This window comes from Hyperolius riggenbachi, chromosome 1 (genome assembly GCF_040937935.1).
Source record: "Hyperolius riggenbachi isolate aHypRig1 chromosome 1, aHypRig1.pri, whole genome shotgun sequence".
NCBI classification, from domain to species: Eukaryota; Metazoa; Chordata; class Amphibia; order Anura; family Hyperoliidae; genus Hyperolius; species Hyperolius riggenbachi.
In genome coordinates, this window is record NC_090646.1 from 328,869,033 (window position 1) to 329,013,211 (window position 144,179).

Sequence of the window (144,179 nt, forward strand, 5' to 3'; positions counted from 1 at the left end):
ACCCCCCTGAGCAATAATAAACGGCTATCTGAACTAGCAAATCTATCTTTTCTAAAAATTTGGGCAAAGGAGGGAATTTCTTCAATAGAAAAAGTCTTAACGCAGGGAAAGCTAAGACCTTTAACTGACATATTACAATTAATGGGGGGGGGGGGGAAGCAAAATACGCCCCTGCTAGAATACCAATATCTTCAACTTTCTCATGCAATGCATAAACACAGCTCTACCCATTCCTTGATACTTTATCCATCTCCCACATTTAACTTAATTGCTCAATATACTGCTAGGAGTGGTTTCATATCATCAAGCTATGGTATTATACTTGGCCAATTCTTGAAGAAATTCCCTCTTAAATGCTACTCAGGCTCGGTTCAGGAGTTGGGGAGTCTGACCGAGGAAGATTGGAAAGAGATCTTGCAGGTAGTCCCAATGGTCTTGTCTAATGCTTCCCAAAAACTGTCCCAATTAAATATAATTCATAGAAACTTACTTACCCCCAAAAGATTGTATGTAATGGGCTGCCGGGAGGATCCAATCTGTCCGAAATGCAAAAGAGACCATGGGGACCTAATACACATGCTGTGGATCTGCCCTAAACTGCAAAGGTATTGGGCAGAGGTTCTAAACATAATCGATAAGGCTTCAAAGCAAAGAGTTACTAGAACTTTTCAATCCTGTATACTGGGGCTGCTGACAGGGGTGGGGACACAAGACCAAACTCAACTAATGCTACAAAGGTTATTGTTTCAAGCAAGAAAACTTATTCTGGTCACGTGGAAGGACTCTAGTCTGCCAACGGTTAATATGTGGGTAAAACAAGTAAACATATACTTAAAACTGGAGAAATTAATATATATACATAGAGGGGCCCCCAGTAAATTCAAAAAAATTTGGGCTGGTTGGTTAGACACACCTGGTCTTGCTGAATTTTCCATGATCGAAAACAGGTTGTTCGGGAGAGCGGGATAGGTTATTAAGAGTAGGCATGGGTATTTGAAATAGATGGGGGGGACCAGTAAAATGAGCATCTTGTATAAACAGAACTTACTCAGCTATTGTCTTCATGTATTCATGCTATGTGATAGAAATGCATGGTTATACTCCTGATAAGTATGCTGTTTTCCCCCCTTGAGTGGGGTACAGTTTTGCTGCTGTATTTTGGACTATGTTGCACTCTGTTTAGAATGTGTTAAATTGTTCCTTTCAATGCTTTAATAAAGGCTGATTTTAAAAAAAAAGAAATCCGTAGCTGGCTGAAAATTTAAATGGAAACACATTTTAATAACTCTAAAGGTCCATACCACTATGCAATTTTTAAGACTAGTTTTTGAGCGAGTGATTATTTCCACAATCTCAAGACGTGGGTATAGGCGAGCTATGATGCAAACAGCATTTAGTGATGTGCAATAACGATTGCCATGGCGGATAGTATCGTTTAGATCCCGGACGACTTCCGTGCAAAGTATTACACTAAGATCAGTGGCACGTGCCTTGGATCTCCTCTAAGCAGAGTTAGCTGTGGTGCCTCAATGGTGGGCATGCTGGGAGCTGTGGTGCATCAATTGGGGGTATGCTGGGTGTTTTGTTGCCTCTATGTGGGCGTACTGGGTGCTGTGGTGCTATGTGTGATGCTGTAATGCCTTTATGGGGGCATGCAGGGAGCTGAGGTTCTTCTGTTGTGGCATGCTCGGAATTGTGGTGCCTCAATGGGTGACCCGTGGGAGCATGGGAGGGGGTCCACCAGAAGGTCAGGAAATGCTACGGTGGAACTGCCAGATAACCTGGCGGGAGGCCAGCCCATCTAGCAGAAAGCCAGACCAGCCAGCACAGAAGCCAGGTAACTCTCCCTAGTTATGTTTAAAGGATACCGCAACTGAAAATAGGATTGCGGCAGTGTGTGGGGGAGTATAAGTAAATACCTTTAGCTCCTCCTGCCCCCCTCCGCCTGATTAGCATGTGACGCTTAGTGTAATGGAGCGCACACGCAGCCCAAGGGAGGCAGAGGAATCTGCGTGCTTCTGAGCTGAACGCTATGCGCCGGCCAGAAGCGAAGTGGGGATGACATACTGCGCGCACAGGGCGCAGTATGTCCAGGTTATAGGCCAACAAAGCCCCCGGACACCGGGAGGGTTATTAGAGGAACGGCAACAGATGGAGGGGGGCAGGAGGAGCTAAAGGTATTTACTTATACTCCCCCACACACTGCCGCAATCTTATTTTCAGTTGCGGTATCCTTTAAGTGACACCGCCTATTTATGTGCTTATTTATATGTTTGGGTTTTTTGTTGTATTAATGGAGAGGGGGGCTGGCCTATTTTTCTGGGCAGGCCTACTTAGTCCACTGTTAAGTGTATGTAAATTTGGCTTCACCCATGACCACACCAACATTCTGTTGCATGGCCACTCCCATTTTCCAGCTGGAGTGCCCAAAAGTGCCCCAGACCTCTTAGGATCCTAGCAACGCTCCACGGGTAGGAAGATGGATCAAGGAGGGCTTGTCGTGGAGGGACATCGCTGGGATCCATCTTCCTGGGTAGCAAGGTGAGTATTCAGCTTTAGATGATGTACCTTAGCCAGACTCTCATAGTCTGGGGTTGAACCTCCTTGCAACTCATGTAAGAAGTGATCTGATTGATCAAATTCTGAGAATATAGATCTCCCATTTACTTTAAAGAACCATGGTTTAGTTGGAGACTATATACAGAGTTCTCCTTTAAGAGACATTCTAGACAGAAACCATTCTGAGGTTTTTAGTGGTACATCTTACCTAGTAGAAAAGGCCAAACGCTGCTTTATCTGCTCACATGTACAGACAGGCCGACTCTGGGGCTAGCAAACTATAAACAAACTTGCCTTGATTCCAAAACACATGGATTCCAGGAATGGTGGGTGCAAGTCACCGGAAGCTCCTGTGGTGATATACTGGGGTGCTTATGATGTAAGGAACACAGGAACCTATTTATTTCATTTTTCTGACTGTATCATATGGGATTGTCTGTTAGCCAGTCTGCCTGGAATGCCGTATAAAGTGTAAATTACCTATCATTGTCTGCTTCTAATTAGGAAACCCTTAATTAGACAGTTGCTGTGAAGCCTATACCGGTGGTCAGACCATGTTGTCTGAATAATGTCTCAGAGGTGTATTGTGTTTGGGAGCAATTGTCACCTGGACTAGCTGCAGTAGGCTTTGAAGCCGATCACACCAGCCTGAGCCCGGACTTCACACAGGACATCCTGCTGCAATGTGAAAGCCTTAATCAATTGTCACCTGTAACCTGGGGAGATTGGAGGTTATCAAAGTCTTTTGTTGTGTGTGTTTTATAGGACACTGTTCACATGTGGATGTCAGATCTCTGGGAAATCAAATTATGTCTGAGGATATTATTAAATCTAGTTCCCCCCCCGTTCAAACAGGCTGGCAGCCTCAAGGCAAATATTGCATTATAAAAAGCAGGGGACAGATAGCTGAAGTCAGTTCTCTTCTGACGGTAGCTGCGGCTGGTCTCCTGGCCCAAGCTAGTGGACTCCTGGTCTAACCAGATTGTGTCCGTCCACAAAAGTCCAAGATTCTTCTATCTGGATTCCTGTATTTTGGTAAGCAAAATCGCTTTTGTGTTGTATCTTTGTAACTCTTAATTTTGTACCTTTTTTACTTTGTTTTTTGTAATCTCTTGTATATATTCTGTTCTGCATTGTTCCATGTTTTTCTGGAATATTAAATTATTATTTAATAAGCTTGACTTCTGCTGTGCTAAACTAACACTCATAGCCTAGAAGAGATTGAAGTGCAACTGTGTATAGTCCATGCCTATTTGTACGCTTGAGCAACACTACCATATGAAATTGTAATTGCAGTGTGTGTGGGGGCGTTTGTCATACGTTGGCCTAAAGCGCGCAGCTGACCCAACGTACGAAAAACGCCAGTGCGAGTAGCGACAGCAGAGTGGCTAACAGTATCGTTCGGAACGACTGTTAGTGGTTTTGCTTCATTACAGTGTAGGATTGCAACTGTGTGTGGGTGCGTGGCGTTCTCGTATTCGGCCTAAGCGCAAAGCTGACCCAAATACGAAAACGCAGATTGCGTGTTTAGCCCTCGACAGCTGAGGGGACGTGTCTAGCGGACAGCTAGTGGTGGCAGTGAGAAGTGTTCTGGGGGGTCACAGCCTTGTTTGTAGCTTAAATAAGGCTGCTCCCCGCTTGATCTGGTCAAACCCGCAGTCGGGAACCGCATATGCAGGCGTGCCGCGGGTCGGTTCCTGACATAATTGGTGGCAGCAGGTGACACAGACAAAGCCCCACTGAGGCCCTTACCCATAATAGAGGAGCCCTTCCAAAGGGTTGCTGTTGACATAATTGGGCCTCTAGCCATACCCAGCAGCACAGGGAAACGTTTCATTCTTACGGTGGTGGATTATGCCACTCGCTACCCTGAAGCTGTAGCCCTGAGCTCCATACGGGCAGACAAGGTTGCGGACGCATTGGTGCGCATTTTCTCACGGGTCGGTTTTCCCCGCGAAATGCTCACCGATCACGGCCCGCAATTCATGTCGCGCCTAATGGAATGCCTCTGTAAGCAAATGCAGGTAGAACACATCATAGCCAGCCCTCCCGTGTTGCAGGCGCCAGACTTCAGCCGACGGTTTGTGGTCCAGACGGACGCCTCAGCCTTTGGCCTAGGTGCTGTGTTAAGCCAGGTAAACCAAACTGGGGAAGAACATCCGATTCTGTATTTAAGTCGGAAGCTGCTACCCCGGGAGGTAGCTTACGCCACCATAGAGAAGGAGTGCTTGCCAATTGTATGGGCCCTACAAAAGCGGCAGCACTATCTCTACGGTCGCGTCTTCACAGTCGTAACCGACCACAAACCTCTTAGTTGGTTACATCGGGTTTCTGGTGACAATGGCAAATTGCTGAGATGGAGCTTAGTTCTCCAACAATATAGCTTCACTATTCAACAAAGGAAGGGGAGCAATCATGGGAATGCGGACGGGCTGTCCCGTCAAGCAGAACCAACAGTGTAGGTGCAGGCAGGATGATCTGGGAAGATCTTCTGCCTTGCACCAAGTTAACGGCGGAGGTGTGGTGATATACTGGGGTGCTTATGATGTAAGGAACACAGGAACCTATTTATTTCATTTTTCTGACTGTATCATATGGGATTGTCTGTTAGCCAGTCTGCCTGGAATGCCGTATAAAGTGTAAATTACCTATCATTGTCTGCTTCTAATTAGGAAACCCTTAATTAGACAGTTGTTGTGAAGCCTATACCGGTGGTCAGACCATGTTGTCTGAATAATGTCTCAGAGGTGTATTGTGTTTGGGAGCAATTGTCACCTGGACTAGCTGCAGTAGGCTTTGAAGCCGATCACACCAGCCTGAGCCTGGACTTCACACAGGACATCCTGCTGCAATGTGAAAGCCTTAATCAATTGTCACCTGTAACCTGGGGAGATTGGAGGTTATCAAAGTCTTTTGTTGTGTGTGTTTTATAGGACACTGTTCACATGTGGATGTCAGATCTCTGGGAAATCAAATTATGTCTGAGGATGTTATTAAATCTAGTTCCCCCCCCCGTCCAAACAGGCTGGCAGCCTCAAGGCAAATATTGCATTATAAAAAGCAGGGGACAGATAGCTGAAGTCAGTTCTCTTCTGACGGTAGCTGCGGCTGGTCTCCTGGCCCAAGCTAGTGGACTCCTGGTCTAACCAGATTGTGTCCGTCCACAAAAGTCCAAGATTCTTCTATCTGGATTCCTGTATTTTGGTAAGCAAAATCGCTTTTGTGTTGTATCTTTGTAACTCTTAATTTTGTACCTTTTTTACTTTGTTTTTTGTAATCTCTTGTATATATTCTGTTCTGCATTGTTCCATGTTTTTCTGGAATATTAAATTATTATTTAATAAGCTTGACTTCTGCTGTGCTAAACTAACACTCATAGCCTAGAAGAGATTGAAGTGCAACTGTGTATAGTCCATGCCTATTTGTACGCTTGAGCAACACTACCATATGAAATTGTAATTGCATTGTGTGTGGGGGCGTTTGTCATACGTTGGCCTAAAGCGCGCAGCTGACCCAACGTACGAAAAATGCCAGTGCGAGTAGCGACAGCAGAGTGGCTAACAGTATCGTTCGGAACGACTGTTAGTGGTTTTGCTTCATTACAGTGTAGGATTGCAACTGTGTGTGGGTGCGTGGCGTTCTCGTATTCGGCCTAAGCGCAAAGCTGACCCAAATACGAAAACGCAGATTGCGTGTTTAGCCCTCGACAGCTGAGGGGACGTGTCTAGCGAACCGCTAGTGGTGGCAGTGAGAAGTGTTCTGGGGGGTCACAGCCTTGTTTGTAGCTTAAATAAGGCTGCTCCCCGCTTGATCTGGTCAAACCCGCAGTCGGGAACCGCATACGCAGGCGTGCCGCGGGTCGGTTCCTGACAGCTCCCATTTTGGTTTTGAGTTCTGGTGCATGCGCAGTGAGCCCTCTTAGCATGCTCCTCATAGCAATATACATCAGGAGGTTGATTCATTAAACTGTGCTGCTACAGCAGCACAGCTTAACCACTTGAGGTCCGCAGTGTTAAACCCCCTAACACCAGGCAATTTTTCACTAAATGGGCCACTGCAGCTTTAAGGCCTCGATGTAGGGCCGTGCAACTCGGCACACAAGTGATCCCCCCCCCCCCTTTTCTCCCCACTAACAGAGCTTTCTGTTGGTGGGGTCTGATCTCTCCCCCTTTTTTTGCCAAATATTTATTTTATTATTTTTCTAATAAATGTTAACGGTTTTTGTTTATTTTTTCAGGACCGCCCTCCCCCCCCCCCCTCGCTAGCCAGTCCGTGATCAGTTGTCAAAGGTTTCAGCCTATGACAGCCAATCACTTCTGGCTGCCCCAGGGGGACAGCTGTATCACACGGCTGTCCCCAGTACAGTGCTGCCGAGGATCACTGTTATTACACATCGGTTTCACCGTCTAACAGTCTCCTAGCGGCCATCAGGCTGATGATGGAACAGAGCTCCGTCATTCAAGCGGGGATGCGCACGCATCAGGGCACGCAATCCCCTGCAAACTCCATCCCAAAGACTTTACGCCGATAAGCGTTAGGCGGTCCTGGGGCTGGCGCCTCGTGCACGCCCATCGACATGACGCGGTCGCCTAGTGGTTAATGACAGCAGTGCGAGATAAATATCTCTAAACTAATGTAGCATAGTATAAGTTAGCAGCGCACGCTATGGCAGCATAGCATGCGCTGCTAACTTATATTATGCTACATTAGTTTAACGAGCGTTCCATTAACTTAATGGGCGCTCCACTGAACCCGCCCTGAGCCCCAGCGGGTCCAGTGGCTTCAAAGGACGAGATTCCTGCACTTTGGCCCACTAGGCTGCTTGCCTGTAGCAGTGCAGCTTAATGAATCAACCCCAAGGTGGTTACTCTTGGTAAGCAGAAGGGTTTTCTGTTTATAACAGGCTCACCGTTTCTGTTGACTTCACTTCAACTTAAAGAGAACCCGAGGTGGGTTTGAAGAATATCTGCTTACAGAGGCTGGATCTGCCTATACAGCCCAGCCTCTGTTGCTATCCCAAACCCCCCTAAGGCCCCCCTGCACTCTGCAATCCCTCATAAATCACAGCCATGCTGCTGACAAACAGTTTGTCTGAGCTGGCTGCGTTTATCTCTATAGTGTCAGTCTGCTGCTCTCCCTGCCTCCTGCAGAACTCCAGTCCCCGCCTGCATCCCTTCCCTCCCTGCTGATTGGAGGGAAGGGACAGGGGCAGGGACCGGAGCTATGCAGGAGGCGGGGGAGCAGCTGAGACTGACACTACAGATGTAAACACAGCCTCACAGCACGGCTGTGATTTATGAGGGATTGCAGAGTGCAGGGGGACCTTAGTGGGGTTTGAGATAGCAACAGAGGCTGGGCTGTATAGGCAGATCCAGCCTCTGTATGCAGATAACATTCTTTAAACACACCTCGGGTTCTCTTTAATTTCATTTTTTCACTTGTACTTTCCATCTGAACTTAGCTTAACTACTGTTGCTGTAGTTTTCTCTTATTATTATTATTTAGTATTTATATAGCGCCGACATATTACGCAGTGCTGTACAGTGTATATATATATTGTCTTGTCACTAACTGTCCCTCAAAGGAGCTCACAATCTAATCCCTACCATTGCCATATGTCTATATTATGTAGTGTAAGTACTGTAGTCTAGGGCCAATTTTAGGGGGAGCCAATTAACGTATCCGTATGTTTTTGGAATGTGGGAGGAAACCGGAGTGCCCGGAGGAAACCCACACAGACACGGAGAGAACATACAAACTCTTTGCAGATAGTGCCCTGGCTGGGATTCGAGCCAGCCCCCCAGCGCTGCAAAGCGAGAGAGCTAACCACTACGCCACCGTGCTGCCCTCTTAGTGTAAGGGTGCCCATACATGGTACCATTTTTCATTTTTTTCGATTAGATAATTTATTATTATTATTATTATTACGTTAGATCGAATATAAATATTTTTCCAGCATGTCTGATCTGATTTTTCTCTGAAAAAAACTGGATAATCGTTCGAATTTCTTGATCGAAAAAAAAATATTTTCAATTTTAATTCGATCCGATCATTTAGATTGAATAAACGGGATAATCAAACATTTTTATTGTACCATGTATGGCCACCATAACATAGAGCGAGACTATTCTAAAGGCAAAACCTAAGGCGGTTAATAGGACTGGCTTACAATTGCAAAGCAACGCCAAGATCTGAACTGAGTTTCATATTCGTGCTTTGCGATGCTGATACAACAAAGATTGCTAAATGATTTATGATACTGTATTCCTGCATTTGCCAAATAAAGTTCCTTAGTTGCTTAAGACAAAAATCACAAAATAGAGCGCTCTCAGGGTATGTAAAAGAAGAGAAAAGCATCCCTATCCAGGACAGATCTCACCTCACCTCATGTAGTGTGGCTGTGCTTAGAGACCAGTCAGTAGAAGCTTGCATCCCTCTTAGCGGCCGTGTACCAGGCTCACGATCAGGGGTGGAGTACTGGGAATCCAGGTGGTATCTCCAGGACAGGCGGCGATTTTAGAAATGGCAGTAGCCGTATGCTCACCTCAGTGCCTACACTCTTCTGCTGCAGAAGGGAGCACAGGCACGAGGTAGGTGGATGCTGCTGTGTTAAGAGCCATGTCGCTGCTAATTAGCTGCGCAATCGCCGGCCAAGCTGGCAAACAGTATGGGCACGCAGGAAAGGTAAGGAAACTTTCTATTCCAGACAACCTGTTTCTCTCCTCTGTTTCATCAGGTCATCATCTGTGTGTTGGCACTGAAGTGAGCATATGACTGTTGACATTTCAGAAATCACCGCCTGTTCTGGAGATATCACCTCACCTGGGAAGGGTCAGCAATCCACCTCTGATCTTGAGCCTGGTTTTTGTTTTGTATGGTGCTAGACCATTGGTACGAAAAAAATGCATGATGCAATGCATTTATATTTTTCAACATTTAATTTCATCTACCATTTATTTGCTTATATAGCCGTTCTATCCAGAGTCTCCTGGGCAGCACAGTGGAATAGTGGTAAGCGCTCTCGCCTTGCAGCACTGGGTCCCCGGTTCAAATCGCAGCCAGAGCAATCCCGGAGTTTGTCCTCCTCGTGTGTGCGTGGGTTTCCTCCGGGCACTCCGGTCTCCTCCCACATCCCAAAAACATACAGATGCATTAATTGGCTTCCCACTAAATTGGCCCTAGACTACGATACATACACCACATGATACATACATAGTAGTGATGGTCAAGTAAATGCAAACAACTTCAAGTTGATGCAAATTTATACAAATTTTTATGCAAATGTATGCAGCTTGAAAACGAACCAATCAAATTTTACTTTAGCAGGATTTGATTGGTTCGGTTTCAAGCTGCATACATTTGCATACATTTGCATCAACTCTAAGTAACTTGCATCTACTTGACTATCACAAATACATAGACATAGGACTATGGTAGAGATTAGATTGTGAGCCCCTCTGCGGGACAGTTAAGTGACAAGACAATATACTCTGTACAGCGCTGTGGAAGAAGTTGGCGCTATATACATACTACATAATAGTAATTTATCTCTATATTCCTGAGAGTTAATAATTCTGCACAATTTTGTGTCATCTGCAAAAATAGCAACATTACTTTCTACAGTTGTGTTCAAAATTATTCAAAATTGAGTGTTTTGGCCAGTTTGACATTGATTTTGATCATTTCAGTCATATTGTTTACAATTAAATCAAAGAGGCACTTGTAAGTCAGACAAATATAACATAACATTTATAACCACACGTGAAATAACCACAAATGTCTTTTCTGTGCTCACATCATTATCAGTTTTATTCAACCCCCAACGGATTTCTGTCCCTCTCTGAACTGAATCTGATTAGAGAGGGTTCAAATGCATCCACACACTGCACACAGATTTAAAGGAGATTTCACCATGAAATCTATTGAAAATCTATCAAACCTAAATCTATATTAGGCTGGCGGCACAAGCCACCAGCCTAATACACATCACATCTGTTAGTGTTTAGTGGAGTCTTCTCCCTAGCTTATCCAATGGGACCCTTTTCCTTGCGACAGACAGATTTTTACCTAAGAGCAAACCTTGCCTTGATAAAGGGGCCCTATGTGGTTTTGAAACATTGGCTGTTTTTTTACAAAGCAAAGAATTATATTGGATTACTAGATGTCATATAGGGAGTGTCATCCCTTTTTTTTTTATTATTTGTTATCAAGAAGACATAGCAAAGGAATACAATACAACATATGTTGATATATACAGAGCAACCACATGAAAAGCATAAATCACAACAGTGTTCAATAGAAAAAAACATTAAACACACTAAGTATACAAAGAGTATAGGCAAATGATATAGATAGCCTTTTATCATCTCCTCCGAAGACAACACTTTTTTTATCAATTAAACCAACCCATCCCCCTCCCCCCACCTACGAGCCGCATTTTCTATTCTCTGTGGACCCACAACCCAACAACACTGTCCCATCAGTTTTACAAGCCTAATTAAAGAGTTATTTAAGAAAGGTGACCTACTGAGTTGCAGGAGACTCAATGCCCATTTTATCTCTCCAAGCCTCCTCTATCGATATTTCCTGAAAAGATTGCAATTAAATCATATAAACATTGCACAGGTTTGAGAACCACATCAACTCTTGTGTTTAAACCACTTTTTACATTCTAGCTAGAGTATGCTTCCTGTCTTCAGATTCTAAATATATATTCCACAATGTCCACAAATTCACATGTGCAGCCCTCTTTTACAAGCTGCAGCACTTCCTGGTTTCATCATGGTCTAATCCACTAGTGTGTGTGACACAACCCAAACCAATAGATAAGGCAGAATAAGCCTTACATTAACCACTTAAGTCTATCTGGATTTATATATATCCGTCCAGGCAGACGGCCTTGCTGCCGCTGCGCCTAACGCGTGCTCCCACTGCCCTCCATTAGCCCGAGATCAATGAATGGGAACATAGCTCCCATTCATTGATCTAAGTCCCTGGCAGAAAAACCGAAGGCCTCTTATCAGAGGCCGCGGTCTTTCTGCGGAAAAAAAAGTTTCCCGTCCTCCTAATGCTTCCTGGAAGCGAGTGCGTTCACTTCCAGGACTTTTTGACTGTGGCCATCTTCAAGCCAAATAGTAAAACTACACCCACATACATTTTTTTTAAATAAACACATAATATTACATTTAAAATTAACTGTTTACCTCCCACACCAAAAATTACCCAAATAAAATTTTTTATAAAAATACATTTTAAAAAATTACAATTAAAAAAACAACAACAACATAAATAGTTACCTAAGGGTCTGAACTTTTTGAATATGCATGTCAAGAGAGTATATTACTATAATAATTTAAATTATAAGCTTGTAAACTGAAAAAATGCACCTTTATTCCAAATAAAATATCGGCGTCATAAATTGTGATAGGGACATAATTTAAATGGTGTAATAACCGGGACAAATGGGCATATAAAATACATGGGTTTTAATTACGGTAGCATGCATTAATTTTAAACTATAATGGACAAAAACTGAGAAATAATGATTTTTTTCCATTTCTTTCTTAATCTTCCTGTTAAAATGGATTTAGAATAAAATAATTCTTAGCAAAATATACCACCCAAAGAAAGCCTAAATGGTGGCGGGAAAAGGCCAAACTTACCTGTTGTAACGTCTTTTACAGGAGTCGGAAGGCCAGCACCCCTGATGAGACTTGTCTCTCCTCCCTCAATGCTGGACAGGAAGCTGCAAGATTAAAAAAATCTGCATAAATCATTGGCAGGCAGTATATAAAGGGGCTTCTGTACCTATGCTCCAGTTTATATAAATAAGAAGTACCGGATCTGTTAAGATGTTCTATAAATATACAGGAAGCCCCACTACTTACACATATAAAAATATAATTATATATATATCAACCTATATGTTTACGAGAAAGAGAAAAGGGTGGGTAGCAGGGGTGCTGTCCTTCCGACTCCTGGAAAAGACATTACCGCAGGTAAGTTTGGTCTCTCCAAGGACGCCCATCAGGACAGCATCCCTGATGAGAAGATAATCAAGATACATACCTAGGGAGGGACAACAGCCTGTAAGACTTTTCTCCCAAAGCATAAATCAAAACTGACTAAAACATCAAGTCTGTAATGCTTAGCGAAAGTGTTCTGACTCGCCCATGTAGCTGCTCTGCAGATCTGCTCAATTGAGGCACCAGCCCTCTCTGCCCAGGATGTTGAAATTCTCCTTGTAGAGTGTGCCTTCACTGTTAGGGAAAAATGTTTCCCTCTTGCTTGGTAAGCTGAAACTATTGATTGTTTTATCCATCTGGCCAAAGTACTCTGAGGCCTGATTCCCTTTAAATTTTCCAGCAAAAAGAACCATCATAGCCTCTGATTTCCTCCAATTCTTTGTTCTTTCCAGATATTGTAGAACACATCTTTTTACAATGCAAACGTCTTTCTTTTTCATTAGAAGGATTATTGCAAAAGGAAGGAAGGAAGAAATATTTCCTGGGATCTATGGAACTTTGAAACCATCTTTGGAAGAAATGTAGTATCTAATCGTAGAGTGAGTCTGTCATCAGAAATAGTACAGTAGCGTTCTCATATTGAAAAAAAGCCTGTAATTCACTAATTCTTCTGGCTGTGGTAATGGCTAATAAAAAAGCCGTTTTTAACGTTAACATTTTATTAAAAATCTTATCCAATGGTTCAAAAGGAGGGTCACACAATGCCTGAAGTACCGCATTTAGGTCCCAGGATGGAATTTTGGAACACATTACAGGTCTTAACCTTTTTAATGCCTGAAAAAAACGTATGAAATATTCCTCTTGTGCCAATCTCCTCTCCAAAAAAAACCACTTAAAGCCGAGGTCTGTACTTTGAGCGTACTGACACTGAGTCCTTTCTGGAAGCCACTTTGTAAGAACTCCAGGACCGATGAAGAGGAATGAATTTCTGCTTCATTCCTTGTGCACCAGTCATTATAAATTCTCCATGCCTTTTGATAAATAACTCTCGTTACTTTCTTTCTACTCTGGATTAAAGTTTCCGAAAGTTTGTCTGAAAACCCTCTAGCCTTCAGGCTGGACCCTGAAGTAGAAGGTCCTGACGTTTCGGTAAAATAATTGGTTCGGTAATGGCTAACCTTCGTAACTGACTGAACCATGGTCTCTTTGGCCACATAGGTGCTATTAGAATTATTTTCGCTTGGTCTTGTTGAATCTTGACTCGTACCTTTGGGAGCAGTGACAGTGGAGGAAAACAAAACATTAGATCTTTGTTCCAAGGAATTGAAAAGGCATCTACTTTCCACGGGTTGTCCTGTGGACAGAGAGAACAGAATCTCTGGCATTTTGCATTGCTTTTCCTGGCAAACAGGTCTACTCCTGGAAGCCCACACAGATCTGTTATCTGTTTGTATACTTCTGGATTCAGAGCCCATTCGTCCTGCAGAAGACTGGTCCTGCTCAAATAGTCGGCCAGACTGTTCAAGGTACCCTTCAAATGGACAGCTCTTAATGAGGCTAGGTTCCTCTCTGCCCAGTGAAATATCTGAGACGTTTGTGACCATAACAGCCGACTCCTTGTGCCCCCCTGTCGGTTGATGTAGGCTACCACACTGCTGTTGTCTGTACGTATTAATACATGCTGATGCTGTATCTCTGTCCTGAAATGCTGAAGAGCCTTTAAAACAGCCTGTAATTCCCTGCTGTTGGATGATCTGCTTTTCATAAGTTTCCTCCAAGGACCCTGAGCGGGAAGTAAGTCCAAGTGTGGTCTCCATCCCCATGAGCGGTTGTGATGATCTTCTGAAAAGGAGGGTTCCATAATCGACCTTCCTGAAGATGTTCCCGATCTAGCCACCATAGAAGAGACATTTTTATCCTGTGTGGGATTGATATTTTCCTGTCTAGGGACTTTATATCTCTGTCCCAAGAATTGAAAATCCACATCTGGAGATCTCTGGAATGAAACTGACTCCACTGAATTGCCGGGAAAGCAGATGTCAATAACCCTAGAACTGTCATTGTTTTCCTCAGGGAGATGACCTTTACATTCTGAAAAAAGAGCACAGCGTTAAGAATGGCTACAATCTTTCTTTCAAGAAGGAAAAGTTTTTTAACAGAGGTTGAAATAGAAAAACCTGGGGGGGCGCATGCGCAGCACGCTGAGAGGAGGACGCACCCAGATGTAGCTACGGCCGGACGGAATTATTAATGCCGCTTACCGGGGATTAGAAGCCTTTATATCGCCACTTTTTCTATAGCACTCCTGAGAGACACTATCTGTGCATGCCACCGAAGCGCCGGCAACCCGTTATCCCGAAGCAGAAGCTGGTACGTGACTACTTTCTCCGCACACGAGACTCAGCCATGCAGTCTCAAGATGGCCGCGGCTCTCCCACTGGTTCACAAGGATCCGTAGCAGACTCGGGCCCAGACTGGACAACTTCCAGGCCGGAGAGACACCGGGGCCTTACAAAACAGGACCTTGAAGACAGTTTGGACAATATGTACACTAGACTGGCAAGTAAGTTTCAATCAGAGCTGCATAAACTTGAATCGTCACTGACACACGAGATTACTTTACTGGGGGAACGTACGGACCGGCTTGAATCAAAGCATGACGCACTTTTAAAAGCACATAATGAGCTTCAAGAAGACCACGATTCTATGAAAGAAATGGTCACCGCCCTGCAATCTCAAGCGGAGGACTTAGATAATCAAAACCGCCACAATAACCTACGGGTTAGAGGCCTGCCTGAAACATACACAGAGTTAGAAAAGCATGTCTCCGCTATATTTCTAACATTGGTTCCTGATGCACAAGATGGGGCTTTCACCTGTGATAGAATTCATAGAGCCCTGAGAGCGCAACCGGGTCCGGAACAACCACCAAGGGATATAGTGTTATGCCTAAAGGACTTTCTTATCAAAGAGCGGATCCTGAAGGAATCGAGAGAGGCAACCTCACTGGAATATGAAAGCCACCGAATTTCTATTTATCAGGATATCTCCCCAGTGACTCTGGAAAAACGACGAAAGATGAAGGACATTACAGCAGTCCTACAAAAAGCCAATATAAAATATAGATGGGGCTTTCCATTCCGTTTAGTGGTACAACAAAATGGGGTTATCTACTCTGCTATCACACCTAAAGAAGGTCACCGCCTTTTGTCTAAATTAGGCCTGGAACCGCAGACACTGCCGACTACTCCAGCTAAAAGCAGCAGGCGACCCCTTTCTCCAATATGGACACCTCGGCGATCCTAAAAGAACAGGGATCGCCGATTCTCAGGCGACTGATTGTTAATACTTGAATGGGCATATGATCCACATATAGCCTTCATGTAACGTATAGCATCCTGCACAGTATGTTAATTACTCTTGCTCTAACAGCGGTATGTCTCTCCAACCTCCCTCGTGCTATTTGGCTACCCCCTTCAGTGTTCAGTTTTCACTGTGACTGAAGTATTCCAGGTACATCCAGCCCTGTTTTGGACTGGACCTGGGAGTGATTTTTGTTCTGATATTAGCCAGTTAGGCTTTGTTCTACTGATGCCTGTTATGCAGAATTGTTGGTTTTATACAAGTTTCTTTTTAGTTTTAGTTTATTTTTATTTTTTTTCTTCTTGTTGTTTACCGAGAATTATTGCTGTCCACCTGGAGACCCATATCTATATGCGAGGGAGAAGACTTATGTTTTGGGGGGGGACGGAGTGGGAGGGAAACCCCTCATGCCTTGGAGAAATTTCTTTTTTGATTATGTTATCAATGGCGCTTATGTGAAAATTTAAATGGCGTTGAAATTTATAACACATAATGTACAGGGATGTAGCCACCCTGGCATTCTATTTCCCCAGGATTTCCGTGCAAAAAGTGGTTCAATTAATTTCCAATAATTTTCAACCAATTTTTTTTTTGCAATCATTTGTTTTTTTATATTGAATTCAATACAGGTTATTGTATTGAATTCAATAAAAAAAAAAAAGTGTTTGCTGCAAGATTTTGATGATGCTGTGTGACATTGGTGCCATCAACGCCGATCGACGTGGGACATGTGATCGCCAAGGGAGAAGCAAAATCCGCCAAGGGACATGGAAGAAGGCACTGGAGAAGCTATCAGAGGTACGCGGCGAGGGATCAGCATGCCAATGGTGAGTATAAGACCCAGAGTATAGCCAGATGTATTAGCCAGATGTGCAGCCAGGTATAGTTAGCCAGATGTGCAGCCAGGTGTAGTTAGCCAGATGTTTTGCCAGGTAAATAGGGAGCAAGATGTTTGCTGGTGTATAGGAGACAGATGTGCAGCCAGGTGTATAGGAGACAGATGTGCAGCCAGGTGTATAGGAGACAGATGTGCAGCCAGGTCTAGGGAGTCATATGTATAGGGAGCTAGGTTTGCGGGTGCCTCTGCCCCCCCAACCCCATTGCCCCCGATGCCCCCTAACTGTGGCCGGGTGTCCCTTCTGTGGGGGGGGGCTCCCCTTCTGTGCTGGCTGGTAGTGGCCGGCGGGGATCCCCTCTGTGGGGGGGGGGGAATCCCCATACTGTGCGTGTGGGTGGCCGGGTGGCCCTTCTGTGTGTGCATTGGGGGGGCAGGTATCATCCTTCTATGGGGGCTAGCCGTGGTCGGTCGGGGACACCCCCTTCTGTGGTGGCGGGGAGGTGGGTGTCCCCATCTATGCGGCCTGTGAGTGGCCTCTCCCTCCTCTTCCCCCATCCCTCCCTCTCTGTCCTCTGTGCCCCCCCCCTCACCCCTGATCCTGTGTCTCCCTCCCCCCCCCCCCCGATCCTGTGTCTCCCCCCTGTAAGAAGCCCTGATCTACTCACCTGAGGGCTTTCTCCTGCGGCGGAAGCGGCACACTTCCTCCTCCATCGCGAAGTCTCGTGTTCTCTGTAATTACAGTACGCAGCTTGGTGACGTCACCAAGCTGCGTACTGTAATTACACAGACCGGGACTTCGGCGATGGAGGAGGAGGGTGTCCATCGCGGCCGGCGCAGGAGAAAGCCCTCAGGTGAGTAAAGCAGGGCTTCTGACAGGGGGGAGACACGGGATCGGGGGGGGGGGGGAGACACGGGGGACAGAGAGGGACTGATGGGGGAAGAGGAGGGAGAGGCCACCCACAGCCCACATAGATGGGGACACCCACCTTCCCCCCCCCACCACAAAAGGGGGTGTCCCCGACCGGCCAAGACCAGCCCCATAGAAGGGGATACCCGCCCCCCCCCGCACACACAAAAGGGTCACCGCCATGCACAGTACGGGGATCCCCCCCGGCCCCCCGCACAGAGAGGATCCCCGCACCAGCCACCCGCCGGGAAAGAAGGGGAATCCCTGCACAGCCCCACACATTCTCTGCCCCGCCGGCTGCACAGGGATTCCCAGGGTGGCTGGATGCTAGTTCTGCACGCTGGGGGTAGCACAGATCGCTACCCACAGCGTGCTGACAGGCATCCAGCCATCCTAGGGAATCCCTCTGATGAGGGAAAAGTGCAGCCGGCGGGGAAGAGAAACAAGAAATCTCCCTGGCGGTATTGACGAGCTCAGCTCGTCAATACCGCTTTCAGCAAGTTTTTCCTGGACGAGCTGAGCTCGTCAATACCGCCAGGGTGCTTAATACCCCTCAGAAAAGGCGTAAAGCCTTTCAGCAATACAAATCATTGCAGGCTGATGTGCTGTTTCTACAAGAAACGCACTTTGCACGAGTGAACCCCCTGAGGTTATTAGATAAATCATATCAAAAAAGTTACGCCACCACATTCTCATCCAAGGCAAGGGGGGTTGCTATATTAATACACAACAGAATCCCTTTTGAACATACTCAGACCTACAAAGATCCTGATAGCCGCTGTATTATAGTGAAGGGCTCTCTAGTGTATGCTCCTCAGTCCTCTCAGGCACAATTTTTTAAGGATATGTTTGCTAAGTTAGAAAGCCTATTATCTGGTCATCTACTAATTGCAGGTGACTTTAATTGCGTCAGTAATATCTTAATTGATAGAAATTCATCTTCTACCCATGGTAGAGCTTTTCCAAGAGCACTGAGGGGATTGCACAGGACATTTCAACTGACTGATCTTTGGAGGGCATTCCACACAGGAGATAGGAGTTATACCTATTTCTCTCACCCTCAACAATCATTTGCTAGATTGGATTATGTATTGGTCTCTCCAATTTTATTGGCTAATGCTATAAATGCAGATATTCATGTCTGTGTCTGGTCAGACCACCACATGGTTTCAAGTAGCTTTAAGGGGTTTGGGGTCTCATTCTCTCCATTATCATGGCGTTTAAATTATTTACTGTTGCAAAATCAGACAAATGTGGATGAAATTCAAAATAGGTCTTATGGTCAGCGCATAAAACGGTAATCAGGGGCAAACTGATTGCTATGGCAGTTAAACGCAAAACAGAGCGCATGGCTAGGATACAACATTTATCTCGTGAACTGGATAGCTTATATCCTAAGCAGAGTTTTACTGTGGACTCTGTAATGGTGGGACAAATTAGGGACAAAAGAATAGAATTAGACAAATTATTATCAGAAAAAGTAGAAAAAACCCTGAGGTTTGCTAAAGCCAGATATCTCTTGTATGGTAACTCTGCAAGCACTATGTTTGCTCGGAAGTTGTCCCACTATTATAGACCTCCACATGTGTATAGATTACAGTCGAGATCCGGTAACCTTGAATCTCTCCCAGAGAAAGTTACGGAAATATTTAAAAATTATTATACTAAACTCTTTGCAGAACCTGAGGAAACAAATCTATCAAAGATACAGGATTGGTTAAACTCAGTCACACTCCCTGCTTTAGCTTCATCTCATTTGGAAAAATTAAATGAACCGATCAAACCATCAGAAATAACTGAGGTAAAAAAATCCTTAAAGATAACGAAATCACCAGGCCCTGATGGCTTCTCAAGTCTATATTATAAAAAATTCTCACCGACGCTTGTCCCACATATGGTTGAGATGTTTAACAGTATTCTTAATGGTCATAAATTCCCTGATGACATGACTTTTGCTAACATGACCCTAATCCTGAAACCTAATCAAGATCACTCAGTACCCCAAAACTTTAGGCCCATTTCCCTGATTAATAATGATTCAAACATTTTTGCAAAAATTCTGGCAACAAGGCTTTCTAGAGTTATACCTCTGCTAGTTTCTAACCCACAAGCAGGATTTATGCCTAATAGACAAACTATAGACAATGTTCGATTAGTTTGTAATGTCTTACAGGATGTGAAACTCAAGGATAATAGATTGCTTATGTTAAGCTTAGATTTGCATAAAACTTTCGATTCAGTCCTGTGGCCATATTTGTACCAGGTAATGGAGAGAATGGGACTTACGGGTAACTTTTTAAGGGGAATCCAAGCATTATACAATAATCCTAAAACTAGGATTAAGCTACCAGGAGTATTTTCGGACCAGATACAGCTGCGTAGGGGCACTAGACAAGGGTGCCCACTTTCACCCTTGCTGTTTTCATTGGCTCTGGAACCACTTTCAGTGGCAATCCAGTCTAATGAAAGCATCAAAAGATATGAGATCAATGGATCTGAGTTTAAAGTAAGCTTTTATGCAGATGATTCTTTGGTGTTTCTGTCACAACCTCTGACTTCCCTGCCCACCCTTCTCTCCCTGCTGGACTCTTTTGGTAAAGTTTCCGGATTAAGAGTTAACATGGAAAAATCCCAGGCACTACCAATAAATCTTCCCCGTGCAGTGGTGAAATTATATCAAGCTAATTTTGATTTTACATGGCAGGAGCATGAGATTTCCTACTTGGGAGTTAGAATTACATCTAGTTTCTCCTCACTAGTGTCATCCAATTATGATCCTTTAGTACTTTCAATTACTCAAACACTGCAAGAATGGTCTAAATATAAAATCTCCTGGCTTGGGAAAATTGCAGCTGTAAAAATGGTTATACTGCCTAGGATATTATATTTCTTTCGTGCAATTCCTCTAACTCCTAAGAGGAAACTTATTGAGAAATTTCAAAGGGTGATTGATAAGTTTGTTTGGAACAACAAGAGAGCTAGATTCAAAACCACAACCCTATATAGAGCAACCACCCAAGGGGGTGTGGGGGTACCCCACTTGTGGTCACATTTACTGGCGGCTAGATTTTCTCAAATAATAGGCTGGTTTAGACCAGAGTTGAATATTCTGTGGATCCAATTTGAAACCTTATTGGTGGAACCATATAATATTCAATCTTTGATATACCTACCGGATCACTACCTGCGGCAGATTTATAAGTGCAATCTGGTTGTGGCAGATTTGTTGCGTACCTGGCTCAGATACCATAACAAATTTCAATTAGGCTCAAAGTTTGGCCCTAAATTACCTTTTATTGGCCATCCGGAATTTCCTCCAGCCTTTCTAGATCATAGAAGTTTTCATTGGTGGATTTCTCAAGGATATACCACTGCTAATAAATTTTGGTTAGGAGACAAATTCCTCCCCCTAGAAGTACTTCAAACTAACAGACAGATTCCAAGTTCGGAACACTTCAGATATTATCAGCTTAAACATTTTTTTTGTGCGGAATTCCACTTTTGGTGGTAGACTAAATGCTACCTTCTTTGAAAATTTCTATCTTTCAGAACAGATCCCAAAGGGGATGATTTCTTCTATTTATAATTATCTGAGAAATGCAAAACAAGTATCATGGTGTCCTGGGACTTGAATCTGGCACAGAATTTGGACATAGCGGATTGGAATAAAATATACTCTAATATAAAAACTGTTACGAAATATGCAGCAGTTAGAGACACTGTGCTGAAAGTAGCTACGCGATGGTATCAGGTTCCAACCAGATTGCATAAGATGTTTCCTCAGGTATCTCCGCAGTGTTTCCGTGGATGTCAAACTGATGGCTCTATATTGCATTTATTCTGGGAATGACCAAAAGCAGTGGGGATATGGACACGGGTGGGCTCTCTCTTAAGCAACTTATGTGAAAATAAAAATTAATCTGGAAGCTAAACAAGCATTATTTCTAACCCCTAATCCTCTAATACCGAAACCATGGAGGAGGGTTTATTTTGTGTTATTATGCTCAGTGTTATGGGTAATAGCATGTTCCTGGAAACAACCAGACCTCAATTTTGACAAAGTTCTCTCCAGGGTGGACAGCATTATGTTGACAGATTTTATTTTTCATACAATGTTTGATACTATGGAGAAATATCACCTACATTGGGATGATTGGCATTCCCAAAGAATGAATACGCAATCTTCATAGTATAATATAATACAGTAGATTACTTAACTTTTGATCTTTTTCAGATAGACATTACAGTAGATTATTATTTCTACAGTTTGTTTTAAACTTTAAGTAGCCTCTCTTATCTTGTTTGATCTGGAACAATGTTACTGCATTTGTACTTTTGTATTTTTATATCTGCTTAATAAACCTCTAGTGAAAGAAATAGAAAAACCTAGGTATTCCATCAGTTCGGCAGGCTGCAATGAGGACTAAGACCAATGTATAACTCACCCCAGAGACTGCAGAAAATACAATGAAATTTCAATGGAAGAATGCACTGACTCAACCGAATCGCCCCATATAAGTAAATCATCCAGATAATTCAGAATATTTACTGATCTTCCCCGTAATACCGCCATTACTTTAGCCATAATTTTAGAAAATAACCAGGGAGCAGAAGCTATACCAAAAGGTAATGCATTGAACTGAAAGTGTCTCACCTTTCCTTGAAGGTGGACCGCAAATCTGAGGTGCTGCTGGGAACTCAGATGGATGGGTACATGCAGATAAGCATCCTTTAAATCCAGTGATGCTAGAAAACAGTCCTTCTGTAAAAGATTGGTTACAGATTGAATGTTGTCCATATGAAATTTTCTTTATTTTACTGCTCTGTTTAGATGTTTCAAGTTGAGAATGAAACAATAGTCTCCCTGAGGTTTTTTGACTAGAAATACCGGAGAGTAACATCCCTGCCCTCTTTGGCAAAACGGAACTTCTCGTATTACGCTCTTTTGTAGTAGAGATGATATTTCTTCTGACAGGGCTACCTGTTGTAGTGAATCTCTTAAGCCTGGATTTATCATAAATCTTTTGTGGGGGAGCATGATCGGATTCTATTTTGTAGCCCTCTAGGACTATGTTCAATAACCATTGGTTTGAGAAGGCCTCTTGCCAAGTTTCGTAGAAGTGGGCAATTCTCCCCTGACCGGAATCATGGCGTCATTGTTTGGTTGTATGTGTAGATGGTACAGATGATGAGTTTCCTATCTGGGACTTATAAGGGGCCCATCTCTTCTTATTGGGGGTTCTATTATCTGCTTCCGTCTTACTTTGGGTTCAAAAGGAACGTTTAAATTGAAAGGCTCTTTTCCTAATCGGAAAGTTCTTTTTTACATCCGCAGTTCTGTCTAAGGTTTCATCTAATTTAGACCCAAATAGAAGACCTCCTTCACAGGGAATTCCACATAATTTGTATTTGGATGAATTATCCCCCTGCCACGTTTTAACCCAGACTTCTCTATGAGCCGAATTCACTAGAGCCGTGGTTCTTGCTGTCAATTTAACAGTGTCATCAGCTGCGTCTGTCATATATTCTGAGGCATTAATCATATTATACTGGTTGAACTTGATGGACGTATGTCTTTTTTCAACCAAAATATCTATGTAACTATGTAAGATTAGGGAAATCATCTAGAATTTCTTCTCTGGGTACTCCTGTTGATATCTTGGCCTGAGTTTGCAATAACCAAGCTTTAAGGGACCTACCCACCGCAGTGAAAACTATGGCTGGTTTAAAAGTGAGATAAGGATTCCCAGGCTCTTCTAAGTAAATTATATGTTTTCTAGGGTCTTTTAAGTTGCCAAAGTCTTCAAATTGTAAATCTGATTTTTTCAATACTCTAGATATAGACGGATCAAGCTTAGGAGCAGGGCCCTAGAATTTCTGACCATCGGAACTGAACGGATATCGCCTAGCCAGAAATCTGGGCCAAAATGCCCTTTTCTCCGACACTTTCCATTCCTTCTTTATCATCTCTTTGAGAGAAGAGTGAACTGGAATAAATGCGATCTGGGGATCTGACAAGCTTTCATACATCCTATCTAACGGAGTTAAGGACCTTTCCTCTGCTGCAATATCCATTATGGAATGCATAGCAATAAGATCAGGAGAGAAGGCAAACTTTTGTACTTTGTCACATTTCCCTAATTCTTCTCCATCAGAAATTTTGTTCCAAGGAAGACATTTCCAATTCCCCTTCCGACAGATCAGGACCATCTGATTCCACGTTTCCTCTTACTGGAATGCCTAAGAGGCTGCACAGGAGGAGAAAATGGAGGTGGCAGGAAAGCTGGCCCTGACTCCGCACCTTCTGGCGGAGGCAAAGGTGCTGGCTGATCTCCTACTGGCTGTTCAATAGGTGTTGGAGGTGAAGGTACAATTTCTGATCGCATCCATCCCATTAAATCTTTAAATATTAGGGGCGATTCATCCTTCACCACTTTACTAGTACAATACTGACAAAGTTTTTTGCTTGATGATGATGAAATGCGAGTGTTACAAATTGCACAGTGTTTCTCAGTTTTAGGTTTATCAGCAGGTTTGTCCGTCTTATCCGATTTGGCTGCTTTAGGCTGCAAGCAAAATCAGAAAAGAGCTATCAGTAGAACACCCTCTTAACAACAAAACTTACAAGCATCTGACACCCTGAAAGTTGCTTACCAGAGAGGGATCAGTGCCGGGTTCCACAGATACTACTGAGGACTGGGCTGTAGCGTCCTCCATGGTCTCACATACAAAGAGAGATCAGTGGTAAAGAAAGAGTTTAAATACCTTAATAATACCCTGCAGCTGAACTCCATCCGAAGTCCTGGTCTGTGCAGTCACGTGGGACGCGCTCCCGGTCTCCGTTTCTGGCCACAAGTTGAATGCGCGCACCCGCGCGCATAAAGCCCGCCTTGATGAAGAAGAAGCCTCCAATGTGCTGGGCAGACAAGCCGCCGGCCCCCTGACCGGCTCTGATTCACTCTACATCCCAACACCGCTCCTGCCCCCCCCCCCCCTCCCGACAGAAAAAAACAACTGGAGCATAGGTACAGAAGCCCCCTTATATACTGTCTGCCAATGATTTATGCTGATTTTTTTAATCTTGCAGCTTCCTGTCCAGCATTGAGGGAGGGAAGACAAGTCTCATCAGGGGTGCTGTCCTGATGGACGTCCTGGGAAAACAAGATATAGATCATTTCAGTGTGATACGTAGTTATAAAGTTATTAGCGAATGAATGGGAGGTGAAAGTTGCTCGGATGCATAAGGTGAAACAACACTGTAAGCCGAAGTGGTTAAGAAAATTTACCAGATGCACAAAACACTAGGGTTTGCTTTATGCTACAAAACATAATGAATATGTAAATCAGTCTACTTTCGTAATGTACCATGCACTTTTTTGAAGTTTTCCATGACAATGTTGAAAGAGTGTGTTGAACATTTTGAACACAGTATCTATGGCCATAAACAGGGCCAGAGTATCCATAAGGCACTGTAGGCATGTGCCTCCAGGCGCCTGATGATGGAAAGGCAGCTCACTCCCCTCTCCTAGTGCCTTTCTCCCTCCTTCCCTATGCAGAGTCCCGAGCAGAGCGTATATGAGAGGTTACTCATCCAGCCATAGGAATTCCACTGATGAGATCTCCCTTCAGTCAAGGGCACCTCTAGCTGCATAATAAGGGGCACTTGCAGCTACCTATAAAGTGCTAGGGAAGGGAGAAGTGACAGCTGGGCCAGCCAGCACACTTCTGGTGCAGTTCGGTGGTTTGTAGGTTCATGGAGGTTGAAATCTAGGGTCCTAGGACATCTGTGCCTATAGGCTCCTGTGATGTAAATCTGGGCATGGTCATAAGAGAAATGCATCCCTTCAAAATTTAATTTCAAGGCCACAGTTGTTGTCTAATTATACCTAAGGTATCAGCCTAGCCAATAATTTGAATTAAAAAAAACAAAAAGGCAAAACATTGTTTCCAGTTATTTAGAGATAGCAGAGGTCTAGGATGTGAATACCATAAGCCTTCTGTACCAGAGAGGCACAGCAGGAACCCTCCAAACACTAAATTATCTATGGCTTGTTACTGTGTTGGTAATGTTCACCTCTCTATACGCTCTATAAGCTTATAAAAGCAAACAAGCATTATCAAACTTTTCTCATGCTTTGCTGCCAGCTTTGACACTGAATATGTCCTTGTGCGATATAGAACTTATCTGATTTTACTTTCGCAGTACAGATAAGTCAATGATCCACTTCACAGGAGACAGCACCAACAAGCAGATTTGAAGATAGAACAAAAAAAAAAAGGTACTTGCCTATGTTGAGGCCCTTAATCCTTTAGAGGCTTCCCTGTCTGCTCTCGGTGTCCTGGTTCAAGCACTGACCCCTGGTTGAATTTTCCACCTCCAGGAGCCCTCTGAAGGCTTTGGAAGCACTCGGTGTCCCTGAGAGCACCCAAAGATGTTTTTTCTTAAAAAAAAGGTAGTTTCCATGATATTCCTGTGTGAACAAAACGACTGATATTTGGTGTTCATATGATAATGCCTGATATAATTTCCATCTGCGCGCACATTATTTCACATAGTTTGTTTTTCAATTAATCAGTAGTTACAGTTTTTATGTCTTTGTTTTTAGGTGATTGGACCATGATTTGATATGGTTGATGGTTCATTAGTTAAATGTAACAACCATTGTTGCATGTGTATATGGACCTTAAAGCAGAACTTTAGCGAAAAGGGGAAAAAACTACATCAATACGTTCAAAGTGAGAAATTAAAAAATAGAAGAGAGAACAAGAAATTATTGATATTCACCATGTAATTTTGTTCATAGTGTTTGATCCACAATCAGCCTGCATGTAATCATCTTTAATACTGGAAGACATAAAAGAAAACAGACACCACCAAGTGCAATGATCTATAACATCAAGTGCCATGATCTATAACTACACCCCTAACAATGCAATAGGCTAAAAGGTTTTTGTTTTTTTTATAGATATACATATGCACAGAGGGAGATACGGGTTGCTTGGCAGTTGAAAACAGTTATTTCCCACAATTCAACAAGGCTCACAGACAGGAACCTGTCAGAACCTAGGTCTTGACATCACACTGTAGGAGGGGTTTCAGCACAGTATCAATCTTCTATTATTTATTCGAGAAAAGATAAAGATTTCTCATGGGAAGAGGGGTATGAGCTACTGATTGGGATAAAGTTCAATCCCTGGTTACAGGTCCTCTTTAAAGGAAACCTGAGACATAAATACTGCTGTATTTATTCTCACTTGGGACTTCCTCCAGCTCCATGTGGTCTATGGGCTCCCTGGCTGCTCCATTGTCCCTTGGTAGCCTCCAGTATCTTCTACAGTTGCGTTCTTATGTGCATACGTGGCTCGGCTGCACCCCCCCCCCCCCCCCCCCTGTAGTGCTTCCTCATGCACATAATACTACAACTGGCCCTGTCTGAAGAAGATCCCGGAGGCTACCACCGGACAATGGAGTGGCTGGGGAGAAAGGCAAGAGAGCCCAAGGACCGCATGGGGCTGGAGGAAGCCCCAGGTAAGTATAAATACAGCAGTGTGTACTGTCTCAGGTATACTTAAAAGGTTATAGAAATTAAATTCATACAGTTGTAGTCATGTGTGTAACTGTCCTCGGATCCTTGAAAGACTTTAAGAACATACCGCTGGTACAAAAATAACTTTCTTTATTGGTAACATCATCAGGATAGGTAATCAGGTATAAAGATGATCACAGTTTTAGTAATATTGGTGGCTGAACATGGTAGAATGCGATCTTAGCAGTTTCAAGTGGTAGAAAGCGATTTCAAGCGTAGAAAGCGGTAGAACTAGGGGCAAACATACAAAACAGTATTCAGTATAGATTCTAACATAAAACCACTAACATTGTCACTAGCAGCATGAATTAGTATACATAAACCAAGATAGCTCACCTATTTTCGCCTTATAGGATCTTAAGGGCAGTTTCTCTGCTCTGTCTCTCTCATAAGCTCTGAAGATTCTGTCTGTAAGATGGCTGCTGGCATGTCTGGCTAGATTCTAGAACAGTGCTGTCCAACTTCACGGGCATGGAGGGCCATTTTTTTTTCAGACTCCATGGTGGAGGGCCGAAGGTTCTTGCTAGAGCCGTAGACCCCTACCTCCCCCCCCCCCCCCCCCCCCCCCAGGAAAAAAATGCAATTAAAGGACAATTAGATTGGCAGCACTTTCCACAAAATGCAATTTAGGATTTTGGTGAAGGTTCTGTTGTGTGAAAAATAGGTGTGGCCATGGACCAGAATGCGGGTGTGGCCGCGGGTGGAGACAAATTTACATGAACTTAGCAATGTGGGACATTAGATTAGGACAGTGGTGGCGAACCTTTTGGAGGCCGAGTGTCCAAACTGCAACCCAAAAGTCACTTATCGATCACAAAGTGGCAACAGCAATTTAAACTGCATACAAACGTTTTAACTCATACATGAACATTATGGAAAATCCAAGTTGAAAATAAACTGTGAAGATAAACAATTTCATCCATCCTACTTCTGAAAAATGTGGGTTTTTTTTTTTAGAACCTCCCAGTTTTATTTTCCGTTTTAAAAAGCTAAAAAAGTAGGTTTAATGCTATTGTCTCATGATGATGATTCAGCTTTTCCATAGTCTCGCAGTTCGCAATCATGTGACCCCCAACAAGACAAATTCAGCAATCATGAGGCCCCCAACAAATCATGAGGTCCCCAACAAGACAAATTCAGCAATCATGAGGCCCCCAACAAGACACATTCAGCAATCATGATGCCCCCAACAAGACAAATTTAGCAATCATGAGGCCCCCAAAAAATCATGAGGCCCCCAACAAGACACATTCAGCAATCTTGAGGCCCCCAACAAGACAAATTCAGCAATCGTGATGCCCCTAACAAATCATGAGGCCACCAACAAGACAAATTCAGCAATCATGAGGCCCCCAACACGACAAATTCAGCAGTCATGAGGCACATAATTAGACAGCATTTCACATAAATAAGCAGAATGCCCCTTTAATATGGTAGACACCTCTCACCTGGCTTCTAAATTCTCCTCTACTGGCTGCTGTGCCTGGCTGGCCTGGCAATAGTGTTTTGGGCCGGATTGGGGATGATGTGTGGGCTGAAATGCCTTGCAGGGCTGCTGTGGCCGGGCCGGCAGTGATGCTGTGGTGTGGCCGGATAAGGTAGTGACAGGTGCCCCCCCCCAGTTAGATAGTGACAGGTGCCCCCCCAGTTATAGTGACAGGTGCCCACCAGTTAGATAGTGACAGGTGCCCCCCAGTTGAGGTAGTGACAGGTGCCCCCCCAGTTGAGGTAGTGACAGGTGTCCCCCTAGTTAGATAGTGACAGGTGTCCCCCCAGCTAGATAGTGACAGGTGCCCCCCCAGCTAGATAATGACAGGTGCCCCCCCCCAGCTAGATAGTGACAGGTGCCCCCCAAGCTAGATAGTGACAGGTGCCCCCCCAGCTAGATAGTGACAGGTGCCCCCCCAGCTAGATAGTGACAGGTGCCCCCCCAGCTAGATAGTGACAGGTGCCCCCCAGCTAGATAGTGACAGGTGTCCCCCCAGTTAGATAATGACAGGTGCCCCCCTAGTTAGTGACAGGTGCCCCCCCCGTTAGATAGTGACATGTGTCCCCCCCCCAGGTAGATAGTGACAGGTGTGTCCCCCAGTTAGATAGTGACAGGTGCCCCCCAGCTAGATAGTGACAGGTGTCCCCCCCAGCTAGATAGTGACAGGTGCCCCCCCAGCTAGATAGTGACAGGTGTCCCCCCAGTTAGATAATGACAGGTGCCCCCCTAGTTAGTGACAGGTGTCCCCCCCAGTTAGATAGTGACAGGTGTGTCCCCCGTTAGATAGTGACATGTGCCCCCCCCCCTCCCGCTAGATAGTGACAGGTGTCCTCCCAGCTAGATAGTGACAGGTGTCCCCCCCAGCTAGTGACAGGTGCCCCCCCCCCCCGCTAGATAGTGACAGGTGCCCCCCCAGCTAGATAGTGACAGGTGTCCTCCCCAGTTAGATAGTGACAGGTGCCCCCCCAGCTAGATAGTGACAGGTGCCCCCCCAGCTAGATAGTGACAGGTGCCCCCACCAGTTAGATAGCGAGGTGTCCAGTGCCTCGCCCATTACCTCTCTCTCCTGTGTCCCCGCTGCTGCTGCCCCACAGCTCAGACCTCACAGATCGCGGCGACTGAAGCAAGCAGAGCGCGCACATGACACCCGCGCGGCAGAACGTCACATGCGAAAGTGACTAATGATGTCACTTCCGCATGTGACGTACTCCGTGCGGGTACCATGCACACTCTGTTTACCTCAGTCGCCGCGATCTGTGAGGTCTGAGCTGTGGGGCAGCGGCAGCGGGGACTCAGGAGAGGCCACTATAAGAGGGAGCAGGCATGGTGCCCATAGCGCAAGCCATGCCTGCATCCCAGGGAGACGAGTGGGCCGCAGCAGGTGGCCTGGCGGGCCGCCAGTTGGACATCGCTGTTCTAGAAGATCTCAGAGTGAGGCTGGGTTCTGATTGGACTAGAGTGTCAGGTGACTGGAGTACTCAGATTAACTATGTCATGTCCTGTGCTTAGCTAGCTATATTATAGCTGATGCTGCAGGCTGTTACTCTACACACAAATAAACTTTAACAGCAGGCTAACTATTCTTCTTATCATACAACAGACCTATATACAAAACATACGTACTGTAAGTGCTGGTTTGCAACTGCAATTGTATAACCTTTGTTTCAATCTGACACAGGTTAGGGTGGCTACTTCGGCCACTTCATAGCAGGGCTGAAAAAAAAATTCCAGGATAGGTTTGCTGGTCACCCAGCCTCTCCGCTCCTCTCCAACATTAGTAATTTGGGCTATGCCACATTCAAGTAAAATTTTAAAAGTGATTGGGATAAAATTCTAGCGGCACATTACGGTGTAGCACAGGTGGTCAGTGATGCTAATAATGCAGTCAAATGCTGTAGCTGATCTTGAGTGGTCCAGGTCTGAGCAGTATACATCGGCATACAAATTAACACAAATTTGCTATAACATATCATTAACCATCTTTAGTGTCTAGAGGACTGGGAATATTTGCCATTGTTTGGGAGGGAAGTCCTAGTCATAGTCCATATGTCCATGAGTGTAATTTGGTGATGCAGCATGACAGTGACCAAAACACCTATCTATAATAATTTCAGTTTTGGACTGGTCTACTCTTTACTATTCTTTATTCTTTGGATGGACCTAAATTTAATTTATTTAGTTCATTTACTAAAACCTACTAATGTGTTTTAATTAAAGGACTGCTGCCAAACTATAGGAAGCACTTAGCTGTAATTATTGCTGCTAAATGTGGTGCAACCAGTTATAAAGTTTAAGTGCATTCACAAGACATCTCTAAGCTGGAGATAATTGGAAAACATAACTGATCTTGCAAAAATAACCAGTATTAGAAGCAAAAAAAAAAAGCTATATGGTATTAGCAAAAATGTGCAACTCTCATCTGGGATCAGTGGTTACCTAAGGAGCTTGGGGCCCCAGTGCAAGTTTCACATAGGGCCCCAAGAACTCTATTGATATGGAGCTTCAAAACTTACCAAGGACAGATGCAGTGTCAGGAAACTGTAATTAGACAGAGTAAGTAACAGTTTGTTAAGGATTACTACTATTCACATATAGAGGTGTTCATTACCTGCATAGCACCAATTCGAAGCTAATAAGATAGATAACGGAGGGCCCCAAGTGTGCCCTTCTGGTCCAGTGGTTCCGACGCAGTCGCACCCTCTGCATTCCCTATTGCTACGCCTCTGTCTGGGACATATCAAATGATAAATGTGTACATTGGGCAGAGAAGCATGCAGGTAAAGAGTGCAGTCTGTCTTTTATGTAAGATATGCTCAGTTTTCTAGATCTGGAATTTCTTCAAAGGATATGTGGGATTCAAAGTGTCTTCCTCCTGTTATTAAGAAAAAGAAAACTCTGAAAAAGATATTCCCCAGCCACTCAAGGGGGAAATGGCTGAAATGATTCTGCTATTGATAACTGGCAGCAGCAATACATCTGCATCACATGGGGTATTTAAATGTTTTAGTTGCAAGTGTTTATTGGCATTATTAGAGCAATGCTATGGAGACACCACATTAAGTATTTTTGGTTGTATAGGATAAATGTATTTTGCATGAGTGCCTGCAGCATTTTTGGAGTGATTGCAATATGTTTCTCGTTCCACAAACAAAATTGCAAAGTGCAATCACCAAAAAAATCGCATTGCAAAATTGCTAGACGATTGCAGGGGGTCACAATATTTAAGTTTTATTTAAATTGAGTATACTACCAGCAAATTAGTGCCCATTGACTAAGGTCTGGTACACACCTCCAATTATAAATAATAGGCCAATCACTGACCAATGTTACCACCTCCATGTAGTGTGAGAATTTACCTACACAATTTGCTCATAGTATTCAATATCTCTTGACCCTCGCACTACATGGAGGTGGTAAAACTTGTCAGTGATTGGCTAATCATAATGGAAGGTGTGTACCAAGCTTTAGCCTTAATGTGAACATATGTGTGTGATGAGATTGAGTCTGCTTGCAAGAAATAGTTTGGTGTCTGTGTTTATAAGGGGAATTTGGCAAAAACAAAAAATAATCAGGGTTTTATTTGGGCTTTATTGACAGCACTATTGGTATCTCCCTGAGTACTCTAATTACACTCCCTGATTGATGTATACACATGCAAGATGTTTTAAAGCACTTTAGGTCTGCAATTTAGCATTCAATGTGATTTCTGCCCTTAAACCGCTGCTTTGCGTCCAATCCGGATCTTTCCCAGAGACTTTTGGCATGTATCCCACTCCGCCATGCCCCCTCCAGGTGTTAGACCCCTTGAAACATCTTTTCCATCACTTTTGTGGCCAGCATAAATTTTTCTAGTTTTCAAAGCTCGCCTCCCCATTGAAGTCTATTGCGGTTTGTGAACGTTCGCATGATCCAAACTTTCGCGGGAAGTTCGCGAACCGAAAATCGGAGGCTCGGGCCATCTCTAATGTTCCCCTTGTCATCTTATTGCACTTTGTAAAGCACTGCAGAATATACTGGCGCTATATAAATAAAACATAATAATAATAGAAAATGCAGCAATTACCCCACAAACAGAATGCACCAATTACCCCACAAACACAGTAGTCACCCCCCCTCCCCCATGCTGTCCAGATTACCGGTGCTCAGTGGGTTTTGACATTGAACACAGAATTGCCACATAGCAAAATACACCTACATACATTGCAATAAATAACAAAATGAAAAATACTCCATTAATTAATTCCATACCTCCCCTCCCATAGTTACCAAAATAACATTATTATAAAAAAATTAAATAAGGCTGGTTTCACACCAGGACGTTGCGTTTTAGGGGACGTTATGGTCGCATAACGTGCCCCTAACGCAACGCCTGGTGCTCCCTGCTTTGGACGTCAGAGTGAGCCGCGTTGTGCAGCTCACTCTGGCGTCCGTGATGCCGTGATGCGTACTCTTGTGAGCATGCGGCATCACGTGGTCCCGCCGGCCAATCGCTGCACAGAGCGGCCGCTCCAGGAAGTAAACACTGCACGTCACTGAGTGCAGTGGATATTAATTAGCCATGTGCCTGGCCGCTCTCCACTCCTCCCCAACGTTACTGAGCATGTGCAAGCAGTCTAACGCGGCTCTGCCGCTTAGAAAGTACTGCATGCAGTACGTTGTCTGGTGGCGCAGCGTTACTATGTAACGCAACGTGGGCACTGTGAACAGCCCATTGATTTTTCATTGCTGTGCGGTGGGGTGCGTTACAGGCTGCTCTAACGTGCGCCTGTAACGTCCCACTGTGAAACCAGCCTAAAAGTGGCTTTAAAAAAAAATACAAAAATTGTTACCTAAGGACCTTACCTAACTTTTTTGAATAGGTCATGGTATATTACTGTTATTTTTGCAGATATGGGCTTGTAATTTGTGACAGATGCAAAACTGAAAAATACACCTTTATTTCCAAATAAAATATTGTTGCCATACATTGTGATAGGGACATAATTTAAATGGTGTAATAACCGGTACAAATAGGCAGATAAAATATGTGGATTTTAATTACAGTAGCATGTTTTATTTTAAAACTCTAATAGCTGAAAACTGAGAAATAATGCATTTTTTTTTCTTATTATTTCCGTTAAAATGCATTTAGAATAAAATAATTCTTAGCAAAATGTACCACCCAAAGAAAGACTAATTAGTGGCGAAAAAAACAAGATATAGATAATTTTGTTGTGATAAGTAGTGATAATGTTATTGGAGAATGAAAGGGAGGAGCTGTAAAATGTGAAAATTGCTCTGGTTCATAAGGGGAAAACCCCCTTAGTGGTGAACTAGTTAATAGTAGGGCCGTATTTCTGGCAAGGCCACATGGCCTAGAGAACCAGAAATTCAGCCTTGTTTAGGGGCGGCTGAGTGAGGGGCAGTAAAGTGGAGGCAGACAAGGAGCAAACAAGGAGTTATCAGTCATGCTGCCCGCTGCAGCCTGCACTCTCATCCGGCTCCGAGATGAGTCCTCTGCTCCTCCAACTCCACCAGTAAACACACTACACATGGGGCACAGATGCAGCCAGACTCAGTCTGCCCCAGGCCACCCCCTGCTATCTACAAACTCTAATGCAGGGGGCTGCGGACGGACCAGGTCTTTCTATTCTCCTTGATGTCCCTGTCCACTCACTGTGTGTGGCTGCCGCTGGCTCCATGACTCTCCAATGCCCCAAGCAGTGGTGGTGTGTGCAAAGACCAAATACCTATGAGCAGAATGGTCTCGGACACATGTAACGCACATGCTCATTCAGACCTTAGAAAACGGCATCGCATGGGCTAGGGAAAACTCATCCTGCTGTAAGCGCCTGTGTCTCCTCCTGTCAGTGCCAGGAGGGGGAGGGGGGGGGGGTCACTGACCTTCATTCTTTTTTTATTATTATTTGGAAACCTAGTTTACACAGATGTTTTTCCTTTATTTAACCTCCTGAGCGATAATCCCGAGCTGAGCTCGGGGTATGTCGCGCAGGAGGAGTTCTCAGGCCCTGGTGGGCCAATTTGCATAATTTTTTTTTGTTACACGCAGCTAGCACTTTGCTAGCTGCGTGTAACTTCCGATCGCCGCCGCTCACCGCCGATCCGCCGCTACCCGCCGTGCCGCGCAGCCCCCCCCCAGACCCCTTGCGCAGCCTGGCCAATCAGTGCCAGGCAGTGCTGAGGGGTGGATCGTGACTCCCTCTGACGTCACGACGTCCATGACGTCGGTGACGTCATCCCGCCCCATCGCCATGGCGACCGGGGAAGCCCAGCAGGAAATCCCGTTCTGAACGGGATTTCCTGCTTACTCTGATCGCCGAAGGTGATCGGAGTGGGTGGGGGGATGCCACTACACAGCGGCTATCATGTAGCGAGCCCAGGGCTCGCTACATGATTTAAAAAAGAAAAATAAAAAAAAAAAGCGCTGCGCCCCCTCCTGGGCGATATAATTGTATCGCCCAGAGGGTTAAATGCTATAAACAGCCATTTCCAATCCTTTTCTCAATCACCCACATTACCCCCAGCACTTAAGGAGGAACTCCAGTGAAAATAATGTAATAAAAAAAAGTGCTTCATTTTTACAATAATTATGTATAAATGATTTAGTCAGTGTTTGCCCATTGTAAAATCTTTTAAATCCCTGATTTACATTCTGACATTTATTACATTGTGACATTTTTACTGTGGGCAGGTGATGTAGCTGCTGCATGCTTTTTTGGCAGTTGGAAACAGCTGTAAACAGCTATATCCCACAATGCAACAAGGTTCACAGACAGGAAACTACCAGAAGTACCTCGGTACTCAGAGCTTCTTGTGGGAGGGGTTTCAGCACAAAATCAGCCACACAACGCCCCCTGATGGTCTGTTTGTGAAAAGGAATAGATTTCTCATGTAAAAGGGGGTATCAGCTACTGATTGGGATAAAGTTAAATTCTTGGTCGGAGTTTCTCTTTAAGTTTTTACTGGTGTGCTGGTGGGACGTGGGTGATCGGGATGTGCGGTGGCAGGGATCCAAAGGGTCTGTACCTCTTTGCACTAGAGCAAGGAGGGGAACTGGCATTAGTGGTGGGGCCAGCGCGAGCTGTAGCTCCTCCTCCTTGCACGTGTGCCAGCAGAATTTCTTAATTACACTGTGCTGCTTGGTGCTGGAGAGGGTCAAAGTATTGGACTTTGTCCTATAATTTGATCCACATAAGGTAATGGATTAGATGCCGCAGCAGCACCCCTAGTAATCAGCCCAAATGCGCCCACTTTAAGTGGTGCAGCAGCCGGGAATGGGACCAGTGGTGATCAAAGTGTCAGACTCAGTCCGACACCTTGATCTGAAGGGACTGACGCTATGCCTTTTATTATCCGTCAGGAATGGAGGAAAATGCCATGCAAAATCTCAATTCACATCAGGGAGCCAGTATAAAGGCATTGAGGTATCATGCTTGAGAGTGGCCTAACAAATTCAACATGAATAGTCTGTAGTTGTGTAGGAAAAGTAAAGAAATAGTACCTGGTACCACAATGCATCAGGGTGGACCAACCAAAACAGGAACGAGGAGAGTGCTCATCCAAAAGACGGTTGTAGTAGAACAAGAAGCACAGCAGAGCACTACTCCTTTAAAAACTTTTAAATCCAGTTGAGTATACACAATGGTACAGGACAGTGTGGGTATCAAGCGAATGACAGGTGTTTCACAGGCAAAACTTGCTTCTTCAGAGGCCGAAACATGTACGGGTAGGTACATGTTTCTGCCTCTGAAGAAGCAGGTTTAGCCCACGAAACATGTCAGGCACTTGATACCCCCACTGTCCTGTACCTTTGTGTATACCGAACCGGATTAAAGGAAAACTTAAGTCAAAAATAAAAAATATTTACTCACCCGGGGCATCCCTCAGCCCCCCGAAGCTGGATGGTACCCTCGCAGCCCCGCTCTGATCGTCCTGTATATGTATAACATATACGCTATAGCAGCATAGAGGGTGATATAGCGGCTGTGAACGCGGAAAATCAGCCGCGTTCCCAGCCTGTCGGCGGCTGTCGCCGAACCTGGAAGTAGCCGCCGGCGGGGACAGGACGATCGGTGCGGGGCTGCGAGGGCACCATCCAGCTTCGGGGGGCTGAGGGATGCCCCGGGTGAGTAAATATCATTTTTTATTTTTGACTTAAGTTTTCCTTTAAAGGGTTTTTAAAGGAGCAGTGCCTCGCTGCATTTCTTGTTCTTCTACTAAAAATGATTAGCTATGCATGTAGTGGCTCCCATATACTCCTATACACTAGTATGTATATATGTAGATATATATATATATATATATATATATATATATATATATATACTCTGATGTCAATTGATGGAATCAGTCATCAGTCAAGCCATTAAACCTTCATGTTGTGAAATAGAAATTGAATTATTCCACATACTGCTCGTTGCCTTCAGGATACCCAAATATATTGCTCATAGTGACCCAAAACCACTAGGAAAATATGAGGGTCTAAAATAGAGTGAAAAGCTGATACTAAATGTAATTTTGCTTTCAGGATGCATTAGCTTTACTTATCTAGGGCTTCTTCCAGCCCCTAGAAATCTAAGGCCCCGTTCACACTTGCGTTTTGGCATGCAAACGGACCGGATCCGGATCGGAGTGGTGAAAACAGAACCTGATCCGGATCGGAACCGTACGGATCCGGTCCGTTTGCATCAGGAATGTATCAGGCTTCCATCCAGATCCGTGTGGTAAAAACAGCGAAATTACTAATAAAATTGTTGGGGTCAGCAGAAGGTGCACCTGGTGCACCTGTAGAATCAGGTCCTCCGCTGTTTAGGCCTCACCTCCACCTCCGACATACTGCCAAACAGCTCCAGCACGTTAGTCACTGCTGCTCCACTGCTGCCCATGTGTCCCTATCTGAAATGGCCGCTAGAATACGCATAGGAAGTGGGGTAGAACGTCAGGTGTTTGTATCCTGTGTGTTCTGTGCTTTCCGTTCCCCATAGGTTTCTATTTCCGGATGGTGCAGTCAGGCTACGGTCCGGGTGCGTGGGCCGGATGATCCGGACCCGAAAAATAGCGCATGTTGGAAAAGTGTCCGGAGTCCGGATCCGATCCGGCTCCGTTCTGTACGGAAAGTACGCATGTGAACGTCCGCATAGACTTCGCATTGCTATGCGGAACGTACGTTCCGTTTGTACAGTATACGGTCCGGATCCGATCAGGCGGATCCGGACAGGGAACGCTAATGTGAACCAGGCCTAACCGTTCCAGTGCCGATGTTCCTCTGTTCTCCAGGGTGCGCTGGGTCGCTGGCTTTTGCTCATGCATGTCACGTGCCTGTTGTAATCCTGCTCCTCTGGTCGGGACCACTCTTCACTTGCACAGCTCACAAAGACTTGAACTGCGCAAGCGCAGAGCACGCCTAGCCGTGGGAGGGTTATCAGGAGAGGCGCATGACATGTGCAGAAGCCATGGGTCGCGGTTTTATGAAGGGGACAGCGGCAACCTGGAGAACAGGGGAACTTCGGTAATGGTACAGTTAGACTTCTAGGTGCTGGAAGAAGCCCCAGGTAAGCTGCACTACTTTTTTTCAGTATCCTTTAACCACTTGAGGACCCACCCTTTAACCCCCCTTAAGGACCAGCGCTGTTTGTTGGGATCTGTGCTGGGTGGGCTCTGCAGCCCCCAGCACAGATCAGGGTGCACGCAGAGCGATCAGATCGCCCCCCTTTTTCCCCCCTATGGGGATGATGTGCACGGGGGGTCTGATCGCTCCTGCCTGCAGGCATGTTGCGGGGGGGGGGGGGGGGGGGCACCTCAAAGCCCCCCTCGGCGGCGAAATTCCCCCCCCTCCCTCTCCTACCTGTCATGCCCAGTGATCCGGGCTGCACAGGACGCTATCCGTCCTGTGCAGCCAGTGACAGGACGTCCCCTGTCACATGGCGGCGATCCCCGGCCGCTGATTGGCCGGGGATCGCCGATCTGCCTTACGGCGCTGCTGCGCAGCAGCGCCGTACAATGTAAACAAAGCGGATTATTTCCGCTTGTGTTTACATTTAGCCTGCGAGCCGCCATCGGCGGTCCGCAGGCTATTCACGGAGCCCCCCGCCGTGAATTGACAGGAAGCAGCCGCTCGCGCGAGCGGCCGCTTCCTGATTAATCAGCCTGCAGCTGGCGACGCAGTACTGCGTCGCTGGTCCTGCAGCTGCCACTTTGCCGACGCACGGTATAAGCGTGCGGTCGGCAAGTGGTTAAAACGGAAGGTATTTGCAATAATTCAACTTTAAGTGAGCAATTGTGGTTTGCCATGATGCATCACTCTCAAATATGCAAATCATCTCTTTATGCCCCTGAAACTAGGCACACATCCAGAACCGCTGGTGTATAGTGAGCCTATAGCTTACATATTTACAGAGCCACATCAATCCAACATGCATGCAGCCTGTTTTGGCCTTTTTCTGGCTCTGATCAGTGCACGGCATGAATTGATATGACTCTATTGTATAGGGCTTGGACCAGTACTATAGAATACCCAGATAGCTCATGATGACCCAGAGCATACATTCAAAAGTGCCGCAAATGTATTTGGGCGCAGGGTTTATCCCCCAAAAAATGGCTTACAGGGTGAAGGAAATAGAATATCTGTAAATTTACAGTTATTCTACTACTTAATTAATATAGTGAAATATAGTTAATATTTGCTTATATTCCACTGACGTAACCTTTCCCTACTCTCACACACAGGTCCTCTGGTGGTGCCTAACCTTAAAGAAAACCAGAGCTGATGATCATCAAAAGTTTTATAGATACATGGGGCTTCCTCCAGCCCCATCCGCACGGATCGCTCCCACGCCGCCGTCCTCGGATTTCTGCTCCTCCAGTATTGGGTCCCAATACTTCTGTCAGTCGCAGCCAGTCTGATGTAAGGGAAGCCGCTGGAAAGATACGTAGAGGGCGCACTTCTCTTGCTTAGACTGGCCCCGACTGGCTGAAGTATGTATAAAACTTCTGATGATTGTCAGCTCTGGTCAGTGGCGGACAAAGCCAGCGATGGGCCCCTGTGCAGAATAAATGAAGCGGGCCCCATGTGAGTGGGTGTGGTCAAAACAGATCATGGTTGGATCCAAACAATGCCGATAAGATAAAAGTACATGAACCTAGGTCACATTCTGTAAGCACTGTATTAATGTAGCACATATTTTAAACTTGTATATGACTGGGGAACAAGTTATTAACACTGTTTCTCTGTCTTGAGTTTCAAAGAGAAATGCATGGAGAAAAGCCCAGAGGATAATCAGGCCCTAACTGGTGCAATTGCATGGGCCCTAGAGGACATGGGGCCCCTGTGCGTCTGCACGGGCCTATGTCCACCTCTGGCTCTTGTACACTTTAATCCCCCTCCCCTGGTGGTGCCTAACCTTAAAGGGATTCTGTGGGGGTTTGCTAAGGATAAAAACCGCCACTTACCTGGGGCTTCTATCAGTCCCCTGTAGCAGTAATGTCCCACGCCGTCATCCTCGGATCTGCCATTCTCTGCCACTGGCACCGGGCATTATTCGTCTGGCATTGCCGAATAATGCGCGCTGCCGTTCGCATCATCAGAAGCTTACTGTGCAGGCGCAGTACAAAGTTTTCTTGTACTGCGCCTGCGCAGTAAGCTTCTGATGACGTGAGCGGGAGTGAGCGCGGCCGCGCAGCCGCAGTTGGATAGCGTGCGCACTAGACCGGGACCGAAGGATCGGAGGAGGACGACGTGGGACATTACTGCTACAGGAAGCTGATAGAAGCCCCAGGTAAGTGGCAGTTTTTATCCTTACCAAACCCCCACAGAACTCCTTTAATCCTCCCCGGTGGGTGCCTAACCTAACCTTAACCCTGTGGCCCCCTGACCTTAAAGGGAATTTCCAGGCATATAAAAAACATTGACATTTACTTACCTGGGGCTTCCTCCAGCCCCTTACAGCCTACATTTCCCTCGCTGCAGTTCCGTTCCCAGCCACCGGCCCGAGGCCCTCTACCGGTGCAGAGGCCAACCTCGCCACGTCATCCACTGTACCAGTGGAGACCCTGGGCCAGCGGCTGGGAGCAGAGCTGCTGCGAGGGACATGTCGGCTGCAAGGGGCTGCAGGAAGCCCCAGGTAAGGAAATGTCATTTTTTTTTATATGCTTGGACATTCACACCTTAACCCCTGAGCTAATTTGTGTGCCTGTAAATAGTGGGCTCTTGTGCCTGCTATTAGTAGCCACAGTTCACAGAAAGGGCGCCTAAATTTGTTTGACCTATTTTTAGCTGTTCTACACCCAGAACCACTAGGAAACTATAAAGGGATAAAAGACACAGGCAATGATCACTTAAGAGGGCTTTTCCTCCTGCCCAGCCAAGCCCTTCCTCTCCATAGAACAGAGCAGGCTGCTCAGCACATAGCCAAGTTGCATGTTTGTACGACAGTAGTTTCAAAACTGCATACACTAAAGGTGCCCACTAACGATGCAAGCTTTTTTTGTCCAATCTTACCAAATCTATGTCGTAGAAGGGTAATCACCTTTAGAATAACGGTCCCCTACCCCTACTAGGCAATAGGGAATGTAGATATTACACTACAACTGCACCAGCATACAAATCTAGAGAATCTCTCCATTGCTGCATTAGCTCTTTATTATTGCTTCAGTGCTAATGGTCACCTCTGTATGTGCTTTGAATGCAGTAGAATGCCTTTATAGTAGGGACCAGGAAAAGTAGTTAACTATATTAGAATTGGTCATACATTGTATATTTATATTGATGGGACTGAGTTTACTATATCAGAGTTTACTATAACGAGATTCCACAGTAACAGCAATCAAAGGGGTTGATTCACTATAACAGATAGTATGCCTTATCAGAGTTAGCGTGCCTTATCAGGGTTAACACATCTTATCAGAGTCAACACGCCTTATCAGAGTAGCATAGCGAGCGCTACGAACGTATGCCTGCTAATTGGCAATGACAAGAGCTCCGCTCGTCCTGCCCTGAGCCCCTGTGGGTCCAAACACTTTAAAGAACATTATCCCCGCATTTTGATTGGCCCAATAGGCTGCCTGTCACTTGACAGGAAACTTGACAGGCAGCCTATTAGGCCAAAGTGCGGGGATAATGTCCTTTAAAGTAATTGGGCCCGCAGGGGCTCAGGGCAGGACGAGTGGAGCTCTCGTCATTGCCAATTAGCAGGCATACGTTCGTAGCGCTTGCTATGCTACTCTGATAAGGCACGTTAACTCTGATAAGGCACGCTATTTGTTATAGTGAATCAACCCCAAAGAAACCTCACCATGCTGCTGTTTATAACTCCTTCACACTGCAGCAGATGTTTTCTCTCACAGTAGCATTTAGTAAGGCTGTGTTCCAACTTACAATGACAGATCATGTACAGCCAGCAGGAGCGGACATTGTAGTGCCTCCTGTGGAGCAGCTTGAGCCCGGAGCACAGAAGTGCGGCCCACTTACCATAACGGATGCCGTGGATCTGTTACAGACAAGTGTAAACGGCTCTTATTTATATTAATAGAGCCCCGCTACCAATTTCCATTGTTTTGGATGCGTCTGTTATCTTTAATGCTTTTAGCCCTTAAGGTCCGTACACACGCCGGACTGGAGGCAACGACGGGTCCGTCGACTGTCACTGGAACGCCCACCCAGCGGGAGGTGACGACGAACCCGTCGTTGCCTCCAGTCCGGCGTGTTTACGGACCTTACAGGCCCATTCACACTGGGACGATTAGCGGGTGATTCCCGATATCACTTATTTAAAGTGCGAGCACAATTGTAACCTTATGGCAGTGATCTCACTCCGCGATTGCGGGCGTTTCACGATTAATAGCAATAGCAAAACGTGTTGCCTGCAGCATTTTCTTGCAATTCTAGAGCGATCACAATACAGTGCTTAAAAAAGCCCTGATCGCGATTGTCGGGGATCGCGAGAGTGTAGTGTTTGTACCTCGCTAATTGCAGTAAAATCACCCCTGCAAAATGGTAGCTCTAAGCGCTACCGTTATGCCACTTCCAAGTGTGAATGTGCCCTAGTACATATATTGGTAAGTAAAAATGAAACATACTAAGCCAACTGTAATTTTATTACACAGGATAGATATACACAAGTATCTAGAGCTGAGCTGGCCACATGCACGTATACTCCCTCTGACACGTCTATGCAAACCCACGGCTTCTTGCAGGATTCTAAGGAGTCATCCAGAGTGCTGATCAGTGACAAATTACACCATGTCCCTGAATGATTAATCACTGAGTGCAGCGCCACGGATCAGGGGAGGGGGGGACAGTAGAACAGCTCAAAAACTGCTGCGTGTGGAGGTTCTGTGAGATGCAGCCTGGTGAGTGTGGTGGAGCTGTGAACATCCTGGGCTTTCACTGAGCAACAGAGAGGGAGCTGACACTGAGCTACAGATAAAGGGAGAGAGAGAGGGAGCTCCACACTGCAGAGAATCCTCGGGCTGCAGCACTGGACACAAAATGCTGTAAAACACAGGAACGACGCGCGGTGAAGGTGAGGCTCTGGAGCCTGGTTTTCCATGTTTATGTGTGATGATGTTATTCGGATTTTGTGGTGTGATGGCATGTCTTGAAAGGGGGACTGTGAAATCCTGCTGCATAGGAGTCAGCATTTTAATGAGAATTGAAGGAGGGAGTCATCTCCCAGCAGCTAGCACTGTGGGCTAGGAACATTAGAGGAGGAATCCTCTAGGTTTTATCAATTGCCCAGTGCTAGGCGAATAATGAGATTAGAATCAGCCAGAAGCACACAGACACGATAAAACTCGTAAGATTTCAGAAGAGCTTTTCATTGCTGCCATTATGTTGTCATGAGGAGGGGTAAAAGCAGGTGTTGACTTATGTAAAACAAGCAGTGCCCACCGTGGTTTTTCATTGATGTGTCCTTGCAACCGAGGGCCACAGGCTAACCAGAGCAGTGCTAACCTTGAGCTGAGGAAGTTCAGAGCGCTGACCATGTGCAGCTAAGCATAGTCTTTGCAGTCGGGGTCCTATGAGAAGGACACGGTACTCCCACACTAGCACAATGACATTGTTACCAAGTACTTGCTTCATCTTCATGCTCTGTGTCTGCAATGCAACGTGAGGCCATCAGCAAATGAGCTGAACATCCACCAGCGCCTTCACAATTTTGCTGCTCTAGGACTTGCACATGCAGATAACTAGCATAGGATAAATGCTGTCACATCATCGAATGATTCCTCTGATTTTGTGTCTATATTCCTATTAAAAAATCTGTTGTCATGCAGGGACGGAAGAATGATAGATATTAATGGGTATGTAGTAGACATAAAATGTTATAAATCGTGACTTGATGCTCCTATGCAGGGCCATGCAGAGGATTTTTACGAGCTGGTGGTGTACTAAAGAGGCGCACTGCAACAGTGGTTTACAGGCATGGCAAAAAGAAAAGTATGCATGATTATGTGGGCTAAACCTCTTTTTACATTACAACACGTGCTTCTGAAATATCCTGCTTCTTCAATATAACCCGCTGAAATTAAATCCTCTTTCGTGTACCCCTAATCACGTACAACCCACTACAGTGCTCCTTTATGTGTCTGCAGTAAATGTGCAGCCTTAACTAAAAGTGGAGCCCTTTATTTGTGCCCAGTTTGATTTATAGCTTATTAAATGAACCCCATAACATTTGTTGCTAAATGAATAACATCAACAGGCCCTCAGAATAACAATTGCCAGCACAGTGTTCCTATTACAGCAAATGTCATAATGCCTCCCAAATGCTCTATACATATATATATATATATATATATATATATATATATATATATTTGTGTATTTATATAGCACCAATATCTTCAGTGCCTTTGTATCCTGTATTTAGTCATGTCCCTAACTGGGAAGTAGGTGGTTTTGGCGCATAAGGGTAATTCAGGGTTTCGGTGGTCAGAATTACTTCTCCCTCCAAATTGCAAGGATTTGGAGGGGGAATAGTATTAAACAGAGTCAGAGATTTGAGCCCAGCTCACCGGCTGCATACTAATATGTACGCTCTAACTGTTCCTCTCAGGAGCTCACAATCTAATCCCTCCCATGGTCGGCTATTGTCTAATATTTCTATTGAAGTCTAATGCCTGATATACACCATGCAATTTCTCATTAGATCGATGGGTCAAATCGATAATTTACATAAGGTCCTATCTAAATTCCAATCCTTTTACTGATCAATTTTGTATAGAAGTAATTGGAAAAACGATTAGAACTGTAGGAAGTTATCGAGCCGACTTGTCGATCTGATGGGAAATTGCATGGTGTGCACCAGGCATAAGGCCAATCTTAGGGGGGGGGGGCAAATAACTTACCTGTATGTTCTCAAAGTGTGGGAGAAAACTGGAGTAGGCATAAGAAACCTATGCAAACACTGGGATAGCATATGAACTTCATACAGATAGTGTCCTTGCCCAGATTTTGAACCAGGACCCTAGTGCTTGCGAGGCAAAAGTGCTATCCCATACGATATACACACACTGCCTCCGTATTCTCCAAATATATCTAGTGTTGACACAATATACCTATATTTTTTCCAAGAATCCATATACCTATATTTGGCAAATGTTGCCACCATGTCCTTCATATAAAAAGTGCTATCACGATGCCCTTCATATGTGTGTGTGTGTGTGTGTGTGTATATATATATATATATATATATATATATATATATATATATATATATATATATATATATATATATATATATATATACAGTGGTGTGAAAAACTATTTGCCCCCTTCCTGATTTCTTATTCTTTTGCATGTTTGTCACACTTAAATGTTTCTGCTCATCAAAAACCGTTAACTATTAGTCAAAGATAACATAATTGAACACAAAATGCAGTTTTAAATGATGGTTTTTATTATTTAGTGAGAAAAAAAACTCAAAACCTACATGGCCCTGTGTGAAAAAGAAATTGCCCCCCTTGTTAAAAAATAACTTAACTGTGGTTTATCACACCTGAGTTCAATTTCTGTAGTCAGCCCCAGGCCTGATTACTGCCACACCTGTTTCAATCAAGAAATCACTTAAATAGGAGATATCTGACACAGAGAAGTAGACCAAAAGCACCTCAAAAGCTAGACATCATGCCAAGATCCAAAGAAATTCAGGAATAAATGAGAACAAAAGTACTGTAATTGAGATCTATCAGTCTGGTAAAGGTTATAAAGCCATTTCTAAAGCTTTGGGACTCCAGCGAACCACAGTGAGAGCCATTATCCACAAATGGCAAAAACATGCCCTCCATATAAGGGCTCGATTCACAAAAGGGTGCTAACTCAGTTAGCACGCCTAGAAGCTTTTATTGATCGCGTGCAAAGTTGAGCAGCTTTGCGTGCGATAACTTAGCACGCAAAACTTTGCGCGTCCTAAAGGGCTTTAGGCGTGCTAAGGGGTTTTTAGGCGTGCTAACTAAGTTAGCACCCTTTTGAGAATCAAGCCCTAAATGTACTGTCACCAGGGCTATGAAGTGGGTAAAAAAATCATCCCCCTCCAACTCCTCAGTTTATGTGACCACCGACTCCAGGTACTCCAACTCCTCAACGCCCTTATTTCTAACTGGTTCTACTACCCTGAAGCCAGTAAAATGGGCTCATAAAGCACCCTGGTAAAATGGGCACTCCCATAGGCAGCAATAATAATAGTAGTGACTTTGTGGCAGTGGAGGGTTAGGCGCCATCAGGGAGGGGGTTAAGGGCCTAGCACCACTGGAATGGGAGGGTTAAGTGTTAGTCACCACCAGGGGTTAGGCATCGGTAGAGGGAGGGTTAGATATCAGTATAGGGAGGGTTCTATGTGATTGTAAGGTTAGGTTAGGGCATAGTAAAATATTGGTAAAGATTACCGATATTTTACTATCAGAATTATGTAGTAAAACATCGGTAAATTTACCAGTCACCCCTTGCGCCTTTTTTTTTATAGGCGCCTTTATTACATGTATGTCTGCTACCCTGCCTCCACAACTAACAAATACCAGCATGCCTCTATATTTACAAGTAATGTCACTATGCATACTTACCTGCTTAAGTGGTCTTTTGATTTAGGCGTCACCCCATTCAAACTGTTGCTGCTATAGAAGTGCCTGTGTGTTCTTCTTTACTAATACACACCTAGCCCTCCTCACATTGCGTTACCTGTTTTTTACCGCAGGGTAATGCTAAAGTAATGAAAGTCTATGGGACATTTCAAACCTGATGCGGTGTGATGCGCTGGAAGTATTGTATCTGACACAAACCCATCAGCGCATTATATGTCAACATCCACGGTGATGTGCGTTGATTGGAAGTCATGTAAGACAATGGCATGCAGATATATTAAACTGTTTCGCAGTGCACATGTGCAGAAGTGTATTTTTTCAATACACGTCCTTGCAATTTGAATTTGCGCCACAGGAAGTGAGAGCTAGAGAGCCAAACTTATAGTTTGGTTTGCTGCCAAGAATTACATTACCGCGCATCCACGTAGGTGTTTATGAAGCTTCTTTTTAGCGTTGCAGTGTCAGCATCTGATCGCAAGGCAACTAAAACACAGGCTGCTAATGTGAAACCAGCCTTACATTGTCTCTCCTCAGCCCTTGTATTGGTGTGTCAAAAGTACCAAAAAAGCCTGGTGGTCTTTCAGCTGTGCCCCAGCATGACACACCCAATAACATCATCAAACATATGCATATTTTATGCACGGGCCACACACTCATAATTAAGTGAGTTGAGGAGTGGCCAATTGTGGTCAACAATATCTTCAGGTGCACAGTATATCAAGGGGGTGCTTGTTACATATACACCAGAGCTGCATAATGTTTGTCAGTTTTAAAAGTATACCGTCAAATTTCAAACACTGTATTCTTCAGAATTAATGCAAAATCAACACTTTTTGTTTTTACCTTTTGATAACTTCAATGAGTTCTGCAGAAAATATCACGGATATCACCATGTGATTGTTCTAGTCCACTGATTGCTTCATTGTATAATCGATAACGTCATGTGATCAGCTTTAGTAGAACATATACAACAATCTTGAATTAGAGCTAAAAATAGAAAACAGAGCACAGGAAAACTGCTTACTAACTTGCCAGACAATGAAATAAAAATGGGATTCCACAATTTACCATGCAGCCTTTACAGCTAATTGGGTCTGTGAACTAGTCATTCATTGTGTAAAAGCTACAGTTTATACATATGATAGCTTTCATGAAGGGGTTTTCTTTGGTGTTGGGCAATCCATTATCAGTGATCTCTGCAATCGCTCTTGCAAACCTCTCCATGTGTTGGCGGGAGGAACTTTGCATATTTACTATTGGTAGATATTATATAACCCTGCTTGTATGGAGATGTTTTGAGAGAGTTATTTGAATCTGAAAAGCATCATTTTGTGAATTATATGAATGTGCACTTTTCAATGCAGTAAGCTAAAATGCTGTTATTTTTTTCTGGATTTCATGTTATATGGTGACACTGGGTTAGTTTCCACCAACACTTTTTGGGACCCTGGAAGTGGGAATATTGCCCTTTTGGCATCCAGTTGTCTGCCCTAACATACTATTAAAGCCATACTAGTGGGGAGTCAACCAAGATGAGCTATAACTGTCCTGACAAGGAGACCATTCTACAGGATAGACAGTGTCAGACTGGGTGCTGGAAAAGCTGAGGAAATCCCCTTGCTGGCCAAGCAGCAGTAATCAGGTGTTGCTGCTCACAGTGAAGACTTGCTGCAGGTTTCTATTAGTAGTGATAACACAGGGTTTCTGCTGCATGGCTAGCAGGTGGATTTCCTCCGTTTTTCCACCTCCCAGTCCGACATTGAGGATAGATTAAAGAAGAGAAGCTGCCCAGAGTGGACTGTGAGTAGAGAAATAAATAATATACATTCAAAGCTTGAGGTTGATTGCTTGGCAATTGTGGGAAAAGGTCATATCTAACGTAATTTCATTTGTTTAGATGCAGGCTGCCACCATCCGTCCACGTCATTTAGCACTGGGATCCACTGCATCCCGTGTTGAGATGAATGGAAGCGCACATCTCATTGTTTTTGCCGATGATTGTGTGAGCACCATACACAATTGGCACTGTGTGTAGCTTCTAGCATTGTTTGCAGTCCCATATCCCCCTTGAGGCTCAAAACCTGATGTGACGATGGAACAACGGGAACTGATGCCAAATGGATTTCTACTTGGTAGCATAAAAGTATTTAGTACCGGCTAACTGAGACGCAGTACCTGGCTGCGTGAACCGGTCTCAGCATACAAAGGTGATAAGTTTGCCAATTCTTTGGCCTAGTGCACACCAGAGCGGTTCGGCTGCGTTTTGCGATCCGCTTGCGGCTGCGGATAAGTTTGGGTAATGTATTTCAATGGGCTAGTGCACACCAGAGCGGGAGGCGTTTTACAGAAACGCATACTACCGGGTGAGGCATTTTTTGGATTGTGGATACGTTTCTGCCTCAATGTTAAGTATAGGAAAAACGCAAACCGCTCTGAAAAACGGCAGTTCAGAGCGGTTTTGCAGGCGTTTTTGTTACAGAAGCTGTTCAGTAACAGCTTTACTGTAACAATATATGAAATCTACTACACCAAAAACGCTTCCCAAAACCGCAAAATGCTAGCTGAAACGCTACAGAAAAATAAGAAAAAGCGTTTCAAAAATTGCTAGCATTTTGCGGATCTGCTAGCGGTTTTTGGTGTGCACCAGGCCTTTGTGGGGATAATAAGCGGAATGTAGCATTGGAAAGGAGCTTTGGGTTTGCTAGTAGAAAGCTCCTTGTTCAGATTCCCTGTCACCCAACTTGTTCAGTATTGATTCTGTTTCAGGTTCTAATTTGCTGTTAGTGAGACATCCACACCAGTGTGGAGTTTATACTTGTTATTGTAATAGAACCACAGGCACCTTGTTGGCTACTAATCGCTCCTTTTAGGTTAAACAATACATACTTTAAATTACACATTATTTTGTCTGTATGGCAGTTCTATATTATAAGGTTTTTTTATTACTCTGACTACATACATATGTACAGTAGGGTGGCATCTGTAATCTGTGGTGTTTTGCTTGCATTCAGCTTTGATCCCAGTATTTTATTGCATGCTGTTTTTTGTTTTTGCTTTTTTTGCAGTATGATTACAGCTGTGGGAGAGGTACCTTTTCTTTGTAAATGTACTGTCCAGATTTCTCAAAGGTCTTTTCAGGTCAGAAAGATGTTAGCTGTTTTTCCTGCCACTCAGTAAATTGTTGGGCTCTTGTGGACATTCTTTCCAATGAAATTAGAATGTTATACAAAATGTACAACTTACCTCCCACAATTTACAGCAGATTGCTATACAATATACAAAGGATTTCAAAGCTGGCTTCTTTCCCGCATTCCCAAGACAATTTGTTACTGCAGGTGATAAGGTAAAACATAAGGGCTTATCAGCCGTTAACAACATTAAAGGTTGTTAGCAAAACGTGTTGAGTTGTTCCTGATCTCGTGTTCCGCCATACACTCCCAATGCTCCATTACGATCATTAACGATAATAAATTGGACAGTGTAGCTCAATATCTGTGTAACTTCCTGAGGGGGGTGCAAATGTAAAGAACAAAATAAAAATAGAAGGGTCTAAGTGCAAACCTTTTTTGAAAAAATATAAATCATACCAAATAGGCTAAAAGACAGGTTAAAAGGAAGACTTACAGTCGGGGACTCAAATCACAGGGTACCCCAAAGGCGCTTTGTTTAAAGGATACCGAGTAGTAGGGTATCACTATGGTGCTGTGTGAACGCCATACTGATATGTGAAATTCAGAGACCCCTGAAACGTGGTGCATGTCACGGACCCGCTCAGGCTTCGGCGGAAACAGCCGTGCCCAATCAGATCTGCTCTATGGTGAGTACGCATTTTGGGCACTTTTTCCCCCACAGGTACACATTAATCCCCTTGGCGTTATGATTCTTTCCAGATTTTAGGGTCTAAAAGCGGTGCAATTTTTTTTTTGCACCCTTTCAGACCCTAAAACCTGGGGAAAAATCTTGCTGCCAGGGAGATCTGCAGCAGTTTTACAATCACTCACCTTCCTGGCTCCAGCGCTGCAGTTAGGCCTCCATCCTCCGGGTGGCGCTGCAACTCTAAAGTGAGACTGCTGGCTGTCGTCATGACAACAGCCGGCGATCTCACCAGGAGGAAGCAGAGCCCCTAATGAGAGGAAGAAGAATGGCGACTGACGACGGGAAGTAGAAACGCCCGCTGCGCCCATTGCGCTGCACACAGCCTCTGGCAGCTACTCTGAGCACAGATCAGGATTACTGCTCTGAGCTTCGGTTTTCCGCCCCGACCCTAGCTTGGGATTACCACCAAGGAGGTTAAGGGTTGGAATAGGATAGTTTTATAGATTAGACTGACCACTTTAGCCCACAGGCCATTTTACCTTTACCACCAAGAGCCATTTTCACCTGTCAGCGCTCCTCCCATTCGTTTGGCCATAACTTTATCACTGCTTCTCACACCTGAATAATCTACATCTTGTTTTCCCCATAAATTAGGCTTTTTATAGGCAATACTTGTTTTCAGTAATTATTTTCTATGCATTTTATAGGAAAAAAATGAAAATATACACTATTTCTCCAATTCCATCCACATAGTTTTAAAATAAGCAATGCTACTAAAAATAAAACCCACCCATTTTATTTGCCAGTGAGTCCCTGCTATTACAACATTTAAATTATGTTCCTAGTATAATGTATGGCGACAATATATTATTTGGAAATATCGGATAACATGCGCTTTGCCTAATGCTTCGTAAATCAAATTTATTAACACAGTTTATCAGGGTGCCCCTTTTCCACCCCACCTATTGCGTGTGCTACAATTATTACCAAAGCTCAATTGCACCACCTGCTATAGTTTTTGTGCAAATGCTCTTTGGTATATACTACTGGAGCGCTCAAAAATCTCAGTACTTTGTGATTTTTGTGCATGAATCCGCATCCTCTTGTCTCCCAAAAATTACAATCGAAGTGTTGTGCTATCTTTCTTGTTGGAATTTGACTAGGAGTGGTGGCCAAACACTCAAGTCATGCACCCTTGAAATATTATGGATAGATGGTGTGCCATTCCGTTTCTGCTTGTCCCCATAGCAACAGAAGCGTTGCTCTGCTATAGTAAAGTGAGGCATCTTTACAGTGCTCATCTCCAAAACTGTTGCCTGAGAGATTGAATCCTGACACCTTAGGTCAACATTATGCATTGTGCCTGTGGAAGCACCTTAAGAAAACTTGAGAATCTTTGCTGGATTGTATTAGTTAGAGCAGGGATGTCAATCTGGTCCTTCGAGGGCCAAGGTCCTCACACACATTCCTCTTTTCCTCAGTCCTAAACCCTGGCATGGGTCTGGCCCACCAGGCCTGAGTTCAATACCTGTGAGTTAGAGAAACCATGGAAATCTGCAGGCCTGAATAAATGTCTCCCTTAATCACCACCTGGTATGAATCTTTATGCAAGCAGAAGGGGAGTCAGCTGATCAGCCGGTCAGCTGACTCCAGCACTGATCCTGATTGGCTGAGGGACTGGGGCGGTGTTTAGGAGCGCTCCCAGTATATGTAGAACAGGCCTGTCAGTTGTTCCTCATCTGCTGTTGCATATGCTACGTGTTAGCACTCAGACCCATAGTCCGATCCGAAAGTGTGCTTAGAACCAGCAGGAGCTGGGGATCCACACTTAGACTGATTCTGTTGATAGCTTAAAGTACTAATTGAATTGTATTATTTGTTATGACCCTCTGCTAGCCTTGACTACTCTTCTGTCTTGTGATTCTGTGCCTTTGCCTATCTGATCCAGTTGCCGACTTGGCTATCCCTCACTCTGATTCTTTCTTCCGCCTTTGTACCGTATCTGTCCGTGTGTTGCCGAACCTGCTTGTCTGACTCTTCTGCCCTCACCAGGGAGCTAATCCTGGTGAGGGGTTCTTAGTGTAGTAATCACCTGCTCCTCAGGTTGATAGCTGCAGTATAGTCTGAATCACCTGCTCCTCAGGTTGATAGCTGCAGTACAGTCTTAATCACCTGCTCCTCAGGTGACTAACTATCATTATATGCTGTCTGCGTCTCCTGCCCCTCAGGGGATCGATCACCTGTTGCAGTCCAGTCTGGATCCCTCGCTCCTCGAGTGATCTCGCTACATTGTCTTACTGTGCATCACCCGCTCCGCGGGTGAACCTATCATTACTCCTCTGAGTCTCCAGCTTGCTGGAATACTGATTACTGTGTTGATTAGAGATACCCCCTTCACCAGCTCCTCTGGACAGTGGGTATCTCCATCTATATTTACTATTGCACCAAACACCATCTTACATCGTTGTATCCTGTGTGTCTTGCTATACTTGTATTATTGGTGATTCTGCAGATCACCACATAATCAGGTATAACATCTGTATTATTGGTGATACTGCAGATCACCAATAATCAGAAAATCTGTTCTGGCTGACACCGATCGTTACAATGCAGTAGAAAGTGCCAAATTCAAATGGCACAAACGATAGTGACATCTGGTGACACCTGGGGCAGCAGGGGCAGATCGGAATGGTAAGACAGAAGGCTAAAGTAGTACTGTGTGCACTGTATTAGCTTTTTGACCTGCATGTCTGCTAGATGAGAAGTAAGTGGAGGAAGATGTTGAATGTTTACAACTGTCAATCACTGTGATGCTTTTGTGAGGTCACTCATTTGGGGTGAGGGGTGTTGTTTGTAGGATATAAAAAAGTGAGTGTGGTAATATGCCATGTAACCACATGCTTTGATAAAGGGGGACCCTGCGCAGCCCCCGAAGCAAAGGATGGCTATATGGGCACATAAATGGCAGATGAAATTCAATGTTGAAAAAACGGAAACTTGTATACTTACCTCAGGTAATTTTCCTTTCCTGTCTAAACTCCATGGCAGCATACTACGGGGGTTAACCCCGCCCCCTTAACGCCCAAGGACTAGTGTCTATAAATGTATGCCCTGCCCACTTCCTCCTGCTTTTTTGATTAGTCCATTATCCGACTGTGAGTCAAGGGTGGGTCCTCCGTATGCTGCCATGGAGTTTAGACAGGAAAGGAAAATTACCTGAGGTAAGTATACAATTTTCCGTTTTCCTGTCCTACTCAATGGCAGCATACTACGGGGACTTAACTAGCACCATAATAGGGAGGGGAAAGAGAAAAAAATATACTTCAAGAGAGTGAGACTGTTTGCTTATCACACAAATGTATTTATTTGCACACAGAATACACTCAATTCTCCTGTATTGTCGTTCTGAAAGCAGATAGAACCCCTCTACCAAATTGAACCGTTGATAACGCCCCCGGATCCACCTTGTAATGATTAATGAATGTATTTGTCGAGGACCAACTTGCTGCCCAACAAATAACTTCTGGCGACATCTTTGTTAATGTTGCCCACGACGCTGCCACCGATCTTGTCGATTCTGGCGGTATTTTGCCCATTATACTATAAGCCACCTTGATTGCCCTCACTAGCCAGCCTGCGATTGTTCTTGACGTTGCTGGGTATCCTTTCCTATAACCCTCTGGGATTATAAAGAGTCTATTCGTTTTCCGTATATCTTTCGTTCTGTCGATATAAGTCTTCATTATTTGTGGAACATTCCATGTTTCCGGATTTTCCGCCTCAGGATCAGAGAATACTGGGAGATTCCATTCCTGGTTAAAATGGAAAGAACTTGCAACTTTCGGGATAAATTGTTGTACTGGTCGTAAAGTTATTCTGTCTTGGAAATATTGCATATATGGAAATTCGCAACTCACCGCTTGGAGCTTCGCAACTCTACTTGCCGATACTATTGCTGTGAGGAGTACCGTCTTCAGAGTTAAGCTATATAGTGTGCAGTCGCTAAGGGGCTCAAACGGCTGTTTAGAGAGCGCCATCAACACCAGCGGTAAGTCCCACTGCGGGTACCAGTCCTTTTTTGGTGGTCTGATCTTGTTGACGGCCTGAATGAACTGTATTACCAATGGGTCAAATGCCCATCTTTTGTGTGTTAGTGTTGAGATTGCTGAGATTTGGCTCTTGATCGTTCTTAGTGCCAATCCCAATTCTAGGCCCCTTTGCAGAAAGTCTAGTAGGTCCGTAACATTGAGTGTTGCTATATGAATGTGTCTTTCCTCTACAAAGTCTAGAAATTTGTTCCATGTTCTATAGTAGGTAACATTGGTTGTCGTCTTCCTTGCCCTCAGTAGGGTATCTATGACAGAGGTGGAGCATCCTAAAGTCTCTAACCTTTGCCTTTCAATCTCCACGCCATAAGGTTTAAAACCTGAGGATATGGATGTAGTACTTCCCTCTGCATTAGAAGGTCGTTCGGGCATGGTAGTTTCATTGGACGTTCCATTGCTAGTTCCTGAAGGAGCGGAAACCATGGCCTGCGTGGCCAGTATGGTAGGATCGCTATTACGATTCTCTCCCTCTGCATTCTACTAATTCAGAAAGCGATGTATTAAAGGTGTCGGAGGGAACACATATCCCAGGGAGAATTGCCATGGTGTTGTCAGGGCATCCCAGCTGCCGCCTGCTGGATTTTGTACCTGGAGAAGGTGGTCAAACACTTTGTGTTCTCTGCAGTGGCCATCATGTCCACCTGTGGGTTGCCCCATCTCAAACAGACTAGCTTGAATATGTCCTGTTTCAGCGACCACTCCTTGTGATCCAGCCATCTCCGACTCAACGCATCGGCCAGGTGATTCTGTATATCATGTATGTGGATTGACTGCAGTGAGGACAGATTGTCCTGAGCCCACTCCATTATGGGTGTTACCTCGTTCAGTAAGGTTCTGCTGTGTGTACCCCCCTGGTTCTGCACATATGCTACTGCAGTGGTGTTGTCCATTCTCAACATTACATTCGTGTGTTTAATGTAGTCGCTGAAATGAAGAAGTGCTCTGTATGCCGCCCTCAGTTCGATTATATTCGCCGGCAACTCATGCGACTGCTCCCTTCATTCCCCCTGAACATACATTTGGTTCATATGTGCTCCCCAGCCCCACTGGCTGGCATCCATCATTATGATATTTGGTGGTGTTGGAACAAGACTGTGGCAATTCAGCAAATTGTCCTTGTTTGCCCACCAAAGCAATTGGTTCCTCATCGAGAGAAAAAGGCTGATCTTCTGATTGTAACTCTCTCCTCTCCATTGGTGAAGGAATGACATCTGAAACTCCCTTACATTCCATTTCACCCACTTCACCATCGGTATCGTGGACGTAAACATTCTCAGTAACGCAAGGCACTGTCTGGCTGACAAGAAGGATATTTGGTTGACCTCTTTCACTCCTAGCAATATCTTTTGTATTTTCTCCTCTGGAAGTCTGACCGTATTCCGCACCGTGTCTATTTCTGCTCCCAGGAATATTAGTCTTTGAGAAGGATCTAGCCTGCTCTTCTTCCAATTGATCAGCCAGCCCAAGTTCTGCAGCGTTGCTAATAAGATCTTTTTGTGACGTTCTAGGCGCTCTGTTGAATCTGCCACCAGTAAGATGTCATCTAGGTAGTGGTGCATACGTAGACCTTCCTGTCTCAGCATTGCAATGACTGTCACAAGGATCTTTGTAAAGGTTCTGGGAGCAATGCATATCCCGAATGGTAATACTGTGAACTGGAAGTGTTCTTCTCCTATAGCAAAACGTAGATACTTTTGGAAGGTTGAACGAATCGGTATGTGCAGATATGCATCCGCGAGGTCGACTGCAAGTAGCCAGTCGTTTATAGCTAATGTGGGCAAGATACTTTGTAAAGTTTCCATTTTGAATTTGTCTAGTCCAATATGTTTGTTCAGTAAACGCAGGTCCAGGACTGGTCGCAGATTTTTTTTGCAACAAAAAAGAGCGGGGAATACATTCCCGTAAATCTTTCCGCACCGGCGACACGTACAATAGCCTTTTTCTGAATTAATTCTTCTACATACTGGAACAGTATATCTCGCTTTACTTTTGACGTTGGTATCTCTGTTACCACAAAAAGGGGAAGAGTGGGGTCTGACTTGAATGTCCAGTAGTGACCTCTCCTTAAAGTGTCAGTGACCCAAGGATCGTCTATACTTTTCGCCCAAATCTGGATATATTTTTGTAACCGACCCCCCCCACCGGTTCCAGTTGGGCGGTCAGACAGTCAGAAGGACTTTGCGTTTTAAGTGGACGCAGTGGAACTTCGCTGTTTGTTATACTTGGCCAGAGAGGATTGTGTGGACTGCCATGGTTTACGAAAGGATTGACCTCCCCTGCTGTTCTTAACCACTTCCCGACCGCCGTATTGACAATTGGCGGCCGGGAAGTGGACCCCGCAAGGACCGCCGTATTGACAAATGGCGGCGGTCCTTGTAGGGGCATGGGCGGAGCGATCGCGTCATCCGTGACGCGATCCTCCGCCGGTGCCTGTCTCCGCTCACCCGCCGGCCATACGGAAGTGCCGGCGGGATGTTAAGAAGAAAGAAGACACCCCAAGGTATTCCGTTAGGAGTATGGTGAGTTCATAGAAGTTTTTATTTTTTTGTCACAAGTTAGCGGAAATTGATTTTAATTGTTTTTTTTTTTTCACAAAGTGTCATTTTCCGCTAACTTGTGACAAAAAATAAAATCTTCTATGAACTCACCGTACTACTAACGGAATACCTTGGGGTGTCTTCTTTCTAAAATGGGGTCATTTGTGGGGTTCCTATACTGTCCTGGCATTTTAGGGGCCCTAAACCGTGAGGAGTAGTCTTGAAACGAAATTTCTCAAAATGACCTGTGAAATCCTAAAGTACTCAGGAGAAGTAGTATAATGTGTTTTGGGGTGTATTTTTACACATACCCATGCTGAGTGGGAGAAAGATCTCTGTAAATGGACAATTGTGTGTAAAAAAAAATAAAAAATTGTCATTTACAGAGATATTTCTCCCACCCAGCATCGGTATGTGTAAAAATACACCCCAAAACACATTATACTACTTCTCCTGAGTACGGCAATACCACATGTATGGCACTTTTTTGCAGCCTAACTGCGCTAAGGGGCCCAAAGTCCAATGAGCACCTTTAGCCTTTACAGGGGTGCTTACAAATTAGCACCCCCCAAAATGCGAGGACAGTAAACACACCCCACAAATGACCCCATTTTGGAAAGTAGACACTTCAAGGTATTCAGAGAGGGGCATGGTGAGTCCGTGGCAGATTTCATTTTTTTTTTTTGTCGCAAGTTAGAAGAAATGGAAACTTTTTTTTTTTTTTGTCACAAAGTGTCATTTTCCGCTTACTTTTGACAAAAATTAATATCTTCTATGAACTCACTATGCCTCTCAGTGAATACTTTGGGATGTCTTCTTTCCAAAATGGGGTCATTTGGGGGGTATTTATACTATCCTGGAATTCTAGCCCCTCATGAACCATGTCAGGTGGTCAGAAAAGTCATAGATGCTTGAAAATGGGAAAATTCACTTTTTGCACCATAGTTTGTAAACGCTATAACTTTTACCCAAACCAATAAATATACACTGAATGGGTTTTTTTTTTATCAAAAACATGTTTGTCCACATTTTTCGCGCTGCATGTATACAGAAATTTTACTTTATTTGAAAAATGTCAGCACAGAAAGTTAAAAAAATCATTTTTTTGCCAAAATTCATGTCTTTTTTGATGAATATAATAAAAAGTAAAAATCGCAGGAGCAATCAAATAGCACCAAAAGAAAGCTTTATTAGTGACAAGAAAAGGAGCCAAAATTCATTTAGGTGGTAGGTTGTATGAGCGAGCAATAAACCGTGAAAGCTGCAGTGGTCTGAATGGAAAAAAAGTGGCCAGTCCTTAAGGGGGGTAAAGCCCACGGTCCTCAAGTGGTTAAAGTCTCTTGACCTGTACTGAAACTGCCTCTCATCCACGGGACGAGTTTTCCTTTGTTTCCTATCCTGCGGAAGTAGTCCCGATTTGCCGCCGGTGACCCGGGAAATGGCTGTGTCCATTTTTTCCCCCAAAAGTTCTTTCCGTCATACGGAATCTTACATTATACGGCTTTGGAGTTAGAATCTGCCGACCATGGCTTCAGCCACATGGCTCGTTTTGTAGTGACAGCGTTGATAATACGTCTTGTAGACAAACGAATTATGTCGATGGCTTCCTCTCCCACAAAGTCCGAGGCAAAACGAAATTCATCGAGGGCTGATATGAGGGTGTTCTTATCAACACCTGCATCGATAGCTCCCTCCAGGTTGTCTGTCCAAGTCTTCATGGCTTTTGCTATCGAGGTCAGTGCGATTGCCGGTTTACAAGCTCCTCCTACGTTAGAGTATACTCTCCGAAGATCCTGGTCCACTTTCCTTTCCATAGGATCCTTGAAAGCCACCGAATCTTCCAGTGGTAGAGTAACATGGTTTGCTAGACGCATCACTGAAGCGTCTACTACTGGCGGGTTTTCCAATTTCGTTATCAAGCTGCCCTCCATGGGATATAGTTTAGCTAAACGGTTCGATAATGGTGATTTTCTGTCTAGCTTCGAAAACTCATCCTGCGCCAGCTCTTCAATTTCCTTCATTACTGGAAACAAGATACTTTTCGTCTTAAGGTGTGGATAGTAGCGTCTCTTATTGGGCGGTTCCTCAGTGTCCTCCCACTGTATCGCTTCTCTTACTGATTTAATCAGTCTCGGGACTAGTGAAAAATCGAAGCCCACCGCTACAGGGTCGACATAATTTGCTCAACCGGCTGTGCTAGCTGTATCATCCTCTTGGATAACTGTGGCCGAACTAGTTGATGGCAAGTGTTCTGCTAATGTCTGTTTCACAATTTCCTTGACTAGAGATGGTAAATCTTCCAGTGCTTCCTGATGGGGATCTGTGTAAGACTCTTCTTCCATTTGCATTGAGTAGAAGCAATTAACGCAGACAAGCTTGCCCGGTAGTGCCCTTTTACCACAAGCCCAGCAATCCTTAGGTCTATTAGTGGGTGGCCTATCCTTATTGCCACCTTTTCAACTTGAGTGATGACAAGAGTTGGACGATGATCTTCTAGTATCCTTAGAAGTAGACGCTTGAGGTTGTGAGGGGCTATGAGAAAAAGAGCAGAAAGAGACAAAACAGAAAAAATATTCTAAAATCTGTCTCTATGTGCCTCAAAAAATATTATGAAGAAAAAATAAAACATCAAAATATTAGTATTAGATATTCTGGTCCTTACCAATCTCTACGCGGCTGGTCTGTTTTTGGGACAGTTTGCGAATCCATGGTTAGCCAAACACTGCAAGGATAATTAAATATAGTCTGAGTATTGTAATTCATACTTTTAATATGTAAGATCCCAATTAAATAATGCTAACCGTCAGTTTGCACAAGCCTGCACGGCTTCCTGCTTTCTATAGGGTCTCAGAGTCCCAGCAGATCTGAAAAAATGACATAGTGTAAAGCCCTTGTAGTATTCCTGTGCAGCGGGCGACAGAAAAAACCTGTGTCCTCTCTACCCCTTGCAGCCTGTCCACCAACCTTGTCCGCCGGGTGAAAATGCCTCCTGCCGAAAGCAGGATGCGGCGATAGAGCCGCCGCTTAAATGAGCTGGCTGCTGATGCCGCTAGGATCCGCCTCCCGCGATGACTTCCGGGTCATACCGGAAGTGATCGCTCGTCCATCCGCGTTCCACGAAGGTTAGTTCCTCCTACTCCGAGTGTTCATGCGGGCATAACCGCACTGTCATCGTGCCCTATCCTGATTCCGCCAATTTACGGCGTACTAAGGCTTCCATCTCTCCCCAGAAAGACCAGCAGAAAGAGGGGCTCCAATGCAAGCGCCTTTTTTAAAGGCATACACGGGGACTTCATGCTCTGAGGCTAACGAGCATGGAAGGCTGTCAGGAAAACAGCCGGTAAGGACCAAAAATGTGAAAAAATAAAGAAAAAATAAAGTCAAATATTGTAATGTATGTTTGCCATAGACACTGTCCTTAGGTAGGACGGAGAAAAAAAGCAGGAGGAAGTGGGCAGGGCATACATTTATAGACACTAGTCATTGGGGGTTAAGGGAGCAGGGTTAACCCCGTAGTATGCTGCCATTGAGTTGAACAGGAAATGCAAAGTCATGCACCATACAAAATAAACGGGATACAGATGGGGACATCAAACTTGGAGAAGGACTTAGGAGTACTCACCGACAACAAGTTAAATAATCGTATTCAATGCCAAGCGTCTGCAGCTAAAGCTTATACAATTTTGAGATGTATTAAAAGGGAAATAAAAACAGATGCTAGCATAGTATTGCCAGTTTAACTCTCTAGTAAGGCCACATCTGGAATATGGAATTCAGTTCTGGGCACCACATTACAGGAAAGATATTGCAGTTTTAGAGCAGGTGCAGAGACAGACAACTAAATACTAAATGGATATGAGGAATGGAAGGTCTCACTTACCAAGAAAGGTTAGATAAACTGGGTTTACAGTGGGTGCGAAAGTTTGGGCAACCTTGTTAATCGTCGTGACTTTCCTGTATAAAATGTTGGTTGTTAAGATAAAAAAATGTCCGTTAAATATATCATATGGGAAAACACACATTGATATTTAAGAAGTGAAATGAAGTTTATTGGATTTACAGCACAGTACAGAAAGTGTGCAATAATGTTTAAATAAAATTAGGCAGGTGCATAAATTTGGGACTCATATTGACATTTTATTGATTCCAAAACCTTTAGAACTAATTATTGGGACTCAAATTGGCTTGGTAAGCCCAGTGTCCCCTCACCTATATACACAGGTGAATTCAGTTATGAGAAAGCGTATTTAAGGGGGTCAATTTTACTTTTTACTCCTCTTTTAATTTTCTCTGAAGAGTAGCAACACGGGGGTCTCAAAACAACTCTCAAATGACCTGAAAACAAAGATTGTTCACCATCATGCTTTAGGGCAGGGGTCTGAATCTGTGGCTCTAGAGCCATATGTGGCTCTTTAGCAATTTGAGTGTGGCTCTGATAGCAGCTGGGGCTATCTGTTGCTCTTCCTCCTCCTTCATGTAGTTGCCAGTTGGTGCAGCCTAGCCCGCCCAGCCCTGCAAAACCCTCCATCTCAACCCCTCTAGGCCTCTCTACAGCTGCACCGTGTGACTGTGAGTGTGACCCAGGCTGTACTGCACTGCACAGACTTTGCAGTGCACAGTCTTGTTCAGAACATCCTCCAGACTAGTCCCAGCAGAATCTGCAGCAGCGAGATGTAACGGTACGCTACCCGGGCTGCTGCTAGTAATTAATGCTCTTAAAGTGTTACATTTGAACGGGTGGGCTGAGCACTACTTAGGGGCCTCATGTGACATTAGGCCAACTCACAGGTTCATATTGGGCTGACTTAAGACCTTTCAGCAGTGTCCTAGTCATAACTAGTACACTGCTGAAAGGTCTAAAGTTGGCCAGTCAAAATGATTCAACTTGCATGGGACTACAAAAACTAGCAGGGATCTACATGGATTATTTTGGTGTACCTTCAACTTATATAATAGGAACAGATAGGAACTGTATAATGAACCATGTCGATCTCTGCTGGTTCTTGTAGTCCAGGCAGGCTGAATAATGTTGACTGGCCAACTTTAGACCTTTCACTCACCATTGTTAATGCAAGGCTGTGTCAATGTGGGGTTTAATAATTATTAACCTCTTGCCGACTGCTCCACGCCAAGTGGTGTGAGCAGTGCGGCAGCCCCAGGACCGCTCCACGCCCATTGGCATGAACGGTCTTCTATGGGGCTAGCAGGAGATCGCACGCATCTCCTGCTCGGGGGGCGGAGCTGTGCCCCGCCTTCAGTCTCCGTGCGGCGATTGCTGCTCGGGAGACTATTAGACGGTGGTTTCGCCATCTAACTACTTTGTACAGTGCTGCGATCTGCAGCAGCGCTGTACTGGGGACAGCCGCGTGACACGGCTGTCCCCCTGGGGGGCAAGAGAGTGATCGGCTCTCATAGGCAGAAGCCTATGACACCCGATCACGTGATTGGCCAGCAGGGGAGAGGGAGGGAGGGTAAAGTAAAACAAAAAATAAGACATAAATATTTATTTAAAAAAACAACAATGTGGGGTCGATCAGACCCCACCAACAGAGAGCTCTGTTGGTGGGGAGAAAAGGAGGGGGGAATCACTTGTGAGCTGAGTTGTGCGGCCCTGCAGCTTTACCTTAAAGCTGCAGTGGCCCAATTAAGTAAAAATGGCCTGGTCACTAGGGGTGATTAACACCGCAGTCCTCAAGTGGTTAATGCAAGGCAGTGTCCATAACTTTGGGGGGTAATCGTTATCAAAATTCCAAGGTCATTCTTCACATTACATGTGAGTAAATGTGAGTATTGTCATATTCCTATTTTAATGTGAAATCGTTTTTGGTCAGGATATAAGATATCATGATATGATATCTGGTTTCATTTAATGTCAGTAGCTAGTTTAAGCAGACTCCTAAAAGCATGGTTCTTGAAAAGAAATTTGGCTCTTTTGACAAATGAGTTTGCAGACCACTGGTGTAGGGGAAGGACACATTTCAGCTCAGTTCAAGTAAAAGAGAACCTGTACTGTGAAAATCTTACATAAATAAACATACCAGCCTGTTTGTTGTCTTCTCCTAGACCCCTCTGTGACATTTTCGCTGCTCACCGCTGCTTTATTGGTGATAAAATCACTGTTTTATTCATTGTTTTTGTAAACAAAGAAGATGGCCGCCGAACAGGAAATACATTATCAGAGCAGGTGCCTGTTTGCAGAAGCTCCTCTCAAACGTGATTTGATTACTGGAATGTTACACCACTTGTTGCCTTAGCTGCTTGTCTGAGCTCTGAACTGATCTTTCTGCACTCACAGCTGTTCACAAGGTCACAGCTCCTGAGCCTGCAGACACTGGCTGTGACCAAAGACCTTGTCTGACTCTTACACACAGCACACACACAGAGCCTGCAGGGGGTGTGGAGGAGGTGTGTATAACTTCTCCCTATCACAGGACAGCAGTGCATTCCTCTCTGCCTCGACAAGGCTTGACAAAGGAAAGAAGATTAGATTTATTACAGAGACAGTGCAACTAGAAAAGGCTGCAGCAAGCCAGACCACATTAGAACAGGTGTAGGAACCTATAGGATAGAAGAAATAAGGCTGAAAATTTTGTTACAGAGTCTCTTTAAGGCTCAAAGTGGTAGACCAAGAAAAATCTCGGATAGATAGACGTGACAAATGGTGAGAACATTCAGAGTCAACCTACAGACCAGCACCAAAGACCTACAACATAATTTTGCTGCAGATGGAGTCACTGTGCATCGTTCAACCATTCGGAGCACTTTACAAAAGGAGAGGCTGTATGCGAAAGTGATGCAGAGGAAGCCCACAGCACAAATAGAGCCACTTGTTTTGACAAGCCAGCTTCATTTTGGAATAAGGTGCTGTGGACTGATGAGTTATTTGGGCATAACAAGGGGCGTTATGCATGGAGGAAAAACAACACCGCATTCCAAGAAAAACACCTGCTACCTACAGTAAAATATGATGGTGGTTCCATCATGCTGTGGGGCTGTGTGGCCAGTGCAAGGACTGAGAATCTTGTCAGTTGAGGGATGCATAGATTCCACTCAGTATCAGCAGATTCTGGAGACCAATGTCCAGGAATCAGTGACAAAGCTGAAGCTGCGCCGGGGCTGGATCTTTCCACAAGACAACGACCCTAAACACTGCTCAAAATCCACTAAAGCATTCATGCAGAGGAACAAGTACAACATTCTGGAATGGCCATCTCAGTCCCCAGACCTGAATATAGTTGAAAATCTGTGGTGTGAGTTAAAGAGAGCTGTCCATGCTCGGAAGCCATCAAACCTGAATATCTTCAACCAAAATCCAGACTCTCATTGGAACCTACAGGAAGCATTTAGAGGCTGTAATTTCTGCAAAAGGATGGTCTACTAAATATTGATTTCATTTATTTTTTATGCACCTGCCTAATTTTGTTTAAACAATTATTGCAAACTTTCTGTAAATCCAATAAACTTAATTTCACTTCTCAAATATCACTGTGTGTGTGTCTCCTAAATGATATATTTAACTGACATTTTTTTATCATAACAACCAACGATTTATACAGGAAAATCATGACGATTAACAAGGTAGCCCAAAACTTTCGTCACCACTGTATTTAGTCTAGAGAAAACATGCCTGAGAGGGGATCTAATTAACATGCATCCATATATCAGAGGGCAATATAAAAGCTTGGCAGATTAGCTTTTTGTCCCTTGGCCTTCACAAAGGACTAGAGGACATGATCTGTGCATGGTGGAAACATGTTTTAGCCACTTATTTAGGAAAGTGTTCTTTACAGTAAGATTAAGATGTGGAATGCATTGCCACAGGAAGTAGTTATGGCAAATTCTATATCTGCATTTAAAGGGGGCTTAGATGCTTTCCTTGCATTGAAAGACATCCTATCCTGGCTATATAATTACTAGGTAATGCCCAGTGATGTTGATCCAGGGATTTTATCTGATTGCCATCTGGAGTCGGGAAGGAGTTTTTGTCCCTTTTGGGACTAATTGGACCATGCCTTGTAAGGGTTTTTCGCCTTCCTCTGGATCAACAGGCATATGTGAGGGAGCAGGCTGGTGTTGTACTTTGTTTTCTGGTTGAACTCGATGGACGTATGTCTTTTTTCAACCCAAATAACTATGTAACATTTGATGTCCATCCCTTTGGGTTCTCCCCAAATCTGGATTCCTGCCTCTGTTCCAGTCATTCTGGGGCCTTTGCTGCCTAGTTCCTGTTTCTTTTCAGGAGGACAAAGACATTCCCGTTATCAGCCTTGCTCCATGTTTTGACTTGACAACCTTGGCTTGCTTCAGAGACTCCCCTTCTTGTTGTGTCCCAGTGGTCTTTGATCTCTTTTTCTGCTTGCCCTGTCTTTGTGACCTTGTGTGGATGGGCTAAGTTGGTAATGAGATTTCCCTTTTTTCAGGTAGAGGTACCATGTCCCTGAGTGCTGGTAAAGGCTTCTTTGAGATTGCCCATCTCATCTGGGGACCTTGAACACTGCTTCCAATAGGGTTGGGTCCAGGGTTAAAGAAAACCTGTAATGTCCCCCCCCCAAAAAAAGAGAGTTTCACTTACCTGGGGTTTCTGCTAGCTCCCTGCAGCCTCCCTGTGCCTATGCCATCTCTGAACAATCCTCCGGTCCCCCGCTGAGGCTCAGTTTTGTTACTGCCGATGGCCACTGGCTACGCGCATCCTTGTTCACACTCTTGTTGCCAGGAGCATCCTGCGCAGTCTCAGTATGAGAAAACCTCATACTGTGCCTGCGCAGGATGCTCACGGCGAGAGGAATGTGAACGAGGACATGTGCGGCCAGGGCTGCGCAGGTGCAGTGGACGGCGACTTGCAGTAACTGAGCCACGGCGGGGGACCTGAGGATCATTTAGAGACAGAGCAAGCACAGGGAGGCTGCAGGGGGCTGGCAGAGGCCCAGGTAAAGGAAACTCTTTTATGGGGAATATTACAGGTTTCCTTTAAGGCATTACCCATGTCCTTCAGCCATGGTGCCTCTGTAGCCATTCCATTGGGTCTCATGATCCTTCTTTGTTGCTATGGTTGGTCAGTTTAGGGAAGCCTCAGGGACAGGCATGTCCTCTTGAGGGGGGGACATGCCTGAAACCACCACCCCTGCCCAACGGCAGTGGGGCTCTGCTGCTCCCCCTCAGCATCCAGGTTAGGGACCTCAAACTCATCCTCCACTGCCTGAAAGTCATCATCCTTCTCCTGTGAGGTGGACTGTGTTGCCAACTGCTGCTGATCCAGCTGGGTCAGGGCTGCCTCTCCCTCTTCCAGCAGATCACACTGCCCTGTCCAGCAGGCAAACCAGGGGCACCCATTCACAGACGGATGCCCGTTCTCGGCTCACCATCTTGGCTCCCTGCACGAGCCAGAGACGTTTGCCTAACAGATGTACCTGGTGACAGCCGTCCTGTGCTGGCACAGCCGCTCCAACATCGCCAGGGTCCAGTTCTAGCAAGTTGGGACATCTATCATCAGGTGGTGTGATGGCAGGCCATCGCGCTGCTGCAGGTTGGCCAGGGTTGCAGAGGCAGTGGCAGAGCGGTGGAAATGGCTCACCAGCTTCCGTGCAGCTTCCAGTAGCTGGTCCAGTCTTGGGTAGGTGCACAGGAAACGATGCACCACCAAATTGAGGACGTAGGCCAAGCAGGGGATGTGTTCAAGGTGTCCCCTGTGCAGTGCGGCCAGCAGGTTGGCCCCATTATTGGACACCACGTAACCGACTTTGAGGCCTCTGGGAGTCAGCCACCTCTGCTCCTGCTCCCTGAGGGCGGCCAGGATGTGGGCGGCCGTAATCTTATCCTTCCCCAGGCTGACCAATTTCAGCAGCGCTTGGCAGTGGCGAAGCTTTGCGTTGGTGCTGAGGCGGGCTTGCTTGCAGGGTGTGGAGGGAATGGGAACAGAGGAGCCTGCTGCATCCCCCCTGAACCGGTGTGGTGGCACCACCATCTGGCCTGCTGCCGTGCCAGCTGTTGTTTCTCACCCCCTTCCATCAGTGTCACCCAGTGTAGTGGCCTGTCCCAAATCGGCTGCTGCAGGATTCTAAGGTGCTGACTCCTCAGTTGGGTCTAGAGGGATGAGGTACCCATCTTGGCCGCATTGCGCCCACGGCTCAAGGTTTTTTTTTCAGGAGTTACACACTGCATAGCTTGCATTCAGGGTGGACAAATGGAAATAATTTCATATTGGGGACGTAAACACTCCCCTACGGTGCAAAGAGGTTGCCGCGGCTCTTCCTCTGGTTGGGGGTTGCGTGGTGGTGGTGCTGCTGATGGTGGTGCCATCTGAAGCAGCGGGCTGTGGCTCCTGGATTCCACGCCCACTGCTGGACCTGCCCCTGCCTGATATGTGGCAGTGCATTTGCCCACGCTCCTGTACCACATCCTCCTCTGAGCTGCCTTCGGAGACCTCAGGCACATAAGGACGGTCCTGCCAATCATCCTCGTTGTCAGGAAACAGCTTGGCTCCTGACCCCCACCACCTTCCGCCCCAACATCCCCAGACACAGACCCCTCCTCATCCTCAAGATCTGGTTGTGCTGGCCCAAGCCCAAACTCCTCCACATCAGGCCCCATGATCTCCTTAAAGGCTGCCATCAAGACACTCTCAGACGCCGGACTGAAGGACAGAACGCTCTTGTCCAGGGAGGGCTGACCACTGGCTGCTGGGGTGGATGTCACAGCAAGCGGGGGGTGGTGCCTGCTGCTGCAGCTGGAAGTGCTGGTCACAGCGGTGGTCTCGGAACCAGTAATGGGCTGCTCCTCCGCCATCATCTCCACCACTGCCTCTGCCTGCCTTTTCTGAATGGCCACATGGCGACCCAAGGTGCTGAAAATGGATGCCAACGGCGGCTGCTGTGCTGCTACTGGACGTCTCTCTGCTGCATCCCCTACAGCTGAGCCCCCTCTCACTGGCGGTGGACCAGTCCCAGACGCGGCGGCGATGGCACTCCCTCTCCTGCCTCGGCCCCTGGCAGACATTCTCTACACACAATAAATGTAGGTGGAAAGTGTGCTGCTTTTTACTGTCAATAATATGTGTGTGGGGACGGAATATAACAAGACTTTATTTATTTATTTTAGATCGACAGAAAAGAAACAAAAAATGCACAGACGGCGCAAGTACGGAAATGACCTGTCTACAAATACAATACAAATACAAGTATCCTCCATACTCGCTAAACCAACGGAACCCCGTTGGTCCCTTAACCAAACGCTGCTATCCGATCCAGCCACTGTTGCTACAATAGAAAACCATCGTAAAGATTACTTCACAGTTAACCCTAGCGATAATGGTGTCCCTGATTATATAATTTAGGAAGCACACAAAGCAGTGCTGCGCGGCCACTGCATAGCTATCGCCTCCAACAGGAAAAAAAAGCACATACAAGAACAGGCACTCCTAGAACAGACATACAGTGAGGCAGTTGACAACTTCAACAGCGACCCCTCCGCAGCAAATAAACAAGCCTGGTTTAAGGTGGCGGAAGCTTTAAATCTTTTTCTCACTAGTAAAGCAGAGAGACATCTGAGATAGAGCAAGTATAAACTGTCTAGTCAACCGTAACACGCCAAATTCTATGTTTGCCCGCCGTCTTAAACGAGCCGACCCAAGCTATAAAGCAATTAAAATAAACATAGGAAATGGCACCTTCACATGTAACCCAAAGAAAATGGTAGATATCTTTTATAAAGGATTAGCCAAATTATATCAGCCCTCTCCGACCACCAATTAATTCCTACTCCATAATACCCTACACAAATTGCCCTTACCTCCCATCAGCGAGACGTTCAAGCTAACACTTGACCATCCAATCACTACTGAGGAAGTCATACAAGCCATACAATCATTTAAGATCAATAAAGCTCCTGGCCCGGGCGGCTTTCCCACCATATATTACAAAAAATTCATGAACATTCTCGCTTCACCATTGGCTGTAGCATTCAATAAGATTTTGAAAGGGGAGAAACCTGGTCCAGATTCGTTAATGGCAAGCTGTGATGATCCGCTCAGCTGGCTGCACAGGCAGACAGCTGTTTGTCCATTCCTCTAGTCTGTGGGCTGCAGGTCTCTGGAACAGAGACCTGTCTTTCCATTGCAAGTTTCTGGTCTGTTCTCTTGCTGGGGAATTTGCATACATTCGTTATGCAAATCCCCTACCTGCCTTCTTTGATGACTGGCACTATAAGAGCTTTATGTTTCCCAGAAGGCTTTGCTGGTCATTTCCCTTCCATGGTCTGTTCCTGATGGACACTGCTGGAGTGTCAGCCATTGCTATCTAGTATAGTTAATTCCTGGGGGTTGCTTTAGCCTCCCCTTCTAGCCCAGTCAGGTTGTATTATCTGTATTGCCTGTTCTGTCTTGTCTTGCCTGTTGCCATTGTCCTGTCCCAAAGGTGGTCGACAGGAAATGGTTCTGATCTCTGTTCTTGGAGTATAGCTTGTGCAGCGGTTGCTACCAGCTATCTCTTCTGTTCTGTCTCCTGGGATCGCGCTAGCTACTTTTCGCTAGCGCTGGGGATCCTTCTGTTCTGTCTCCTGGGATCGCGCTGGCTGCTTTTCGCTGGCACTGGGGATCCTTCTGTTCTGTCTTCTGGGATCGCACTAGCTACTTTTCGCTAGTGCTGTGGATCCTATCTCTCGTTTGTCCCTGTTTTTCGTGTGTCTGTCTTGTCCGCTACGCTTGCTGGAGGTTCGGTGAGGTAACCGTTAAGCAAGCGCTCGCGTCCTCTGTTTCATGTTTGTCTGTCGATGGTTAGTTAGGCGTGCTTGTCTCTATTGTGCTTATCACGTGGAGACTGCGCATAACCGCGTGCACTGTTGCGAATGAGTGCGGTGTTCGCGGTTAGCTAGCATTTGTTATTTTCCGCATCTTCTCATTGTATTATTTGCTGTGCCTTTGCTACCCTTGTATTCTATTCTGATCTGCCTTGTGTCACGTCTGGCGATCGCACCTCTCGCGATCGCGTTCCTATTTCATATCTGCTGTTGTGTGTGCGCGGTCGCGGGGTGGCGACTGGATTGGCGCACACACATACAACCTGTCCCTTTGCTCGCTCTCATTCGCAATCGCCTCTCTTGCGATTGCGTTCTGCGCTTCGTACAATTCCTGTCTGGCACTTGTGGAGGTACAGAGGATTGGTTCCTCTGCACTCCCCAGCGCCATCTGCCGACAGGAATTTCTCTCTACAGGTGCATAGCACCTTTTGCTGGGTGCCTGCAAATATACGCTTGTGGAGGATTTCCGCCGTGTCAGCGCACGCGTTGTGCGCTGATCACGGAGAAAGTTCCACAATCGTTACAGAATGACCAGCCAAACCCAAAACCCCAGTGTAGACGGAATTTCCGATTTGTACGATTTTGTCGAATATGGCTCTTGTACCTTTAAGAGATTTAAAAAACTTGAACCTGAATCAGCAGACGAATTTTTGTCTGAGTGTACGAAACTGTTAGCGAACCCTGAATTACAATGCACCCCAGTGTCTACCTGGGCCCCCCAAATGGTCTACATTCTGTTGGGGGGCGAAATGTCAATGTGGGGTTATGATGTGTTAGATCATACCACCCTGAGTCAAAGACCCCTGGAATTCTTGGCCTTTTTAATTCACAATTGGCTGAGATTACCTCAATTACCATACCCCCTTAATGAGTTGTTGTCAGCAGCTCAATCAGCTGTTCCATCTACTCTTTCATCCATAAAACAGCCATCCAAAGCCTCTAAGTCTAAACGTAAAAGATCTAGGAAGGCTTCCCAGCGGAAAGATCCGTTGCCCATGGCAACCACAGATAGAGAGGTTATTTCTGTCAAGTCTGAAATGGGCAAAACCATGCAGTATGATAATGATGTTTATAATGCATCTGCTGATCAGTTTCCAGGTTTTTTGCCCCAATCCAAAGCTTATGTGGATCCTGCTATAGGTAGGATCGCACACTACATTAAAGCAGTTAAAAAATCTGTTCTTGTTCCTGAACTCCACCCCTATGGAGATTATCTGGATACTGGCCTGTTTGAACCCCCATTTGCTTCCTGGGATGTTGGGGCCTTGCTGGAGGAATTCGATTTTGATTGGAAAGCCTTTTGCGATTTTTACATCGCAAAAAGCGAAGATGTCTTGAATGCTTGTCTTGATTCTATGTACCTTCTGATTAATTCCGATGAATGTGACAAGGATGATGTGGATCTGGTGATCTATGTATGGCAAACGATTTTGGATGAGTTGCACATACACCAACCAATTGATTCCAATAAAGAGACATCGTTGTCGGATGATTGTTCCTGCCTTTCTGGGGTAAAGCATGAGAGTCTTGACTTTGTGCAATCTGAAATGAATGAGTATGCCGCTGTGGTTGATTCCTGTGCGAATCCTGAAGGATTCTCTCCTGACAGTGTGCAGTTTGAATCTGTGCGATCTGATGCCTGTTTCTCGGATGTTCCTGCAGATTGTGATCGGCATGAGTCTGCCGGTTTCCTCAAGGATGTGTGGGATCCTTTGTCATTTAGAAACAGATCTTTGAGATCTTCCATCTGTGACCCTGCTATGGGGAAAGTTTCTCGACTGTGCAGCGTCAAAAGTAAAATTAATATGCCTAATAAAGTTTATCCTGTTGATGTCGCTATTTCTTCTGCAAATGATTCCCTGTCTCACCCTGTTCTCACCTGTAAGGGCCCATTGCCTGGAGACAGTTGCTCCAGTGTTTCGGTCCTAGATGCCTTGCAGTCTGCTCCGCAGATCGCGGAGGTTTGCGCTATGGAAGCATCAGTTACACAACCTAAAGTGAATTTTGATTCGCAGGTTTTGCGTTCTGATTCCTCGGATTCGACATTGTTAGCCGAATCTAAGAGTGAGACAGCGCTTCGGTTTTGCCAATCTGATGCTGAACCTTCTTTGCCTTATTCAGAGACGCTTTCTCTGAGCCTGCCCTGTACCATGAATAACAAAACGATGTCCAATCACACTGACATTTGGGAGTCCCTTTCTTGCTTTGAAGAAAGTTCTGACTCTCCACCCTGTACTCTGGATGAGTCAATATTGCCTTGTACAATATCTCCTGCCTTGCCCCTAGAGGCTCGTCTAGGTATTGCTGCTATTTTTACCTGTCTTTCTGCAGTTTTGGAGTTGCAAGCTAGTTTGACTACTACGCAGAATTCTGGGTGCAGCGAGATTAAAGTTAGGGAGTCAGTGTGTGGTCCAGTGAATATTCCTGTACGTTCCACTCATGATGATGAAATTCAGTCTCAGTTTATGGTGGAACCTTCCCTGGGACATCTGCCCTGTTCTCAAAATAAAGTTCCAGTTTTGCCCTGTAACATGGATAGTACAGAATCCTTCTTAGAAAACTTGAAAAATGATGTTCCTGAGGTCTTGTTTGATGATCTGAAGGTCTCCGAGTTCCTCCCAAAGGGTGCAGAACTTGTAGGAGATGTCTCCTGCCCCCCAGGTCCTTCTGAGGTGTTGCCCACTTCAGTAGGCATTGCTGCCTTGCTGACTACTTTTGCAGCTCTTGTGGAGCTTCATTCATGTGTAGTCAATGATGATATTACAGTTACAGAAAATTCTGAATTTGAGTCCGAGTCTTCTTTTGAAAGACCAGTACCTGTGACCTTTACTCGTGATGATTTTCTGCCCGGTACCGGTTTTGGTCTTGTCGTGTCGGACTCTGAGGTTGGCAGTTCCCCGACATGTCCTGAGGTTTCTCCTGTACTAGTGTACCCCGATGTGCTCTGTGACCCAGAAAGCCCAAGTGTGCCTCGGTTACCAGCGTACTCAGATGCTTCCTCAGTGGAGACATGTTCTGATATAGCCTGCCTGCTTGCATGCCCAGAAGTGGTCCCTGAAAGTCCTGATCTTGATGGGTGTCCTGCTAATTTTGAATCTGGAATGATCATAGGTTCCATAGGGGTTCTTGGTGGTTCTTCATGTGAGCCTGGTGAGCGTTCTGGCTTCTTGGGATCTCTGCGGAGCTTCAAGGCGTTCTGGGAGATTCCGGGAAAGGTTTTGCTTGGTGCCCTGAATACGATCAGCAATGGCTTTGGTGTTGTAAGGGACACTTCGAACAGGTATTGCGGCAGGTTTGGTATTCTTGGACGCTCCTTGGAAGGTGGTGGGTATTGTCTGGAGGGTGTCGATGGCTTCTTCTCTGGTGTCCACAGTCCTGATGGGTGTTACGCTGAGACTTGTAGTGCTGATGGGCATGTTTCGGTGGCTTCTGCTTCCGATGAGGTCGGTTTCGGATGGACTGACTCTGGAATTGGGCCTTGTCGGGCTGTCCCGACCTTCATGAGTCTTCAGTTAGAGTTTTGTGATGATACCAGTTTTGAGGGATGTCTGGAATCCATCCCTAGAGGGGGGGGTACTGTGATGATCCGCTCAGCTGGCTGCACAGGCAGACAGCTGTTTGTCCATTCCTCTAGTCTGTGGGCTGCAGGTCTCTGGAACAGAGACCTGTCTTTCCATTGCAAGTTTCTGGTCTGTTCTCTTGCTGGGGAATTTGCATACATTCATTATGCAAATCCCCTACCTGCCTTCTTTGATGACTGGCACTATAAGAGCTTTATGTTTCCCAGAAGGCTTTGCTGGTTATTTCCCTTCCATGGTCTGTTCCTGATGGACAGTGCTGGAGTGTCAGCCATTGCTATCTAGTATAGTTAATTCCTGGGGGTTGCTTTAGGCTCCCCTTCTAGCCCAGTCAGGTTGTATTATCTGTATTGCCTGTTCTGTCTTGTCTTGCCTGTTGCCATTGTCCTGTCCCAAAGGTGGTCGACAGGAAATGGTTCTGATCTCTGTTCTTGGAGTATAGCTGGTGCAGCGGTTGCTACCAGCTATCTCTTCTGTTCTGTCTCCTGGGATCGCGCTAGCTACTTTTCGCTAGCGCTGGGGATCCTTCTGTTCTGTCTCCTGGGATCGCACTAGCTACTTTTCGCTAGCGCTGGGGATCCTTCTGTTCTGTCTCCTGGGATCGCGCTAGCTACTTTTCGCTAGTGCTGTGGATCCTATCTCTCGTTTGTCCCTGTTTTCGTGTGTCTGTCTTGTCCGCTACGCTTGCTGGAGGTTCGGTGAGGTAACCGTTAAGCAAGCGCTTGCGTCCTCTGTTTCATGTTTGTCTGTCGATGGTTAGTTAGGCGTGCTTGTCTCTATTGTGCTTATCACGTGGAGACCGCGCATAACCGCGTGCACTGTTGCGAATGAGTGCGGTGTTCGCGGTTAGCTAGCGTTTGTTATTTTCCGCATCTTCTCATTGTATTGTTTGCTGTGCCTTTGCTACCCTTGTATTCTATTCTGATCTGCCTTGTGTCACGTCTGGCGATCGCACCTCTCGCGATCGCGTTCCTATTTCATATCTGCTGTTGTGTGTGCGCGGTCGCGGGGTGGCGACTGGATTGGCGCACACACATACAACCTGTCCCTTTGCTCGCTCTCATTCGCAATCGCCTCTCTTGCGATTGCGTTCTGCGCTTCGTACAATTCCTGTCTGGCACTTGTGGAGGTACAGAGGATTGGTTCCTCTGCACTCCCCAGCGCCATCTGCCGACAGGAATTTCCGTCTACAGGTGCGTAGCACCTTTTGCTGGGTGCCTGCAAATATACGCTTGTGGAGGATTTCCGCCGTGTCAGCGCACGCGTTGTGCGCTGATCACGGAGAAAGTTCCACAATCGTTACACAAGCATAAGCATGATCCCAAAGCCCGACTCCGACCAGGGCCGGGCCGAGGCATAGGCTGGAGAGGCTCCAGCCTCAGGGCGCAGTGTAGGAGGGGGCGCACAATTCATTCAGCTGTCATTCCTAATTGTGTTTGAAGCAGAAATAAATAAGAAAAGGGGATACATAGCAGTGACTGCAAGCCAGATAACTAGATATTAAGGTGTTGGGGAGGATGTGGGCCCTGTGGCCCTCTTAGTCTAATAGCAATCAGTGTGTGACGGCTGGGGTGGTAGGGATAGAGGGGCGCACTTTGGTGTCTCAGCCTTGGGTGCTGGAGGACCTTGTCCCGGCTTTGACTCCGACCACACTATTTGGTCTAACTATATACCTATCTCACTATTGAACATAGATATTAAGATTCTGGCAAAAATCTTGGCTACCATGCTCAATGTGGGCATTGGAGATTTAATTGGCCGCAACCAATTAGGCTTTATGCCTCGCCGTCAGGCGGGAGATAATATCAGGAGACTTCTACATCTGATCTCCTCAGCTGCAACCGTAGACACTCCCATGATGCTGTTATCTCTTGATATCCAAAAGGTCTTTGACACGGTATCATGGGAGTATCTGTTCACTCTACTGACCGCCTGGGGCTTTGGACCTAACTTCTTAACTTGGCTTGAGGCCCTCTACACCTCTCCAGGCACCTTTATTAAATACAGTGGATACAAATCCTCTACCTTCCCCATCGGCAGAGGTACCCGTCAGGGTTGCCCTTTATCTCCACTATTATTCGCACTCATTATGGAGCCATTAGCTCTTCTAATAAATCGGCATGACAGCATACACGGGATCGAGGTAGCAGGTCATACTCATAAGCTATGTACAGTGGGTTGCAAAAGTATTCGCCCCCCTTGAAGTTTTCCACATTTTTTCATATTACTGCTACAAACATGAATCAATTTTATAGGAATTCCACATGAAAGACCAACACAAAGTGGTGTACACATGAGAAGTGGAACGAAAATCATACATGATTCCAAACATTTTTTACAAATAAATAACTGCAAAGTGGTGTGTGCATAATTATTCGGCCCCATTTGATCTGAGTGCAGTCAGTTGCCTATAGACATTGCCTGATGAGTGCTAATGACTAAATAGAGTGCACCTGTGTGTAATCTAATGTCAGTACAAATACAGCCGCTCTGTGAAGGCCTCAGAGGTTGTCTAAGAGAATATTGGGAGCAACAACACCGTGAAGTCCAAAGAACACACAAGACAGGTCAGGGATCAAGTTATTGAGAAGTTTAAAGAAGGCTTAGGCTACAAAAAGATTTCCAAAGCCTTGAACATCCCACGGAGCACTCTTCAAGCGATCATTCAAAAATGGAAGGAATATGGCACAACTGTAAACCTACCAAGACAAGGCCATCCACCTAAACTCACAGGCCGAACAAGGAGAGCGCTGATCAGAAATGCAGTCAAGAGGCCCATGGTGACTCTGGACGAGCTGCAGAGATCTACAGCTCAGGTGAGAGACTCTGTCCATAGGACAACTATTAGTCATGCACTGTACAAAGTTGGCCTTTATGGAAGAGTGGCAAGAAGAAAGGCATTGTTAACAGAAAGCATAAGAAGTCCCGTTTGCAGTTTACCACAAGCCATGTGGGGGACACAGCAACCATGTGGAAGAAGGTGCTCTGGTCAGATTAGACCAAAATGGAACTTTTTGGCCAAAATGCAAAACGCATTGTGTGGCGGAAAACTAACACTGCACATCACTCTGAACACACCATCCCCACTGTCAAATATAGTGGTGGCAGCATCATGCTCGGGGGGTGCATCTCTTCAGCAGGGACAGGGAAGCTGGTCAGAGTTGATGGGAAGATGGATGGAGCCAAATACAGGGCAAACTTGGAAGAAAACCTCTTGGAGTCTGCAAAAGACTTGAGACTGGGGCGGAGGTTCACCTTCCAGCAGGACAATGACCCTAAACATAAAGCCAGGGCAACAATGGAATGGTTTAAAACAAAACATATCTTTGTGTTAGAATGGCCCAGTCAAAGTCCAGATCAAAATCCAATCGAGAATCTGTGGCAAGATCTGAAAACTGCTGTTCACAAACGCTGTCCATCTAATCTGACTGAGCTGGAGCTGTTTTGCAAAGAAGAATGGGCAAGGATTTCAGTCTCTAGATGTGCAAAGCTGGTAGAGATATACCCTAAAAGACTGGCAGCTGTAATTGCAGCAAAAGGTGGCTCTACAAAGTATTGACTCAGGAGGCCGAATAATTACGCACACCCCACTTTGCAGTTATTGATTTGTAAAAAATGTTTGGAATGATGTATGATTTTTGATCCACTTCTCACATGTACACCACTTTGTATTGGTCTTTCACGTGGAATTCCAATAAAATTGATGCATGTTTGTGGCAGTAATGTGACAAAATGAGGAAAACTTCAAGGGGGCCGAATACTTTTGCAACCCACTCTATGTATGCAGACGATGTGATACTCACCCTCACAAACCCCCGGGCATCCCTTCCCAACCTAGCAGACATCTTATTGACTTTTGAGGACATATCTGGACTAAAAATAAATAGCCTAAAATCCAAAACGTTAAACATTACGCTTCCCCCAAACTTAGTCCAGGATCTGCAGGTATCCTATGAATTCAAATGTGAGCCCCAGAAACTAAAATACCTAGGCATATATCTAACCAACTCGTAGAACTCACTTTTTGATGCTAATTACTTCAGACTCCTCATGGAAACATCACAATTATTAGAATACTGGAAGCGATATGCAATATCGTGGCTGGGTCGGATTGCAGCGATCAAAATGTCAATCCTTATACAAACTTTTATACGCATTTAGAGTCCTCCCGGTTTTGGTTTCTGCCTTCTTTCTTAGGAAAGTACAATCTACCCTACACTCTTTTATTTGGAAGGGTACTATCTCCCGAGTTTCCCGAGCAACACTTTATAGGTTGATTGCAGATGGAGGCTTGGGCGTCCCTAATATATCGATTTACTATAAATCTGCGCAGATAGCTCAGTTAACAATGTGGCACGAAGAAAATAATCCTCCTTTATGGTGTGACATGGAAAGCTCATTTTGCTCCCCTATATCTATTCGCAACCTACTCTGGCTCTCCGCTGCACAATGTAAGCTTATCAAGAACCCAATAATAACACACTCTCTTCATATCTGGAGCCAGATTAAGTTAAAAGAAAAACTTGTCTCCCCACATCTTCCACTTCTGTCATTCTTGGGCCACCCAGATTTCACTCCAGGGCTGCAAAATCCCTTGGCCTTTAAATGGTGGAGACAAAACGGATTACTTACAATTGGAAACGTATTACTTACAATTGGAAAGCGCCATTTCTCCTCCTGTGTCCTCTATGTCTCCTCCTGTCTCCCCTATGTGTCCTCCGGTCTCCTCCATATGTTCCCCATGTGTCCTCCTGACTCCCCTATGTGTCCTCCTGACTCCCCTATTTCTCCTCCTGTGTCCTCCATGTCTCCTCTTGTCTCCCCAGGTGTCTCCCCCATTTCTCCTCCATTATCCCCATTTGCTCGCAGTGTGCCTGGCTCCCCCCGCGTGCCTCTCCTCCCTCCCCCTCGTGTCTCCTGCCCCCCTGCGTACAGCGGTAGCCAGCTTCCCTCAACCGCCATGCCTGCTTGGATTGCACACATCCATCTTCTTCATGCGGCTTCCTCTAGTGTCGCTTCCAATGATGATGCGATCATGAGAAGCCCGGCGCTAGCCTCACAGAGAAGATGGATGACTGCAATCCAGGCAGGCGTGGCTGTTGAGGTAAGCTGGCTGCCACTGTACGCAGGGGGGGGGCAGAAGACACAAGGGGGAGGGAGGAGAGGCACAAGGGGGAAGCCAGACACACTGCGGGCAGACAGGGAATCCCCAATGGCAGCGGGTCGGCGGTTTGTATCGGCGGGTGCTCGGAAGTCAGGAATTCCCTGCTTTTTCTGTTAATATTTGTTGTATTTATAAAGCGCCAACATATTGCGCAGTGCTGGACATTAGTTAAGGTTACAGGCAATATTTAGGGGTGACATACAGCAATAAGATAATACTGGAATACATGAAAACCACATCACGCAGCACAGAATGAGTACAAGGTAATGCTTAGTCAGTTACTGGATGGGAGCATGGAGATTAGGCAAGTCGAGTTCACTCAAGAGTTCACTCAGATCCATAGGATGGGTGTACGGTAATGGAGGTGCATGAAAAAGTATTAGACACAAGGAGGAGGACCCTGCCTGAAGGCTTAGGTCTTCTAGAGGGAGAGCTAGGGACACAAAAGGTAGGGGACCAGAGTTCAGCTTCGGGTTTAGACCACTAGTGAGGGTGGGTAGGCCAGAGTGAAAGGGTGAGTTTTGAGGGCCTTCTTGAAGATGTTGAAAGAGGGGAAAACCCTAATGAGGGAGAGGTAGGGAGTTCCATAGTGTTGGAGTAGCACTTACTTGAGAAGTCCTGAGGTGTGCATGGGATTTGGTGATGCAGGGTTTGGAACTGTAGGTTGGGCAGGTTTTTTTGACAGATTTGTAGGCCAGAAACAGTATCTTGAATCTGATTCTAAACTGGATAGGAAGCCAGTGGAGGTATTCAGAGAGGGGAGCCGCCATGGTGGAGCGATGGAAGGAGTGGATAATTCTGGCTGCCGCATCCATTGCAGTGGGGCAATTCGGGTCATAGGGGTACCAGACAGAAGGACATTGCAGTAGTCGAAGCGGAAAATTAAGAGGGCATCGATGAGTTTAGTGGTGACAGCGGTCAGGAAAGGGCAAATCTTGCAGATGTACGGAAGGCAGAAGTTGCAGGACTTTGTGAGAATTTGGATGTGGATGGCGGAGAGAGTGAGAGAGAGTCCAGGGTGATACCCAGACATCGGACCTGAGAGGTAGGGTGAAAGGTAGTGTGGTTTACAGTGACATTCACATCTGGGAGGGTCAAGGATGGCTGGGGTGGGAAGATCATAAATTCCGTTTTGTCCAGGTTTGGTTTCAGGAACCTAGCAGACGCAGGCATGGGTCCATATGCAATTCATTTTTCACCTGAGTTTTCTCCTAGGAGATAATTTTTCATCTTTGATTTAACCACTTCAGGACCACAGGCTTGCACCCCCCTAGTGACCAGGCCATTTTTCACAATAGAGGGTTGTGCAGCTTTGTCAGCGTGCTGCACAGCCCTACAACTAAGCACACAAATGAAGTTTTCCTCCTTTTCTTGTCCTTAATAGGACACTCTTTAGGAGGTCTCTGATTGCTGCTGTAATCTTTGTGTGTGTGTGGTTTTTTTTTAATTACAAAAAGAGGCTTTTCCCACCCTCCCCACTTTGCCTCCCTGAATCGCCATGGAACGGCAATCGCCTCTCTTCCCCACCTCTTCTAGGCATCAGCCTAGAAGAGGGCTTCATTCCCCAGCTTCTCTGAGGGACAGCCGAGTTTCCCCCGTACAGCGCTGCAGGAGATCGCAGCACTGTACAATCGTAAACAAAGGGGATTGCTATCCCCTTTCGGCTGGAAACAGTCTATCGCAGCTAGCAGGCTGATCACGGAGCAGAGCTCCGTGAACCGGCAGGGAGCGATCGTGCATGCGTGCGTGTTCCCTGGTGAACTGCAGCTTCAGGACTTGACGCCAATCAGCATTAGGTGGTACTGGGGCTGCCTGGCCGCGTTCACGCCCATTGACGTGACATGGTCATTAGGTAGTTAAAATAACTTTCAGGCACTTTTCAAATAAAAAAGTACCCTAAAAATAGAGTTAAAAAAATATCAAAATTATTTTTTAGTATTTTCTTGCTCTCTGGGGGCTTAAAAGGCATTTTATTTTACGGATAAAAATTTCACCTAGGAGAAAACTAGAGAGAAAAAGTGTATTGCATATGGGCCAGGGACTTTTTCTCAGGGCTGTGGAGTCGGTACAAAAATCCACCGACTCCGACTACTCAGGTTAGGATTCCACCGACTCCAACTCTGACTCCTCTAATTTGCATATTATAATCTTGTTGATTGAAAGTATATAACATGAAATGCATCTCTCAACTGCCAAAGCTTAGGAATTTTAGAAGACAACTGAAGTGAGAGTAATATGGAGGCTGCCATAATTATTCCTTTTTAAACAATACCAGTTACCTGGATATAAGGAGGATCTTCTGCCTCTAATACGTTTAGTTATAGACTAAAACTAGTCATTGTTAAGAGTACTTCTAGAAGGTACAGACAGGAACAAAGAACATCTATCAGGCATGTAACTGTGGGTACATGTAAGAGTTATTGCAGGTACTCTGCAGGGGAATAAGGGGATTCTTCCTCTATTACACATTCTTCATGCACAATCTGAACATCTATCAGGCCCTAGGCAATGTAACTGTGGGTCTGTGTAAGACTGACGTGCAGGTACTCTGCAGAAGAATAAGGCGATTCTTCCAATATTACACATTCTTCGGGTACAATCTGAACCAGGTTTATAGGTGATAGACAACACCTCTGTGTTCAATGTGTACAACATTCTCAGTGGATTCCCTGCAGCTCTGTGGGGAGTGCATATGTATAGTACTACTGTGTAACAAAGTAAACCTGAAACAGATGAAATTAAAGTTTTATACATACCTGGGGCTTCCTCCAGCCCCCTTCAGGCTAATTATTCCCTCGCTGTCCTCCTCTGCCACCTGGATCTTCTGCTATGGGTCCAGGTACTTGAGCCAGTCGGGCGAAGTGCGCATGCACACACTCTGCCGCCGGTAGCATACTACACCTGCGCAGCACTATTGCACAGGCGCAGAATGCTCCTGGCTGTGGGAGCGGCATGTGGCCAGACTGCGATGACTGGCTGAATTACCAAAACTCCTAGCAGAAGATCCAGGTGGCAGAGGAGGACAGCAAGGGACTAATTAGCCTGAAGGGAGCTGGAGGAAGCCCCAGGTATGTATAAAACTTTTCTTTTCTTTTCATCCGTCTAAGGTACCCTTTAATTCGTAGTCATCAAACCAAATTTTAACAAAATATCAAATTATTTGATTTCATGAGCAAAGGGAGTGCATACATTTGCATAAACCAGCATCCGCGCAGAATTATTTTCATCTCATTGACCATCTCTATGTGTGACACGGCTACACATCAGGCTTTATACTTACAGCATAGATGTTATTTAGTATATATAAGAGATTCCTGTGTACACATCATATATACAGTACAGTTACAATCAGATATGTATATCGGACTTTAAAAATACGGGGACTGCTTTATTGAAGCAGCACAAGTAACTATTTTTTGATTGGTTTATTTCATTTTTGTAGACTAAGCAGAGCTATTACTGTATATATAAATTATTTATGATGACTATTATCTGAGAAATAGAACATTTTATCATATTTTCTATTTTAATTACGGTTTAAATTCATCAGGAGTCGGTGCATTTTTTTCTGACTCCAACTCCAGGTACCCAAAAATTGCTCCGACTCTGACTCCACAGCCCTGCTTTTTCTCCCCATTTTTTAGGGAGAAAAAATGTGTCTTACACAGCAGCAAATACAGTAAGCATAAGGAAGGCTGGGGGGGAGGGCTTCTTTGTGATAAATGGAGGAGTGAATAGAAAATAGTCCAGCTGGCTATTAAACTAATCTTCTCTGTAAACCTCACATAATGTTTTAAGTTTTCAAAATTTTTCATGAATGTTTAATACAGCATATGTAATTTTTTTTCTTATCTCTTCATTTAGGACTCTTCAGGCTGTTAAAATGCCAGAACAAAGTAATGATTATCGAGTAGTGGTGTTTGGGGCAGGAGGTGTTGGGAAGAGCTCATTAGTCCTGAGGTTTGTAAAAGGAACTTTTCGAGACACATATATTCCCACCATTGAGGACACATACCGACAGGTCATCAGCTGTGACAAAAGTGTCTGTACCCTGCAAATCACAGACACAACGGGAAGCCATCAGTTTCCAGCCATGCAGCGACTCTCCATTTCCAAGGGTCATGCCTTTATTCTGGTTTTCTCTGTCACCAGCAAACAGTCAATAGAAGAATTAAGGCCAATCTATCAACAAATCCTGCAGATCAAAGGCAGTATAGAGAGCATTCCAGTAATGTTAGTTGGTAACAAGTGTGATGAGACGCAACGTGAAGTAGATACAAAAGAAGTAGAGGCATTGGCTAAAGAATGGAAATGTGCCTTCATGGAGACTTCGGCTAAGATGAACTACAATGTGAAGGAACTGTTCCAAGAGCTACTAAACTTGGAGAAAAGAAGAAACATGAGTTTAAATATTGATGGCAAAAGATCCAGCAAGCAAAAAAGGGCAGAAAAAATTAAGGGAAAGTGCAGTGTTATGTAAGCATACAAATTGTGGCACATTCATTTCAGTCATGCATATGCAAGCTCATGCAGGATTTTCCATTATTTTCATGACAAATCTTATCCCTTGCTGTATCTTTAACACTGTGACTGCATGGGCATAAACAAACAATCTGCCTAGCAAAATAATTGGGCAGCAACTGCAGGTTTGCTTTATGTCAACATATCATGAACTTTTTTTGGACACAGATGCACCAGTACTTTTATCATCTTTTTACCACACTTTTGGCATTGTAGGTGTACCTAGTCTTCACAATGCAATCTAAGAAAATCTACACAACTCCAATATATGGCTTGAATTCAGATTTTAAGAAGATAAATAATATAACAGAGTATCAGAACAAACGTGACTTGAAGATCTAAATGGAGATGATATAACTTGCACAGACCTACTGCAAATCATGCACTGCTGCGGCAGAACTCATTGAAGTAATATAGTCTGCAAGACAATGTAATCCGAGAGCAAGAAAAGAAGCAAATCAACAGATTTAAGATGGAAAAAGGATGGACATGCGTCAGATTTGGCCAAAAGATAGCAGTTTCAGTCTTTGCCTGGCACTCTGATCATAGACCTTCCATAGATATTTTACCTTGATGTAGACAGCCATAGGTAGTGGAATTTATGACTTACCACGTTTTTTAGCCTGAAGGGTAACTGCCACTGGAAAGCTACATTCATTAAGTATATATTTTCTATGTAACATACAAAAGTATTTTTTTATTTACATTCCTTAGTTGCTGAGGGTATTTTATACATTTCAAAGTTGTCAACAGAATGGGGTGGGTTTTTTTCTAATAAATTTTCACCAGACCAGCAAACTTGTGCCACTCACACATCCAATCAGTTTAAAAGGGACATTCTTTGTTTGCTCTCAGTAGGACAAATGAACTGCTGTTTCCTCTTGTCTAATTGGGTGTCTGAAGCTTACACAGGTGTGCTAGTCTTGCAAACATTTAATAATCATCCCAAATAACAGAATTGTAGAATAGAGAATCCTGGTAGCAATATGAAGCAAACAGCACAGCGTGGCATGTATTAATTACACTGGTATCCATCACCCTTCAGCACTTTTCTGTGTTGAACTGTACTCTATACATTTAATCAGCTAGAATAATATATGTATTTGTAAAATGTATGCATCCTTTCATGTACAGAAATATAGAGCACTAACTTGTCAGATATTGAAAACGAGCACAAAATTATTAAATTACCATGCTGTACACTACTATTCTTAAATGATTGGTGTTAGATCAGAGTAATCTGAATTGTAAACCAAACATTCTGATTTTCACTTCTGGCTGATGCTTTGAGGCTTCATATAAAAATCTCTGTTTGTTTGCTACAAACTATACCTAAGTTCTAAAACACACGCACAAATATCAAATGCTGTAATAACTGTGCTTAAAGGGAACTAAAGATGGGACTCGGAGACGAACGTCATAATAGAATTATACATACCTGGGGCTTCCTCCAGCCACATCCGCATGGATCGCTCCCATGCCGCCGTCCTTAGCCTTCTCAATCGCCGGTACCGGGTCCCATCACTTCCGCCGGGCGCGGCCAGTTTTCCACATGCACAGGGACTCCCTCCGTCTCACCAGCGCCTGCTTTACGCATGCGCAGTACGGAGGGAGCACACTGCGCATGCGCTGACTGGCCGAAGTGACGGGACCGGCGATAGAGAAGGCTGAGGGTGGCGACGTGGGAGCGATCCATGCGGGTGGGGCTGGAGGAAGCCCCAGGTATGTATAAATCTATTGTGATCGTCTCAGAGTCTCTTTAAATCAATTTAATTAATGTTCAAGATTACACATATTTGGCAACATATACCGTATCTCACAGAAGTGAGTGCACCTCTCAGAGTTTTTTTAATATTTTATTAAATATTTTCATGGGGCAACACTGAACATATGACACTTTGAAACAATGTAAAGTAGTTTAGTTTACTGCTTGCATAACAGTGTAAATTTGCTGTTCCATCAAAATAACTCAACACAGCCATTAATGTCTAAACCACTGGCAACAAAATTGAGTACACCCCTATGTGAAGAATGAGAAAATTGTGCCCAAAGAGTCATTATTTTGTGTACCTACTATTACCATTATTTTCCAGCACTGCCTTAACCCCCTAGGCATGGAGTTCACGAGAGCTTAACAGGTTGCCACTTTTCCATGACATTTTAACAAAACTTTTGTGGATGTTAGAGACCTTGTACTCTTCCACCTTCCATTTGAGGATGCCCCACAGATGCTCAGTAGGGTTGAGGTCTGGAAATATGCTTGGCAAGTCCAGCACCTTTACCTTCAACAAGGCCATTGTCATCTTAGAAATGTGGTTGAGGTCGTTATCATGGTGGAATACTGCCTTTATGGCACATTTTGCAAAGGGAGGGCATCATGCCACCATGCTGCAGCCCAGTTTCAGGGTGTTGGAAACCTTCTTATAGCCTTAGCCATCTCTGCGTAGGGCAACAATTATTTTTGTGAGATCCTCTGAGAGTCCTCAGCTATGAGGTGCCATGTTGAACTTTCAGTAGCAACAGTATGAGAGCGTGTGAGAGCATTTAAGGCATTTACACCTGAGACTTTGTAACATTAACGAGTAACATGACTCCAAGGGAAAATGCCAAAATATCAAAGTAATGCAATCCTTAGTGAGGGTATTTTTTCCCCTCTGGTATTGTATGATCAGGTGACAAATTCCACACAGGTGCAGCATACAGTGGGATCATACAGATCCCACTAAAGATAGAAACACTAAAACAAAACAGTGCTCACCGTATGTACTAGAGGTGGCCAAATGGCCACGTAGACAGGTCTCACCTTTTGATGGGCCGTTCAGTTAGGAATCAGACGTTTAATGTGTGCGTCCCTCTTGTAGCCAAGTACCTGGAACTCAATGATCAATGGACCAAATGGTATAGGGCAGCAAACATGATCCTGCTTATTGTGAAGTGCACTTGTAGGTGGTGTGCATGCATGCAATTAATTGCTGATGCAGAGTGTAAGGATGCACAAGCCTGGGGGCTAATATTGAAGTTATATTTTTAATAATATAAATAAATTACAATGCATTTCACAAGGGTTCGCCTTTGCTTCATCAGGTAATATGTACACAGTATAAAACAACAGTTTACATTGTGTTTCACACTGGAACATCAGATTGCTACGTGGATGTGGGTCAGGAAGTGATGTTAAGGGGTGGAGCCTGTTGGACCTCATGCATATGCAGGAAGTGGGTGTTGGGGCGTTGCTTAGTGGATCTCATACATATGCAGTAGGTGTGGGCGATCCTATTGTTGAAATTGCAATTATAAAGGGATGTTTTTTCCGTTGTGTGGTCTTAATCTTTCAGCACTGCATGCATAGAGGAAAGGGGATTGTCATCCCCTGGTGTGCATGTGACGATGCAGGAGTGGAGTTGCAGATTTGGTTTTGCAGGTACTGGCAGTATAAAACATTCAGCATTAAAAACTGGGTATAAATAGGATCTTGCAAATGCAAATCTGTGTGCTAAAAATAAATAAATATAATCTTACAAAAGGGGTGTCTAATAACAGTATTAAACATAGTAAAAAAAAAAGTTGGTATAAAAACGGAGTATAATAGTTTTGCTTGCTTATTACTAAATTCATACAAGAGATGTCTAGCAACAGTGTAACATATAAATACATATGTTGAAATACAGAAGGGAGACTGGGTTTTGTTGGTCACTAGTAACAGTGATCACATATAGTGATCGTTGCATAAAGGAAGGGGGAGGAAACAATTTATGCAACAATCACTATATGTCATGGCTGTAACCAGTGACCAACAAAACCCAGTCTCCCTTCTGCATTTCAACATATGTATTTGTTGTGTATTTAGACTTTATACTGTTGCTAGACACCTCTTTTATAAGTTTATTCAAGGAAAATTACTATCACTTTTTTTTCACATAAACTTGCATTCACATTTGCAACGTCCTATACAAATTATGCTTTTATACTGTTTTTAGACACCTTTTATAAGTCTATACAAGTATTTTATAATTTTTTACCACATAGATTTGCATTTGCAAGATCCTCTTTATACCCAGTTTTTATGCCAAAATGTTTTATACTGCCAACAACAGCAACAGTGTCTGTAGCTGCTAAACAAAAGCCGCAACTCCACTCCTGCATCATCACATGCACGCCAGCAGATGACAGTCCTCTTTCCACAATGCATGTAGTGCTGAAAGATTAAGACCACAAAACAGAATAGACCATCCCTTTATAGATGTAGTTACATCAATAGGATCCCCCATACCTACTGCATATGCATGAGAACCACTAAGCAACACCCACTTCCTGCATAGGCATGAGATCCAATAAGTCCCCCCCCCCCCCCCTTGACTTAACTTCCTGGACCACACCCACCTAGCAATTGGGTGTCCCAGTGTGAAAACAATTAAACAGTTTTTTTTACTGTGTGTGATATTACCTGATGAAGCAAGGGTTCGCCCTTGTGAAATGCGTTGTAATTTCTTCTTCATATATGATCATAAATATAACTTCAATATTAGCTTTCAGGCTCGTGCATCCTTACACATTGCATCAGCAATTACTTGCATACATGCATGCACACCACCTACAAGTGCATTTCACAACAAGCATGATTCTGTTTGCTGCCCTATATCATTTGGTCCACGGTTGATCAAGTGCCAGGTCCCTGACCACAAGTGGTATGCACACACTAAATGGCTGATTCCTGACCGAACAGCCGAATAAAATCAAGTGAGTCCTGTCCCCGTGGCCATTCCCTAAGCCCCCCCCCCCCAGTGGTGTTTCTCTTTGTCTACAATATAAAAGTGTCATATCTTCAGTGATATCCCATGAAACATTATATTAAAATATAAAATATTTATAAACATTTGAGAGATGTACTCACTTTTGTGAGATACTGTATATTGGCAAGGGATGTAATTAATGCTATTTGATTTTTTTACTGAACCACTCATAAGTACTTAATATTCTGTAGCTTAGGCCCATATAGGAGTGCATGCAAATGCAAGCACAATGTAAATAGTCACTTCCACATACAAATAATAGCACAAAATATAAATAGTATAAAGAATCAATTCTGAAGGTAGCTAATTTCAATGGATAAAGGGTTTGATCTATTTTGAAAGAACATACCCTGTAAACCTTTCTGAATGTGTGGTAAGATGCACTGAATAGGTTTCTGGAGATGAAGTAACATGTTACCTAACAGTATGTTCCTGACATTTTACTAGCATCAATGTTAAAATTGGAAGTTGAATGCAACAATAAAAAAGCACATATATCTCAAATGAAGCACAAGAAATTGAGGTGTATCAGAATTGATAGCATGAAATGTTTTTGTACATAACAGATCAGTCTACGATGATAAAGAGGCTCATGTTGTATTTTAAGTCGGGCAATAAATAATACAATAGAAAACAAAACCTACCATTAGTGGCATGAACTAATAATCTATTAGCCGTAGCCACACTGGCTCAATATTTTACATCGGAGGGTGCAAAATATCAAGTTTTCTGACCTGCAACATCTATCCTGGCCTGAAAAGCGAGAAACCAAAGATAAAAAGTCCTATGGCTGGACACTAGTGATTCTTACCAGAAAAAAAAGCCACAAAAGCTATGTGTCTGCTCAGAAAAATATCCAAGTACATAAGTTTGATTACTACTTGGGTATTTAGAAAACTGGATTCAGACATAAGTGCCAAAAACTTGTTCAGCTGAGGTTTAGAATAATATTGATTAAAATTCAGATGATAAATTGAAATCCAGCCCCTGACTGTTTCCATTTTGTACTATGTCAGTATGTTTTTATAAGTGTGCCCAATTATTATATTTTGAATAGTAACAAGGATAAGAATTAATAAAGGAAGCTGCCTATATCAACAATTCATCCCCTTCCTTTCGTATTTCATATTCAGCATTAGAAAATCTGGTTGATATAGCAACAATACATCTTTCTTCAAACGTACCCTACAAGGAACCATGATACATACTTGTTTAGTGGTAAGTGGATAAGTCAATATAGAAAACAAATCTCAGTCTTGTGTGCCTATAGAAAAACTAAATACCCATAGGGAAATGAACCAAGATTTGGACCAATGACTTGAATGTTTCAGTAAATATGGAAATACTGACACAAATCTATAACTATAGACACAAACTTCCATATGTGAGAGCATGGATGTCTTGGTGGAGGGCTGCTTCACTTCACTGCTGGGAATTGTGAGCACTAATTATATTACATTGCTGTTTCTATATTGTTTTTTGCTGCTGCGATATCTGGTGGATTGTCTATTGTGGTTAATCTGATATTAAGCAAGCAAGTGTCAGTTTTTAAAAGTACAATTTTTTTTTCTTTTCCCTCTAGTTTGCTTTGCAGCAGGCAATTAGCTAGGGGGAGGGACTAGCTGTAACAGGAGGTATTTGGTCAGCTTCAGGACTCAGTACTGAGCTTGCTCAGTCTGTGGCTTGCTCACTAAGTGGCTTCGACACAAGTGGCATAGGCGTTAAAAACAGGCGTTACAACACAGGCACAAAGAGAGTGGTGAGAGGAAGTAGGTAAGGACAAAAAAAAAACAAACAAAAAAAACCCCTTCAACCAATATTGCGTTTTTTTGCATTGGTTAGAATGTGCTAGGCACGTTGTGGTGTAGTCTTTAAATATTGAGGACTCCACCCCAACTTCACTCACTCCACCTCCACTCCTCCACCCCTCCCGCCCCTCCTCCTCTCCCCCTCCTCCCCCCCAACTTCACTCACTCCCCAACTTCACTTACTCTCCCTTCCTCCTCCCCAGCTACACTCACTCTCCCGTTTTATCTTTTACCGCCACAGTTTACTTTAAATAATTTTTCCCCACATAAAAGTCATCATGTTGGACTATGCTGTACAGTGTACATCCTGCAACATGTATGCATGCCTTGATCAGCGGATTGAGGGTGTTTACTGTTGCCCTGGGTGTGTGCTGGTTGCTCAGTTAGAGGCGGAAGTCACAGAGCTAAATAAGCATCTCGCAACACTGAGACGCATACAGAGCCGGGACAAGGTCCTCCAGCACCCAAGGCTGAGACACCAAAGTGCGCCCCTCCATCCCTCCCACCCCAGCCATCACACACTGATTGCTATTAGACTAAGAGGCGCCCCAGGGCCCACAACCTCCCCAACACCTTAATATCTAGTTATATGGCTTGCAGTCACTGCCATGTATCCCCTTTTCTTATTTCTTTCTGCTTCAAACACAATTAGGAATGACAGCTGAATGAATTCTGCGCCCCCTCCTACACTGCGCCCTGAGGCTGGAGCCTCTCCAGCCTATGCCTCGGCCCGGCCCTGGACGCATACACAACATGGAGAAGAGCTTGGATCTCAGATCCAGACACTGGATGGAACCGATGAAGATGAGGAGGGTGGAGTACAGCCGGACCAAGAAGCAGAGGCAGCCGCTAGTTGGGTCACAGTTAGAAGGGGTAGGGGAAAAAGTGGCAGGGAGGCTAGTCCCGAGTTGTCCCTCACTAATAAGTATGCTTGTTTGCGTAATATTGGGGAGGATGATTCAGGAGTAGCAATGCTGCAGCAGGATGTGCTCCTTAGCAACCAAGGGGCAGACTGCTGTAACGAGAAAGGGAATAGGAGTGCAGCTAAGGCTAGACAGTTACTGGTGGTAGGGGATTCAATTATTAGGCGCACAGATAGGGTAATCTGTCGAAGAAACCGTGAATGCCGTACAGTCTGTTGCCTCCCGGGTGCTCGGGTTCGGCATGTAGCGGAAAGAATTGACAGATTACTAGGTGGGGCTGGGGAAGACCCGGCTGTCATGGTACACATTTGCACCAATGACAAAGTTAGTGGGAGATGGAAGGTCCTCAAAAATGATTTTCAGGTACTTGGAGATAAACTTAAAGCAAGGACCTCCAAGTTGGTGTTTTCTGAAATAGTGCCACGTGCTACATCTGAGAGACAGAGGGAGCTTAGGGAGTTAAATAAGTGGCTGAGAAATTGGTGTAGGAAAGAAGGGTTTGGGTTCCTGGAGAACTGGGCAGACTTTGCAGTCGGCTACAGGTTCTACAGCAGGGATGGGCTGCACCTTAATGGGGAGGGTGCAGCTGCATTGGGGGAGAAGATGGCTAAACGGTTGGAGGAGATTTTAAACTAGGATCTGGGGGGAGGCGGGAGGATAAAGTCTCAATACGTAGACAAGATGAGGTAAAAAGACAGTGGGAGCTTAACATTATGGGGGGTGGAGAGGGGGGTGGGGACAGTGTAAAGATTAAGGAGGTTGGTAAAAATTCAAGTAGCCCATTTCATGTAAACAAAATTGGTAAATGTGGTGGTAAAAATATAAAGTGCATGGTAACCAATGCTCGGAGCCTTGCAAATAAAATAGACGAACTAGAGTTCATTCTGAATGACAAAAGCTATGACATTGTGGGAATAACCGAGACATGGATGGATGAAAGCCATGACTGGATAGCTAATTTAAAAGGATACAATGTGTTTAGGAGGGATAGAACAGGGAAAAAAGGTGGAGGGGTTTGTCTCTTTGTTAAGAATTCTCTTACAGCTGTCCTCAACGATGAGATGGAGGAAGATTGCGAATATGTGGAGTCCGTTTAGGCAAATATTCATGGTGGAAATAAAAGTTGCCAATTGCTTATTGGGGTATGCTACAGGCCACCTCTTATTAATGAAGCTGCAGAACTGCGATTACTACAGCAGATTGAAAAAGCTGCAAGTAAAAATGAGGTCATAATTATGGGCGACTTCAACTTTCCAGACATTGACTGGAGTATTGAGGCTACCCATTCTGGTAAAAGCAGCAGATTTCTGGCAGCACTACAGGACAATTACTTGACTCAAATGGTAACTGAACCAACTAGGGGTAATGCGTTACTGGATCTGATCATTTCTAATAGACCAGATAATGTATCAAATGTGCAGGTTCAAGAACATTTGGGAAATAGTGATCACAACATGATAACGTTTGATCTGGTGACTGATAGGCCACGGGGCAGCAGGACCACTAAAACTATGAATTTTAGAAAAGTAATGTTCAATCAAATTAGGCAGGCACTAAATTTGGTGAACTGGGATAATGTACTACAAGGGGAAGACACTGAAGGGAAATGGCAAGCTTTTAAACTTATACTCAATCAATATTGTAGAATGTATATCCCATATGGAAACAAACTATCTAGGAATAAAAAAAGGCCTCTATGGATGAATAGAAAGGTTAAAGATAAAATGAAGAGGAAAAAGAATGCCTATAAGGTCTTAAAACAGGAGGGGACCGAGGCTGCACTAAGCAATTATAAGGAGTGCAATAAAAATTGTAAAAAAGAAATTAGGCAGGCAAAGATTGAAGCTGAAAAACAAATCGCTAAGGATATCAAATCTAACCCAAAAAAGTTTTACAAGTACATTAACTCTAAAAAAAGAAAGGTTGACTGTATAGGACTTCTAAAGGATGAGGGTGGGAACTCAATGGTGGATGACCAAGGTAAGGCAGAGTTATTAAATGCTTTCTTTGCTTCTGTCTTCACAAAAGAAACAGCACTGTTGCAAACTACAGAGGCGGAAGAGTCTCAATCTTCTAACTGTAATATTAAATACTTAACGCAGGAAGAAGTGAAGGCAAGACTAAATAAATTAAAAATAGACAAGGCACCTGGCCCGGATGGCATGCATCCTCGGGTCCTAAGGGAATTAAGTTCAGTTATAGATAAACCCCTTTATCTTATCTTTTGTGACTCTTGCAACTGGCAGAGTCCCAGTGGATTGGCGTACAGCCCACGTTTTCCCATTATTTAAGAAGGGCAAAAAATCAGATCCAGGAAATTATAGACCTGTAAGCTTATCATCAGTTGTATGCAAACTATTTGAGGGGTTACTAAGAGATACTATACATGACTTCATAGTAGAAAATAATCTTATTTCTCAGCATCAACATGGGTTTACTAAAGACAGATCCTGTTTGACTAACATGCTCAGCTTTTATGAGGTAGTGAATGCTAATATGGATATTGGGAATGCTGTAGATGTGATATACTTGGACTTTGCAAAGGCCTTCGACACTGTTCCCCACAAAAGTCTGGTGCAAAAGTTGAGGATGCAAGGACTGGGGAAGAGTCTGTGTTCATGGATAGGGAACTGGCTAATGGACAGAAAACAAAGAGTTGTGGTCAATGGATTGTACTCAAAATGGGAGGCTGTTAGCAGTGGGGTTCCACAGGGGTCTGTTCTGGGTCCAGTGCTCTTCAATTTTTTTATTAATGACCTAGTAGATGCAGTAGTGAGCAATGTTGCTATTTTTGCAGATGATACAAAATTGTGCAGAATCATCAACTCTCAGGAAGATAGTGTCATATTGCAACAGGATCTGGATAAGATGGCTATATGGGCACATACATGGCAGATGAAATTCAATGTTGACAAATGTAAAGTCATGCATTTTGGACGTACTAATGGTCTAGCACCATACAAAATAAATGGGATACAGTTGGGGACATCAAACCTGGAGAAGGACTTAGGAGTACTCATTGACAACAAGTTAAATAATCATACTCAATGCCAAGCCGCTGTAGCTAAAGCTAACAAAATTTTGGGATGCATTAAAAGGGAAATAAAAACTCGAGATGCTAGCATAATATTGCCCCTGTTTAACTCTCTAGTAAGGCCACATCTGGAATATGGAATTCAGTTCTGGGCACCACATTACAAAAAAGATATTGCAGTTTTAGAGCAGGTGCAGAGACGAGCAACAAAATTGATACGTGGGATGGAAGGTCTCACTTATCAAGAAAGGTTAGATAAACTGGGTTTATTTAGTCTAGAGAAAAGACGCCTTAAAGGGGATCTAATTAACATGTATAAATACATCAGAGGGCAATATAATAGCTTGGCGGATGAGCTGTTTGTCCCTAGGCCTTCTCTAAGGACTAGAGGACATGATCTGCGCATGGAGGAAAAACGTTTTAGCCATTTATTTAGGAAAGGGTTCTTTACAGTAAGAGTGATTAAGATGTTGAATGCATTGCCACAGGAAGTCGTTATGGCAAACTCTATACCTGCATTTAAAGGGGGCTTAGATGCTTTCCTTGCGTTGACAGACATCCATGGCTACAATTACTAGGTAATGCCTAATGATGTTGATCCAGGGATTTTATCTGATTGCCATCTGGAGTCGGGAAGGAATTTTTCCCTTTAGGGGCTAATTGGACCATGCCTTGTAAGGGTTTTTTCGCCTTCCTCTGGATCAACAGGGATATGTGAGGGAGCAGGCTGGTGTTGTACTTTATACTGGTTGAACTCGATGGACGTATGTCTTTTTTCAACCAAAATAACTATGTAACTGTGGATGTACTTTAGGTAGGTATACCAGAAGTACAGTGGGGGAGGGGGGGGGGGCAAAAGTTTGGTCAACCTTGTTAATCGTCATGATTTTCCTGTATAAATCATTGGTTGTTACGATAAAAAATGTCAGTTAAATACATCATGTAGGAGACACACACTGTGATATTTGAGAAGTGAAATGAAGTTTATTGAATTTACATAAAGTGTACAATAATTGTTTAAACAAAATTAGAAATCCAAAGAAATGAAATCTGTATTTAGTAGATCCTCCTTTTGCAGACATTACAGCCTCTAAACGCTTCCTGTAGGTTCCAATGAGAGTCTGGATTCTGGTTGAAGGTATTTTGGACCATTCCTCTTTACAAAACATCTCTAGGTTTGATGGCTTTCCGAGCATGGACAGCTCTCTTTAACTCACACCACAGATTTTCAATTATATTCAGGTCTGGGGACTGAGATGGCCATTCCAGAACATTGTACTTGTTCCTCTGCATGAATGCTTTAGTGGATTTTGAGCAGTGTTTAGGGTCGTTGTCTTGTGGAAAGATCCAGTCCCGGCGCAGCTTCAGCTTTGTGACTGATTCCTGGACATTGGTCTCCAAAATCTGCTGATACTGAGTGGAATCCGTGCGTCCCTTAACTTTGACAAGATTCCCATTACCTGCACTGGCCACACAGCCCCACAGCATGATGGAACCACCACCATATTTTACTGTAGGTAGCAGGTGTTTTTCTTGGAGCGCTGTGTTGTTTTTCCTCCAGGCATAACACCCCTTGTTATGCCCAAATAACTAAATTTTAGTTTCATCAGTCCACAGCATCTTATTCCAAAATGAAGCTGGCTTGTCCAAATGTGCTTTAGCATACCTCAAGCGGCTCTGTTTGTGCTGTGGGCGAAGAAAAGGCTTCTTCTGCATCACTTTCACATACATCATCTCCTTGTGTAAAGTGCGCCCAATGGTTGAGCGATGCACAGTGACTCCATCTGCAGCAAGATGATTTTGTAGGTCTTTGGTGCTGGTCTGTGGGTTGATGCTTACTGTTCTCACCATTCGTTGCTTCTGTCTATCCGAGATTTTTCTTGGTCTGCCACTTCGAGCCTTAACTTGAACTGAGCCTGTGGTCTTCCATTTCCTCAATATGTTCCTAACTGTGGAAACAGACAGCTGAAATCTCTGAGACAGCTTTCAGTATCCTTCCTCTAAACCATGATAGTGAACAATCTTTGTCTTCAGGATATTTGAGAGTTGTTTTGAGACCCCCATGTTGCTACTCTTCAGAGAAAATTAAAAGAGAAGGGAAACTTACAATTGACCCTTAAATACTCTCTCATAATTGGATTCACCTGTGTATGTAAATCAGGGGTTACTGAGCTTACCAAGCCAATCTGAGTTCCAATAATTAGTTTTAAAGGGGTTGGAATCAATACAGTGAGAACAGTGCCCACATTTATGCACCTGCCTAATTTTAAACAATTATTGCGCACTTTCTGTAAATCCGATAAACTTCATTTCACTTCTCAAATATCACTGTGTGTGTCTCCTATATTATATATTTAACTGACATTTTTAATTGTAACACCCAACGATTTATACAGGAAAATCATGATGATTAACAAGGTTGCCTAAACTTTTGCATCCCACTGTATATTTGCAATCTAGAGACAGGAAGCATAAGCTATTTATGGATGGCTAGACATGTTGTATGCCTATAATAACATGACTATGCGCAATAGAAAAAATAATTGTGGGAACTATGATATTCCATCCATAGTATAATCAAAAAAGGAATTATACATTAGCTGTCCCACTCACAGCTAGTGATGTACAGTACTGGACAGTCCAAGCTCAAATACTGTGTTCCATTCAGGGCTGGAACCCACTAGAGCGATTTTTTTTAGCGTTTGGGGAGCGCTTTGAATCGCTAGCGATTTCCCTAAACACTCCGCCAATGTAAACAAATGTAACAAATTCCACAGTAGCGATTGCGATTAGCAAAATCGCAATCGCAGGACATGCAGCATTTTGAAAGCGTTTGCGCTTCAATGTAATGTACTGAAGCGCTGGCAAATCGCTCATGAATCGTTACACATAGCGATTTGAGTGCGATTGCAAACTGGAAATAAAATTATGATACATTGAAAGGACCAATCAGAATTAAAATCACTAATCGCTACACAACCGCTGGCAAAAAGCTTACACTTTTTAAAATCGATCCCAAAAGCGGCGGAAAACGCTCATGAAATCGCTTACAAATCGCTTGTTAAAAATGCTAGCGATTGTACTAGCGATTTGCGATTTGTAGTGGGTTCCAGGCCTCAAATCTTTTCTGAGTGCTTGTTGAGAGTACATAAATCTGTACATCCATCCTGTAAGTTGAATCTGTGCATATTGCCGTATCTGCATAGATTTTTGCAACTGGGGGCGTGGCATAATGATATCACTGCTTTCGTTCTGTATGACCAGAAAGAGATGCATAATGAGAGTGTCACCAGCCTCAGGCTAGGACCTGCATTGGACATCACTAGTGGGCAGTGGGAGAGATAATGAATAAAACCTTGATATTTCACCAGAGTGAAAAAAAGAAAAAACACTTAAAAGAAGCAGAATGTATGTATAGACAGCATAAATGTGAATTTGTGAATACATATGTTTGGAAATGTATCTTTTTCTTACAAAGAAAAAAAACACAAATATACTTTTCAGCAAAGACAATAAAACATTAGATGTGTTGACACTGGCACAAACTTACCTGTATGTGTTAGAACATTTAATATAACATAGGTAGTTGTATATATGTCAGATGTATTTTTCTTTAGAAACAGAAATTAACCACTTGAGGTGGTAAACCCCCTAAAGACCAGGCTATTTTTCACTAAATAAGCCACTGCAGCTTTAAGGGCTTGCTGCAGGGCCGTACATGTCGGCACACACGTGATTTCCCCCCCCCCCCCCCCTTCCCCCTCCCTTTTTCTCCCCACCAACAGAGCTTTCTGTTGGCGAGGTCACCCCAATGTTTGTTTATTTTTTTGCAAATATTTTTTATAATAAAAATGTGTATTTTTATTTCTATTTATGTAGCCCTCCCTCCCCCCGCCAGCCAATCAGTGCGATCAGATGTCATAGGCTTCAGCCTATGACAGCGGATCTCTGTGGTGCCTCCTAGGGGGATAGCCATGTGACACGGCTGTCCCCAGTACAGCGATGCCTTAGATTGCAGCACTGTAAACAGTCTCCGAGCAGCGATCGCCGCTGGGAGACTGAAGGCAGAGCGGAGCCATCCAAGCAGGGATGTGCACGCATTGGCGCATGATCTCCTGCAAACCACGCCCCAAGGACTTTACGCCGATCGGCATTAGGCGGTCCTGGGGCTGGCGCCGCGTCCACACCCATTGGCGTGACGCGGTCGCCTAGTGGTTAAAACACGTTTATAGCAACCATGGACACATGTCCACTGAGGCAGGATCTATCGATATTCATTAACACAACATGAACATCAGGAATATAGGTTAAGAAACTGATCAGCAACATTTCTTTAGCAACAGTAATTATGGCAACTGATAGAGAGGAGGCAATTATATTTATAAATGAAGACAAAGAACAGTACTTTTTTTTTAAGGTACATAACACAAGTGTCTACCAAAACCACTATTGGACAGTATATTATTCATTTAGAAAGTTAAAAAAAAACTATTGCAAGACAGAAAGTTTTGTTTTAGGTTTCAGTGTTCCACATGGAGCAAAAATAAGTGTGGGTGGCTAAGTGGTTAAGTCTTGATTATAATTTCCACAAGGAAAATTGTGGTGTATGCACTAAACCGTGTTAAGCAGAATTACGTGAGTGAAGTCTTTACACATGATGAGTAGAGCATAGTGCAGTGAATGTAATATATTGCATTATGTTCTACTCATTGTACAGTAAAGGCCTGTACACACGCATGACTTTAGTCGGCTGAGTCGTCTGATAACAAACGCCTTAGCTGACAACCAGGGGTGTGTAAGGGCCTGTACACACTGCTGCGCTTTTAAAATCGCATGCGTTTTTTAATCACAAGGTCTTTTGAAAAATCATGAAAATCGTGAAGACCTGTACACACTGGTGCAATGCGGTTTTTCTATTCTCATGAAGGCATTGCGATTTTAAAAATGCAGCGCAAGCGCAGCAGTGTGCACAGGCCCTGGGGTAGCCATCGACCCCCAACCCACGTGCGATCTGCCAGGCGGATCTATTCAACCCCAGCGCTCACCACGTGACATCATGCATGTGCCGCTCATCATCCCTCCGCCCCCCCGCATAGCAACACATTGTGTCGTTGGCTACACAGCTGACATTCCTGTGTGCAGCCCAGCGATGTTACCCAAATAAATCAAATACAGATTCCTTATGGGCGACATTCTTCAAAGGTGTGTATGCACCTTAAAGGGACACTTAACCCAGGAATAAAAAAATCAGTCTTACTTGCATGGGGCTTCTACCAGCCCCTTCCAGCCATCCCATGCCCTCACAGAGCCTGCGGTTCCCCGCCGCCAGCTACATTTGTTTTTGCTGACAGGAAGCCGGCAAACTTTCTCCGTTTGCGCAGGCCTGGCCATGCGTATCCTTCTCCATGTTCCCATCCTCAATAGCATCCTGCACAGGTGCTGAACGGCCTGTTGGTCCTGTCAGCGAAAATGAAACTAGCTGGCGGAGGGTGACTGGAGGCTCTGTGAGTGACTGAGAGGGCATGGGACAGCTGGAGGGGGGATGGTAGAAGCCCCAGGAAAGTAAAACTGATTTTTTTATTCCTGGCTTAATTATCCCTTTAAGATTTGACACACTACTGTATATTCTGCTTAATGCAGTTTAACCACTTCAGCCGTTATTCACCTTATGCATCCGAGCAATTTTCACCTCCCATTCATTTGCCAATAACTTTATTACTACTTATCACAATGAATTGATCTATATCTTGTTTTTTCCGCCACCAATTAGGCTTTCTTTAGGTGGTACATCTTGCTAAGAATTATTTTTTTCTAGATGAATTTTAAATGGGAATATTAAGAAAAAAATGATTTTGCAGTTTTTGGCCATTATAGCTTTAAAATAATACATGCTACCATAATTAAAACCTATGTATTTTATTTGTCCCGGTTATTACACCATTTAAAATATGTCCCTATCACAAAAATTTTATTTGGGTATTTGTGGGAGTGTGGGAGGTAAACGGTTAATTTTATATATACTTTATTGTGTTTATTTTAAAAAAAATGTATGTAGATGTAGTTTTACTATTTGGCCACAAGATGGCCTCAGTCATTTTTTTTTCCATTCTATAAGCGAGCATTCTCACTTACATGAAGTTTAGGGAGGATGTGAATATTTTTTTTTTTTGTGTATAAAGATTGCGGCTTCTCATAGAAGCCATCGGTCTTTCTAACGAGGGCTTAGATCAATGAATGGGAACGACATTCCCATTCATTGATCTCTGGGCTACCGGACTGCGGCACGGGAGCACACGGCAGCAGCCTTTTGGACGTAGCAGCTACGTCCAAAAGGCTGAAATGGTACATACAACCTCATTAACTTCATAAGACTCAGGTCCCATTTGACATTGTGGTAAAAACATATATTTTTGCACTCCTTTTTTTGGACACCACATACATTTGTAAGCGGGAAAATGTTTACAATTTTCCACAGCAGCTAATGTAAATATAGACAAAATGCATCTGAAGTCAGATTGGTGCAAAAGGTTGAATGAGCCCAACCTAACACAAATTTGTCAAGTGGTTATATATTCTACACATATTCATTCCACAATTCAAAACAATCTGGCAAAGTAATTGGCTTACCTCAAAACTTGGCCTGTGAATTTGGTAGAATCTTTAGATTACATGCTATTCTGAGGCACATTGGGGCAGAAATAACTGCAGGAGTGGAGCTGTGGTGCAGAGCAACAAATCAGAATCCTTTTCAAGATTTCAGCTTTACATGAGTAAGAAATAACTACTTCAGGACAGTAAGTGAATGTACGAATCATACTTTATGTCCCTGAGCAGCTATGCATATATCCAAAAATTGTTCTAAATAGTACAGCTATATACCATATTTTTCGGAATATAAGACGCACTTTTTCTCCCCCAAAAATAGGAAGAAAAAGTGCCTGCGTCTTATATTCCAAAGGCAGGGAATCCCCGACTTCAGAACCGCCCGCCGATGCCAACCGCCGAACCGCCGCATTGTCGGGGACTCCCTGCCTTGTCCCCCTGTGTGGTCTGCCGGGTCCCGCTCCCCTGGTAACAATAACTGCAGAGCAACTCACCTTTCTATGGATTCCAGCGCTGTGTGGTCCTCCGCCTCCAGCATGTCAGCTACACCTGTAAATGAAAAGTTAGCGCAGAGACGCTCACCTTCTCGGCAGCGGCGGCACGATCTGCAGACATCTCGGTCCCGGGCAGCTTCCCCTAGTGACGGCTCCTGCTAATGACTCATTGAGTCATGAGGAATGAGTCATGGGGAATGACTCATTGAATCATTAACAGGAGCCGTCACTAGGGGAAGCCTCCCGGGACCGAGATGTCTGCAGATCGTTCCGCCACCGAGTAGGTGAGTGTCTCTGCGCTAACTTTTCATTTACAGGTGTAGCTGACATGCTGGAGGCGGAGGACTACACAGCAGACTACACAGCGCTGGAATCCATAGAAAGGTGAGTTGCTCTGCAGTTATTGTTATCGGGGGAGAGCGTCGACATGGGGAGGGGGGGGGGGGACAGAGGACAGGATGGGGACTGGGGGGGCCCACACATGGACATGCACAGGAGGGGGAACACACAGGAGGGGGACACAGGGACTGGAGGACCACACAGGGGTGGTGAAGGGGACACAGAAACACACACAAAGGGGGCAGGAGGGGACACAGACACACACACGGGGACAGGAGTGGACACAAGGGGCCTGGAGGACCACAGAGGGGGGCTGGAGGAGACACACAGGACATGAGGGGACACATGGGGCAAGAGGATCACACAAGGTGTCAAGAAGGGATGCCACACACTGGGGGACAGAAAGGGACACAGTGGACACAAGAGGACAATGGGGAGAACATGTACTGTACAATACGCTCCTGGAATATGGACGCACCAGGTTTAGTATATACTGTATAAATTTTTCCCAGATTTTTGCCCTCTAAACCTAGGTGCGTCTTATATTCCAGAGCGTCTTATATTCCGAAAAATACGGTACTTATTATTGATAGAGAGCTTTATACTCCAACTTGTAGAAAGGTGTTTATGGCATTTTGGCCTTCACCTTGGCAAGGTATGAATTAATATAGCTTAGTGATAAGACCTGGGACAAAATGGTTATACAAAGTACACAATTACGTGATGGACGCCCAGAATCACCAGGATTTTTTTATAGTGGGCCTAAAAAAAACCAAAACTGTGCCAACTGCAAATTCTGCCTTCCTAAAGCAGAAGGATGTAATGTTCCAAATGACACAGTACATACAGTGGCTTGCAAAATTATTCGGCCCCCTTGAAGTTTTCCACATTTTGTCACATTACTGCCACAAACATGAATCAATTTTATTGAAATTCCATGTAAAAGAACGATACAAAGTGGTGTATACGTGAGAAGTGGAACGAAAATCATACAATATTCCAAACATTTTTTACAAATCAATAAATGCAAAGTGGGGTGTGTGTAATTATTCAGCCCCTTGAGTCAATACTTTGTAGAACCACCTTTTGCTTGTAATTACAGCTGCCAGTCATTTAGGGTATGTCTCTACCAGCTTTGCACATCTAGAGACTGAAATCCTTGCCCATTCTTCTTTGCAAAACAGCTCCAGCTCAGTCAGATTAGATGGACAGCGTTTGTGAACAGCAGTTTTCAGATCTTGCCACAGATTCTCGATTGGATTTAGATCTGGACTTTGACTGGGCCATTCTAACACATGGATATGTTTTGTTTTAAACCATTCCATTGTTGCCCTGGCTTTATCTTTAGGGTCGATGTCCTACTGGAAGGTGATCCTCCGCCCCAGTCTCAAGTCTTTTGCAGACTCCAAGAGGTTTACTACCAAGATTGCCCTGTATTTGGCTCCATCCATCTTCCCATCAACTTAGACCAGCTTTACTGTCCCTGCTGAAGAGAAGCAGCCCCCGAGCATGATGCTGCCACCACCATATTTGACAGTGGGGATTGTGTGTTCAGAGTGATGTGCACTGTTAGTTTTCTGCCACACATAGTGTTTTGCATTTTGGCCAAAAAGTTCCATTTTGGTCTCATCCGACCAGAGCACCTTCTTCCACATGTTTGCTGTGTCCCTACATGGTTTGTGGCAAACTGCAAACGGGACTTCTTATGCTTTTCTGTTAGCAATGGCTTTCTTCTTGTCACTCTTCCATAAGGCACATTGGGGCAGAGCCAACTTTGTGCAGTGCACAACTAATAGTTGTCCTATGTACAGATTCCCCCACCTGAGCTGTAGATCTCTGCAGCTCGTCCAGAGTCACCATGGGCCTCTTGACTGCATTTCTGATCAGCGCTCTCCTTGTTCGGCCTGTGAGTTTAAGTACACAGCCTTGTCTTGGTAGGTTTACAGTTGTGCCATACTCCTTCCATTTCTGTATGATCGCTTGAACAGTGCTCCGTGGGATGTTCAATGCTTTGGAAATCATTTTGTGTCCTAAGCCTGCTATAAATTTCTCAATAACTTTATCCCTGACCTGTCTGGTGTGTTCTTTGGACTTCATGGTGTTGTTGCTCCCAATATTCTCTTAGGCAACCTCTGAGGCTGTCACAGAGCAGCTGTATTTGTACTGACATTAGATTACACACAGGTGCACTCTATTTAGTCATTAGCACTCATCAGGCAATGTCTATAGGCAACTGACTCAGACCAAAGGGGGCTGAATAATTACGCACACCCCACTTTGCAGTTATTTATTTGTAAAAAATGTTTGGAATCATGTATGATTTTCGTTCCACTTCTCACGTGTACACCACTTTGTATTGGTCTTTCACGTGGAATTCCAATAAAATTGATTCATGTTTGTGGCAGTAACGTGACAAAATGCGGAAAACTTCAAGGGGGCCGAAAACTTTTGCAACCCACTGTACAAGCACTACATGAAGCTGTGTTACTAACATTTCTATAGGCCTCTTTGTAACAATTATGGACACAATATGGTGGTAGCTAGATAGACATGTTACTGATATAGACAATATAAGTATCCACTTAGCGCCAGATCACCTGCAAGGCAACCCAGAGGCTGGCTGAGACCTCTCCTGACCGCACCCCTTCCCCCCCCATGCCCCACTCATCAAACAGGGAGAGCAAAGAATATCTATTGACTTCAAATGAAACTACTGCTGCAGTAATTTCTTTAGGTCAGATACCTGTCTAACATGTACAAATTGCCCTAGCCATTCATGAAAAACATTTTTATATAGACATATTTTACAGACTTTATTGCCCAAGCATCAGACTATCAAACTGGGCCACCAAATGCAAAAGCATCTACCTGCAACTCCTGGTTCTCAGGAGGGATCCCAGCATGTGGGGCTTTTACATGCGACTTGCCTACCCCCATTTGGGGATAAAGCATATGGCCACTTCATCCCTAGTTAACTGTTAAAAAGGGCATTTTAATTACTCCTAAGCATAAAAATAAGTTTTTCAACTCTGATTTGTAAAATGCACTTAAATATTAAAAAACGCTATTACCAGCATTAAAGCATTGGTGAAGAATTGGTGAAGAAGCTAGATGTGCATTCCTTTAAAACTATAACACTAAATTAATTAAAGACTCATCCCCATGACAACCGCACCACACGTAATTCAGAGTAACAAAGCTTTATTTTAGATACAAAATAGGTTCCAAATACTCAAATCAATTAAAAAATATAAATCAATTGCAAATAATTTGCTGCATGAATATAAATAAATAAACATGTCCATACATGTATATAATGCCACCACTTTGCTGAGGCAAGTTAAAGTGCACGTGCAATAGTGTAAACAATCCCGTAGGGAGAAGGACTACATTGAGAACTTACCCAAGTAATAGAAAGTGATAGTGTGTAAAGAAGTATACAAATATAATGCACAGATCCGTGCCAAAGTGAAAAAGGCTGGACAGAGCCAGCTGAAATGCCAATAGTGCTGAAAACCAAAAGTAAACGAGGCTTACTAAAGGAGAGGGGCAAGTGGGAAGCACAGTGTAGCCTGGAAGGAGCCTTCGCGATTCGCCGCCGATTGCAGCTTCAACTGGGCATTGTTGCCCAGTTGAAGCCGCAATCGGCGGCTAATCGCGAAGGCTCCTTCCAGGCTACACCGCGCTTCCCACTTACCCCTCTCCTTTGGTAAGCCTCGTTTACTTTTGGTTTTCAGCACTATTGGCATTTCAGCTGGCTCTGTCCAGCCTTTTTCACTTTGGCACGGATCTGTGCATTATATTTGTATACTTCTTTACACACTATCACTTTCTATTACTTGGGTGAGTTCTCATTGTAGTCCTTCTCTCCACGGGATTGTTTACACTATTGCACGTGCACTTTAACTTGCCTCAGCAAAGTGGTGGTATTATATACATGTATGGACATGTTTATTTATTTATATTCATGCAGCAAATTATTTGCAATTGATGTTGGAAGCTTGAGCATTATTACACATATGATATGTTGATACAGTGATTGGTGTAATTCCTGGATTTATATTTTTTAATTGATTTGAGTATTTGGAACCTATTTTGTATCTAAAATAAAGCTTTGTTACTCTGAATTACGTGTGGTGCGGTTGTCATGGGGATGAGTCTTTAATTAATTTGGTGTTATAGGTTTATACAATCCCCTTCTGCACACACATTACTATTTTGGTCTACTATAGATAGCTTTATATATTGACCGGTGCTTGCCCTATGTTGTTGATTTACATTCCTTTAAAACTTTCCTTTTTTCCATTATCTTAGAGTTCATTCTGTTGAAAACGTTTAGGACCCTTTCACACTGGCGTGTAGCAGTGGCCTGATTTCACCGCAAGCCACTGCTACACCAATGAAAGTGATGGAAGTGACGTTTTTGCCACTTCCCTGATGCGAGTGCATACCTGCGTTAGTATCACTTCACGTGGCAACGTGTGGAAGAATGGAAGTCTTGTAATGCTACAGCGACACGTAAATGTAAAACATTTGGCTTTAGTATTGCGACGCATGTGCGGAAGTGTATTTTAGCAATTGACTTCCGCACAGTTCATTTCTTCGGCCACAGGAAGTGAGCGCTACAGCGCCTCACTTCCTGCTTGGCCTGCATCCCAACGTTAATACGCGGTAATCCCCGAAGGCTTGTTTTTGACCCTAACCACACCAAACCCGGCAGTTAGCAGTGTAAAATTGGCCTTATTTAAGCTGTAAAGCACCATGCAGACAGTCCAGGAAAAAAAAATGGTGCATGCTCTGCCCCAATCAGTATTCTCGTTGGCTGTGAGCATTCAACCTTTCTATGGATGTGTTTTCTAGCTGCATACATTTACGATAATGGAGTAGAGTTGAAATGTTATAGGCTAGAGCTAAGTGCAAAGCCAGCGTCTTATTTACGACACTGACCTTATGTTTTCAGTGTTGTAAATCAAATTAGGTAAATTACTTTAAATATTAATATCTAAGGTCTAAATGTATGGTGTGCATGATTATTTGTAAACGGTAGTGTACAACCAAGTATGCTTAGAATAGCATGAAATGAGGCTTTGATCAAAACTGTAATATATGTCTGTTCCTGATTTTGCTTCTACTCCAGCATATAGTGTGGTACATTTCTTATGTTGAGATTGCAGAAATTAATAAGCAACAGTCCATTTTGTGTACACAGTGTTTACAGTTATCAGGTAAAGTTTAACATAGATTACTCAAGCAGAGATGAGGACAGGTAGAAACTTCTTTACGATTATTATAAGTAAAATGTAAGAACTTATGGGGTTGAAATTCCTGACTTTTATAAAGGTGCATTATTGATTACGGTTTCATTTCAAGTTATTATAAACACACTTAGGGCTGGTGCACACCAAGAGCGCTTCTGAGCATTCTTAAAAATCTCACTTTGAAAAGCGCTTGGCTAATGTATTTGTATGGGATGGATCACACCAGAGCGATGTGATTTTTACTCAAATGCAAATGCAGGTCCTGCAGCATTTCTGAGGTGAATTAGTCTCGATGTTAAGTATAGGAAAGTGAAAAATCGTTTAAAAAATGCTAGAAAAGAGCAATTTTCCAAGGGTTTTTTCTTTACAAAAGCTGTACACTTCCAGCTCTTCATCCCATCAAAAAAGTATTGGAAGTTCCGGGCAGCGGTTTAATTGCAAGTCACCTTTTATTTAGCTCCCGACACCATCAAAACAAGCATATGTCAAATCTTTGGCCTTACAGCCGTTTCGCATGAAAGCCCTGCTTCTTCAGAGGCAAGATTATACGATAATCTTGCCTCTGAAGAAGCAGGGTTTATAGTACATTATACCAGGCCTGTGGAGTCAGTACAGAAAACATCCGACTTCAACACAGTTTATGAAACCTCTGACTCCAGGCACCCAAAATTGCTCCGACACCACGACTCCGACTTCTTAGTCTAATTTTTACCAAGGCTATGGATTTGGTTCAAAATCATCCAACTTCGATTCCTCAGTTTATTGAAAACTCCGACTCCAGGTACCCAACATTGCTCTGACTCCTCAAATCAGACTTCACACCTCCAGTAACATAAGCAGAAACATACCCGTATTTTTGGGACTATAAGACGATCCTGACCATAAGACACACCTAGGTTTTAGAGGAGAAAACCAGGGGAACAAAATATATACTAAACCTGGTGCATCCATGGTAAAGGAACATCTTGTGGATTATGCCCCCTTTGTACCTAAAGCCCCCTTGTACCTCTTGTGTCTCCCTGTGTCTTTCTCTGTCCCCCTTGTGTCCTCCGGTGTCTCCCATGTGTCCCCCTGTGTCCTCTGTTTGACCCGTGTCCCCCTCTGCATGGGCACAATACCGGGAGTCCCCAACATTTGGGTGGGTTGAAGGTTTGGATTGGCATGCGTTCACAAGTCACAAAGTCCCTGTATTTGGACTGTAAGGCGCAGTGACTTTTTTGCCCCACTTTTGGGGGAGAAAAAGTGAGTCTTAAAGTCCAAAAAATACAGTATGTGCTGTGCTTGTGTAATTCAGATATGCAGTCTTTAGTAGGCATTTGTGCTTGAGAGCAGACTATAAAAAAAGCTAAAGAAGTGAAACCTAATTTTTTATCACTGGCCATCTGTTAGACTTTATGTGTAGGTCACTCTCATTAAAATGTGTATAATACTAACATTAGCCATTTTGTGAATTCATATTGACAAATTACCTTTGAATTTTGGTCAGCAGCCATCTGTAATTTTCTACACATACCAAAAGATTCAGATTATCCTTCATGCATGGCTTGGTAGGGAATATGTATATCTACCAAAATTATGTTTAGAACCCTGGGCTTTGCGGTAACTACTTCTTTACACCAGCTGACTGCAATCACCCATCTTAACAGCTAAGAGAGAGGAAGCAACAGAAAGACAAAGAGACAAATGCAAAAATCCTTGCAATGAGTTTAATTGTATTGGTAAGGATTGTACTTTTAAACAAGAAAATCTTGGGCTGCGCCACCTCAGTAATGCTAACACTGAATGAGGAATGGAGCCTACCGAATTCTGTGTACAGCTCATTGGTGTGTGTATATAAACATCAAGAATTACAAATCTAAATTACAATAAAACTGTCTGTTAGTATATGATATTTTTCCCTTAGGCAGCACGGTGGAGTAGTAGTTAGCACTCTTGCCTTACAGTGCTGTGTCCTTGGTTCGAATCTAAGCCAGGGGACCATCTGCACAACGTTTGTAGATTCTCCTTGTGTCTGCGAGGGTTTCCTCTGGCACTCTGGTTTCCTCCCACAAATTGGGTTCCCCCCCTAAAAAAATTGGCTATTGTCTACAATACATACACTACATGATACATACGTAAACATATTACTATGGTAGTGATTCGATTGTGAGCCTCTCTGAGGGACAGTTAGTGACAAGAAAATATACTCTGTACATCGCTGCGGAAGATGTCAGCAGTATATAAATACTAGATAGTAATAATATTATCTTCAAGATAAGTTTTTCTTTCCGCTGGTTGTTGACTCAAAAATACTTAGGCCATCTGGGCAATCCCATATTTTGGCATATGAAATTAAGAGCACTGAAAGCACAAACATAAACAGCTGCTCATTGTGTTCATTCCAGTGCACTACGGACCCTTGCATCTTAATATTTACACACTATTGTTCATGTAAAAATGCTAATGCTGCAAAAAAAACATTATTTGGTGTACACTAAAGTGTATAAATATAGCATATCGTATTACTGTACACTTTTATAATTTAAAAATACACCACTGTGTCACTTGTAAAGTCTGTCTGTGATCACGGTTTATTATACTTATAGCATAACTTAAAACCTGCTTGTAATTGTTGCAGGATATGAAAAATACAAAATTACACATTTGAAGGTACATTTATGAAAATCATAATAAAACCTTCTGTTCCTAAGAATCACTTTGATATCATGTGACTGTATTACTTTGTTACATAAACTGAAAAAGCAACAATGTTTCTCCATAAAAACAACATAGTAAATAAAGGATGGGGATCAAATAGAAGCACAAATGGAAATGCAGTTTGCAAATATCTCATACAAGCATAGCAATCACAACATCACAATAGTCTCCACCTTTGTAGGGTACGCAAGTACACAAGTGCAGTTCAGTGGTGGCCAAAGAATCCACACAGAGAGTACCTTATTATGCCAGTGTTGAATTTTCTGGTGTTAAGATGATTGGTCCAAAATACCCTTTTTTTAAATTACCCAATTACCCATTCATCCAAACACCAGCATCATCAGAAACGCAAACGACACCAACAGTGACCCAAATCAAAGTAATATCGCCAGCACTTCCGGTACAAAAGGCAATAGACCAGTTTGTAACCAGAAAGAAACAATAGCATGAAAGTGATTCAGCTCTCATCCTTTTTTCACAATGAAATTTCCTTGGCCCCAAATGGTTGAATTTTTGTCTATTTTCATATAGTGATATTTATTTAATTGAAGAAGAACTTGTAATTGTTTACTAGAAAATTCCTTTAAAAAAAATCATAAAGCAATACAATTTAGTTTTTATGGCTCTCTGATTGACGTTTCCTTACACCTGCACTTTACAGAGGGCAATCATGATTTTATCAAAACTGGCAACAGAGGACATAAAAGTTACAGATGCTGATGAGAGCGACCTGAACAGTGTATGTGAAATTATTTCCAATGAGATACCCAAGAAAAAAAATCTCAAAGAGATCCAAGCTCTTATCACTTGATTAAATTGAATCTCAACATGTGTGTATTTGTCAATTTGGTAAGCCGTGAAATTGAACAGTTGAGATTCATCCCGTATAGTAGTTTCACTAAGGGTGAACAGATGGCTTTAGAAAATTTTAGAAACTTAAAGCTGGTAAGAAAACCATTGAAGGGGATAATGTTTTTTAATGGACAGTGACTATTATGAGAGAATGTATATGTACATACTGTCCAATAAAGAGTGGTGTGATCCAGTGCCCACAAATGAATCTATAAATGATCAGATTGAATTGTTAAAGATTAACTGATGGAATTTCTGATTTCAGATCAGCAGATTTTTAAGATTCCATCACCTTTGTTTCTTACTTTTTATGCACTTCCAGAAGTGTATAAATGCAGATCCACCAGGATCTGCAGGAGTATAGAGGTGAAGTGTATATCAGATCTACCAGGACAATTTATAGTCTCCACTTGTGGTAGCTTAACTCAGAAATGCAGACAGGCATCTGCAGTGCTATGTTATCACCACCCTTCTTAAGTGAGAAGGCTGAAGCAAGATGAAGCCCTCTTTCCAGTATTCCACAATGCTTCAGATTTAAAGCTGTTAAATCCTTTATAAGGCAGGAGCATATTCATGGAAATGCACATATTGTAGGTTATTTTACTATTTAACACATACAGTATGTTTACTTTTTTAAATCAGTATTTTCCCCATACGGGGATTAGCCACAGGTACATTATGTGCTCCTGTCTATGCCAACTTTTGTAGAGGGAGGAATGATCCTGATGGCCGTTTCACGCTTCTACAGAGGCTACAAAAGTTACACAGTTTGTCACAGCTTTTTTGGTGATGGAGACATACAGCACAGAGCTTGCAGTGCCGACCATTCCTCCTTTTGTCTCTATTGCCAGGTTTCCTCATGTTATTCACATCGTTCCATGCATGCGCTCCGTACCACTGCCACCAATATATTTACATTTTCTGCGTCGCCCATTGACTTTCATTACTGCCATCGCCGCTGTGCCGTCACGGAAGTTCAATGATAACGCGCTGTTGACTATGCAGTGGCTCGGTGGCCGATCGGGAACTTCTGGCGCAATGCGACAAGTTTGCTAGGCACCATTGTCGTTGCGTTACCCTGTGGTGAACCAGAGCAATGAAACATACACTTGCAAGACAGGTGTAAAAGAGGCCTCAAATACTTGTTTGGTGTAAACTATACATTTCACTCTTCTGTTTCCTTTCTGGGGGTTTTCTCCCCCACCCCCTCACTTTTTCTTCCTTACATGCATTTTATATACAGTGGGTTGTGAAAGTTTGGGCAACGTTATTAATAATAGTTCTGCAGAATGTATAAATAACATGGACCGATCTTACCACAAATGGAAGCAGTGTCTTGTAGCGTCCAGCATCACTGTCGCAATTTCAGCTGGAAGATAGATGAGGGCAGAGGAAGACAGAAATAGATGATGGAAATAGTGTGCAAGTTATCTCAGAGATTGAGCCATATACAGTGGGATGCGAAAGTTTAGGCAACGTTGTTAATCGTCATGATTTTCCTGTATAAATCGTTATTTGTTACGATAAAAAAGTCAGTTAAATGTATCATATAGGAGACACACACTGTGATATTTGAGAAGTGAAATGAAGTTTATTGGATTTACAGAAAGTGTGCAATAATTGTTTAAACAAAATTAGGCAGGTGCATAAATTTGGGTACCACAAAAAAGAAATGAAATCAATATTTAGTAGATCCTCTTTTTGCAGAAATTACAGTCTCTAAATGTTTCCTGTAGGTTCCAATAAGAGTCTTGGTTCTGGTTGAAGGTATTTTGCACCATTCCTCTTTACAAAACATCTCTAATTCATTCAGGTTTGATGGCTTCCGAGCATGGACAGCTCTCATTAACGCACACCACAGATTTTCAATTATATTCAGGTCTGGGGACTGAGATGGCTATTCCAGAACATTGTACATTGTACTTGTTCCTCTGCATGCATGTCTAAGTGGATTTTGAGCAGTGTTTAGGGTCGTTGTTGAAAGATCCAACCCCGGAGCAGCTTCAGCTTTGTCACTGATTCCTGGACATTGGTCTCCAGAAACTGCTGATACTGAGTGGAATTCATGCATCCCCAGGGGCGGACTGACCATTAGGGCACTCGGGCACGGACCGAGGGCCCGTGGTCAGGGGGGGCCCGCCACCCGCAAGAGAACCCTGAGCAGGAGGGGAGACAGCCAGTGAAGGAGGGCGATGGGCACAGCAGCGGAGAAGGGGGGAAGTTTCCCCCCCCTTCTCTCACCTTGGGGCCCCCCTTCCTGGCTCTCCCCTCCGTAATCTGCAAAGTGCAAACAGCTGGAAGCGGCTGATAGCGGGCGGAGACTTACCGCTGTTCAGCCATTGGAGGGATCGCTGATCTGTGTGCAGCTAGTGTGGGCTTGAGAAGCCCAGACTAGCGGCACACAGATCAGCGCTCCCTCCGGTGTCTGAACAGCGGTAAGTTTCCGCCCGCTGTCAGCCGCTTCCAGCTGTTTGCACTTTGCAGATTACGGAGGGGAGAGCCAGGAAGGGGGGCCCCAAGGTGAGAGAAGGGGGGGGGGGAACTTCCCCCCTTCTCCGCTGCTGTGCAAATCGCCCTCCTTCACTGGCTGTCTCCCCTCCTGGAAACACTACAAGCCTGGCTGCATATACTGGGGGCACCTATACACCTGGCTATACTGGGGAGACCTATACACCTAGCTGCATATACTGGGGAGACCTATACACCTGGCTGCATATACTGGGGGCACCTATACACCTGGCTGCATATACTGGGGGCACCTATACACCTGGCTATACTGGGGAGACCTATACACCTGGCTGCATATACTGGGGAGACCTATACACCTGGCTGCATATACTGGGGGCACCTATACACCTGGCTGCATATACTGGGGGCACCTATACACCTGGCTGCATATACTGGGGGCACCTATACACCTGGCTATACTGGGGAGACCTATACACCTGGCTGCATATACTGGGGAGACCTATACACCTGGCTGCATATACTGGGGGCACCTATACACCTGGCTGCATATACTGGGGGCACCTATACACCTGGCTATACTGGGGAGACCTATACACCTGGCTGCATATACTGGGGAGACCTATACACCTGGCTGCATATACTGGGGGCACCTATACACCTGGCTGCATATACTGGGGGCACCTATACACCTGGCTGCATATACTGGGGGCACCTATACACCTGGCTGCATATACTGGGGGCACCTATACACCTGGCTATACTGGGGAGACCTATACACCTGGCTGCATATACTGGGGAGACCTATACACCTGGCTGCATATACTGGGGGCACCTATACACCTGGCTGCATATACTGGGGGCACCTATACACCTGGCTGCATATACTGGGGAGACCTATACACCTGGCTACATATACTGGGGGCACCTATACACCTGGCTGCATATACTGAGGGCACCTATACACCTGGCTGCATATACTGGGGGCATCTATACACCTGGCTGCATATACTGGGGGCACCTATACACCTGGCTGCATATACTGGGGAGACCTATACACCTGGCTGCATATACTGGGGGCACCTATACACCTGGCTGCATATACTGGGGGCACTTATACACCTGACTACATATACTGGGGGCTCTTATAGACCTAGCTACATATACTGGGGGCACCTATAGACCTGGCTGTATATACTGGGGGCACCTATAGACCTGACTGTATATACTGGGGACACCTATAGACCTGGCTATACTGGGGACACCTATAGACCTGGCTACATATACTGGGGACACCTAAAGACCTGGCTATCTATACAGGAGACACCTATAGACCTGGCTATCTGTACTGGGGACACCTATAGGCCTGGCTACCTATTCTGGAGACACCTGTAGACCTGGCTACCTATACTGGGGAAACCTATAGACCTGGCTATCTTAACTGGGGACATCTATAGACCTGGCTATCTTAACTGGGGACATCTATAGACCTGGCTATCTTAAATGGGGACATCTATAGACCTGGTTATCTATTCTGGGGACACCTATAGACCTGGCTACTTATACTGGGGACACCTATAGACCTGGATACCTGCACTGGGAAAACCTATAGACCTGAATACTTCCACTGGGGATACCTTTTGACCTGGTTACCTATACTGGGGGCACCTATTTTGGGGGAACTGCTGCCAGATTAACTATTTTTGGGAAACTGCTGCTGCCAGATTAAGTGTATTTTGAGAAACAGCTGCCAGATTATGTGTATTTTTGGGGAACCGCTGCCAGATTGTGTATAATGGGGGAACTGCTGCTTTCAGATTCTGTGTATTTTGGGGGAACCACTGCTGCTACATGTATTTTTGGTGATCCGCTGCCAAATTATGTGTATTTGGGGGAACCGCTGCTGCCAGATAACGTCTATTTTGGGGGAACGACTGCCATATTATCTGTATTTTGGAGGAACCTCTGCCAAATTGCATGGATTTTTAGTGAAATGCTGTCAGATTACATGTATTTTGGGGGGAAGCACTATGGCAGAGTGCAAACTTCCCCAGCAGACCTTTTACACCACTGCTAAGGTCATGTATATTTTGCCCCACCCATGACCACGCCCACATTCTGTTGCGTGACCACACCCATTTTTTGGCGCGACGCGCTACGCGCGGCGCAGGGGTTTTTGGCAGTGTACAATATCACAATATAACATATTTACTGTTGTCAATAAATTATTATATCTTAGTCTGTAAAAATATAACGTGAAAGGTGGGAAACACTGGTATGGGGGCCCCATATTCTCCTATTGCCCGGGGGCCCCATGAGTTGTCAGTCCGCCCCTGTGCATCCCTCAACTTTGACAAGCTTCCCAGTCCCTGCACTGGCCACACAGCTCAACAGCATGATGGAACCACCACCATATTTTACTGTAGGTAGCACATTTGCCTATATTGGCAAAACCACACAGCACCTTAAGGGTCGAGTGTCTTTGCCCAAATCGGTCATAGGGAATTCCTCTCTAGCTGGCAATCATTTACTAAACATTTCTGCACATGTGCGCACACCGCCGTTGCAAACAAATTTAAAGTCCCTGAATCGCCCATTGACTTACATGCATTCCACCACAGCTGCATCGCCGCAGCAATGAGCTGTTGATTTTGCAGCAGGTCAGTGGCCAATGAGGAACTTCAGGCGGAACGTGACGTGGTAAGTGTGCTAGCCTTCATTGCCTTGCATTGCCGTTGCGTTCCGGCAAAACAGGTAACGCAACGCACACTTGCAAGGCAGGTGTAAAAGGGGCCTGACAGATACTAGTAAAGGACTTCCTTTGCTTTATTTCCTACTTAACTTTGGCATACACGCCTACATGCTGAAATACATGCCAAATGTAAACACTCTTGGGCTGAAGGTGAAAAAGGAAGCATACCAATAGGAAAATGCTATTTAAGTGACTGGCTGCTCAGGCAACTATGTGGTAGGATTCCAAATGTTGTCATTCATTACTGCAGTACTCAACCAACAGGAATTATTATATCCTCTTTATTTTTATTGACTACATAATTACGAATGACAGTATCTTTAGAACTTAAATCCTGGTTGTCAGGCAATGGAAGAAGGCTTCTGCTAGCACTGAACATGTAAACTACTCAGTAGTGTAATATTTTAGTATTGTAATATTTCCATAAAATAACGTATCAGTCAGTCCTTTCCAAGCAAAAATAAATAAATGCAATTAAAAATAGTTTGCTTTAGTTAAATAATATAATATGTTTCTTGCCTTATTTAACATCAAAGTGTGATTAGGGATTTGAAATGATTTAGTCTGCTTAACCACTTTTTGTTAAGAGGATGTTGATCTACATCCTTAGTAAGTAATGAGCACATGGTTATGTGCAAATAACCAACAGGGATCGATTATATCTGATTTGCCCTCCCCAAACCTCTCCTGCCCCTAAAGATTGGCTAATGGAAGCAGTGCTTAAGCTGGCCATACACTAGGCCGATTCCCGCCAGATCGACAGCAGATTCGATCACTGGGATCGAATCTGCTGTCACATCGTTCCCGCGACACGACGAATTTCGATCCATTGCGTCCGATCCCATCGATTGATCGTAGGAAGCGCGTCGCTAGCGGCGTTCGAGTACACGATGACCGACGCAATAGAGCCCGCATACATTACCTGCTCCGCCGGCACGACTGCCCCCGGTCACCGCTGCTCCGTCTCCGCACTGGTCTGTGTCTACATCACCAACGATTGGTAACATGACACTGTCTGATCATGCTCTGGTCTGGGTGGATCTTGCCCTTGGGGACAGCAAACGTGGCCCAGCTTTCTGGTGTTTTAATAATTCCCTAATTCAGGATAAACAGCTTTTTCAAAAACTCAGGCCAGTTATCAAGGAATTCTTTAGGATTAATGCTCAGGAGGATATGTCACCTTTAGTGGTTTGGGAAACCCATAAATGTTTTGTAAGAGGTCTTTTTGATTCGGGAGGGGGCTAGGCAAAAGCAGGAGAGAGGAGATTGGGGATGCACTAGCACGCATAAGGGAGCTTGAGTTTAAGCACAAGAGGGATAGATCACCCTCAGCGCTGACTGCCCTGACCAAGGAGAGAGATTGTCTTACGACCCCTTTTTTTCAGCTTGCTGCTAATAGATGCCGACAATCTTTTTACAAATATGGCAATAAATGTGGCTCCTTGTTGGCAAGGGCCTTAAAGGCTCAACAATCATCTAATTACATTTCTGGTATTAAAGATAAGTGCTCGGTAATACAGCATAAGTATGAAGACATCTCTAGACTTTTTAAAGAGTATTGTGCTGAACGCTATAATCTCCCAGCCCCATCGGGTTCTCTGTTAGCGGCATCCAAACGGGAAAAAATATCCTCCTACCTGAAGGATTCTCAGATGCCCACCCTTTTGTTTGTAGAAATGAAGGATCTTGAGGACTATTTCTCTGCAGACAAGCTTAGAGCGGCCCTTTCGTAGATCCCCTTGGGTAAGGCCCCTGGACCGCATGGATTTACCCCGGAGAATTATAAGAAATTTAGTGTTTTTTTATCCTTTCATATGCTGAAAGCCTTTAATGCTATTACAGACCTACCACCGGACAAGAGCTGGTTCTCCCCTCATATGCTGGAATCTCATATCTCCATGCTTCTCAAAGATGGGAAGTACCCGGCCCAATGGGAGAGCTATAGGTTCATCTCACTTCTAAATGTGAATCTTAAGTTGTATGCAAAGATGCTAGCTGACAGACTGCCCCCCTTGCTTCTTAAACTGGTTCACCCTGATCAGGTGGGGTTTATACCGGGGAGGAAAGCAAGGGACAACACCATTTGTACGCTAGATGTGTTGCATTGGGTGAGGTCTCGGTCCACTCCTACACTTTTGCTCTCTACTGATGCTGAAAAGGCATTTGATAGGGTGGACTGGGAATTCATAGCGGGAACCCTTCATCGTATTGGGCTAGAGGGCAAGCTGCGCAAACGCATTTTGTCTTTGTACTCCTGTCTAAGTCCTAAAGTTAAAGCAAACAGGGTTTTGTCTTATATGTTTGATATACACAATGGCACCCGCCAGGTGTGCCCCCTTTCACCCCTGATTTTCGCACCTTGGTTGGGATGGAGCACCCACCACAATATTTTGGCCTGGTATAAAACGGGCCTTACTTGCTTAGCAAGCTGGATACAATGTGAGAATATTTAGGAAACCATCAATCATTCTGAATTTACTTATCTTTGTCCTTGAACTAAATTTTTAAATATTTCTGACAAATGATTACAAAAGGTGATAAGACAAGACAAATAAAATTTATATTGTGCTTTTCTCCTGGGAGACTCAAAGCACCAGCAGCCACTAGGGGGGGCGCTCAGTAGGCAGTAAAAGTGTTAGGGAGTCTTGCCCAAGGTCTCCTTACTGAATGTGCTGGCTTACTGAAAAGGAAGAGCTGCAATTTGAACCCAGGTCTGTGTCAGAGGCAGAGCCCTTAACCATTACACTATCGAGCCACTGCTGGATAAGCTCACTATCATTGGTCAATATACTCAGCGGATCGTTCAGAAACAGCCTCATCAGTCTGCCAACAGCGCGTACACACACGCATACTGTTGGCTAAAGTCCGCCAAGCAGGAGGGGCCGACGGACCCGTCGTTTCCTTTTGTAGTGCATGTGTACGCACCTTAACCTTCTGGGGACCGCCGTAGGTTGAATCCACGTCCAGCAGGTGGTGGTACAGTTCTGACCGAATGTTGATTCAACAACCGCGCTAAAGAACCATCCCAACGCGATCGTGCGCACCCGAGAGGGGAGATTACGCTGTCATATGACAGCTGGCATCTCCCCTCAGTGATCAGCAGCCATCGCGTATGGCTGCTGATCACGTGATCATTACGATCGCCGTTGGATCGTAGTGATCACTTTGACAGCGGTGGCGGCAGGGGGGGGGGGGGAGAAGAGGATCCACTCACCTCCCTGCTGTTCCAGCAACGATCGGCGCCCCCCTCTGCTCTGGCCGGCATCTCTGCTCCGTCTGACATCAGCGCCGGGTCCCGGCTTGATGACGTCATCAAGCCGCGACCCGACCTGAGCGTCATTTGGAGTGGAGATGCCGGCTGGAGAAGAAGGGGGCTACTGCGGCTCATCGCTGGAGCATGGAAGGTGAGTGATTGCTGCTGGCGTAAGGGGGGACACTTGCCACCATGGGGGGAACACTGCTCAGCCAGCCACAGACGGGATGCGGCCGCCCGACCCCCCCCAAACGCACGCACCCCCCTCCACCGCAAAATGCCCTGGTCCTTAAGGGGGGTTAGGCGGCCGGTCCCAAAGTGGACCTGAACCCTTGCACAAGACTGAAGAAATACATAGAGAAATGCACCTTGTATGTATTTACAGAGTTTATACTGTTTGTTTCCCCCTCGTTTCTGTCTAATCATAAGTTGTAATCTGATCTCTCCCTGTGTCACATGACTGCCTATGGCAGAGAAGGCTGATAAAGCCATTGAAAGTACAGGATGTTAACAATATGCCTGCTTCCACGAATCAGGAAGTAGAAACTGTGCAGATTAATTTTAGGATTTGTATCTGGTGTAACAAAGAAATGTTTTTGTTGAAAGGTTATTATGCTGTTGCGTAGCTTTTAGAGCAGAGAGTACGTTCTGAGTTCAGGTCCACTTTAAGGCTCTCACAACTTTTCTTGTGACACACCTAAAAAAAATCTCTTGCTATTGTTCAAGCAGCTGAGAAGACTGATAAGAAGTCAATCCAAATGTTGAATTGACTTCTTATCAGTCTTATCAGCTGCTTGAACAATAGAAAGATATTTTTTTAGGTGTTTCACAAGAAAAGTTGTGAGAGCTTAGAGAGTCAAAAGAACCCGAGGTGTGTTTAAAGAATGTTATCTGCATACAGAGGCTAGATCTGCCTATATAGCCCAGCCTCTGTTGCTATCCCAAACCCCACTAAGGTCCCCCTGCACTCTGCAATCCCTCATAAATCACATCCATGCTGTGAGGCTGTGTTTACATCTGTAGTGTCAGTCTCAGCTACTCTCCGGCCTCCTGCATAGCTCCGGTCCCTGCCCCCGTCCCTTCCCTCCAATCAGCAGGGAGGGAAGGGATGCAGGCGGGGACTGGAGTTGTGCAGGAGGCGGGGAGAGCAGCAGACTGACACTATAGAGATAAACATAGCCAGCTCTGACAAGCTGTTTGTCAGCAGCGTGGCTGTGATTTATGAGGGATTGCAGAGTGCAGGGGGACCTTAGGGGGGTTTGGGATAGCAACAGAGGCTGGGCTGTATAGGCAGATCCAGCCTCTGTATGCAGATAATATCCTTCAAACCCACCTCGGGTTCTCTTTAAAGAGAATCTGTATTGTTAAAATCGCACAAAAGTAAACATACCAGTGCGTTAGGGGACATCTCCTATTACCCTCTGACACAATTTCACCGCTCCCCGCCGCATTAAAAGTAGTCAAAAACTGTTTTAAAAAGTTTGTTTATAAACAAACAAAATGGCCACCAAAACAGGAAGTAGGTTGATGTACAGCATGTCCACACATAGAAAATACATCCATACACAAGCAGGCTGTATACAGCCTTACTTCTGAATCTCAAGAGATCACTTGTGTGTGTTTACCTTCTGTCCCCAGCTTCTCTCATGCACTGAACATTACAGGCTTCCTGCAGACAGCTCTGCCTATGTCGTTAATTCCTTAGTATGTGACAGACCAGCTCCTTTCACAGCCTCCAGAGGAGGATTTTTATCCAGCTCTCTTCTATCACTGATAAGATAGCAGAGAAGCTGCTGGCTTATGTAAATAAAACACACACTGGAGTGTGCATAGAGGAACAGTTCAACACTGAAGAACTTGGCAGCCTTCCAGACACAGGCCGACAAGTCTTACAGGGGAAAGATACATTGATTTATTACAGAGATGGTTATAGTAGAAAGAGCTGCAGCAAGCCAGATCACATTAGAATAGGTTTAGGAACTTGTAGGAAGGTAGAAAAAACGTAATTTTTGTTACAGAGTCACTTTAAGGTAGCCATACACTGGTCGATTTGCCATCAGATTCGACCAACAGATAGATCCCTCTCTGATCGAATCTGATCAGAGAGGGATCGTATGGCTACCTTTACTGCAAACAGATTGTGAACCGATTTCAGCCTGAACCGTTCACAATCTGTTGCGGTGGTGGTGGTGGTGCTGCTGCCGCCGCTCCCCCCCGCCCGCATGCCCGCATACATTACCTGCTCCGCCGGCGCGACTCCAGTCCCCAGGTCTCCGCTGTCTTCTCTGCTCTGGTCTCTAGGTCCAGCATGCTTTACCTCTTCCTGCCCGGCAGGAAGTTTAAACAGTAGAGTGCCCTCTACTGTTTAAACTTCCTGCCGGGCAGGAGGAACTGAAGCATGCCGGAGACCAGCGCGGACACGGAGCAGCGGTGACCGGGGGTAGTCGCGCCGGCGGAGCAGGTAATCTATTGTCGCTCTATTGCGTCGGTCGTCGGGCACTCAAACGCCGCTAGCTACGCGCTCCCTACCCGCGGGCGATCGACGGTAATTTTCCGCACGGAGCGATCGACTGGATCGGACAAAATGGATCGAAATTCGGCGTGTAGCGCGAACGATTGCCAGCAGATTCGATTCCAGTGATCGAATCTGCTGTCAAAACGGCGGCAAATCGGGCCAGTGTATGGCCAGCTTTAAAGTGTTTTATATTCCTGAAACATGAAAAATAGTCTTTTTTTTTCCAACTCAGCTCTTGTATCATATGCCCAACCATTTAATACAAGCCTTACCGTAGCCCTCTTGGATCGGGTTATTATTTTGCATCATTGTTGGTTTACCACTTTATAAATGAAACCTTTATTTTTTCATCAACTTTAAAAGAATAAAGTATAATAATGTAGACAGAAAAAAAAAAAAAAACAATTCCGCCTACGTAATATTCCTAAGCCTAGTAGTTAATCAGGCCTTTGAGTTGTTCCATAACACATTCAAGTACGCTCCATGTGATACAAAAATTTGAGTTAGAACCATCCATACTCCACCTCTTCATACCTTATGGCCCATACTCACGAGGGACTTTTGTCGCCTCAACACGCGGCGCGCGCGTGTTGCAGCGACAGGTCGCCCGTGAGTATGGGCCGCGCGCACCCCGAACTGTCGCCCGCAACGGGCGCGCACCCCGAACTGTCGCCCGTCGCTGATGTCGCCAGGCGATTGAAAAGTTCAATCGCCTGGCGGCAGTCGCCGCCGCAACTCCGCCGCAGCTGTCGCTAGTCCGCGTGAGTACGCGGACTAGCGACAGCAACCTCCATTGAGGTATGAAGAGCTTCTGGCGGAGGGAGGAGGAACGTCGGCGACAGCTTCCGTCATGCCGCTGGTCCCTCTTCCGCGTGTGTACGCGGAGGGACCTGGCGAGGAGCTGTCGCCGGCCTGTCGCCCACACGCTCACGTGTGCTGGCGACAGGCAACATTTGCTGCCCGTGAGTATGGGTCATTCATTACTTGCCGTAAAACACACACTACTGAACATTCATACTCACTCTTTCCATTCATTATACTCTTCCACATTCTATTAGTTCTTATCCTCATTCTCCCCTATAACTGTCCCAGAATCACGTTGTCGTGCTTAGTATATTGTCCCAAGAGGATCTGATTACATTTATTTTATTTAATAACGAACCCTTATCTTTCATAGATCCAGCACATTCTTCAAGGGTATAGGACATCCCAGCAAAAAAAAAAAAAAATATTTCTGACAAATTATTACAAAAGGTAATAAGACAAGACAAATAAAATTTATATTGTGCTTTTCTCCTGGGAGACTCAAAGCGCCAGAGCTGCAGCCACTAGGGGGCGCTCAGTAGGCAGTAAAAGTGTTAGGGAGCCTTGCCCAAGGTCTCCTTACTAAAATGTGCTGGCTTACTGAAAAGGAAGAGCTGCAATTCAAACCCAGGTCTGTGTCAGAGGCAGAGCCCTTAACCATTACACTAACGAGCCACTGCTGGATAAGCTCACTATCATGGGTCAATATACTTATCCAAACAGATACTAAAGAGCTAAAGTGTTTTATATTCATGAAATATGAAAAATAGTCTATGCTTCATTGCACAGTCTGTTAATTCCCCATTCATGAAGGGAAGGAGAAAAGTAATTTCTTTGGTGGAAAGCTTGGTGCGTCATAAACTGGTTTCTATAGAAACTATTTCATCCTTTAGCTTGCCTGATCTCTGCTTATAATATTCATAACTAAAAGGTGCTAGATAACAGCATAGCATAAGTCATCAGATAAAGCCCACTTTTTAGTATTTATTTTTACATTTCTCAGAATATCGAATACTGGTAAAAGCTACATTTTCATCTGTTTCACAACGTAAACTCTTTATTTGCTTATTTTTATTCAGTTCAGTTTTTTGAAATATTTCACTTCACAAATATTTTATCATACCATATGCCTATGGCCTCAATTCACTAAGCTTTATCAAACACTTTATCAAACGTTTGATAATTTACCTCATGGGTAAAATCTAATTTTGAATTTACTAAGGTGTTTTATATTAATCGAATGTTTTGTCAATAAAACAGTCAATAAATCTATAACACCTTAGTGAATTTAAAATTAGATTTTACCCATGAGGTAAATTATCAAACATTTGATAAAGTGTTTGATAAAGCTTAGTGAATTGAGGCCTATAGTGTTTGTGGAAAAAACTTCCTAAACTGCAGCTGCACTTGAAACTTGTAATTATTGTTAGGGACACTATCTGTATAGACTATAGTGGATTTGGACAGTGGTTTTACTATTTACTCACCCCTTTGCCCACTCTGTGATGTATAAGGAGAAGGCACTGACTCGTTCTGGAAAAACACCTTGACCTTTTTTTCTGAGGATGGTGTTACCTCCTCAACAGTCTCTCTCTGTGTAGCTAATCCCCAGCTCTGTGTCCACAGTGTAATTAGTGTGCAAGATTTCCTCTTTCCTCAAAGAGAAATCTTACAAGATCATGGTCACAGAGCTGGGGGCTGGCTAAAGTGCGGGAGTTTGGGCTGTGGAGGACTTAACCCTCCCCTCAGAATAAAACACCATTGTGTTTTTCCAGAATGGGTGGGGCCCTCTCCTGATACATCTCAGAGTGGACTAAGTGGTGAGTAAATAGTAAAGCCATTGTCCGAATCCATTATAGTATACAGAGATAATGTCCTTGAAGCCCCAGAAGAGTGAGGACATCAGAAAAAGGCCACAGATGTCACCATTATGAAAACCAGAATATAAGGGAAGACGCCGAGAGCCCAGTATAGTGTAGTATGTACTGTAAATTGGGTATGGAAGGTAAGTATAGGTAGGTTATACTCACAAACAAGGGTTACCGTCCAGGTAACCACTACGAATGCAGGTGAGGAGATTAGACCTGTCCCCACTCAGGATTAAGAAGTCGCTCTCTGTAGATCGGTGAAAAAAGAAGAATTCCCCTCCACCAGGGGTGGAAACAACTGCAAAAGTAGTACAGAGGCGCCAACAGGGTAAATCAATATTTCTTTAAAATGGTTAAAATGAAGTAGGTAGCGGTGGACTTACCCCTCCAAAACAGACACAAAAATTGCTGTTTTAAGCAAAAATCAGTTTATTTACATACTCCAAACAAGGTGCCATAGCCTGGCGCCTCTGTCTATGTACCGGACCGCATTGGTGATATGCTCCTATTTATTGCCTGAGGAAGTGGGATATACCCGCGAAACGCGTTGCACCTTGTTTGGAGTATGTAAATAAACTGATTTTTGCTTAAAACAGCAATTTTTGTGTCTGTTTTGGAGGGGTAAGTCCACCGCTACCTACTTCATTTTAACCATTTTAAAGAAATATTGTTTTTACCCTGTTGGTGCCTCTGTACTACTTATGCATTATGAAAACCAGGGTTATTCAAAAGTGGGTAAACTTTCCCAAGTTTGATCATAATTTTGAAAATGACTTTTTTTTTTTTTTAATGATGGATTGAGTTTGTCCCTACCTAACTTTTATGTGACAGAGGTCCAAGCTATAAGACACATCAAAATGTATTCTACAACTCATTATGATTAAACACACGTCATTTGATAACAAACTCGATGTACAGCAATCCATTAGTTTCAAGATGCACCTACGGCTTTTTTGCAGGAATTTTTTTTGCACTAATTGTTATAGCGCCATTATTTGTTTGCATAGCCCCAAAAGAGTCAGGACATCAGAAAAAAGGCCACAAATGTCACCATTAGGGAACGCCAACAACTAGTTTTTTAAAAGTGGGTGTTTTTTAAGCTACCGACTCGTGTAATTTTGCTGAAACTTTCCCAAGTTTGATCATAATTTTGCAAAAAAAAATTCAGGATCGATTGAGTTTGTCCCTACCTATTTTTTATGTGACAAGGGTCCAATCTATAAGACACATCAAAATTATTTTACCATTCATTATGATTAAAAATGAGGTCACAGATACATCATTTGATAGCAAGCTGGATGGACAGCAATCCATTATTCTCAAGGTGTGTCTATGGCTTTTTTCGCAGTCCTTTTTTCTTTGCACTAATTGTTACATTCCCATTCTTGATATGCATAGCCGTACCAGAGCTGGAACCCTGTGAACATATCTAACAAGAGGTTGTCAAATAGGTTCTAATGGCAGTGCTCCAGTCCGTGAACGAGCTTGGCTATACTGCGCAGTGTCATGAAATTGCTTGTGCACGGCTTAGGGCTCTTTTCCACTAGCAATCGCCTAATGCAAATGCAAGCGATTTTTCATCAATTGCGATTTCAATTATGCGTTTATCTTCAAACATTGAAGCACGATCATACTTGATCCAAAAAGTGACAACTCTTCACACACAAAAAAAAAATTGTAAAAATGGAAAATACTTTCTGCAATTTTAAAGTAGCAACCCTAGTGATTTAAAAATTGCAGCATTTTGTGACTTGGATTGAATCCCGCTCAGTGTAAAAGAGCCCTTTGTGCTTCTGTGCAGGCACAAGCCATACTTGCACCTGCACAGTACAACCGGGCTTGTATATGTTCATATACAGTGGATTCGCTACACATATTTGCATACATTTTGGCACATTTGTGATGCTATTCTGTTTATTATAATGAATGGAATAGCAACTGCATTGGGGAGAATCGCAGAGAAATGCAGTGCTGTGTGTATCAGCAGCCACCTTCATTGCCCAGAGCATTAAGATGGTAACGAGGCGTCAGGCAAGGACCACACTTGCTACACTTGTGTGCTAAATGCACACAACTGCACTGGCCGTTAAAGTCAATGGCCTCACTCGGGAAAAATGCACGTCGTTATCGTTTGTTTTTTGTATTTTGCGGTCACAGTTTTCCATGCATTTTTAAATTGCACAGCTTTCTGATTTTTCTGCAGGACACAAGCAATCACAATTACAATGTATTCCCCCACATCCATGATATTGCAGAATTAACGTAAAAATCGTGTGCAGAAATCGAAATCGGAAAGCAATGAAGACCCGAGAATCATGGCGAAAAGCACCCCTGCAAATTTGCTCCCTGCCCAAGTAGAGAGTGATCATTGTTTCTGGTGTTTACAGTAATCATTCACACACAAAAAAGGCACAGATTGGGTCAGGGAACACATGTTATGTTCCCAATCATGCTGCCTTCAGTGGTGCCGCGTGTGTACGCGTGCAGCGCCGGTACATGTACAAGGGTATATGCTCACATCCGTGCAGCTGTAGTGACAGCTGCTCAGGATGTGAATACTGTATTACGTCCAGGTGGCTAAAGTGGTTAAGTCTATGTGTAGTATAAATGATAAATAGAACGTTAGTATCATAGAAATAAGTCTCATTTTTATTTTCAGTTTAATTGATTAATTTTTAATATTACAGCCGATACACATGCTGTTTAGAATCCACACTCTGCCTTGTTAAAGGACAACTGAATTGAGAGTTATATAGAGGCTGCCATATTTTAACTACTTGACGACCGCCCCCAGCCGATGGGCGGCGGCAAAGTCCGGGCCCAAACGACCGCAATACGCCCATCGGCGGGGGCGGCTGCGGGCGGCTATGCGGCGATCGCGCCATTCGTGACGCGATCAGCCGCCGGGGACTGGCTCCGCCCCCCGTTCGCTGTAACCCGCCGGCCGTTCGGAAGCGCCGGCGGGTTACTAGCACCCGGATCGCCGCATGTATTTTGTATAATAGGCTTTGTAATGTATACAAAGCCTATTATACTGGCTGCCTCCTGCCCTGGTGGTCCCAGTGTCCGAGGGACCACCAGGGCAGGCTGCAGCCACCCTAGTCTGAACCCAAGCACACTGATTTCCCCCCCCCCTGCCCCCTGATCGCCCACAGCACCCCTCAGACCCCCCCCCCCCTGCCCACCCCCCAGACCACTGTTTGCACCTAGTCACCCCCCTAATCACCCATCAATCACTCCCTGTCACTATCTGTCAACGCTATTTTTTTTTTAGTCCCTAATCTGCCCCCTACTCCCTCCTGATCACCCCCCACCCCTCAGATTCTCCTCAGACCCCCCCCCCCCAGACCCCCCCCCCCCTGTGAACTGTATGCATCTATCCTGATCACCTGTCAATCACCTGTCAATCACCCGTCAATCACCCGTCAATCACCCCCTGTCACTGCCACCCATCAATCAGCCCCTAACCTGCCCCTTGCGGGCAATCTGATCACCCACCCACACCAATAGATCACCTGCAGATCCGACATCAGATCACCTCCCAAGTGCAGTGTTTACATCTCTTCTCTCCTCTAAACACCCACTAATTGCCCATCAATCACCCATCAATTACCCCCTATCACCACCTGTCACTGTTACCCATCAGATTAGACCCTAATCTGCCCCTTGCGGGCACCCAATCACCCGCCCACACGCTCAGATTGCCCTCAGACCCCCACTTATCAATTCGCCAGTGCAATATTTACATCTGTTATTCCCTGTAATAACCCACTGATCACCTGTCAGTCACCCATCAATCACCCCCTGTCACTGCCACCGATCAATCACCCCCTGTCACTGCCACCCATCAATCAGGCCCTAACCTGCCTCTTGCGGGCAATCTGATCACCCACCCACACCAATAGATCGCCCGCAGATCCGACATCAGATCACCTCCCAAGTGCAGTGTTTACATCTCTTCTCTCCTCTAAACACCCACTAATTACCCATCAATCACCCATCAATCACCCCCTATCACCACCTGTCACTGTTACCCATCAGATTAGACCCTAATCTGCCCCTAGGGCACCCAATCACCCGCCCACACCTCAGAACGCCCTCAGACCCCAGCCCTGATCACCTCGCCAGTGCATTGCTTGCATCTATTTCCCCCCTCTAATCACACCTTGAGACACCCATCAATCACCCCCTGTCACCCCCTAGCACACCTACCCATCAGATCAGGCCCTAATTTGCCCCGTGTGGGCTCCTGATCACTCGGCCAAACCCTCAGATCCCCCTCAGACCCCCTTCCGATCACCTCCCCAGTGCATTGATTGCATCTATTTTCCCCTCTAACCGCCCCCTGAGACACCCATCAATCACCTCCTGTCACCCCCCTAGCACTCCAATACATCCTGTCATCTAAGAGGCCACCCTGCTTATGACCGGTTCCACAAAATTTGCCCCCTCATAGATCACCTGTCATCAAAATTTGCAGATGCTTATACCCCTGAACAGTCATTTTGAGAAATTTGGTTTCCAGACTACTCACAGTTTTGGGCCCGTAAAATGCCAGGGCAGTATAGGAACCTCACAAGTGACCCCATTTTAGAAAGAAGACACCCCAAGGTATTCTGTTAGGAGTATGGTGAGTTCATAGAAGATTTTATTTTTTGTCAAAAGTTAGCGGAAATTGGATTTTTATTGTTTTTTTCACAAACTGTCATTTTTCACTAACTTGTGACAAAAAATAAAATCTTCTATGAACTCACCATACCCCTAACGGAATACCTTGGGGTGTTTTACACACAATTGTCCATTTACAGAGATCTTTCTCCCACTCAGCATGGGTATGTGTACAAATACACCCCAAAACACATTATACTACTTCTCCTGAGTACGGCGATACCACATGTGTGGCACTTTTTTGCACCCTAACTGCGCTAAGGGGCCCAAAGTCCAATGAGTACCTTTAGGATTTTACAGGTCAGTTTGAGAAATTTCGTTTCAAGACTACTCCTCACGGTTTAGGGCCCCTAAAATGCCAGGACAGTATAGGAACCCCACAAATTACCCCATTTTAGAAAGAAGACACCCCAAGGTATACTGTTAGGTGTATGATGAGTTCATAGAAGATTTTATTTTTTGTCACAAGTTAGCGGAAATTGATATGTATTTTTTTTTTCACAAAGTGTCATTTTCCGCTAACTTGTGACCAAAAAAAAATCTTCTATGAACTCACCATACTCCTAACAGAATACCTTGGGGTGTCTTCTTTCTAAAATGGGGTCACTTGTGGGGTTCCTATACTGCCCTGGCATTTTAGGGGCCCTAAACCGTGAGGAGTAGTCTAGAAAACAAATGCCTCAAAATGACCTGTGAATAGGACGTTGGGCCCCTTAGCGCACCTAGGCTGCAAAAAAGTGTCACACATGTGGTATCGTCGTACTCAGGAGAAGTAGTATAATGTGTTTTGTGGTGTATTTTTACACATACCCATGCTGGGTGGGAGAAATCTCTCTGTAAATGGACAATTGTGTGTAAAAAAAATCAAATAATTGTCATTTACCGAGATATTTCTCCCACCCAGCATCTGTATGTGTAAAAATACACCCCAAAACACATTATAATACTTCTCCTGAGTATGGCGGTACCACATGTGTGGCACTTTTTTGCACCCTAAGTGCGCTAAGGGGCCCAAAGTCCAATGAGTACCTTTAGGATTTCACAGGTCATTTTGCGACATTTGGTTTCAAGACTACTCCTCACGGTTTAGGGCCACTAAAATGCCAGGGCAGTATAGGAACCCCACAAATGACCCCATTTTAGAAAGAAGACACCCCAAGGTATTCCGTTAGGAGTATGGTGAGTTCATAGAAGATTTTATTTTTTGTCACAAGTTAGCGAAAAATGACATTTTGTGAAAAAAACAATTAAAATCAATTTCCGCTAACTTGTGACAAAAAAAAAAAATCTTCTATGAACTCACCACACTCCTAACGGAATACCTTGGGGCGTCTTCTTTCTAAAATGGGGTAATTTGTGGGGTTCCTATACTGTCCTTGCATTTTAGGGGCCCTAAACCGTGAGGAGTAGTCTTGAAACGAAATTTCTCAAACTGACCTGTAAAATCCTAAAGGTACTCATTGGACTTTGGGCCCCTTAGCGCAGTTAGGGTGCAAAAAAGTGCCACACATGTGGTATCGCCGTACTCAGGAGAAGTAGTATAATGTGTTTTGGGGTGTATTTTTCCACATACCCATGCTGAGTGGGAGAAAAATCTCTATAAATAGACAATTGTGTGTAAAAAAAAAAAAAAAATGTCATTTACGGAGATATTTCTCCCACCCAGCATGGGTATGTGTAAAAATACACCGCAAAACACATTATACTACTTCTCCTGAGTACGGCGATACCACATGTGTGGCACTTTTTTGCACCCTAACTGCGCTAAGGGGCCCAAAGTCCAATGAGTACCTTTAGGATTTTACAGGTCAGTTTGAGAAATTTCGTTTCAAGACTACTCCTCACGGTTTAGAGCCCCTAAAATGCCAGGACAGTATAGGAACCCCACAAATTACCCCATTTTAGAAAGAAGACACCCCAAGGTATACTGTTAGGTGTATGATGAGTTCATAGAAGATTTTATTTTTTGTCACAAGTTAGCGGAAATTGATATGTATTTTTTTTTTCACAAAGTGTCATTTTCCGCTAACTTGTGACCAAAAAAAAATCTTCTATGAACTCACCATACTCCTAACAGAATACCTTGGGGTGTCTTCTTTCTAAAATGGGGTCACTTGTGGGGTTCCTATACTGCCCTGGCATTTTAGGGGCCCTAAACCGTGAGGAGTAGTCTAGAAAACAAATGCCTCAAAATGACCTGTGAATAGGACGTTGGGCCCCTTAGCGCACCTAGGCTGCAAAAAAGTGTCACACATGTGGTATCGTCGTACTCAGGAGAAGTAGTATAATGTGTTTTGTGGTGTATTTTTACACATACCCATGCTGGGTGGGAGAAATCTCTCTGTAAATGGACAATTGTGTGTAAAAAAAATCAAATAATTGTCATTTACAGAGATATTTCTCCCACCCAGCATCTGTATGTGTAAAAATACACCCCAAAACACATTATAATACTTCTCCTGAGTATGGCGGTACCACATGTGTGGCACTTTTTTGCACCCTAAGTGCGCTAAGGGGCCCAAAGTCCAATGAGTACCTTTAGGATTTCACAGGTCATTTTGCGACATTTGGTTTCAAGACTACTCCTCACGGTTTAGGGCCACTAAAATGCCAGGGCAGTATAGGAACCCCACAAATGACCCCATTTTAGAAAGAAGACACCCCAAGGTATTCCGTTAGGAGTATGGTGAGTTCATAGAAGATTTTATTTTTTGTCACAAGTTAGCGAAAAATGACATTTTGTGAAAAAAACAATTAAAATCAATTTCCGCTAACTTGTGACAAAAAAAAAAAATCTTCTATGAACTCACCACACTCCTAACGGAATACCTTGGGGCGTCTTCTTTCTAAAATGGGGTAATTTGTGGGGTTCCTATACTGTCCTTGCATTTTAGGGGCCCTAAACCGTGAGGAGTAGTCTTGAAACGAAATTTCTCAAACTGACCTGTAAAATCCTAAAGGTACTCATTGGACTTTGGGCCCCTTAGCGCAGTTAGGGTGCAAAAAAGTGCCACACATGTGGTATCGCCGTACTCAGGAGAAGTAGTATAATGTGTTTTGGGGTGTATTTTTCCACATACCCATGCTGAGTGGGAGAAAAATCTCTATAAATAGACAATTGTGTGTAAAAAAAAAAAAAAATGTCATTTACGGAGATATTTCTCCCACCCAGCATGGGTATGTGTAAAAATACACCGCAAAACACATTATACTACTTCTCCTGAGTACGGCAATACCACATGTGTGGCACTTTTTTGCAGCCTAACTGTGCTAAGGGGCCAAAAGTCCAATGAGCATCTTTAGGCTTTACAGGGGTGCTTACAATTAGGCACCCCCAAAATGCCAGGACAGTGAACACACCCCACAAATGACCCCATTTTGGAAAGTAGACACTTCAAGGTATTCAGAGAGGAGCATAGTGAGTCCGTGGCAGATTTAATTTTTTTTTGTCGCAAGTTAGAAGAAATGGAAACTTTTTTTTTTTTTGGTCACAAAGTGTCATTTTCCGCTAACTTGTGACAAAAAATAAAATCTTCTATGAACTCACCATGCCTCTCACTGAATACTTTGGGATGTCTTCTTTCCAAAATGGGGTCATTTGGGGGGTATTTATACTATCCTGGAATTTTAGCCCCTCATGAAACCTGACAGGTGCGCAGAAAAGTCAGAGATGCTGGAAAATGGGAAAATTAACTTTTGGCACCATAGTTTGTAAACGCTATAACTTTTACCCAATCCAATAAATATACACTGAATGTTTTTTTTTTTTATCAAAGACATGTAGCAGAATAACTTTCGCGCTCAAATGTATAGGAAATTTTACTTTATTTTAAAAATGTCAGCACAGAAAGTTAAAAAAGTCATTTTTTTGACAAAATTCATGTCTTTTTTGATGAATATAATAAAAAGTAAAACTTGCAGCAGCAATCAAATCGCACCAAAAGAAAGCTGTATTAGTGACAAGAAAAGGAGGTAAAATTCATTTAGGTGGTAGGTTGTATGACCGAGCAATAAACCGTGAAAGCTGCAGTGGTCTGAATGGAGAAAAAGGCTCTGGTCCTTAAGGGGTGAAAAGACTGTGGTCCTTAAGTGGTTAAAAAACATTTCCAGAATCCGTCCCTTCCTCTCACAAGAAGCAACTAAAATGCTTGTGCATGCCCTAATCATCTCCCGTCTTGACTACTGTAACACCCTACTCTGTGGTCTACCAAAAAAGCAGACTAGCAGCTCTCCAGTCCCTACTAAACTCTGCTGCCCGTCTCATCCACCTCTCTTCCAGTTCCTCTAAGGCAGTTCCTCTCTGCCAATCTCTCCGTTGGTTACCAGTTACCCAAAGGATCCAGTTTAATCTTCTCACGCTTGCATACAAAGCTCTACACAAGCTATCACCTCCATACATTTCCTCCTTAATCTCCAGATACTTCCCCACCCAGATCCTCCGTTCCTCACAGGAGACCCTTTTGTCCTCTAGCCTAGTCACCTCCTCTCGCGTCCAGGACTTCTCATGGGCTGTCCCTTTCCTTTGGAACTCTCTCCCTCAGCCGGTTCGTCAGGCCCCGAGTCTGGAAACCTTCTAACGTACTCTGAAAACACACCTGTTCAGACAAGCCTATAATTTGCTATAGGCAGCACTGAAGGCACACTGCCTTACCTACTATCCCCTGTGTTTCCTTCCCTATTGTTTCCTCCCCACTACCCTCTAGATTGTAAGCTCACAAGGGCAGGGACCTCTTCCTACTGTTTCTCATACTGCTGTAATTTTAACATATGCCCATGTACCAACTACACATCAACTATGTATGTATTTGTATTTCTACTATTCAATGTCATGACTGTACAGTGTCTTGTATTTCCTATGTATATTTGTTCCCCATTATCTGTTTTGTACAATGTACAGTGCTACGGAAGATGTTGGCGCTATACAAATAAAATAAAATTTAAATTGGCTGCAGTAGTGTCTGAATCCCACCAGCAACAAGCATGCAGCTAAATCTTGTCAGATTTGACAGAAATGTCAGAAACACCTGATCTGCTGCATGTTTGTTCAGGGTTTAAGGCTAACAGTATTAGAGGCAGAGGATCAGCAGAACACCCAGGCAACTGGTATTGCTTAAAGTGGAACAAAACACTGACATAACATTCAACGAAAATGTGTTTTCGTACTTTTTATTACATGTATTATTTCAGTTACCATATTTGCTTTTGTGCACAAGTAATATTGCCTGTTTACAAATTACAAGGTCCCAAAGTACAGTTTATCTGCTCTGAAAGCTGCCATTGCATTTTATTCATAATTTAAATATACAGTATAAATACAGCAGCTATCTAGTGAAAAATTCTCCTCTGTTCTCAGTACATTCTCAGTACAGTTCCATTTCAGTTCCATGCCCGGCTGTAACTAATTGTAGCAACTGAGGAATGTAAACAGAAGGTAATTGGAACGATTGTGGAATCGTCTCCGTGGTCAGCGCACCAGACGTGCGCTGACATGGCGGATTTCCTCCACAAGCGTATAAATTTGCAGGAACCCAGCAGTAGGTGCAATGCATCTGCAGAGGGAAATTCCTGCCGGCAGGTGGAGCTGTGGAGTGCAGAGGAACAGCTCCTCTGCCCTACCACACACGCCAGACAGGAATTGTACGAAGGGAAGAACCGTAATCGCAAGAGAAGCGATTGAGAGTGAGCACAGAGACAGATTGTGTGTGTGTGCATAAAACTAGTTGCCAACCCGCGACTGTGCACACACCACAGCAGATATGAAGTAGGAACGCGATCGCGAGAGGTGCGATTGCCAGACGTGACACAAGGCTACAGCAAGGCGGAGCACGAGAGTAGCAAAGGCACAGCAAATCATACAATGAGGAGATACGGAAAATAACAAACGCTAGCTAACTGCGAACACCGCACTCATTCGCAACAGTGCACGCGGTTATGCGCAGTCTCCACGTGATAAGCACAATAGAGACAAGCACGCCTAACTAACCATCCACAGACAAACATGAAACAGAGGACGCGAACGCTTGCTTAACGGTTACCTCACCGAGCCTCCAGCAAGCGTCCGTAGCAGACAAGACAGACACACGAAAACAGGGACAAGCGAGAGATAGGATCCACAGCACTAGCGAAAGTGGCTAGCGCGATCCAGGAAGACAGAACAGAAGGATCCACAGCACTAGTGCGAAGCGAGTGCGATCCAGGTACAGAGTAGCAGAACAGAAGGATTCACAGCACTAGCGAAAAGTGGCTAGCGCGATCCCAGGAGACAGAGCAGAAGAGATAGCTGATAGCAACCGCTGCACCAGCTATACTCCAAGAACAGAGATCAGAACCATTTCCCGTCGACCACCGCTGGGACAGGACAACAGCAACAGAACAAACAAACAGATAAACAATCCTAACTGCACTAGGGAACCTGCCTAGCACAGTTTCCAGGAATTACTCTAAGCTGATCTTCAAACAAAGAGCATGGCTGACACTCTCCAGAGTGTTTCACAGGAAGACTCCTTATGACCAGCGAAGTATTGTGGGAAAGACATAGTACTTATAGTACACGCCTCCAATGAATGTGGCCAGGCAATTTGCATGACAACGTATGCAAATTCCTCTGCAAGCACAAGCTGCAAAACTGACAGAAGCTCTTCTTTCCAGAGTCCTGCAGCATGCAAACCTACACAATGGTCAAAAAGCTGCCTGCCTGCACAGGCAGCTGAGCAAATCATCACAGTAATGTTATCACCTCTTTGTAAAAGGATCACAAGCTGAAGGAGCTTTTCATTGCAGAAGGAAGTGCTGAGTTTGAATGTTTTTCTGCTACAATTTTTTTTTGTGATAGTAGGTTTAGGGTTGTAAATAATTTTTTAGAGCACAGAAGAAATGCTGAGTTTCAAACCACTTTAAAAGGAAATAAATATGGAAGCCTCCATATACCTCTCATTTCAATTGTCCTTTAAAGTGTACCAGAGATGGCTGTAAGTAAAGATGCTTAGCAGCGCAGCTTAATGTGAAGGAGTGCCCGTTTTGCCTCCCTTACATAGCAGCGCTTGCTGCTATTAAAGCAGCACACCTTCCTTAGTTACACGCATTGCGTATATAGCAATGCATGTAACTTTAACTGCAGATGCGTCTGTGATGTATCGTTACCGCGATACTTCACTTACGGCCGCTACTATGTTAATTTAAATTTACATCTATGTACATTAACATAGTAGCGTCTGCGAATGAAGTATAGTGGTAACGATACGTCACAGGACCGCCCTCAGTTAAAGTTACGTGCGTTGCTATGTACGCAACGTAAGGAAGGCATGCTCCTTACTTAGCAGCAAGTGCTGCTATGTAAGGGAGGCAAAGCGGGCACTCTTTCACATTAACATGCGGAGCTTGATGAATCAGGCCCTATCTCTGATACACTCCCCCATTGTACTGCGGTCTGGATGGGAGTGTAAGCGCAGTAATGCAGGAGCTAGGGAAGCACATGCACTGGGACAGAAGAGCTTTCGGAGCGTGGCCACAAAGGGGGAATGGACATACTGCGAATGCACAGGTCGGCTGAGCGTGACGTACAATACTTTTAGTGACAAACTGAATCAAAAACAATACAATTGTTACTTTCATATATTCTAAACCAAAATATAGGAACTTGTAAAAAGAAAAAGTGACAGAATTGAAAAGCGAATACAGTACAATCTCATTATAATAAACTTGGGTACAGTAAACTACCCCTCCAGGTCCCGTCCAAAATCTCCATTAAAAGTCTATGGGAGCAACGCCTGGTATAGTAAACCTGGATATAATAAAACCTCTGTTACAGTAAACATTTTTTTGGCCCCTATGTGATGCTGATTCTGGATATAGTAAAAAGTGTGCGGTGCATGCGTCATATGTCAGTGTGAAACCCATGGTCTCACAGGAAGCGAGTGGCTACCTTTATTCAGTGATGGCTGCAATTTTTAACTAGATAAGGACTCCGCTAATTGAAATCTACACCCTGTTTTGATGGCTGTATGGTTGCCAGGGCGTAGATTTCAATACAACAACGCTTTTGTCGCTCCCGACGATCTCGCCGCTGTCTCCCCGCTGCAGCTCACTCGCTCTGTCTTCTCTATAACGGCAGAGCCCTATGAGTGGGTCAGGAGCCGATTTCATTGGCTCCTGACCCTGTCTATCAATGTAAGCAGCTCCCATTGGCTTACATTTATAGGCAGGGTCAGGAGCCAATGAAATGGCCCTCTTAAGGACCAGAGACCGCCGGTACTTAAGTGGTTAAGGAGCCCGGGATACTGAAACAGCAATGTGTCTAGTTTGGCTATGCAGCCCTAAAGCTTGCCACTAACAGTCCAATTTCTAGCGAAAAATCGTTAGAGCGATCAGAAAATCTTATCGGAAGCGAAATATTGTAATACATCGTTCACTATACCATCAACGAACCAATCTTTGCTTCCTATCACAACCAACAAGAAAATCCAAATTTTGGTTCGACGAAAATTCATTCGGACGACATTTTTTTCACTCGTTCATAATCAATTGTGTCCACCATTGGAGATTATTTACAACCAATCCGATCAGAATTTCTGATCGCTCAAACGATTTTTCGCTAGAAATTGGACCGTTAGTGGCCACGTTAAGGTATATTTAACCTTGTGCATGGAAACAAATGCAAATTTGCATGAGCAATGCCTCTTGATTAAGCCAATTAGTCCAAGTTTGCAAAGCCAGATATATCAGGTTTCACTTTGTGCTTGATGCACACATTCTTCTGTTGTTAAAATGTTTCATTTCTTTCTTTTGGAGGTGGATGGTGGATGGCCCTCTCTGTGGGAGCTGTCTGCGTCTGACCTCCCCCCTCCTCCTGGTGCGTGGGAGCCACCCCTGAGCCCTAGCCAGCTTGGGGTAGCCCATGCTTCATTCCCCTTTCTTGTAGTCCTCCCAAGCCATGTTCATTTGGCAGATTTTAAATGCAGACATGGACGCAATGCGTTACAAGGTAGGTACCTATCCTTTGGGAGGCAGGTGTTGGTGGCTCTTCCTGGCACTGGCCACGCTTGGGGGGAGGGGGGAGGGGGGGGGGTCACCTGCACTTCTCAGCCTCCCTCCTCCCCCTCCCGGGGTGCAGCTACAGGGTCTCTGAGCAGTGGGAGGTCTTGGAGCTCGGTTTATGCGGCTCCCTGTTTCATGGGGGCATGGGGGGCCTACCCACGGCACCCCTGTTAAATGTGCTTGATGCACACATTCTTCTGTTGTTGAAATATTTAACCTTCTAATTCACCAAATGTGCAAGTGCTTGTACTGTACCTCCAATGGGAGGACGGAGTTGCTCCTTTGCAGCAGAGAATGTACCAGGGCATGCTGGGCCATTTTGGGACCTGCATCACCCTGTGTGCAACCTGCAGCTTTCCCGAATACAGCCCATAACATATCTCTTTCCTTTGCCTTTGTCTAGAAAGGAGGTTGTCACAGTAGCATGTTAACACTTCAGCTTGGCTTTAAAGAACAAGCGACACCCATGCTAACCTAGAAATAAAAAACACATATATAAGTAGATAAATACTACTTCTACTTACATAACAGATTTATTGTGCTATCCACGTAATGATTCCTGTGAATTTTATAAAGGAAAAACAGAAAATCCTATTCTAGGCAGTGGCCATCTTGCCAAGCTAATGCTGACATCATATCCTCCCTGACTCTTGTTTTCCCCCCTCCCTTCTCTTGCTCAATGTGTATTTATTTGCTGCCCCCCTCACAGAGTCTTCAGACACTCCCACTGAGGTATATACTAACAACTGCACTCTTTTTTTTTTTTTTTTATTTACACATCCAATCGCTGAGTAATCAGAGGGTGTTTCTGAGAAGCAGCTAGGCAGGGAAATAAATGGAAGAGGAGGAATATATTATACTGTAGATAAAAATAACTCCCAGCATTCAACTTTTTGGCACTGTTTGGCACTAGGGCCAGTGCTCCTAAAGTATGTGATAACTACAAACCATAACAGCAGAAAAAGTTTTGCAAGTTTTGAATGCAGGATTAGCATCTTTATCAACTAATACACTCAGACCAGTTGCTGTTGAAATTTGATTTTTATGGTGACAATACCGCTTTAAGTACTCAGCATTGACATGACAAGTTTTGAGAAACTCCTCAAAGCTGAGCTGAAGCAACTGAACATTACTATGGCAGCCCTTTTGCTCCTAAAGGCAAAGAAGCATGTAATATATTGTGAACTGTATTTAAGCGGCCTGCAGGTGGCACACAAACCATTGGAGCTTACGTTGAGCCCACAACGTGGAATTGTACTACTGTTTACGTTTAAACATGCTGCACTGCTACCTTTTATTTGTGATTAATGTACATCAGCCTTTCTCAACCTTTTTACCTTGGAGGAACCCTGTAAATAACTTTTGGATCTCAAGGAACCCCTGCAAACAATTTTTTGGTCTCGAGGAGCCCCTACATTTATTTTTCAGGAGGCATGGTCTTTAAATAGGTTAGGCTGCTAATTTCACTACCCCCTATTACACTGCCACTCATTATACTGTCTCCTGACCCCCCAATTTAGTGCTTCTTGTTACAGTACCACCTATTATAGTGTGCTTTATTATACTTCCCCCACGATGGGGTGAAATGCCAAGGAACCCCTGCAGAGTCCTCAAGGAACCCTGGGGTTCCAGGGAACCCTGGTTGAGAAAGCCTGATGTACATGATGATACTTAAAGGAGCTCTATGGCGAAAAATTGTAAAATTTAAAATATGTGCAAAGATAGACAAGTAAGAAGTACATTTTTTTCCACAGTAAAATGAGCCATAAATTACTTTTTTCCAATGTTGCTGTCACTTACAGTAGGTAGTAGAAATCTGACAGAAGTGACAGGTTTTGGACTAGTCCATGTCTTCATAGGAAATTCTCAGCAAGGCTTTTATTCTTTATAAAGATATACCCTAAAAAGGATTTAAACAATGATGCTGGCCAGCTTCCCTGCTCGCTACACAGTTTTTTTTTGGCAGTTGGACAGAGCAACTGCCATTCACTAAGTGCTTTTGAAAATAAATAAATCCCGTAGAATCCCCCATGAAGAGATGGACTAGTGCAAAACCTGTCGCTACTGTGTGCAAAACTGTAAGTTAAATTTTCCAAATATGTCCTAGTGGCCATTCTCCCTGCCATGTATGAGCTGCTAGTTGTAACGATCGGTGTAGCACAGAGAGGATCTGATTACCGGTGATCTGCAGTATCACTGGGAATACAGATATATACCAGATTATAGATGATCTGCAGTATCACCGATAATCCGATATAAAAACTAACCTCTGGACACCTGAGTAGAGTGTTCGGTGCAAACAGTAATAATGAGAGGACTGGGCCTCAGAGCAGTAAGGAGTACTGCACAATTCCTTCAGGACTCTCCCGGAGGGAGGAGTAAGGCAGAGAGAAGGAACGACAGAACGAAAGTGACACTCAAGAGGAAGTGTCACTATCAGGACTGGGAACCGCCTCTAACAGTAAGGTCGGTTCTCGAGGTTGGACAAGCCAGGTTGTAAACACACGGACAGATAAAGTACAGATTCAGAAGGCAGAAGCGGAGTCTAAAGTACAGGCAGGGTCGGCAACAGGGTATCAGATATATCGGGGTACAGAATCAGGAGGCAGGTGCGGAGTCTAAAGACGAGCCGGGGTTCGGCAACAGAGTATCAGATATAGCAAGGTACAAGATCAGAGTTCAGAAGAATGGTCAGACAGGCAAACAGGTCATAACAGATAATCACAATCAAACTAGTACTTTAAACTATCAACAGAATCTAGCTAAGTGTAGGATTACAGCTCCAGCTGGTCCCGGCACACTTAAGGATCTGCCTAAGGTCTGAGTGCTACCACGTTGTGTTAGCAACGCCAGACAACCAGCAACTGAACAGCCAGCAGTATATATACACAGGCATCTCTCCAGCACCTCCCTAAGTGCTGGACCAATGAGATGTGGAGCCAGTGTCAGCTGACCACCATGGTCAGCTGACTCACTTCTGGCTGTCATATAATCCCTGCCTCAGTGCGCGCCCGCGCGTGCGTCACTCTAAGCCTAGAGGGACTACGTGTCCCAGCCACACCAGCACCGCTCTGTGGTGCCTCAGCAATGGGGCCATGCGCGCTAACCGCCGCGTCCAACGCGGCGGTCTCTCCGTGCTCCGCCATGCCCCGTATGGAGACAGCCGCCTCACACTGAGTGGAGGCGGCTGCCTCTCCGTGCTCCACCATGCCATGTGCGGAAAGAGCCGACTCATGGCGGCGGCTCTTCCGCGTTTCTTTACACTAGTATGATGATGTAAGTAGTTACAGAAACTTCCAATTGTCTATGTGCTGCAAGAATATGCTACATCTCTGCATGTCTTATACAAATATACTACTGCACTGACTTAGGAGCAAATTATAAAACTGTACAGAAGGCAAACTATTAAAACAGTGCTAACAGCTTGATATTGGTATTTCTCCTTTTGAGTTTTTTTGTTTACTATTATGTTAATTCTTCTAATTCACCTGGTATAATTTCCTCCAAATTACCTACACATACAGTAGGTAAAACTATGCTAGGGTAATTCTCTGTACGCATGAGCTCGTTATTTTTCAGGACCAATATGATTTTTATAATTTGGCCAATCAATAGGCCTTTGTGACCTGACTTCATGTTAGCGAGTGAACTGTTATCAGTACGTATTATGAATACAACATTTTGAGGGAACTCTCTGATATGCATTTGATCGATGCTAGTTGGTGGTTTTCCAATCCTACTCAGAGGAGTTAATCATCCCACTCTGGTTTTCATGTTTATTCCAGAATAGATATGCTGTTTATAGATCATTTTTTTTCTGAATAAGTTAATTTCAGTTAATTTTGGCTAAAATAGGTCATGTTACTATTTCGGATCATGCACCAGTTTGGATCGATTTGTTCTTGGGTCATGAGAAGGGTGGTTAGTGGCATTGGAGGCTTAATGAAAATTTGCTTGAAGGTCAAGCGATAACTGACCTGGTGAAGGATAATTTAATAAATAGCACGGCTGCTGCCTGCTCATCCCACTGCTGAACGAGGAGAGGAATTCTGCCAGTGGGATGCTCAGGCAGGCTTCTCGCTTGGAGGCTCCAGCTCTGCACTTTTGAGCCCGGCAGTGTCGGCCCCTCCAGCGGCTCTAAGTCCAAACTGCTGCCACTGCCGCTACTTCTCCTCATGCTCCCTCCATCCACCCAGGCAGCTAGACCTGCTGGCCTCTTCTCCCATCACACCTCCGAGGCTGGGCAGGGAACCGCTCACCACGTGGGCTGCAGCTGCTTCGCCCCATGACCACTACTGTCGCTGCTGTGCCTGGGCTGCATGGATTCCTTGCTAAATCTCAGGGCCAACCCACCAACCACAGGCCAGGTCTATTCAAGGTAGGCCCCAGCTGCATCTGCAGGTCGAAATGGCAGCTGCTGAACCCTGCCAGCCTGTTCCACAGCCCCACTACTGCAGCCCAACTTTCAGCATACAGGCAGCCCAGAGACCTCTTCACCTGCTTTTAGGTCTCCCAGCTGCTCCACAGCCTAGATCCAACTGCCAGTGCCAATTACCAGCCCCGAGCGATCTAAGCGCAGTACAGTGCTGCACTCTCCACGGCCTTAGCTCCACTCTCCGAAGCCCAGGACGAGGGACTACATCATCTTCTTCAAGTGTGACCACCAGGACACTAACCAGCCATGGTTTCGCCACAAGCTCAGGGGACTCATCACTCTGATTTTATCCTCTTTCTCTCTTCCTCAGGATAGACTGGGGGGCATCTGATTCAAATTATCGCTGCAGAAGCGTTTGAGTGCCATAGACAGCAGCGGATTCCCCCTGGTCCCTTCGCCTGGGTCCATCTTTATGGATCCTTCTACCTATGCCTTCACTCTACTTTATACTCTATGGCTTGTAGATGCATTGTACCTACTGTATGTATCCTAATGTATGTATATGTATTCACTGCATGGATATACTGTATGTGTACTGTACTAATGTATGCACACTGTACCACCACCGACCCTGTTGTGCCAAAACCAATTCCGGGTACAACTCGCGTTGTACTTGGCGAAATAAACAATTCTGATTCTGACAAGACCATACGCAATGGAGTAGATCAGCATTGGGAGTAATATGAGGGAGGAGTGGAATATTTTATATTGAAGGCGTATTTTGCCCTATGTATAAATTTAAAGTTGGATTCTCTTCAGTTTTCGCCAATCATTAATTATCTGACTGTCCCTAAGCCTGATACGATTTTAGCTCCTATTTCTGGATCTGATATATCTTTAGCCCATTATTTAAAGCATGATTTGGCCTTATTGGGAAGGTCGAGCCTCTGGAGATTAGATTGTATCTGGGATAAAGATATTTTGGGTAAGTGAGGAGCTAGAAATCCATCAAGAGCATTCAGCGTGACCAAATTCGTGAGGTCGCGCAGCTTGCCTCGGACATGAGCTCTCAGTTGGCCAAAATATAGGAAGTGTTGAGCCAGTATCTAAAATTTTGCTCTTATTTCGAGAAAATACATCAACCGGTTGTTTCTTAGATTGATTAGTTGGCCTCATTAGGTGATACCCCTTTTTTCCTACTCCAGGAAGCCCCGGTGAGATAGGCTAGCTTGGAACCCAGGGTGGCCCCACAATGGCATGTATTTGGTAATCTGATAGCAAGATTTAAACTTTTTGTAGGTTTCTGTGAGGAAACGCGGAAAAGCCGCCGCAAGGGCTCAGAGTGAGGCGGCTGTTTCCGCGTCTAACATGGCGGCACAACGCGGAGAAACCGCCGCATGCCGCATGGACAGAGCAGTGGAGTACGCGTTGGAGGCGGCAGATTGCACGCATGGCAGAGCAGCTGACAGTGTGGCCGGACGCGGGGAAACCGCCGCTCGCTTTAAGAGCGGGGCGGCGGTCCAGCGCTTGAATCGTGGGTTACATTGCAAGACATGTCTGGTGTGGCTGGGACTGCTAGTCCACACAGATTCAGAAGGACGCGCGTGCGCGCTGAGAGGCAGAGCTTATATGACAGCCAAAAAAGGGTCAGCTGACCGGGCTGGTCAGCTGACATTTTCACCACTTCCCATTGGTCCAGCACTTAGGGGAGGCGCTGGAGAGCGTCTTGCTATATATAGTAGGTGCTGGTCATTCTCTGGTTGTCTGCTGTTGCAATCACTACGTGGTAGCACTCAGACCTTGTCTGTATCTGTGTTTTAGCATAGTTTCCAAAGGTGTTGACATCAATGCGTTCACACCTTAGCATTAGGAACATTGCATTGTATTATTTGTTATGACTTTCTGCCTGCCTGACTATTCCTCTGAACTCTGATCTTGTACCTTGCTATTTCTGATATCCTGTTGCCAAACTCTGCTCGTTCCTGGACTCTGTATTTGCATCCTGATTCTGTACCTTATCTGTCTGTGTGTTAACGACCCGGCTAGCCGACCTCGAGAACTGGCCTTACTGTTAGAGGCAGTTCCCAGACCTGTTAGTGACACCCTCCCTCTCGGGTGTCACTCACGCTCTGACCTTCCTACCTTCAGCCTAGCTCCTCCCTCCTGGAGAGTCTAGGCCATAGGAAGGAACATACTTCTGGAGAAATACTCAAAGTATACTGTTGCATCTAAACACTCACTTGTTCTCCCTGGTGTTCAGAGGTTAGTAGATATGGACGCACTGTATAGCCATGTTGAAGTCCTGACCACCGCGGTAAATCAACTTTTCGCAGCAGTTTTGAACCAACAGACC

At 44.4% G+C, this 144,179-nt stretch overlaps 1 protein-coding gene across 1 annotated transcript; it reads left to right on the top strand.

The window, feature by feature from the left end:
- Positions 1 to 42,971: 42,971 nt before the first annotated feature.
- DIRAS1 (DIRAS family GTPase 1) lies at positions 42,972 to 84,991 on the top strand. The gene is made up of 2 exons (XM_068233892.1): positions 42,972 to 43,227; positions 82,638 to 84,991. Exon 2 carries the CDS (start codon positions 82,657 to 82,659, stop codon positions 83,251 to 83,253), a length of 597 nt encoding a protein of 198 aa, XP_068089993.1. The 5' UTR covers positions 42,972 to 43,227; positions 82,638 to 82,656; the 3' UTR covers positions 83,254 to 84,991.
- Positions 84,992 to 144,179: the final 59,188 nt, after the last annotated feature.

Bases quoted from the DNA above. Each gene is read 5' to 3' on its own strand.
- DIRAS1 (XM_068233892.1), top strand. From the start codon at position 82,657: ATGCCAGAACAAAGTAATGATTATCGAGTAGTGGTGTTTGGGGCAGGA.